The 144,179-nt window shown below is 46.9% G+C and overlaps 1 protein-coding gene and 1 non-coding gene across 3 annotated transcripts; one reads left to right on the top strand and one right to left on the bottom strand.

Moving 5' to 3' along the window:
* Positions 1 to 16,332: 16,332 nt before the first annotated feature.
* Positions 16,333 to 16,405, top strand: TRNAV-UAC (transfer RNA valine (anticodon UAC)). Its single transcript has one exon. It is a non-coding gene; the product is annotated as a tRNA-Val (tRNA).
* Positions 16,406 to 71,597: 55,192 nt separating this feature from the next.
* Positions 71,598 to 141,603, bottom strand: TSPAN6 (tetraspanin 6). Of its 2 annotated transcripts, none has more exons than XM_073589833.1 (8): positions 141,300 to 141,603; positions 79,635 to 79,823; positions 79,298 to 79,372; positions 77,257 to 77,355; positions 75,081 to 75,236; positions 74,369 to 74,452; positions 73,306 to 73,411; positions 71,598 to 73,168 (listed from the first exon to the last, which is right to left on the bottom strand). In XM_073589833.1, exons 1-7 carry the CDS (start codon positions 141,384 to 141,386, stop codon positions 73,343 to 73,345), a joined length of 759 nt encoding a protein of 252 aa, XP_073445934.1. In that variant the 5' UTR covers positions 141,387 to 141,603; the 3' UTR covers positions 71,598 to 73,168; positions 73,306 to 73,342. The 2 variants fall into 2 exon arrangements, with proteins under 2 accessions (XP_073445934.1, XP_073445935.1); XM_073589834.1 differs by having other exon boundaries at positions 73,318 to 73,411.
* Between the last annotated feature and the right edge of the window lie 2,576 nt (positions 141,604 to 144,179).

The raw sequence follows: 144,179 nt of genomic DNA, 5'->3' as shown, positions 1-144,179 counted from the left end.
TCTCAAAAGAAAGATAATTTTGTAAGAGAAAATATAATGCCCTGGTTGTCACTCTGTGAGCCCCTGAGCCATAGATATGGCAAGTAGAAGGTTTTAATAACTTTTCAAAAGGGGCGGACATCCCCTAACACAGCCCACCAATTAAGGTCAGCAAGGGAGGAGTCCCTAAGTTTATGCGCCAACTATAAAACAGAAACAGCCATTTTTTAGGGTGTTCAGACCTGGAGAAGACAGCTAACATCCATGCTGTGGACTGAATCTTTGTCTTTGGGAACTCCCCTCCCCTTTATCGACTTGGCATGCAAGTGAATGAGATGGAGTAAAGGTGCTGTCACACTTAGCGATGTACCAGCAATCCCGACCAGCGATATGACGCGGTCAGGATCGCTGGTACATCGCTAAGTGGTCGCTAGTGAGCTGCCTCACAGGTAGATCGCAGTAGCGACATCGCTGGGGAAGGGGGTCGCTACTTACCTGTCACAACAGGTGATCCTGCGTCCTCCCGCCAAGCTCCACGCGTCGCTCGTCGTCACAGCAGGAAGCGCCGCAGGAAGCTGATGATGAGAAACAGTCCTGGATGTTCTCACGCGATCAGCGATAAGCAGCGGGGGAGCGGGTTGTAGGTAAGTATCACACACAGCGATATCGCTAGCAATATCGCTATAACGTCACAAGTTATAGCGATATTGCTAGCAATATCGCTTAGTGTGACATTCCCTTAAGTTTCTTATTTTAATCTCTTTCATTTTATAACTGTCTGTACATACTGTATTTTGTCTGCTTCTGTAATATGTTTTGTAATTTTGCAAACACTGGCTAATTTTTTTTGAGTAAAGTTAAAAATTTGCTGGATTCTTTCTCCTTGCTCTATGACTGAACCGACACTTACTCCACGCCAAATTACGCTACCTGCGGGTTGGTTACTGACCTGATATAGTCTTTAGTATCAAACAAGGAACTGAGGGCAGCATAGCGTCCTGGTGGTATTGGGGACCCTTGCAGTGACGGATCAGAGGCTTACGTGTGTATTCCCTGCATGAGATGGGTGATATACATACTGCCCTCACTGCAAAGTGCCCGGTAGCCAGTATGTGACAAGGCAGCCTCTCAGGCGATTACTTATCCTAGGTGCAGTTCCCTGACTGACCAGAGGGTAAGGGGGCACCAGAGAGCTGCAAGTTCCTAACCGGAACTGAAAGTAGAAACAAAAGTCGTGTGGGTATATATCACACGACCACATATGATATAAAAATTTGTGACACTCTTTTAGTGGCCTGAACGCAGCGTACAACAGAAATGTTTATGTGTGATGGTGCAATATGTGGGCATTTGGGGACCCCACTTTAAACTTTTAGCCAAGTGCCCCACTTTGTCTAAAACCGTCCCTGCATATGGTATTGCATCTTCTTGGGTACATTTTGTTGCTACTGTATATAAGCCTCAAAAACTAGAAACTAGTTCAAAACTTTATTGGTATTATATTGGTTATCCATAGCATCAGGGGCAGACACTGACAGCTTAGGGCCCCTGTGCAAGAAATGTGTCTGGGCCCCCTTCCTTTTATGGCGACAAAGCTACATTATATATATATATATATATATATAAAAAAAGACACACACATACATGTATATATATTACATAGTCTCCTTTATTATGTATATTGCCGTCCCTTATTATACAGTGCCCTCTTTTGCTATGTACAGTACTGTCCCTTACATATTGGGTTATATAGAGCCCTGGATTTTTTTACATACCGTCCTGTCTTGTTAGCTGTATAATGCATTGATGGCTGATGGAGCATGGGAAAGCTTCTTTTCTAATGGAGGAGCTGATGGACTGGTCATCTGGTCACCGGCTCCTCCATCAGCAGTCATTTTATTTCTAAAAAGAGAGGGGACTATATAATAAAAGCGGGCACTGTGAATAACAAAATTAACAAGAATACACTATGTAAGACATAGCACTGTACATAACAGCAGAGGAAGCTATATAATAAGGGACGGCACCATATATGATTAGAGAGGATGGTACGTAATAAGGGATGGTGTTATACATAATAAAAGAGGAAATTCTGTAACTAAGTATGTTGTTATGCAGAATTAGTGAGTACTCTATATACTAAGGACTGTGTTATACATAATAAGTGAGTACACTATCTACTAAGGGACTGTGCTAGACATAATAAGTGATAATAATGTCTTCCTCCACCTCCCCCTGTTCCTAAGTCCATTATAAGTTCCCTTCCTCCCATCTCAATCCCCCACACCCCTCATTGTCCTCCACCCCCCGCATCCAATTATTGTCCTAGCCCCATCCCATCATTGCCCATTCACCACCTCCATGATTTCCTCCTCCCCCACCAACCCCATTATTGCCCTTTCCACCACCACCATCATTGCATTCTCCCCACCACCCCATCATTGTCCTTTCACCACCACCATCATTGCATTCTCCCCCACCACCCCATCATTATTCTTTCCTCCACCTCCATCATTGCTTTTTCCACCACCACCCCACCATTGCCCTTTCCACCACCTCCATCATTGCTTTCTCGCCTACCACCCCATCATTGCCCTCTCCATCACTCCCATCATTGCCCTTTCTACCACCTCCATCATTGCCTTCTCCTCCACCACCTCCATCTTTGCCTCCTTCCCCACCACTCCCATCATTGTCTTTACCACTACTACCATCATTGCCTTCTCCCCCACTCTCATCATTGCCCTTTCCACCACCTCCATCATTTCCTCCTCCCCCACCATCCCCATCGTTGTCCTTTCCACCACCACCATCCCTGCCCATTCCACCACCTCCATCATTTCCTCCCTCCTCCACCCCCATTATTGCCCTTTCCACCACCTCCATCATTGCCTTCTCCCCCACCATTCCCATCCTTATCCATTCCACCAAGTCCATCATTTCCTCCTCCCCCACAATCCCCATCCTTGCCCATTCCACCATTTCCATCATTTTCTCCTCCCCCACCATCCCCATCATTGCCCTCTCCATCACCCCATCATTGCCTTCTCCCCATTACCCCATCATTGCCTTCTCCTCCACACACAGACATACACAGCACCATTCACATCTCTGTACATTCCCCCACAGCACTACGCATGCATGCACACACAAACCACCTCTCATCTCTACACACACAACACACATACATACAGAAAACACGCACACATCACCTCTCCCCTTTCTGCACGTTCCCCCATGGCTGAAGCATCACCGTTGTAGGCAGCTTCTTCTCTCTGGCCCAGCCAGCCGCTGAATGATTACATCATCCAGCGGCGCTGCTCTCTGTGTGAGAGGAAGCGCGGGCAGGAAGCTGCCAACAGCTCCTCGTTTGACATTAAAAAAATAATATCGGGTCAGGAGCCCACCCACAAGATAGCGTACTTTAGCGTGGACGTGGTGGTTCATTCACAGAGCAAGGAAAACGAAATTAGTAAATTTTATAGATTTACTCCAGAAAATATAGGCGATGTTTACAAAATGACAAAAGATATTACAAAAGGAGACAGAATACAACATATACAAAAGTTCCAAACAAAAGAGGATTAAAATAAGAACTTACTACATCTCCATCACTGGTATGACGTGTTGATGAGGGGAGGAGAATCGTCCCAGAACAAAGGGTACATCTGCACAGCTCCATGTAGCTGATTCTCCAGGCATGTGACACCCCCGAGTCAGCATTTGAGCTTTATACCTGGCATGACATTGTTATGCCGCGCTCACCAGGAGGCGGGGCTTCGGTCCCGACGTCACTCCCTCCGGTACGGCGGTCCCTCAGGGGCTCCCGTCGGGCGCCCATGCGCAGCTCTCGTCCCCGGGGCTCCTCCTCCATGTCACGTTTGCGCTTGCGCGCTCCTGTCAGTGCTGCCCCCGGGTCGGTCTTCTCTATGGTAACGGAGGACCTGACCCGGAAGCTGTAGTGGTCATGTGCTTTCTGGTTAGGATCTGACCCGGAACCGGTCATGGTCATGTGCTATATCAGGCTACCTTCCCCTATGGGAGGTGCCTGATTATTGTTGTGCTTCCTGGCTGGGTCTGCTGTGTCCCTGCCTGGCTGTGCGCTGTTCTCAGGTCCTCTGCTCTGTCTTGTATTCTATTGTGCTCCTAGCACTCGCTCTGAACTTTCACGTTGCTTCATGCTCAGTCATGCCTCCTGGTACTCACTCTGTTCCTGTGCTCTGTAACACCCCCTGGCACGACTGCTGCTCCATTCAATACTCTGTCATGCTCCTGGCATGCGTCCTGATTTGTTTACCTCCGGACATATTACTCGCTATACACCATACGTGCTCACAGCTACCTGTCTCGCACTATCCTGTAGTTAGCGCACTTCCGTGTACACTCTTGGTGTTCCTGGTACCCAGTGCCTTTCTTCCGATATACTCACCCGTGTCTCCTGTGAGCCGCCCCTCTTGGTACCGGCTGTCGCGGTTCTGACCTCTGTGGTCCTGCCCCTAACGATCCCTGTATAGGGGACGGTCATCACCTGGAGCGCTCGGCCCAGGGGCTCCAGATCCGCGACCCAGAGGGTCCACTCTTGGACGTTGTCTGCTCCTGAACGTCACAGTATAATCAGACCATGGACCCCACCGGTACTGCGGCTTCCGTCCAAAAGGAGCTGGCGTTCCTCCGGGAAAACTAGACTAGAATTATGTTATTTCTCAAGTCCATGGAGTCCTGTTTATCTGCCTTACAGTCCTCTGAGCCTGGGAATGCTGCCCAGTTGGCCAGTCTCCAGCAGGAACTCGCGCAGCAACGCGACTCCCAGGTCCAGATTCTCAACTATATGTCGTTGGTAGAATCGGCTCCTGTCAATACAATCCGTTTCTGCCCAGGCCATGGTTCCTCTCTCGCTACCGCGCTTATGTAAGCCACCTCGGTATGGTGGTGACCCTGTGTTGTGTCGCAGGTTTTTGAATCAGTATCGTTTGCATTTTTAGTTTTTGCCGCAGCATTACCCCACCGATCATGCTAAAATAGCTGTTATAGTTTCTCACTTAGAGGGGAAGGCCCTTGCATGGGTTAATCCCCTTTGGGAGCGGGATGACCCACTCGTCTCTCAGCTTTCCATCTTTTTGGACACCTTCCGTAAGGTGTTCGGCGAGCCGGGTCACCTCGCTTCCACCACCGAGTCACTCTTTAATCTCCGTCAAGGTACTCTATCAGTTGGACAATACGCAATATGTTTTCGCACCTTGTCCTCCGAACTTGGTTGGAATAATGATGCCCTCGTAGGGGCCTTCTGGCATGGTCTGTCCGGCCGGATCAAAGACGAACTGGCCGAGACACTCCTACCATTTTAGAGGACCTCATCTCTCTTGCGACACGCATTGATTTGCGCTACCAGGAGCGCACCCGCGAGTCAGCCAGAGAGAGAGGGGCCTCCCGCCTCTTCTCTTCCATGCGCAGTTCTTCCCATCCGTTATCCGAGTTATCTGCAGTAGATCCTGTACCTGAGCCTATGCAGGTGGATCGTCTCCAGATAGCTCAACGACGTCATGTGAAGAGGCAGGCACAAGAGCTCTGTCTCTATTGTGGGGATGCCTCCCACTTTCTATGCTCGTGTCCCAAGAGGCCGGGGAAGTTTCAACGCCTGGGACTGGTAAGTGAGCTCTCCTCTGGTGTGTGTGATTCCTCTTTACCCCTGACCGTGCCTGTGTCCATGAATTTTGGTTCCGAGAGTTGCACTGTGAAGGCTATTGTGGACTCTGGTGCAGTGGGTAACTTTATTAGTCTTGAGGCAGTTAAGAAGTTTTGGATTCCTGTCAGATCCCTGGAGACTCCTTGGTCGGTAGTTCCGGTCGATGGTAAGCCCTTGCAGGACACCGTTAACCAGGTCACTGAAGAAGTAGAGTTGCAGATTGGCACATGTCATCGGGAGCGGATTTCCTTCCACGTATTGCCGACTTCGGCTCATACTCTTCTTCTTGGTCTTCCTTGGTTACAAACTCATGGGCCGACCCTGGAATGGCAATCCAGTGAAATACTCCATTGGGGACCGTCCTGTCAAAAAAGTTGCCTGCTGTCCGTTCATCCGAAAAACTCTGCTTGCTCGTCTTCGGCGGTTACAGGTCCGCTGTCCACTAACCAGTCTGTGACTTGTGACATTGTCGAGAAGGGGGCTGAGAGTTAGTCTCCACATCTGTCAAGCAACCGGTCTGTGACGTGGGACACTGTCGAGAAGGGGGCTCAGAGTCAGTCTCCACTTCCGTCAAGCAACCGGCCTGTGACTTGTGACATTGTCGAGAAGGGGGCTGAGAGTCAGTCTCCACATCTGTCAAGCAACCGGTCTGTGACGTGGGACATTGTCGAGAAGGAGGCTGAGAGTCAGTCTCCACTTCCGTCAAGCAACCGGCCTGTGACTTGTGACATTGTCGAGAAGGGGGCTGAGAGTCAGTCTCCACATCTGTCAAGCAACCGGTCTGTGACTTGCGACATTGTCGAGAAGCGGGCTAGGAGTCGGTCTCCATATCTGTCAAATAACTGGTCCAAGGTAATTTCCGTGGCTTCCGTCAAGTTGCCCGGGGGAGACCATTGTGACTAAAGGTAACCGTAAAGGTGTGTTATCCTGGGGACATTCTTCTCCGGTTAGCGGCTATGTTGATGTCAAGAGGACCCTCTCCCGTTTATCCCACTACTACTGGTGGCCGTCTATTGCTCAGGATGTCAAAGACTTTGTGGCTGCTTGTCCGTCCTGTGCCAAGAAGGAAGTTCCCAAGCGACCATCCTCCGACAGCTCGACTCTTAAGGCTGAATTGACTTTCAGTAATCGCACCACCGCTTCGGCCTCCAAGTATGTCAGTGTGCCTCTGCCGGTTCGTCCTGTCTTGGGTGGACTTGGCTCCGACTCTCTGTCCCTGGAGTTCTCCAGGGTATGGCAGGAGACCAAATTTTCTCGTATTGAGACTCTGGATCCGATTGGTCCTCATACAGTTAGGAAGTGTCTGGATCCTGCTCCTAGTGTCAAGGTGCTATATTCCAGTTCTAGAAAGAGGGGGCGTAAAGGAGGGGGTACTGTTATGCCGCGTTCACCAGGAGGCGGGGCTTCGGTCCCGACGTCACTCCCTCCGGTACGGCAGTCCCTCAGGGACTCCTGTCGGGTGCGCACTGGTTAGGATCTGACCCGGAACCGGTCATGGTCATGTGCTATATCAGGCTACCTTCCCCTATGGGAGGTGCCTGATTATCGTTGTGCTTCCTGGCTGGGTCTGCTGTGTCCCTGCCTGGCTGTGTGCTGTTCTCAGGTCCTCTGCTCTGTCTTGTATTCTATTGTGCTCCTAGCACTCGCTCTGAACTTTCACGTTGCTTCATGCTCAGTTGTGCCTCCTGGCACACTCTAGTATCCTGTCCTCTGTCCCTTGCTCAGTCGTGCCTCCTGGTACTCACTCTGTTCCTGTGCTCTGTAACACCCCCTGGCACGACTGCTGCTCCATTCAGTACTCTGTCATGCTCCTGGCACGTGTCCTGCTTTGTTTACCTCCGGGTGTATTACTCGCTACACGCCATACGTGCTCACGGCTACCTGTCTCGCACTATCCTGTAGTTAGCGCACTTCCGTGTACACTCTTGGTGTTCCTGGTACCCAGTACCGTTCTTCCGATATACTCACCCATGTCTCCTGTGAGCCGCCCCTCTTGGTACCTCTGCGGTCCTGCCCCTAACGATCCCTGTATAGGGGTCGGTCATCACCTGGCGCGCTCGGCCCAGGGGCTCCAGATCCGCGACACAGAGGGTCCACTCTTGGATGTTGTCTGCTCCTGAACGTCAGACATGTTGATGAGGGGAGGGGAGTTCCCAAGGGCAAAGATTCAGTTCATAGCATGGATGGTAGATAGCTGTCTTCCCCAGGTCTGAACACACTCCTGATTGAGCATCTGAGCTTTATACATTTGCCCATAACCAAGGGATTCCCCCTTTGCTGACCTCACTTGATGGGCTGGGTACGCGCCCTTTCAATAAGTTGTTAAAAACGTCTAGTCACCATATCTCCAGCTGGGGAGCTCACAGAGAGATGACAGGAGTATCATATGTTTGCTTACGAATTTCTCTTTCATTTAAGACTAAACTTGTGTCTATGTATGACTGGGAGGCTTATACACTTTTCTCGGTTTCTGGTGGACGCACAAGCTGGAAAACGCTTCTGCGTGTAGCTTTAATTATTCCAATTCCGAAAATATATGTTTCCTGTCTCAAGGAGTATCGAGGTTTATTAAATTCAAGTTTGAACAGACAAAGGAACTTTAAAATCCTTGGTGGGAAGAGCTAGATTTAACAAGTCATGAGTATTGGCTAGCTGATGTGAAGGAGGGAGGGAAGAGGATAGAATTACCCAGGCAAACTGAGGGGGCTGGCAGCTGGGAGGGGGATGTTTCTGAGCTGTGCCTGCACATGGGGCTTCGTGTTTACACTGCACAAACCTAATGGGGGTGGGGCTGCATGTCATTCACAAACCAAGGAGATGCAGCAGGCAGCCCTGGATGGATGCTTCTGTGATTTACGCCATAACTCATATTTTCCTGACAGTTGGTTTTAAAAAAACAAAACAAAAGCTGGTCTGGTAGAGGTGTAGAAATTTGGTTGTTCAAAAATTGACTATTGTCATCTAATCTGTAGAACTTGGTTTGTGTGAAATTTCAGCTCTTTCTAATACAGGAAATATGACATAATCCTTATTGTTCCACTTACACCTACAAAGCTTCAGCTGTAGCTCCTTGGTTTCTGATTGACATGCAGCCCCTTCCCCCATTGGTTTGTAAAGTACACTGAGCTCACCAATATCCCCCTTCACAGCTGCATGCCCCTTCAGTCTGCCTGTGTAATTCTATACCACTCTTTTCCCTCTCCCTCGGGAATGTGGTTCGGTATCAGCAAAACCAGCCTTTGTTTAAAAGCACATGGTTTTGAAGCTCCTTTGTTCCCTTAAACTTGAATATAATAATGCAGATTGGGCATAGATGTAGGAAACGTGTATATATATATGGAATCTGCATGATCAAAGCTATTCACCACAGCGTTTTGCGATCTCCTCACTCACCAGAAACTGAGAAGCGGGTATATACTTCACCATTATACCTAGAGATATGATGTTTAGATTCAAATGAAAGATGATTTTGTAAGCAGACATATAATACTTCCGTTGTCCCTCTACGAGCTTCCCCAAGAGTTATGGCCAATAGAAGATTTTTCATAACTTTCCAAAGGGGGCATATCCAGCCACCCAGTGAGGTCAGCAAGGGGGAAGTCTCTAAGTTTATGGGCCAACTATAAAACAGGAACAGCCATTTTGTAGGGTGTTCAGTACCTGGGGGAGGACAGCTATTTACCATCCTGTGGACTGAATCTTTGACTTTGGGAACCACTCCCCCTCCTCCACATGGCATGCAATTGACTGAGATATGTAAGTTTCTTGTTTAATCCATGCCATTTTGTAATTGCCTGTATATACTGTAACTTGTCTCGTTTGTAACATCTTTTATATTTTTGTAAACACTGCTTATAATTTCTGGAGTAAATTTATAAAATTCACCAGTTTCGTTTTCCTTGCTCTATAAACCTATTGCCATGCACTCCATGCTAAAACTACGCTGCCGTGTAAGTTGGCTCCTGACTAGATATTGATATTATCGTAGAACGAGGAGCTGGTGGCAGCAAAGTGTATTCTGGGGTATTTGGGAGATTCTGGCAGTGACAGAACAGAGGTTTTACATGTGTATTTCCTGACTGAGACTTGGTATATACATACTACCCTTACTGCAGAGTTCCCAATAGCCAGTACACAGCAAGGCAGCCTTTCTGGCGACTACTTGTCCTAGGTGTAGGTGTAGTTCCCTAGAAACACTACAGGAAAGAAAAGCGCCAATAGGGTCTTATCTGAGAATTATTCCAAATTTACAATCAGTTTGCACTCACCTGATCTTTCTTAATATAAAGGCACATAAACTCCTCAGAGTTTACAGCTGCTGCAGATCCACAGGTCAAGCCGATGACCAAATCATAGTTTTAGAAATGGAAAATTTGTGGATATCATCAATAGGACTTCTTCCTCAGAAGATGCCAACAATAGCATGTCCTGAGGAAGAAGTCCTAATGACTTCGAAACTCATTGAGAATGAAACACCATTTCTTATCTTCTACATGCCTGGACCGTTATTTATACAGCAGCGTGGATGTTATGCACAAATTTTCCATTTCTAAAACTAAGGTGTAGTTCCCTGACTGACCTGAGGGTAAGGGAGGTACCAGAGAGCTGCAAGTTCCAAACAGGAACTGTAAAGTGGGATATAATAAATCCCTGATGAACTGGGGGCAACTACTCAATCCCGGTTCATGACAACGTGTTAGCCAGTAGATAGAAAAATATTAAGATTTGAGGCTCCTACGTCTCTTCATCAGGAATTGAATAACATAAAATCTGAAGAAATCACATATTTATACACAACAGGGCACAGAAATAATGCAATAGATAAGACAAGTAACGTGAAACAGAACTATCATTACGGGAGAAGGATAAACAGTTGTGGCCATAAATAATGGAACAGTTCATAGAAAAGAAGCGTGAAAGTTTCATTGTTCTATGATTGAGGTCTGGTCCACGGTTGTGATGCTCCCACAAGGTCTGAGGAGCACATTCCTTAGTTGATGTAGAAAGACATATATCCATGCTAAACATTCATTCCTGCATTGAGTGTATCACCAGTCATCATAAGTTTATACTCCCAGACTCTTCTATATTTCTGAGACTCAAAGTTTCCTTTTAATACCAGTAATTTCATGTTAATGGTGCTGTGATCATTGATACAAAGGTGTTTGGCCACAGCAGGGATAACTATTCATTTTTCTTTTATTGTGTATATATTGTGTATAATTATCTAATATTATTTAGTTACATCTCTTTTCCCATCAGTCATTAGTATACGGTCTGTGCGTTCCATTTCCCATCAGTCGTTGGTGTATGGTCCGTGTGTCCTACCAGTCATCAGCGTATGGTCAGTGTGTCCCTTTTTCCAGCAGTCATCAGTGTACGGTCCATGTGTGCCTTTTCCCATCAGTCATCAGTGTACGTTCTGTGTGTCTGTTTTGCCATCAGTCATCAGTGTACGGTCCGTGTGTCCCTTTTCCCATCAGTCATCAGTGTAGGGTCCGTGCATCCCTTTTCCCATCAGTTGTGTACGGTCTGTGTGTCCCTTCTCCCATCAGTCAGTGTACAGTCTGTGTCCCATTTCCCATCAGTGTACGGTCTGTGTGTCCCTTTTCCCATCAGTCATCAGTGTACGGTTCATGTGTCCCTTTTCCTATCAGTCATTAGTGTAGGGTCCATGCGTCTCTTTTCCCATCAGTCATTCATGTACAGTCCGTGTGTCCCTTTTCCCATCAGACATCAGTGTATGGTCCGTGTGTCACTTTCCCCATCAGACAGCAGTCTACAGTCCATGTGTCCTATCAGTCATCAGTGTACGGTCCATGTGTAGGGAGGAGGACCCCCACAGAGTATCCGGGCCGGAACCAAGGGGACCGCCATCTGAGTTCCTAAGGAACAGTACCCGGGGAGCAGAGGAGGAGAGTGGACTGTTGAGAGTGACAGGACAGCAAGGGGAGGGGCGAGTATAAAAGGGGCAGGGAGCGCGCAGAGGAGTCAGTTGGTGATACGTCAGACACGGAGCAGGAAACGGAGGGGGCATGAGAGAGCGGGAAGGACACTGAGAGTTCAGAGAAGAGACCAGCAGCAGAGGGTAGATACGCAGTGGCCCTCAAGAAAGATGCGCTGAGCTTACCGACAGGGGACTGTCTCTTCACCCTAATCCCGGGTTACGATCTGCCCCCGGTCATCCTCGGCCGTTACCGCTGAGCTCGAGCCCTCTGCGGCCTGTACGCTGCTTCCATCCCCCTTCAGCCTGCGGTTGCGGCCTGCCCGCTGCCACCCGCGGACGCTGCCGGTTCACGTCAGCCCGTAGTTGCGGCCTGTCTATCACCGCTCACAGCCGCCTTCACCCCGCTGCAGTCGGCATTTGGGGCCTGTTCCTCGTCAAGAGAGACACTCTGCACACAGCCCCAGGCTGTGCGCGCGGCCAGTAAACCGCCACTCTTGAGCACTGCGACACAACCCTGCTTGGGGACAGGAGTCCCATTGAACTCGCTAACAAGCGCAACCCCGCTGTTACAACAGGGGGTTACTTCATCTCAGGACTCCATCAGGGCCTGTTGTGCCCCAACTCCTCCTGGGCGCTGGGGCGCCCGAAGACTACTCCAAATCTTCAGCAGCTGGGCCCAGCGGCTGCGACGCCACAGCAGCCTCATCAAAGACGCCACAGCAGCCTCATCAAAGACGCCAGAGCAGCCTCATTAAAGACGCCAAAACAGCCTTATCAAAGACGCCAAAGCAGCTTCATCAGCAACGCAGCTTCCACAGAGACGCCGAGGGACATCAGGATGGATAAGTGACATTATAGAGTATAAAGACCCGTAGACGGCCATACCGTGGCCCCATAATAACCGGCCTCGGCCGGGTTAGTCGTGTTCTTTCCAAATAGTGTTGCAAGGACAACTGTTGTTATCCCTTTTTAGTTGCTTAGTATAGCCCTAGCTGCTTTAAATTATAAAAAGTTTGCTTTTCAAAGTTCAACCAGTCTCGCGTCTCGTCACTGCATCCTGCGAACCTGCTGTTACCTACACATGTGTCCCTTTTTCCCATCAGACATCAGTGTACAGTCTGTGCATCCCTTTTTCCATCAGTCATCTGTGTACAGTTCCTTTTCCCACCAGTCATCAGTGTACGGTCCGCGTGTCCCTTCTTCCATCAGTCGTGTATGGTCTGCGTGTCCTTTTTCCCATCAGACTTCAATGTACGGTTCTTGCGTCCCTTTTCACATCAGTCATCAGTGTACGGTCCGTGCGTCACTTTTCCCATCAGTCTTCAGTGTACAGTCATTGTGTCCCTTCTATAATCAGTCATCAGTGTACGGTCCATGTGTCCCTTCCCCCATCAGTCATCAGTGCACGGTCCATGTGTCCCTTTTCCCATCAGTCATCAGTATACGGTCCTTGTGTCACTTTTCCCATCAGTCTTCAGTGTACAGTCAGTGTGTCCCTTCTTCAATCAGTCATCAGTGTACGGTCCATGTGTCCCTTTTCAAATCAGACATCAGTGTACAGTCCGTGTGTCCATTTTCCCATCAGTCATCAGTGTACAGTCAGTGTGTCCTAACATACATCAGTGTACGGTCCATGGTCCCTTCTCCCATTAGTCATGTACGGTTCGTTTGACCTTTCTCCCATCAGTCATCAGTGTACAGTTCATGTGTCCATTTTCCCATCAGTGCACGATCCGTGCATCCCTTCTCCCATCAGTCGTGTGTGGATCGTGTGTCCCTTCTTCCATCAGTTATCAGTGTACAGTCCGTGTGTCCATTTTCCCATCAGTCATCAGTGTACAGTCAGTGTGTCCTAACATACATCAGTGTACGGTCCATGGTCCCTTCTCCCATTAGTCATGTACGGTTCGTTTGACCTTTCTCCCATCAGTCATCAGTGTACAGTTCATGTGTCCATTTTCCCATCAGTGCACGATCCGTGCATCCCTTCTCCCATCAGTCGTGTGTGGATCGTGTGTCCCTTCTTCCATCAGTTATCAGTGTACAGTCCGTGTGTCCATTTTCCCATCAGACATCTGTGTACAGTCTGTGCGACCCTTCTCCCATTAGTCAGCAGCGTACGGTAAGTGTGTCCCTTTTCCCATCAGTCATCAGTGTATGGTCTGTGTTTCCGTTTTTCCATCAGTCATCAGTGTACAGTCTGTGTGTCCCATCAGACATCAGTGTTTGGTCCGTGTGTCCCTTTTCCCATCAGTCAGCAGTGTACGGTCCTTTTTTATTTTTATTAATTTATTATATATAGCACCATTGATTCCATGCGGTCCTTATGTCCCTTTTCCTATCAGTCATCAGTGTATGGAATACTCGGTACCGGGCCCGTTAACTTCAATGGGAAATGTCACCTTGGCAGTGACCCGGTCCGTAGCCCCTGGCAGCCATGCAAATTGGTGTGCAATTAAATGAGAATAAAGTTTATATGTGATTCGTGACGCCACCTGTGGTATTCTGGTCAGAGGCGACCAGCGCTGCAATGCCGTTCCCCTGGGACCGTTGGTATGACACAGCTGAGGTGAAAATCTCTCCACAGGTAGAGCCAGGCTCAGACTGGCCCATAGGGGAACAGGGGAATCCCCCGGTGGGCCCCTGTGCAGGCATGGGCCCCAACCCCACTGTCTGGGCAGTACTTGGCATAATTCACATGATTTATTCTGTACAGAATAAAGCAGCATCTCATCATTCAGTAACCAAACTACCCAGGTTATTATTATATAGAAATATAGGATGTAAATTTGTGAACCAGGGTCGTGTAACATTTGTATGCAGGTGAAAAATGGGCCCCCAAAGTCAATGTTACTGGTGGGCCATTGACACCCCAGTCCGACACTAGGTAGAGCAGTAGTCCCAGGGCCGTTGAGAGTAGTTTTAGAGGTTGTGATGTAATGTGAAGTGAAAATGGAAGCAGTGCCGGGTTGATGACGCAGGAAGGAAACAAATGACGCAGTTGAATGTACTTCCAAGACTTTACTCACAGTTCTGTTCTGCAGTACAGATGCCCTCCTCAGTGCTGTGTTCTTTAGGTGAGGGGTCCCATCAACTCCCAGGCAAATGAGTACACCCTTCCAACACTCCCTTTCAGTATGTACCTTCCCAGGCCATCTCCACAATGCTGCTTGCTACTTTCCTTCCTTTCAGCATCTCACAGTCAGTGTCCCAAGCCAGCTGCCACGGATCCTGTCAGATAACGTGACTCAGGCGTTTCTTTGATCCTATGTGGCTGCCTTTCTGGCGAAGATAACTGTGGTAATTCGCTGTTGCCCATAAAGTAGCCACAGCTGTCAGCTTGCCAGTTAAGTCACGATGTACACTCCACTAGGCTAGGGGCTGACACCCTTCTGCGACCTGGATTCTTCCCCACCTGACAACTGTCAGCGTAGGATGAGCCCCACAGGGAGCACTCTCCACCCGTGCCTCTAGAAGAACCACTTGTTCCTTCAGGTAGCTTTCCTTCAAAGCCAATCTGTCCAGCAACTCCTCATGACCGGAGCTGCTCCAAACAGGTCCTTTCACTTCCCCTCCTGCTGAGGGAACTCACCAACTGACTACAAATCTCCTGCTTTTTTCCTAAGCTCCGCCCACCTCCCAACACTCTTTATGAACCAAGCAGGGGCCATAGAGGGTGTTCTGCTGTTCAAAGTGTGTGTGGGATGCAGAGGTGGAGTGTGGTCAGGTGTCCCCATCTTACCTGGCCGTGAGATACCACACCTCTGGGTGAGGTGCAGTACCTCTGTGGCGACTGAACCCTCAGGGGCGCCACAGGTCCATTTGTCCCTTCTCCCATCAATCATCAGTGTCCGGTCCGTGTGTCCTATGAGTCATCATTGTATGATCCATGTGTCCCTTTTCCCATCAGTCATTAGTGAACGATCCATGTCTCCCTTTTCCCATCAGTCATCAGTGTATGGTCCGTGTGTCCCTTTTCCCACCAGTCGTCAGCGTACGGTCCGTGTGTCCCTTTTCCCATCAGTCATCAGCGTACAGTCCGTGTGTCCCTTTTCCCATCAGCAATCAGTGTACAGTCGGTGTGTCCCTTTTCCCATCAGCCATCAGTGTACGGTCCATGTGTCCCTTTCCCCATCAGTCATCAGTGTATGGTCCGTGTGTCCCTTTTCCCATCAGCCATCAGTGTACGGTCCGTGTGTCCCTTTTCCCATCAGTCGTCAGTGTACGGTCCGTGTGTCCCTTTTCCCATCAGTCATCAGTGTACGTTCCGTGTGTCCCTTTTCCCATCAGTCATCAGTGTATGGTCCGTGTGTCCCTTTTCCCATCAGCCATCAGTGTACGGTCCATGTGTCCCTTTTCCTATCAGCCGTCAGTGTACGGTCCGTGTGTCCCTTTTCCCATCAGTCATCAGTGAACAATCCAGGTCTCCCTTTTCCCATCAGTCATCAGTGAACGATCCATGTCTCCCTTTTCCCATCAGTCGTCAGTGTATGGTCCATGTGTCCCTTTTCCCATCAGTCGTCATCGTACGGTCTGTGTGTCCCTTTTCCCATCATTCGTCAGTGTACGGTCCGTGTGTCCCTTTTCCCATCAGTCGTCAGTGTACGGTCCCTGTGACCCTTTTCCCATCATTCATGAAACAGAGGACACGATGCCTCTTGTGGCTGTGATGATGGCCTCAGTGCAGTCACCATATAGAGCAAGCAGCAACACAGCACTGACAGGTTCCATAGTGTAGTGGTTATCACGTCTGCTTTACACGCAGAAGGTCCTGGGTTCGAGCCCCAGTGGAACCATTTTTATTTTTGTTTTTTTTACTTTTACAACTGTAGATATTAATCAACTTATTGACTATTTTTACTATTCCTTTGTGGTCATCGTCGTCTTATTTACACGCTTTCTATATATAATCTTATCGTTCGGTATATATGAGACTGCTGCTCCAGGAGGATGCTAGCTACAGACAGGCGGAGGCGACAGTGGGAAAAGGATGTGCGTGTTTGTGTGTGTGAGAGAGAGGAGGGAACATGTATGTGTGTGAGAGAGAGAGGAAGGAGCGTGTGTGTGTGAGAGGGAGGAGGGAGTGTGTGAGAGAGGAGAACAGAGCGTGTGAGAGAGAGAGGAGGGAGCATGCGTATGTGTATGAGAGACAGAGGGGAAGGAGCATGTGAGAGGGAAGGAGAGTGTGTGAGAGAGAGGAAGGAGCGTGTGTGGATGTGTGTGAGAGGGAGGAGGGAGCGTGCGTGTGAGAGGGGAGGGAGCATGTGTGAGAGAGAGGATGGAGCATGTGTGTGTAAGAGAGAGGACGGAGTGTGCATGTGAGAGAGAGGACGGTGCCTGTATGTGTGAGAAAGAGGACAGAGCGTGTGTGTGAGGGAGAGGAAAGAGCGTTTGTGTGTGAGAGAGGACAGAGCATGTGTGTGTGAGAGACAGAGGACGGAGCGTGTGTGAGAGAGAGGGAGAGGACAAAGCGTGTGTGTGTAAGGCTGCTTTTACACTTACCGTGTTTTTGCGGGCCAATTTTGCCCTGCTACCAAGTCCTATGCACCCCAATAACCCCAATCCCCCCTTGGAAGAAACATGTAGGAGGGCCTCTTAACAAAAAATGTCCCATTAAAAAGGAGCGTGTCTCCCAGACTTGTAATTCCCATACACTAAGTGTGTTGGCTGACAAACATGTTCCCCTGTGTGGTACAACTCAACCTTTTCCATAATAAGTATTTTACGCCCAGCAAAACCACCCACCCTTGTTCATGTGACAACTCCAGGAGTGGACCCTCTGGGCCATGATACCAACCCACCCCGGGCGAGCTGACCTAGTGAGGACCACCCCCTATACAGGGAGCGTCAGGGGCAGGCCAGGGGAATAAAGTACCACGACTGATGGAACCAGGTGGCTGGCTCAAAGGAGGCACGAAAGGCCGTGTTTAGCAGGGTGAAGACAGGGGCATGCAGGGTACAGGAATATGTAAAGCGTGTATTCGGTGCACGCTGGGTACAGAAGTGCGTATAGCGTGTACACGGAGGCACACAGGGTACAGAATGGTGCAGGACGTGTACTGGGAAGCAAGCCTGGGTACAAGAAAGAGCAGAGCGTGTATGGCTAAGTGTATGGGCTGGCAAACATTTCCCCCTGGGGGTACATATCAACATAGTGTGTAAAAAATTTTTTAGGGGCATCATAAACATCTTGCAAAACTGTAACGTGGTTTCCTACACAGTTGCTGCTGGGAAGGTGCAGGTTTTTATTAAAAATATGGCTGACGAATCATTGGATGAAGTGATCAGGAAAAGGGGCATGTTGATAACAGGAATGGGAACGTACATGATTAATTACAGCAGTGAATATGGAAGGTATGAGATCCAGGATACAGCCTACAATAATTCGTCGTTTTGCCACCATCAATTACCAGAATGGGTTTCATGCCCGTCAGAAGATCGGTGTAACAGATGCGCGTGTGAGACTCAGCCTAAGAAATGCCCGTCCAAAATATGTTGCCAAAGACGCATGTGTCTGTATAAAGGGCAAAGTGCAACATGTTTGTGAGATGCTGAATTAGAGAAAGCAGATCAGTGTTGGAGTAAAACCAAACAAACTGATGGATGCTGGTGAAAAACTAAGTTTAAAGAGGAGTGCACCGTCCGTAACTATAAACACACCCGTGGCACAAGCTTCTTCATCTTCACCCATACATATTATCAATAATATCCAAATGTCCCAGTCGAAAATTATTTGTCCTAGTGTAACGAACACTGTTAAATGAATGCCACTAACCACGACCCTGAAAACACCAGATTTCCTCTTTACAAGATATGGACGATGATGGTACTGATGCCGACTTTGAAATTTACCATATCCACACCAAGAAGTTGAAGATCACAGCTGCAAAAAATGTGCAAAAAAGGCCGTGAATTTCTGGAAAATCATTTATTCTCTTGGGCAAAGTTTTCCCCTTACTAAAGTGGTACCGAATGATGCATACACAGCTCCCATATCTACTCAGCGTGAGATAATTGAAAGATGATGTATTGTGATTTATCCATGTCCACTTTTTGAAAGCGAGCAGAAAAGAAGGATGATTATGCGGGAAGACGTGTGAATTTGGTCTGTAAGGAGGTGATGTCAGGTACGGATAGGTAGATCTGTGTGTCATAGGCGTAGTGATGATAATGCAAACCGTGCCATTACATCAGCTGTCACAGGCCGAAGGTGCAGATGGAGAAGAGTAGGGGTCCTAGAACTGAGCCTAGGGGAACACTGAAAGACAGGTGTCGAGGTGAGGAGGTGGTGTGGGAGAGGGAGACAATGAATGTCCCCCTACCAGTCTTGTTGTTTTTTAAAGACTCGGCCGATAACCCCAAAAAGGCCATTTGCACCACCGGTCATGCACGCATCAGCAGGGGTTGCAAAACTACCAGCCTTACCACCCCAGCATGATCAGGCACATGGCAGCAAAACATCAGACTTTGTTGGTGGAACACCAGGCTCCATGAACCGTGTCTGCGGGTGATACCACTGATTCTTCCGCTGTTGTGCGTGCAAGCCAATTCCCTGTCCATGATGCATGCAAAGATGCTTCCTGCCCTGCATCTGTAGTTGCACACAAACTCAACTAGCACTTTTAACAAACATGTCCGCGTCCTTGTCCCAACGCAGCATTCAGTTTTCCATACCAAGCGGAAATACACAGCCAACGCCACAGTGCTAAATTCACACCTTTCCCGTCTGCTTGCACGCAAAATGTTTCATTTTCGGCTCATGGTAGACGGAAGCTTTCTGCAACCTGATGGCGGTGTCCGCAAGGTACTCGGTCCCCACCCGCCACAGTTTCTCCATGTCTCCCATCACAACATTACACAAGCAAGCACTTGTCCCACATTACCCGGGCCCTCAACAATGCTGTTACAGGGAAAGTGCACCTAACCATGGACACGTGGACAAATCCTTTAGGGCAGGGACGATATATCTTGCTGACGGAACAGTGGGGTAGCGTAGAAGATGTCATGACCCAGTTGGACATTGGGAGACCATGTCACAGATGTATGGAGGTGACAGGTTGTGGAAGGCTTTGTATGTCATAGTTAGGGATTTGAACTGTAGCCTATGGGCAATAGGAAGGCAGTGAAGGGCCTGGCAGAGAGGAGAGGATGGGGAATAACGGAGGGACAGTTGGATTACTCTGGCAGCAGAGTTTAGGATAGATTTGAGTGGTGCAATAGTGCTAGAGGGAAGGCCAGGAATTAAAGGTTGCAATAGTCTAGGCGGGAGATGATGAGGGCATGCACAAACATTTTTGAGTTGTAGTGGGCAGGAGGAGACAAGGGCTTGGATATGTAGCTTGAAAGAGAGTGCAGAGTTAAGGATCACTCCGAGGCCACGAACATGCAGGACTATTTGTCCTGGTGTGCAGTACCGGCTTTACACAGGCACGTGTCCCACAACATTACCCATGCCCTAAGCAATGCTGTTACTTGTAAAGTCCACCTAACCACAAACACATGGACAAGTGCATGTGGTCTGCTAGGAAAAGTGCAACGCTCTGTGTACCCATTTTAGAAAGTTAGCTACAGCTTCATCCGCCCTTGCCGTGATTCAGTATCGCTTTCAGCTTCTGGCTCACTGACTGGTGTGTGATATCCCCAGGCATTGGAACTCTACACTGAAGATGTTGGAAAGGATTTCTGAGCAGAAGAGGACAGTTGGTGACTAATCTACCAGCATCAACAAGGTTGTCGGTATTCAGTTCTGTCTTCATACATAACATCTGATCCTCAAAAACTTTGAGGACTCCACCAAGAGGGTGAGCGTCAATGATATTATAATTAACGTCTCCATCCTGCTTATCTGTGTTCTAATTTGAATATTGAAAGTTATTATAGAGCGAAAACATATTTACAGTTTAAAAGTTTCAAACACAACAGTCCTAAATAACAACGATAACAATAATCCAATAATTAAATCCAAATAAAACTACTCTGCTCGAGACAGTTAACAATCTACAGTAAGTAGCAATGATAAAAATTTTTTAACCCAAACAAAACAACCCTGGTAGTGACAACTTACAATCTAAAATGAGGTGGGGGAGCTTAAAAATACAGGGGTGTATTTACAAGAAGTTTTTACAATGATGTTTGTACTATGATCTTACTGAGGTTCATTGTAAGTGTTGTAGGCCTGAGGACAAGGAGGAGGAGGACAGCATGGTGAGTCGTCGTTAGCAGTCTGGAACGCATTGGGATGACTCTGTGTTGCGCTGCGTTTCCCGTGACCCTCGCATTATCAAAATTTTCTGTGACACTCATCACTGGTTGGTGACACTTCTAGACCCACGCTACAAGGAGAACTTTCAATCTCTTCTTCCAGAGGTAGATAGGCGTACAAAAATGTTGCTGTACCAGAGGGTCCTTGTAGCGGAATTGCTGAAAAAATTCCCATGTGAGAATGTTGGCAGCAGACGTCAGAGGTTGTTGTTCAACCATGGAGTCCAAGCAAGAGAGACAGAAAGACAATCCAGCTCAGGCAGGGGAACAATGGCAAAGTTCTGGGACAGTTTTCTCAGACCCTCCTATCGTGTCGGCACAGAGGCAAGGGGTGCTGGCACAAGAAGTGCAATGTTTGTGAAGATGCGGAGGGAGTACCTTGCAGATCGTACAAACGTTCTCCAGGATTCCTCTGTGCCTTATAATTATTGGGTATCCAAGCTGGACACATGGCATGAACTGGCTCTTTATGCCTTGGGGGTCCTGGCCTGCCCTGCTGCTAGCGTTCTGTCAGAGAGGGTTTTTACTGCCGCTGGTGGAATTATAACAGATAAGCGCATCTGCCTGTCAGCTGACAATGCTGACAGGCTGACTCTTATAAAAATGAACAAAGGCTGGATTGGGCAAGACTTCTGTACACCACCAAATGAAAACAGCGAAACATAGCCTCAAATACATTGTCTTTTTTGTGGAGGAGTATTCTCATGCACCTCTTCACAACCACACATGGGTATCCACTTCCTGATTTGGTCTGTTTGGTGTTATCTTCCTCCTTATCCACATCATCCACAACCAGTAGAACACCAGGGTGAACGTATTCCGTGATGCAAAAGTCACTCAATTTTTGGCTAGCGTGTCTATGATGCCCATAGTATATTTTAAAAAAATGTACCCCCCATGGGGAAATGTTTGTCATTCTAGGTACTGCATGTATATAATGAGAGTGACAGACTGCCCAAAAAAGGTCATTTAGGCCTAAAATGCCTCAATTTTTGGCACATGGATGTATGAGGCGTGTCAAAAATAGACCCCACTGTAAAATGTAGCCTGTTTTTTTATAAAAATGCAACATAGTGCTGTATATAACTTGAGTACCAGACAGGCAAACAATGGAGTACCGGCCTAAAATCCACAAATTTTTATCACATGGACGTATGAGGCTTGTCACAGATATACCACACTGTAAAATATGGTGTTGTTTTTTTATGATGGATGCAAAAGATTGCTGAATATAACGAGAGTGACAGACTGCCCAAAAAAGGGAATTTTGGCCTAAATGCCTTCATTTTTGTGATATGGATGTATGAGGCGTGTCAGAGATAGATCCCACTGTAAAATGTGCCCTTTTTTTAATTTTTGGGCTAACTACTGCTGTATTTATTAACCAAAACTGACAGCCAGGCAAAAAAGAGAAAAAAAGCCATAAACTGGCCAAAATTTCAGCACGCACAGATATGAGCTGAAACTGAGAAACCACACCAAAAAATGTGTAGCCTGTATGTTTGTTTTTTTTTGCCTAAATACTGCTTTATTTAACCAAAACTGACAGCCCGGCAAAAACGAGAAAAAAAGCTGTAAACTGGCCAAAATTTCAGCACTTTCTGCCTAACACTGGAACCTATATACTTCGGAATTAGTCCTTAGAAAGACTGTTGGTTTAGCTGGATGTGAGTATTTAGTATGGTAGACCCCACACTAACTAAGAAATGCCAAATTCTGACCCTATCAAAGCAGCTGCTCTCCCTACACTCTCTCAATCCGGAGCTGAATGCACTGAGCAGGGCGACCCCTTATAATCCTGATGATGTTGTGCGGCCAGCCAATCACTGCATGACCACAACAAAGATGGCTGCAGTGTTTCATGGCCTGGTAGACAATCCCAGCACCGTGATTGGGTCTCTAAAGTCCACCAAAAATGCTGGGTGGAGAACCGAGTTCCCGCCGAGTAATCCCGTAAATACTCAAGCAGGGCCGGCTCCAGGTTTTTGAGGGCCCCGGGCGAAAGAGTCTCAGTGGGCCCCCCCTTTAACACATACCACGATTCATGCCGTGTGGCATCCATGGTGCTGGCCAAAAAACGGACTTGTCTCCGTGTGGATCACACGGACACGCATGTGATCCACACAGACACATGCTCTGTGGCAAAACACGTTCATGTGAAGGAGGCTATTGATTAGTAGTGTACGTATGAAGGAAAGATGAGAACGAAAGGAAGAACAGAGAGCGAGAAAGAAAGAACAGAGAGAAAGAAAGAACAGAGAGAAAGAAAGAGGGGAAAGAAAGAACAGAGAAAGAGAGTAAGACCACAGAGAAAGAAAGGAAGAACAGAGAGAGAGAGAGAAAAAAAGAACAGAGAGAGAAATAAAGAAAGATTAGAGAGAGAAAGAAAGAGTGGACAGAAAAAAGAGCAGAGAGAAAAAAGAAAGAGGGGAAAGAATAGAGAGGTAGAGAGAGAAAGAGAAAGAAAGAACAGGGAGAGAAAGAAAGAGAAATAAAGAAAGAGGGGAAAGAAAGAAAGAGAAAGAAAGAACAGAGAGAGAAAGAAAGAAAAAAGAGACAATGAGAGGAAAGAAAGAACAGAGAGAGAGAAAAAGAACAGAGAGAAAGAAAGAAAGAAAGAGGGGAAAGAAAGAGAAAGAAAAAAAGATCAGACGGAAAGAAAGAACAGAGAGAAAGAGAAAGAAAGGGGAAAGGAAGAAAGAACAGAGAGAGGAAGAAAGAGGGGAAAGAAAGACCAGAGAGAAAGAAAGAAAAAGAACAGAGAGAAAGAAAGCGTGGACAGAAAAAAAGAACAGAGAGAAAAAGAAAGAAAGAGGGAAAAAAGAACAGAGAGGGAGAGAGAAAGAAAGAGGGGAAAGAAAGATGGCAAAGAAAGAACAGAGAGAGAAAAAGAATGAACAGAGAGAGAGGAAAGAAAGAACGGAGAAAGAGAGAAAGAGAGAAAGAAAGACAGAAAGAGGGGAAGAAAGAGAACAGAGAGAGAAAGAAAGAACAGAGACAGAAAGAAAGAAAGAAAGAAAGAAAGAACAGAGAGAAATAAAGAGGGGAAAGAAAGAGAACAGAGAGAGAGAAAGAAAAAAAAGATTAGAGAGAAAGAACAGAGAGAGAAAGAAACAGAGAGAAAAAAGATTTTATAGAGATACCATAGCAGCCCGGCTCCCATTGTAGTGCCCACCTGAGCGTAACGATGCAGGACATATCATGATCCGCTCACATGGCCAACATCCCCGAGTCCAAGGCGATCCCGCTGTTCACGCTGTCGAAGGACACGATGATGGATCTGAAGCATTCCCTGAAGTGCCTCCATTGTTCCGTCACAATCTCCTCCCAAAATTACCTCATTTCCGGTCAGTTTCCAGCACGACACTTCCGGTAGAAAGTCACGTGCGAGTTTTAAAGTGCTCCTCGGGGCTCCGTCGTGTAGTCCTGTGTCCGTGGGAAAGTAAACTCCCGGCTGGGGCAGTCTCTCTCTCAAAATCGGGACTGTCCAGCTGGACCTGGGATAGTTGAGAGGTATGAATGCTCCCCACCATACACCTTGTATACGCACGGCTCCGCTCAACACACTTCTGGCTCTGCTCCCCACATCTTTTTCATACGCGTGTCCGATCCCCACACACACGGCTCCGGTCCGTACACCTCGTACACGCGCTGCTCCGCTCCCCACACCTCGTACACACGCGGCTCCACTCCATACACCTCATACACTCATGGCTTCGCTCCGTACACCTCGTACATACGCGGCTCCGCTCCGTACACACACGGCTTCGCTCCGTACACACGCTGCTCCACTCTCCACATCTCGTACACACGCAGCTCTGCTCCGTATACACGGCTCCACTCCATACACCTCGTACACACGCTGCTCCGCTCCCCACATCTCGTACACGCGCGGCTCCGCTCCGTATACACGGCTCCACTCCGTACACCTCGTACACACGCTGCTCCGCTCCCCACATCTCGTACACACGCGGCTCCGCTCCGTATACACGGCTCCACTCTGTACACCTCGTACACACGCTGCTCCGCTCCCCACATCTCGTACACATGCGGCTCCGCTCCCCACATCTCGTACACACGCGACTTCACTCTGTACACCTCGGACACACGCGGCTCCGCTCCGTACACATGCCGCTCTGCTCCCCACACCTCCGCTCCCCAGACCTCGTATACACACACAGCTCTGCTACATCCCCCTGTAAACCCCTCCTGACCCCACACATAATAAACTTCACCTCATCCAGCAGCATGACAACCAGCACAGCGAGTCCTGCATACACTCACTGAGGGCCCTGATCATGTGACCCAACTCCTCCCCTCCTGTGACCTCATCGCAGGTCCTGTGCGTGCAAAGAAGCCCAGCAAGAGCGTTGTCATTGCTGGGATTTATCAGGGCTGCAGTGGCGGGTGGGGTCTCTGGCAGGGTGAGGACGGGGTCGGTACATGGGGGGCGTGGCGGCGGCCGCGGGTATCGATTCCCAGACAGCGTGAGTGGGCCCCCTCGTCTCGCCAGGGCCCCGGCATTTGCCCAGGTATGCCGGGTGCTGACGCCGACCCTGTACTCGAGTACACTGAGCACAGTGATACTCAGGTGAGTACCGAGTAGTGGCGAGCACGTTCTCTCATCACTAATCCCCGGTCATAGCATGATGGACATTAAATTACTTGTATTAAAAGGTAACTTCAAGTCTCAGAGAGACAGGAGGATCTGGGAGTATAAATTTATGACAACCTTTGACACACAATGTGTCGCATGGATTTGTCTTTTTACATCAATTAAGGAATTTACTCTTCAGACCTTCTGGGGTCATCACACAACACAGAACCAGACCCCAATCAGAGGGCAATAAAACTTTCACACTCCTTATCTATGAACTGTTCCAATATTTATGTTTCTCCCTCTCCCATAATGACAAGTCTGCTTCACGTCATTTGTCTTATTTATTGTGTTATTTCTGTGCTGTCTTGTGCATAAATTTGTGATTCTTCAGATTTTGTATTAGTCTAGCCTGATGAAGAGACCTGAGCAGTCTCGAAAGCTTGCAATGTGTTACCATCTTTTCAGTTAGGCTGGAGTCACACAAAACCCTAAGGCTGTGTGCACACAATGCAGATTTGCAGCGGATCCGCAGCGGATTTTACCGCGCAGAAACGTTGCATATCTGCATTGTGATGTACAGTAGCCTTAAAATCAATGAAAAAAAAAACCGCTGTGCAGACGCTGCGGATTTTTCCGCGCGGTTTTCCTGCGGTACAAAATCCGCAGCATGTTACTTCTTTTGTGCGGTTTTCCATCTCCCCTGTCACCAAATCCACAGGGGGAAAACCGCAGTGGAAAACTGCATGAAAACCGCATGAAAAATGGAAGAAATCCGCAGGGCTAAAAAGTACGTCTGCACTCACCCTTAAAAAATTGATCCTATTTTTACGGTACGAAACCGCACAAAGATTTCTTGTCCAGGGATCCGTCTGTCATCCCATTTTCCGGCGATGAACCGATTTTATTCGCATCTAAGCATCAAATTACATCCAATGTCAATGCCTGATGCCCTTTCCTGTTGACCTGGAGAAGTCTTGCGATTTAATCGCAAGTCACACGTGTGGTGCGTTTTCAATGCGATTTTTAATCGCATCCATAGACTTGCATTGGCGAATCTGATCCGAAAATTGGTGACAATTGCAGCATGCTGCGATTGTCTCTGTCCGAGGATCGGATCCGATAAAAAAACACATGATGTCAGCTGCCCCATAGAATAACATTGGGACAAATGCAATGCGATTTTTTTATCGCATTGCATTCGTCCGATTTAATCGCTAGTGTGACTCCGGCCTTAGCCATTAAAAGGTATCAACCACTGAGGACTCTCAATTATAAATAATTTTCTATCTACTGGCTAACACAGTACAAAGATACATATCTTGGCGGTCCATAGTGAGTCAGAAAGGAACAATGGCAGTATCAAGCCGACCATGCGGCCTGACCATGCGTGCGTGAGGCTATGGCGTCTTCCGGGTGGCAACACATGCGATTGTCCATGATTTACATGGTGTTGCCATGGTACCCTGCTACGTTTACTCCTGTGACCAATTGGATTCCTCTATCACACCGGTAAATTATTCTCTGTAATTTAATCTTTGGCATATATGTGCTATGTTTTGGATCCAAGGGCACCACTCTCTTTATGCACTGCCCATCATGGCGGTCTTTTGGCGCCTTCCGTGTGTTTTCAGGTAGATATGCCTATGAATGTTTCCTTCCAGTTAACCGGCTCATTTCCATTGAGGTCTTTGGCCTTTTCTCTTATCAGTATTCAATAGATCTTTTGATGTATATTTTTTTTATTTTCTTATCACCTCCATACCATGCAATCTCAAACATAATCTACAGTTAGGTCCATATTTATTTGGACAGAGACAACATTTTTCTAATTTTGGTTCTAGATATTACCACAATGAATTTTAAACAAAACAATTCAGATGCAGGTGAAGTTCAGACTTTCATTTTTCATTTGAGGGTATCCACATTAAAATTGGATGAAGCGTTTAGGAGTTTCAGCTCCTTGACATGTGCCACCCTGTTTTTAAAGTAATTGGACGATTGACTCCAAGGCTATTTCATGGACAGGTGTGGGCAATCCCTTCGTTATGTCATTCTCAATTAAGCAGATAAAAGGCCTGGAGTTGATTTGAGGTGTGGTGCTTGCATTTGGAAGGTTTTGATGTGAAGGAAACATGCAGTCAAAGGAGCTCTCCATCCAGGTGAAACAAGCCATCCTTAAGCTGCAAAAACAGAAAAAACCCATCCGAGAAATTGCTACAACATTAGGAGTGGCAAAATCTACAGTTTGGTACATCCTGAGAAAGAAATAAAGCATTGGTGAACTCATCAATGCAAAAAGACCTGGGTGCCCACGGAAGACAACAGTGGTGGATGATCGCAGAATAATCTCTATGGTGAAGAGAAACCCCTCCACAACAGCCAACCAAGTGAACAACACTCTCCAGGAGGTAGGCGAATCGATATCCAAATCTAAGTTTTGGTGTTATCATTCATATTCTCTGAAAAAAGGCCAAAAAAGCAAAAATATGCTGGGGTATGCAAACTTTTGAGTACATTTGTACATCCACTGATAACCATATCACGTACACTTCAGTTTGCCGTGAGTGAGCGCGTTTGTTAGTGGGTGCGGCCCCTTTACTTGTTCGGCCTCCTACACATTGACCTGCTGGAACGCACAGCGGCTATTTCCCTTGCGAGCCAACCACTGGAGGTGGCGAGTTCCTTACCCGGGGCGGGCCAAGAGCAGAGGGTGCCACATCATGCTCCTGGCAATATTCTCCATCCACGTGACATCAGTTCCAATCCTTTCATTGGCACTTCACTTCTTTAAAAGGTCCAATGTCTATCCTCCCTGACATGTTCCCTGAGGAAGTGTTGATGAAACGCGCCTCGGGGCAGAGGGACATGGGACAGACCAGCTGTTACATCTATTCATGCAGTCATGACTGTTGGTTGACCCAGGACCAGGGGCCCCTTCCCTGTCCCTTATACTATGGGGTGCCCTAGCTTGCCCTATTCCCTAGGATAATTATGAAGGTGCCAGGTGTCATGAACTCATTTTCTGCTCCACCAGTTGAGAGTTCCCCTTCCGTTCTCCCTCTGGTGGTGACAGGAGGTAGTGCGGTTGGTTTAAGTGGTAGTGATCTGCCAACTGATGAGGAAGATAACGATTGGATCTCTGGAGTATCAGACTGGATATAGGACAGCCGACGCCCTATCCGGGTGCTGGTGATTCAGTCTGCTTCTGGTGCTGGTGATTCAGTCTGCTTCTCAGCTCCTGGACTTCAGCTCTCTTCCAGTCTTCTCAAGTTAAGTTTGTTTTTTGCTATTGTTCACACTTGCGCTTGTTGGTCAATTCAGTTTTTAGTGTAATCAGCGTGCCCCTGCTGGGGCTATGCTGAAATTCCACTCCTATTAATCAGTATTTGCCAATCTGCTTTTTGTCCCTTATTAGATTGGCCTCTTTTTTGCTCTGTCTCAGAATATTTCAGAGTGCTGATATAGGTTTAGAAGTCTAGTGACTTCAGGGTTAATTTTGCTATCAGAAGTGTTGGACAATATTTTTGTAGGTTTTTTTGGCAGATTGCAGACAGTGTCTTTCCTTTTCTGTCCTTTTTAGTTAGCCGGGCCCCATCTTTTGCTCAGCCTATTTTCCTGCCTTTGTTTGTATTTTCATCTTGTTTCACCGTCAGTACATGTGGGGGGCTGTCTTTCCTTTGGGGTCTGCTCTTGGGCAGTTAGTTTTCCTCTTTTCCTGCTTTAGGCTTATGTAGTTCTCTGGTTGTGACGAGGCGTCTAGGACCAACGTAGGAACGCTCCACGACTGCTGCTAGTTGTGCGGTTAAGATCAGGGATCTGCAATCTGCATAGTTACCAACTTCTCTGGTTTTCTGAGACTTAGCTTGTTGTCTTTTTTTCCTCCTCGGTTTCCCATTCATAACAGCCAGGGCCACCATCCTTGCCTTATCTCCTGAGTCAGCCCTCAGTCTGTTCTCTCTCCCTTCCACCCAGGAAAGAGGGGTGCTACTATGCAGCACAGTACCCCAACCCAACAAACAAGGCAACACAAACAAGGGTGAACAGAAAACTCCAGGCATTCAAAAAATTCACTCACATATAACAGAGGAATGCATGGGGGTGTGGAGGATGGGGAAAAACCAAAGCAAAGAAGGGAAGGGAATTATCACACTCTCAAACTCACGCGACAGTCACAGTCACTCTTCCAAACTCCTTATATGAACACATCTCCTCCTAAGCCATTCAGTATAAGCTAGCTCTGACAAGGCTTTGAATCAGGACACAGACTATATAGGGGATAGAAGTAGCTAACCGAGCTCAGCTGAGAACTCAGAGCTCCAAACATGACCGAATAACCCCTGTTCTGTCAAAAGAAATAAACACCATTTAAAAAGGAGATGTGCTTCTTCTCAGCGACGCTGTGGTCTTCTGAATCCTCTCTGTTTCAGTAACCCCGTGACACATGTAAGTCACATTTGCAATATTCCCATATGCTCACGTGCATTCAATGATCTGGACTATTTGGGTTAATGGCATCTTTTGTGCAATTAGCAACACGATGATGAGGTAGTATTAGAGCTACATGTTAGATCTCAGTTCAGGGGTCGTGCAGTAATAAGCTGCTGCTCATATATTAGTATACTAGCTGAAGAGCCCGGCATTGCCTGGGCATAGTAACCAATTGTGGATAGTTATAACAAATTATAATGATTATATTGCACATAAAAACATTTCACATCATATATTCAACACTACAGATTTGCAACACAAATTAACTAAACGATTATCCAAGTATCCTCTCCTGTGTGATACTTTCTGCTGAGCTGTGTATCTAATTGGGTCGCCCTCGCTTCACCCAGGGCCGCTGTCAAATGTTCCTAGACTTCCACTTGCACGGCAGACAGCTGTAGCCTCTCTCTCTGGGACTCCTCTCACTCTCTGAATCCCCGGCTCTCTATCCGTTTTGCTGTTGTGCCTCAAATCTTCGATGGGAGCAGGGCATCTACAGCCTCCTACTCCTCGGGTATCTGTGGCAGGGCCGTTAGTACCCGTACAACCGTGGAGACCAGGCTCCATTTCTGTGCGCTCTCAAGCTGAGGGAACTCGCCTGCTGCAGCTCAACCTCCAGCTTCGCATTCCCCGTCTGCATACTTCACCCTCCGCAGACTAACTGAACTCTTTTCCTCCTCGCCCTCAGGGATCACTCCTCCCCTCAATCCTGGGTAAGAGCTCCCCCTGCTGGTCAGGAGGGGAACTGTGTTGTATGCATGGATTGACTGTGAGAGAGTCCCATCATTGCCTCCAAGCCTGGCATTACCCTCCCCTGGAGGAAGGCAAAGCCAGTGGGGCGACTGTACTCCAGTGGGCGCCACATAATCCTATCATGTGTTACTGACGGCTGAGCCGTGTATCTAATCCTATCCTGTGTGATACTGACTGCTGAGCCTTGTATCTATTCCTATCCTGTGTGATACTGACTGCTGAGCTGTGTATCTAATCCTATCCTGTGTGATACTGACTGCTGAGCCGTGTATCTAATCCTATTCTGTGTGATACCTACTGCTGAGCCGTGTATCTAATCCTATCCTGTGTGATACCTACTGCTGAGCTGTGTATCTAATCCTATCCTGTGTGATACTGCCTGCTGAGCCGTGAATCTAATCCTATCCTGTGTGATACTGACTGCTGAGCGGTGTATCTATTCCTATCCTGTGTGTTACTGACTGCTGAGCTGTGTATCTAATCCTATCCTGTGTGACACCGACTGCTAACCTGTGTATCTTATCCTATCCTGTGTGATACTGACTGCTGAGCCGTGTATCTAATCCTATTCTGTGATACTGCCTGCTGAGCCGTGTATCTAATCCTATCCTGTGTGATACTGTCTGCTGAGCCGTGTATCTAATACTATTCTGTGATACTGTGTGCTGAGCTGTGTATCTAATCCTATCCTGTGTGATACTGACTGCTGAGCCGTGTATCTATTCCTATCCTGTGTGATACTGTCTGCTGAGCCGTGTATCTAATACTATTCTGTGATACTGTGTGCTGAGCAGTGTATCTAATCCTATCCTGTGTGATACTGACTGCTGAGCTGTGTATCTAATCCTATCCTGTGTGATACTGACTGCTGAGCCGTGTATCTAGTCCTATCCTGTGTGTTACTGACTGCTGAGCTGTGTATCTAATCCTATCCTGTGTGATACTGACTGCTGAGCTGTGTATCTAATCCTATCCTGTGTGATACTGACTGCTGAGCTGTGTATCTAATCCTATTCTGTGTGATACTGTCTGCCGAGCCGTGTATCTAATACTATTCTGTGATACTGTGTGCTGAGCTGTGTATCTATTCCTGTCCTGTGTGATACCTACTGCTGAGCTGTGTATCTAATCCTATCCTGTGTGACACTGCCTGCTGAGCCGTGTATCTAATCCTATTCTGTGATACTGCCTGCTGAGCCGTGTATCTATTCCTATCCTGTGTGATACTGTCTGCTGAGCCGTGTATCTAATCCTATTCTGTGATACTGCCTGCTGAGCCGTGTATCTATTCCTATCTTGTGTGATACTGTCTGCTGAGCCGTGTATCTAATACTATTCTGTGATACTGTGTGCTGAGCTGTGTATCTAATCCTATCCTGTGTGATACTGACTGCTGAGCCGTGTATCTATTCCTATCCTGTGTGTTACTGACTGCTGAGCTGTGTATCTAATCCTATCCTGTGTGATACTGACTGCTGAGCTGTGTATCTAATCCTATCCTGTGTGATACTGACTGCTGAGCTGTGTATCTAATCCTATTCTGTGTGATACTGTCTGCCGAGCCGTGTATCTAATACTATTCTGTGATACTGTGTGCTGAGCTGTGTATCTATTCCTGTCCTGTGTGATACCTACTGCTGAGCTGTGTATCTAATCCTATCCTGTGTGACACTGCCTGCTGAGCCATGTATCTAATCCTATCCTGTGTGATACTGACTGCTGAGCGGTGTATCTATTCCTATCCTGTGTGTTACTGACTGCTGAGCTGTGTATCTAATCCTATCCTGTGTGATACCGACTGCTAAGCTGTGTATCTTATCCTATCCTGTGTGATACTGACTGCTGAGCCGTGTATCTAATCCTATTCTGTGTGATACTGTCTGCCGAGCCGTGTATCTAATACTATTCTGTGATACTGTGTGCTGAGCTGTGTATCTAATCCTATCCTGTGTGATACTGACTGCTGAGCTGTGTATCTAATCCTATCCTGTGTGATACTGCCTGCTGACTCGTGTATCTAATCCTATCCTGTGGGATACTGTCTGCTGAGCCGTGTATCTATTCCTATCCTGTGTGATACTGACTGCTGAGCCGTGTATCTATTCCTATCCTGTGTGATACTGACTGCTGAGCTGTGTATCTAATCCTATCCTGTGTGATACTGCCTGCTGAGCCATGTATCTAATCCTATCCTGTGTGAAACTGACTGCTGAGCCGTGTATATATTCCTATCCTGCGTGATACTGACTGCTGAGCCATGTATCTAATCCTTTCCTGTGTGATACTGCCTGCTGAGCCGTGTATCTCATCCTATCCTGTGTGATACTGTCTGCTGAGCCGTGTATCTAATACTATTCTGTGATACTGTGTGCTGAGCTGTGTATCTAATCCTATCCTGTGTGATACTGACTGCTGAGCCGTGTATCTATTCCTATCCTGTGTGTTACTGACTGATGAGCTCTAATCCTATCCTGTGTGATACTGACTGCTGAGCCGTGTATCTAATCCTATTCTGTGTGATACTGTCTGCCGAGCCGTGTATCTAATACTATTCTGTGATACTGTGTGCTGAGCCGTGTACCTAATCCTATCCTGTGTGATACTGACTGCTGAGCCGTGTATCTATTCCTATCCTGTGTGATACTGTCTGCTGAGCCGTGTATCTAATCCTATCCTGTGTGATACTGACTGCTGAGCCGTGTATCTAATCCTATCCTGTGTGATACTGTCTGCTGAGCCGTGTATCTTATCCTATCCTGTGGGATACTGACTGCTGAGCCGTGTATCTATTCCTATCCTGTGTGATACTGTCTGCTGAGCCGTGTATCTAATACTATTCTGTGATACTGTGTGCTGAGCTGTGTATCTAATCCTATCCTGTGTGATACTGACTGCTGAGCTGTGTATCTAATCCTATCCTGTGTGATACTGACTGCTGAGCCGTGTATCTATTCCTATCCTGTGTGTTACTGACTGCTGAGCTGTGTATCTAATCCTATCCTGTGTGATACTGACTGCTGAGCTGTGTATCTAATCCTATCCTGTGTGATACTGACTGCTGATCTGTGTATCTAATCCTATTCTGTGTGATACTGTCTGCCGAGCCGTGTATCTAATACTATTCTGTGATACTGTGTGCTGAGCTGTGTATCTATTCCTGTCTTGTGTGATACCTACTGCTGAGCTGTGTATCTAATCCTATCCTGTGTGATACTGCCTGCTGAGCCGTGTATCTAATCCTATCCTGTGTGATACTGACTGCTGAGCGGTGTATCTATTCCTATCCTGTGTGTTACTGACTGCTGAGCTGTGTATCTAATCCTATCCTGTGTGATACTGCCTGCTGACTCGTGTATCTAATCCTATCCTGTGGGATACTGACTGCTAAGCCGTGTATCTATTCCTATCCTGTGTGATACTGACTGCTGAGCTGTGTATCTAATCCTATCCTGTGTGATACTGCCTGCTGAGCCATGTATCTAATCCTATCCTGTGTGATACTGACTGCTGAGTCGTGTATCTAATCCTATTCTGTGTGATACTGTCTGCCGAGCCGTGTATCTAATACTATTCTGTGATACTGTGTGCTGAGCTGTGTATCTAATCCTATCCTGTGTGATACTGACTGCTGAGCTGTGTATCTAATCCTATCCTGTGTGATACTGCCTGCTGAGCGGTGTATCTATTCCTATCCTGTGTGTTACTGACTGCTGAGCCGTGTATCTAATCCTATCCTGTGTGATACTGACTGCTGAGCTGTGTATCTAATCCTATTCTGTGTGATACTGTCTGCCGAGCCGTGTATCTAATACTATTCTGTGACACTGTGTGCTGAGCTGTGTATCTAATCCTATCCTGTGTGATACTGCCTGCTGACTCGTGTATCTAATCCTATCCTGTGGGATACTGACTGCTGAGCGGTGTATCTAATACTATTCTGTGTGATAATGACTGCTGAGCTGTGTATCTAATACTATTCTGTGTGATACTGACTGCTGAGCGGTGTATCTAACACTATTCTGTGTGATACTGTCTGCTGAGCCGTGTATCTAATCCTATCCTGTGTGATACTGACTGCTGAGCCGTGTATCTAATCCTATCCTGTGTGATACTGTCTGCTGAGCCGTGTATCTAATCCTATCCTGTGTGATACTGACTGCTGAGCCGTGTATCTAATCCTATTCTGTGTGATACTGTCTGCCGAGCCGTGTATCTAATACTATTCTGTGATACTGTGTGCTGAGCTGTGTATCTAATCCTATCCTGTGTGATACTGCCTGCTGACTCGTGTATCTAATCCTATCCTGTGGGATACTGACTGCTGAGCCGTGTATCTATTAATATCCTGTGTGATACTGACTGCTGAGCTGTGTATCTAATCCTATCCTGTGTGATACTGCCTGCTGAGCCATGTATCTAATCCTATCCTGTGTGATACTGACTGCTGAGCCGTGTATATATTCCTATCCTGTGTGATACTGACTGCTGAGCCATGTATCTAATCCTATCCTGTGTGATACTGCCTGCTGAGCCGTGTATCTAATACTATTCTGTGATACTGTGTGCTGAGCTGTGTATCTAATCCTATCCTGTGTGATACTGACTGCTGAGCCGTGTATCTATTCCTATCCTGTGTGTTACTGACTGCTGAGCTATGTATCTAATCCTATCCTGTGTGATACTGACTGCTGAGCTGTGTATCTAATCTTGTTCTGTGTGATACTGTCTGCCGAGCCGTGTATCTAATACTATTCTGTGACACTGTGTGCTGAGCTGTGTATCTAATCCTATCCTGTGATACTGCCTGCTGAGCTGTATATCTAATCCTATCCTGTGTGATACTGTCTGCTGAGCCGTGTATCTCATACTATTCTGTGATACTGTGTGCTGAGTTGTGTATCTAATCCTATCCTGTGTGATACTGACTGCTGAGCCGTGTATCTAATCCTATCCTGTGTGATACTGTCTGCTGAGCCGTGTATCTAATCCTATCCTGTGTGATACTGACTGCTGAGCCGTCTATCTAATCCTATCCTGTGTGATACTGACTGCTGAGCCGTGTATCTAATCCTATTCTGTGTGATACTGTCTGCTGAGCCGTGTATCTAATCCTATCCTGTGTGATACTGTCTGCTGAGCGGTGTATCTAATACTATTCTGTGTGATACTGACTGCTGAGCTGTGTATCTAATACTATTCTGTGTGATACTGACTGCTGAGCCGTGTATCTAATCCTATCCTGTGTGATACTGACTGCTGAGCTGTGTATCTAATCCTATCCTGGGTGATACTGTCTGCTGAGCCGTGTATCTAATCCTATCCTGTGTGATACTGACTGCTGAGCGGTGTATCTAATACTATTCTGTGTGATACTGACTGCTGAGCGGTGTATCTAATACTATTCTGTGTGATACTGACTGCTGAGCCGTGTATGTAATCCTATCCTGTGTGATACTGACTGCTGAGCCATGTATCTAATCCTATCCTGTGTGATACTGTCTGCTGAGCCGTGTATCTAATCCTATCCTGTGTGATACTGACTGCTGAGCAGTGTATCTAATCCTATTCTGTGTGATACTGTCTGCTGAGCCGTGAATCTAATCCTATCCTGTGTGATAATGACTGCTGAGCCGTGTATCTAATCCTATCCTGTGTGATACTGACTGCTGAGCTGTGTATCTAATCCTATTCTGTGTGATACTGTCTGCTGAGCAGTGTATCTAATACTATTCTGTGTGATACTGCCTGCTGAGCTGTGTATCTAATCCTATCCTGTGTGATACTGACTGCTGAGTGGTGTATCTAATCCTATCCTGTGTGATACTGACTGCTGAGCTGTGTATCTAATCCTATTCTGTGTGATACTGTCTGCTGAGTGGTGTATCTAATCCTATCCTGTGTGACAATGACTGCTGAGCCGTGTATATATTCCTATCCTGTGTGATACTGACTGCTGAGCCATGTATCTAATCCTATCCTGTGTGATACTGCCTGCTGAGCCGTGTATCTAATACTATTCTGTGATACTGTGTTCTGAGCTGTGTATCTAATCCTATCCTGTGTGATACTGACTGCTGAGCCGTGTATCTATTCCTATCCTGTGTGTTACTGACTGCTGAGCTGTGTATCTAATCCTATCCTGTGTGATACTGACTGCTGAGTCGTGTATCTAATCCTATCCTGTGTGATAATGACTGCTGAGCTGTGTATCTAATACTATTCTGTGTGATACTGACTGCTGAGCCGTGTATCTAATACTATTCTGTGTGATACTGACTGCTGAGCCGTGTATCTAATCCTATCCTGTGTGATACTGACTGCTGAGCTGTGTATCTAATCATATCCTGTGTAATACTGACTGCTGAGCCGTGTATCTAATCCTATCCTGTGTGATACTGACTGCTGAGCCGTGTATCTAATCCTATCCTGTGTGATACTGACTGCTGAGCCGTGTATCTAATCCTATCCTGTGTGATAATGACTGCTGAGCTGTGTATCTAATACTATCCTGTGTGATACTAACTGCTGAGCGGTGTATCTAATACTATTCTGTGTGATACTGTCTGCTGAGCTGTGTATCTAATCCTATTCTGTGTGATACTGTCTGCTGAGCCGTGTATCTAATCCTATCCTGTGTGATAATGACTGCTGAGCCGTGTATCTAATACTATTGTGTGATACTGACTGCTGAGCCGTGTATCTAATCCTATCCTGTGTGATACTGACTGCTGAGCTGTGTATCTAATCCTATTCTGTGTGATACTGTCTGCTGAGCCGTGTATCTAATCCTATCCTGTTTGATACTGTGGGCTAAGCCGTGTATCTAATCCTATCCTGTGTGATACTGACTCATGAGCCGTGTATCTAATACTATTCTGTGTGTACTGTCTGCTGAGCCGTGTATCTAATCCTATCCTGTGTGATAATAACTGCTGAGCCGTGTATCTAATCCTATCCTGTGTGATACTGTGTGCTGAGCTGTGTATCTAATCCTATCCTGTGTGATACTGACTGCTGAGCCGTGTATCTATTCCTATCCTGTGTGTTACTGACTGCTGAGCTGTGTATCTAATCCTATCCTGTGTGATACTGACTGCTGAGCCGTGTATCTATTCCTATCCTGTGTGTCAATGACTGCTGAGCTGTGTATCTAATCCTATCCTGTGTGATACTGACTGCTGAGCCGTGTATCTAATCCTATTCTGTGTGATACTGTCTGCCGAGCCGTGTATCTAATACTATTCTGTGATACTGTGTGCTGAGCTGTGTATCTATTCCTATCCTGTGTGTTACTGACTGCTGAGCCGTGTATCTAATCCTATCCTGTGTGATACTGACTGCTGAGCTGTGTATCTAATCCTATTCTGTGATACTGTCTGCCGAGCCGTGTATCTAATACTATTCTGTGACACTGTGTGCTGAGCTGTGTATCTAATCCTATTCTGTGTGATACTGTCTGCCGAGCTGTGTATCTAATCCTATCCTGTGTGATACTGACTGCTGAGCCGTGTATCTAATCCTATCCTGTGTGATACTGTCTGCTGAGCCGTGTATCTCATACTATTCTGTGATACTGTGTGCTGAGTTGTGTATCTAATCCTATCCTGTGTGATACTGACTGCTGAGCCGTGTATCTAATCCTATCCTGTGTGATACTGTCTGCTGAGCCGTGTATCTAATCCTATCCTGTGTGATACTGACTGCTGAGCCGTGTATCTAATCCTATCCTGTGTGATACTGACTGCTGAGCTGTGTATCTAATCCTATCCTGTGTGATACTGTCTGCTGAGCCGTGTATCTAATCCTATCCTGTGTGATAATGACTGCTGAGCCGTGTATCTAATCCCATCCTGTGTGATACTGACTGCTGAGCTGTGTATCTAATCCTATCCTGGGTGATATTGCCTGCTGAGCCGTGTATCTAATCCTATCCTGTGTGATAATGACTGCTGAGCCGTGTATCTAATACTATCCTGTGTGATACTGACTGCTGAGCGGTGTATCTAATCCTATCCTGTGTGATACTGACTGCTGAGCTGTGTATCTAATCCTATTCTGTGTGATACTGTCTGCTGAGCCATGTATCTAATCCTATCCTGTGTGATAATGACTGCTGAGCCGTGTATCTAATCCTATCCTGTGTGATACTGACTCCTGAGCCGTGTATCTAATACTATTCTGTGTGATACTGTCTGCTGAGCCGTGTATCTAATCCTATCCTGTGTGATAATGACTGCTGAGCCGTGTATCTAATCCTATCCTGTGTGATACTGACTGCTGAGCTGTGTATCTAATCCTATTCTGTGTGATACTGTCTGCTGAGCCGTGTATCTAATCCTATCCTGTGTGATAATGACTGCTGAGCAGTGTATCTAATACTATTCTGTGTGATACTGCCTGCTGAGCTGTGTATCTAATCCTATCCTGTGTGATACTGACTGCTGAGCGGTGTATCTAATCCTATCCTGTGTGATACTGACTGCTGAGCTGTGTATCTAATCCTATTCTGTGTGATACTGTCTGCTGAGCCGTGTATCTAATCCTATCCTGTGTGATAATGACTGCTGAGCCGTGTATCTAATCCTATCCTGTGTGATACTGACTGCTGAGCTGTGTATCTAATCCTATCCTGGGTGATACTGTCTGCTGAACCGTGTATCTAATCCTATCCTGTGTGATAATGACTGCTAGCTGTGTATCTAATACTATTCTGTGTGATACTGACTGCTGAGCCGTGTATCTAATCCTATCCTGTGTGATACTGACTGCTGCGCTGTGTCTATTACTATTCTGTGTGATACTGACTGCTGAGCTGTGTATCTAAGCCAAATTTTGTGGCTGTAGCTGCGACGGTGCAGGTGCCAATCCCGGACATACACACATACATACACACACATTGAGCTTTTTATATATAGTATATAGATTCTTTATGCACCAGCGCTGTAAAGATGCAGCAGAATACTTGTAGCGTCCTCCCTCTGCATACATCTGCACATATGTATTACTATGATGATTAGGGTGATTGGACTTGAGTTTTTGGTGCAACATCATTTACCAAGAAATCGGCAATTTTGCCCAGCATGTATTGCATGTATACAAGTGTGGTCCCAATCCCAGTGCGGCGCACACTGGGGGTTCTTGTGGTTTTATCTGTTATTTGTTATTATATTTAATAAAGGACCATTGTTTTACTTGTGATCATGTTCACTTCAGGCTCCTGGGCACATTGTATACAGTAGACCCCTTTACATTTTTCACTCTTTGTTTCATTGCAGCCATTTGGTAAATTCAAAAAAGTTCATTTTTTTTCTCATTAATGTACACTCTGCACCCCATCTTGACTGAAAAAAACCCAGAAATGTAGAAATTTGTGCAAATTTATTAAAAAGAAAAACTGAAATCTCACATGGTCATAAGTATTCAGACCCTTTGCTCAGTATTGAGTAGAAGCGCCCTTTTGAGCTAGTACAGCCATGAGTCTTCTTGGGAATTGTTAGGCGTCGGATTCCTGCAGAGACACAACAGGAATCCAGAGCCTCACATGCTGCTCTGCAGCAAGCCATTCCTGAGGCTAAGTTCCTCTGCCGCTCCACTGAGCATGCTCACGAGACGATCTCCCATTGGAGGTCGGAAGTCACGTGCTCAGGTCCTTCTCCAGATCTGATTGGTCCATCTCAGAGATCTGGAAGGTCCCAGCAGCGCACGGCTATAAAAGGCCCGCATGGCCGCTCGGCCATGCGCTAGTATAGACTCTACTTGCTAGATGTGTGAATGGTGATGGATGTATGACTCCGGTGACTGACTCATTAAGATTTCCCTCCCTCTGATATTACGCATGTGGATAGGGAACTACAGAAAGAGTCAGCGCCAGTCAGTGGTAAACCTTAGGCCACTGTGCACACCGCACCTCTACACTAGTGTCCGGTGTTGTCACGTCTCTCACGACACTATCGCATAGCGGCTGTGTCTGACGCCGCGCTGCATTCAGCAGCACTTACCGGCGTCCGCAGTAGCGACGCCGCATGCACGGTAGGTCTAGACAGACACCGTCCCCTGTCTTTGACCCTGTCCTGTGACCTGATACCGCGCGTGCAATTTCGCTGAGACCTGTGAGTCTAACAGGCTCGGTGTTTATGTTACAGCGCCTCTTTGAGATAACAGAGTCCGCTCTGCACACGACGGGTGACGTTGAACCTGTGCGCATTATACCGCCATATAGCGCGCCTGCCATTAATTAGCAGCGGTTTTAAAACCTACTGCACGGTGGACCCCGAGCGGCGAACGCACTTTATTATTTATTTATTTAGTGCGTTCCACCGTTCCCAACAGGACTGATGCCATAAGTTTTTCACACTTGGATGTGGGTGTCCTCTGCTATTCTTCCTTGCAGATCCTCTCCAGTTCCATCAGGTTGGATGGTGAACGTTGGTGGACAGCCATTTTCTGGTCTCTCCAGAGAAGCTTAATTGAGTTTAGGTCAGGGCTCTGGCTGGGCCAGTCAAGAATGGTCGCAGAGTTGTTCTGAAGCCACTCCTTTGTTATATTAGCTGTGTGCTTAGGGTCATTGTCTTGTTGGAAGGTGAACCTTCGGCCAAGTCTGAGGTCCAGAGCACTCTGGAAGAGGTTTTCTTCCAAAATATATATCTGTACTTGGCCGCATTCATTCCTCCTTCAATTGCAACCAGTCGTCCTGTCCCTGCAGCTGAAAAACACCCCCACATCATGATGCTGCCACCACCATGTTTCACTGTTGGGATTGTATTGGGCAGGTGATGAGCAGTGCCTGGTTTTCTCCACACATACCGCTTAGAATTATCACCAAAAAGTTCTATCTTCGTCTCATCAGACCAGAGAATCTTATTTCTCATAGTCTGGGAGTCCTTCATGTGTTTTTAGCAAACTCTATGCGGGCTTTCATATTTCTGGCACTAAGGAGAAGTTTCCGTCAGGCCACTCTGCCATAAAAGCCCGACTGGTGCAGGGATCCAGTGATAGTTGACTTTGTGGAACTTTCTCCCATCTCTCTAGTACATCTGTGGAGTTCAGCCACAGTGATCTTGGGGTTCTTCTTTACCTCTCTCACCAAGGCTCTTCTCCCGTGATTGCTCAGTTTGGCTGGACAGCCAGGTCTAGGAAGACTTCTGGTGGTCCCAAACTTCTTCCATTCCATTTAAGGACTATGGAGGCCACTGTGCTCTTAGGAACCTTGAGTACTGCATAAATTCTTTTGTAACTTGGCCAGATGTGTGCCTTGACACAATTCTATCTCTGAGCTCCTTGGCCAGTTCCTTTGACCTCATGATTCTCATTTGGTCTGACATGCACTGTGAGCTGTGAGGTCTTATATAGACAGGTGTGTGCCTTTACATATCAAGTCCTATCAATTTAATTAACACAGCTGGACTCCAATGAAGGAGTAGAACCATCTCAAGGAGGATCACAAGGAAATGGACAGCATGTGACTTAAAGATCAGTGTCTGAGCAAAGGGTCTGAATACTTATGACCATGTGATATTTCGGTTTTTCTTTTTTAATAAATTTGCAGAAATTTCCATATTTCTGTTTTTTTAAGTGAAAAATTTAAAGGGGTCTGAATACTTTCCGTACCCACTGTATATCCTAGAACTGTGCTTGCCTGTTTTGCTGCTGCATCACACTGTTGACTCATGTGCAGTCTGTGATCTATTGGTATACCCAAGTCTTTTCCACACGTGCTGTTGCTTAGTTCTATTCCTCCCATTCTGTAGATGTAATTTTCGTTTATCTTGCCCAGATGTAGAATCTTGCATTTCTCCCATTCTTAAATCCCATTCTAGAAATAGTTCCCTATTGTTCAAGCTTCTCTAGAATCCTACTGAATCCTTTCTCTGTCTTCTCTAGTGTTAGCTATCCCTCCTAGCTTCGCATCGTCTGCAAACTTGATTAGTTTACCTTCTGTTCCCTTATCCAGATCATTTATAAAAATGTTAAACAACAATGGAGCCAGGACAAAGCCTTGTGGTACCCCACTTGTAACACTGAGACCAGAACAGAGCCTTGTGGTCCCCATTTGTAACACTGAGACCAGGACAGAGCCTTGTGGTCCCCATTTGTAACACTGAGACCAGGACAGAGCCTTGTGGTCCCCATTTGTAACACTGAGACCAGGACAGAGCCTTGTGGAACCCCACTTGTAACACTGGGGCCAGGACAGAGCCATGTGGTACCCCACAAGAAACACTCTTCCAAATGGAACTATTTCATACCACTCTTTGAGTGCGATCACTGAGCTAGTTATGAATCCACCTAACCGTAGCCCTGTCAATCCCATACCTAGTCATTTTTTCAATAAGGATATTATGAGACATGTTATCAAATGCTTTACTGAAGTTGAGATATACTATATCTACAGCATCATGTAAGGGGAGTGTTCTCACTTGACATCCGTATGGCAATGGGTTTCTCTGCAGTTATTATCCTACAATCATGTACAGTGTTCTGTGCTGCAGAATGATAATGTACCTGTAATAATCGGAGCACGCGATCATGGTACAAGTGCCGTCCGTTTTGTTCTCGCCCACATACACTTGCATTGAAGAGTCTCATCTGTTACACGAGGCCACTCGCACTATGCTGATGATAGAGAACAAAACTGATCACCGGAGATAAGCGGCACCAGACGTGTGACTGTAATCTCCTATACAGAACACAGGTGATCACTGGAGATAAGCAGCACCAGACGAGTGACATTAATCTCCTATACAGGACACAGGTGAACATCGGAGATAAGCGGTACCAGACGTGTGACATTAATCTCCCATACAGAACACAGGTGATCACTGGAGATAAGCGGCACCAGACGAGTGACATTAATCTCCCATACAGAACACAGGTGATCATCGGAGATAAGCGGCACCAGACGTTTGACAGTAATCTATACAGGACACAGGTGAACACCGGAGATAAGCGGCGCCAGACGTGTGACATTAATCTCCCATACAGAACACAGGTGATCACCGGAGATAAACGGCACCAGACGCCTGACAGTAATCTCCTATACAGAACACAGGTGATCACCGGAGATGCGGCACCAGACGTGTGACTGTAATCTCCTATACAGAACACAGGTGCTCACCGGAGATAAGGGGCAACAGACGCCTGACTGTAATCTCCTATACAGAAAACAGGTGATCACCGGAGATCAGCGGCACCAGATGTCTGACAGTAATCTCCTATACAGAACACAGGTGCTCACCGGAGATAAGCGGCAACAGATGCCTGACAGTAATCTCCTATACAGAACACAGGTGATCACCGGAGATAAGCGGCACCAGACGTGTGACTGTAATCTCCTATACAGGACACAGGTGAACACCGGAGATAAGCGGTACCAGACGTGTGACAGTAATCTCCTATACAGAACACAGGTGATCACCGGAGATAAGCGGCACCAGACGTCTGACAGTAATCTCCCATAGAGAACACAAGTGATCACCGGAGATTAGCGGCAATAGACGTGTGACAGTAATCTCCTATACAGAACACAGGTGATCACCGGAGATAAGCGGCACCAGACGACTGACAGTAATCTTCTATACAGAAGATTACAGGGGAAGAGTCCTGAGGAGATCATTTGCATATTCCCAGTGCCTTCTGGGATAAGTGAAGAGTCTCCGCGAGCTCAACGATCACTGGGTTTTGGCTGTTGCAGCTGAAAAGAGGAAATCGGAATACTGAATTTTGGCTCATCTTTCATCGTTTTTAAGAAATCTCAAGATGGAAGAGGCCAGGAGCCATTTGGTGAGCTGCATTTCTTGCTACATGTTCACAGATTTACCAGTGGAAAAGCCAAACTTCACATGCCACAAATGCAAGCTTGTGTCCCTGTTGGAGGAAAAGTTGCAAAATCTCGAAGAGAGGTTAGCTACATTGAAGATCATTAAGGAAGGTGAAGAGTTCTTGGACAGAGCAGAATTATCTCTTCATGTTACAGAAAGAGAAGAAATTCGAAGTGCACCTGAAGAAACAGAGGAATGGAGACATGTGACCCAGAGAAGCAGGAGGATCAGGAGGCAGTCAGCACCCATACTGCTCAGAAACCAGTACCAGGCTCTCACGCAGGAAAACGATGAAGAAATACATCAGGATAAGACTTTGCCCACAAACAGCAACCTTGTACGCCTTCAGAGTCCTCCTGGATGGAGAAAGAAAAATGTTGTGAAGAAGAAACGGAGAGTGGTGGTCATGGGGGATTCCCTGTTGAGAGGAACAGAGGCCGCTATCTGCAGACCGGATATAACTTCAAGAGAATGTGCTGTCTTCCAGGTGCAAAAATTAAAGATGTGTCTGACAGGATATCAGGACTCTTCAGACCTACAGATGACTACCCATTCCTGCTACTACATGTGGGGACAAATGACACCGCAAGAAACGACCTGGAAACCATCTGCAGAGACTTTGAAGACTTAGGCAAGAAAGTGAAAGAACTGGGAGCGCAGGTGGTCTTCTCTTCCATCCTCCCAGTGGATGGCCATGGAACAAGGAGGTGGAATAAGATTCTGCAGGTGAACAACTGGCTACGTCGATGGTGCCGTCAGCAACGATTTGGATTTATGGATCATGGAGTGAACTACTTTTACGATGGACTACTTGCTAGAGATGGGGTGCAACTTACGAAGACTGGAAAACATGTATTTGGAAGTCGCCTTGCTACACTTGTAAGGAGAGCTTTAAACTAGAACAACATGGGAAGGGAAGCAAAAGACCAGAAAAAGCCATACACCTGACAAATGCTATTGAGAACTCTGCTATTAGAAGTGGAAAGGAGGAACAAAGACAAAAGAATCTAATTAATAAAAATATTGGAGAAAGAGAAACCAATCACAAACTAAAATGTTTCTATACTAATGCACAAAGCATGGGCAACAAACAAGGAGAATTGGAACTACTAACACAGGAAAAGAAATATGATGTCATTGGAATCACTGAAACTTGGTGGGACAATACACATGATTGGAATACAAGACTAGAAGGATACAACTTATTTGCAAGAAACAGACTTGATAAACGAGGAGGAGGTGTCGCATTGTATGTTAGAAACGCGTATATCTGCACAGAGATTGAAGCTTCAGAGACTGGGAGTTCTGTGGAAACTGTTTGGGTAAGAATACAAGGACAGAACAATGGAAAGGACACCATTGTAGGCATTTACTACAGGCCGCCTGTGCAAGCTGAAGATATGGATGAACTCTTTATGCATCAAATGGCCAAGTTCTCCAAAAAATATGACATAGTTGTCATGGGAGATTTCAACTATCCAGACATTTGTTGGGAATCTCTCTCAGGCAAAACTAACAGGTCAAGGAAATTCTTATCCTCTCTTGCTGACAACTTTATCTCCCAAAAGGTAGCGGAGAAAACAAGAGGAACTGCTACCTTGGATCTAATCTTATAAGCAGGGAGGAAATGGTTGAGGAGGTAAAAGTGGCTGGGACCCTAGGAGGTAGCGACCATGCTATTTTAGAATTTTGGATAACTAGAGGCGGAAGACCTGTGAAGACTCAGACGTCAAGGTTAGATTTCAGAAAGGCAGATTTTAAGGGATTCAGAAAGAGAATTGGAGGGATCCAATGGCTGGATATCCTTAAAGACAAAAATGTCCAGGAAGGATGGGAAATCTTGAAAAATGAAATTCTCAAAGCACAAATGTTAGCAATTCCGAAAAGAGGGAAGAATAGGAAGCATTTAAGGAAACCAGGATGGATGAACACAGAACTTAAGCACATGCTAAAAAGGAAGAAAGAAATTTTTATACAATGGAAAGAGGGAGGCATATCTAAAGAAGAATATAATGCTGTCTGCAGAACCTGCAGGGCACAAATCAGATTATCTAAAGCTGAAAATGAATTACGGCTTGCAAGATATGTCAAAAGCAATAATAAAGGATTTTGGGGATCTGTCAAAAGTAAAAGAAAAGTCAAAGATGCTATAGGATTTTTACAGGATGAAAATGATGAAATGGTAAGACAGGATGTTGAGAAGGCTGAACTTTTAAATTCCTATTTTGCATCTGTTTTCTCTCAGAAAGGAAATGTAACATCAACTGTTCTTCACTGTTCTATTAAAGGAATAGAAGAATCCAGGATATCTATAAACAGAAAGATAGTGAGGAAACACTTAGCTAACCTAAATGAATTCAAGTCTCCAGGTCCAGATGAATTACACCCCAGAGTACTGAAGGAGATAGCAGAATAAATTTTTGAACCCCTCTCCATAATCTTTGAAAATTCTTGGAGAACAGAAGTCCCACAAGACTGGAGAAGAGCAAATATTGTTCCTATCTTCAAAAAGGGGAAGAAGGTGGACCCAGGCAACTATAGACCAGTGAGTCTGACTTCTATACCAGGAAAGATCTTTGAACAAATTATTAAACAACATGTATGTAAGTTTCTGGATAAGAATGAAGTGATTAAACAGAGTCAGCATGGGTTTGTAACTAATAAGTCATGTCAGACTAACTTAATTTCCTTCTATGACGGAATCACTGATTGGGTGGATCAAGGAAATGCTGTAGATATAGTATATCTTGCCTTCAGCAAAGCATTTGACAAAGTGTCTCATACAATCCTTAAAAAATGACTAAGTATGGAATGGACAAGGCAACTGTTAGGTGGATTCATAACTGGCTTAGTGATCGGACCCAAAGAGTGGTCGTAAATGGCTGCACATCCAGTTGGAAGAATGTCTCAAGTGGGGTACCACAGGGCTCTGTCCTGGGCCCTGTATTGTTCAACATCTTTATCAACGATTTAGATGAAGGAATTGAGGGTAAACTATTAAATTTGCTGATGACACAAAGCTAGGAGGGATAGCTAATACTAGAGAAGAAAGAGAGGATTCAAAAAGATATAAATAAACTGGAGCAGTGGGCAACAACTAACAGAATGGTTTTTATCAGGGAAAAATGCAAAGTACTACATCTGGGCAATAAAAATGGAAAAAGCATATACAGAATGGGAGGAATAGGGCTAAGCAACAGCACATGTGAACTCATCTGCAATATTGTGCCCAGTTTTGGGCACCACATTTGAAAAAAGACATCAACAAACTGGAGCAAGTTCAGAAAAGAGCGACCAGAATGGTGACTGGTCTGCAAACCCTGTCTTATGAGGAAAGGTTGCAGGATTTGGGAATGTTTAGTTTGCAAAAGAGAAGACTGAGAGGAGACTTAATAGCTGTCTACAAATATCTAAAGGGCTGTCACATTGTAGAAGGATCAACTTTATTCTCATTTGCTCAAGGAAAGACTAGAAGCAATGGGATGAAACTGAATGGGAGGAGACACAGATTAGATATTAGAAAAAACTTTTTGACAGTTAGAGTGATCAATAAGTGGAACAGGCTGCCACGAGAAGTGGTGAGTTCTCCTCCAATGGAAGTCTTCAAACAGAGGCTGGACAGACATCTGACTGGGATGATTTAGCGAATCCTGCTTTGAGCAGGGGGTTGGACCTGATGGCCCAGGAGGTCCCTTCCAACTCTACCATTCTATGATTCTACGAATACAGGTGATCACCGGAGATACGCGGCACCAAACGTGTGACAGTGATCTCCCATACAGAACACAGGTGATCACCGGAGATAAGCGACACTAGATGTGTGACAATAATCTCCTATCTTCTATACAGAACACAGGTGATCAACGGAGATAAGCGGCACCAGACGTGTGACAGTAATCTCCTATAGAGAAAACAATTGATCACTGGAGATAAGCGGCACCAGACATCTGACAGTTATTAACTATACAGGACACAGGTGATCACCGGAGATAAGCGGCACCAGACGTGTGACAGTAATCACCTATACAGAACACAGGTGATCACTGGAGATAAGCGGCACCAGACATGTGACAGTAATCTCCTATAGAGAACACAGGTGATCACCGGAGATAAGCGGCACCAGACGTGTGACAGTGATCTCCCATACAGAATACAGGTGGTCACCGGAGACAAGCGGCACCAGAAGTCTGACATTAATTTCCTATACAGAACACAGGTGATCACTGGAGATAAGCGGCACCAGACGTTTGACAGTAATCAACTATACAGAACACAGGTGAATACCGGAGATAAGCGGCACCAGACGTGTGACAGTAATATCCCATACAGAACACAGGTGATCACCGGAGATAAGCGGCACCAGACGTGTGACAGTAATCTCCTATACAGAACATAGGTGATTACTGGAGATAAGCGGCACCAGACGTCTGACAGTAATCTCCTATACAGAACACAGGTGATCACCGGAGATGCGGCACCAGACGTCTGACAGTAATCTCCTATACAGAACACAGGTGATCACTGGAGATAAGCGGCACCAGACGTGTGACAGTAATCTATACAGAACACAAGTGATCACCGGAGATAAGCTGCACCAGACGTGTGACAGTGATCTCCCATACAGAACACAGGTGATCACCGGAGATAAGCGGCACCAGACGTCTGACAGTAATCTCCCATAGAGAACACAGGTGATCACCGGAGATAAGCGGCACCAGACGTGTGACAGTGATCTCCCATGCCGAACACAGGTGATCACCGGAGATAAGCGGCACCAGACGTGTGACAGTAATCTCCTATACACAACACAGGTGATCACCGGAGATAAGCGGCACCAGACGTGTGACAGTACTCACCTATGCAGAACACAGGTGACCACTGGAGATAAGCAGCACCAGACGTCTGACAGTAATCTCCTATACAAAACACAGGTGATCACTGGAGATAAGCGGCACCAGACGTGTGACAGTACTCACCTATACAGAACACAGGTGATCACTGGAGATAAGCGGCACCAGATGTCTGACAGTAATCAACTATACAGAACACAGGTGATCACAGGAGATAAGCGGCACCAGATGTCTGACAGTAATCAACTATACAGAACACAGGTGATCACAGGAGATAAGCGGCACCAGACGTCTGACAGTAATCTCCTATACAGAATACAGGTGATCACCGGAGATAAGCGGCACCAGACGTGTGACAGTGATCTCCCATACAGAATACAGGTGGTCACTGGAGATAAGCGGCACCAGGAGTCTGACAGTAATTTCCTATACAGAACACAGGTGATCACTGGAGATAAGCGGCACCAGACGTGTGACAGTAATCTCCTATACAGAACATAGGTGATCACTGGAGATAAGCGGCACCAGACGTCTGAAAGTAATCTATACAGAACACAAGTGATCACCAGAGATACGGCACCAGATGTCTGACAGTAATCTCCTATACACAACACAGGTGATCAACGGAGATAAGCGGCACCAGACGTGTGACAGTACTCACCTATGCAGAACACAGGTGACCACTGGAGATAAGCAGCACCAGACGTCTGACAGTAATCTCCTATACAAACACAGGTGATCACTGGAGATAAGCGGCACCAGACGTGTGACAGTACTCACCTATACAGAACACAGGTGATCGCTGAAGATAAGCGGCACCAGACGTCTGACAGTAATCTCCTATACAAAACACAGGTGATCACTGGAGATAAGCGGCACCAGACGTGTGACAGTACTCACCTATACAGAACACAGGTGATCACTGAAGATAAGCGGCACCAGACGTCTGACAGTAATCTCCTATACAAAACACAGGTGATCACTGGAGATAAGCGGCACCAGACGTGTGACAGTAGTCTCCTATACAGAACACAGGTGATCACCGGAGATAAGCGGCACCAGATGTCTGACAGTAATCTCCCATAGAGAACACAAGTGATCACCGGAGATAAGCGGCACCAGACGTGTGACAGTAATCTCCTATACAGAACACAGGTGATCACCGGAGATAAGCGGCACCAGACGTCTGACAGTAATCTCCCATAGAGAACACAAGTGATCACCGGAGATAAGCGGCACCAGACATGTGACAGTAATCTCCTATACAGAACACAGGTGATCAACGGAGATAAGCGGCACCAGACGTGTGACAGTAATCAACTATACAGAACACAGGTGATCACAGGAGATAAGCGGCACCAGATGTCTGACAGTAATCAACTATACAGAATACAGGTGATCACCGGAGATAAGCGGCACCAGACGTGTGACAGTGATCTCCCATACAGAATACAGGTGGTCACTGGAGATAAGCGGCACCAGGAGTCTGACAGTAATTTCCTATACAGAACACAGGTGATCACTGGAGATAAGCGGCACCAGACGTGTGACAGTAATCTCCTATACAGAACATAGGTGATCACTGGAGATAAGCGGCACCAGACGTCTGAAAGTAATCTATACAGAACACAAGTGATCACCAGAGATGCGGCACCAGATGTCTGACAGTAATCTCCTATACAGAACACAAGTGATCACCGGAGATAAGCGGCACCAGACGTCTGACAGTAATCTATACAGAACACAGGTGATCACCGGAGATAAGCAGCACCCTACGTCTGTCTGACAGTAATCTCCTATACAGAACACAGGTGATCACTGGAGAAAAGCGGCACCAGACGTCTGACAATTATCAACTATACAGAACACAGGTGATCACCGGAGATAAGCGGCACCCTACGTCTGACAGTAATCTCCTATACAGAACACAGGTGATCACTGGAGATAAGCGGCACCCTACGTCTGACAGTAATCTCCTATACAGAACACAGGTGATCACTGGAGATAAGCGGCACCAGCCGTCTGACAATTATCAACTATACAGAACACAGGTGATCAGCGGCACCAGATGTCTGACAGTAATCTCCTATACAGAACACAGGTGATCAGAGGAGATAAGCGGCACCAGACGTGTGACAGTAGTCTCCTATACAGAACACAGGTGATCACCGGAGATAAGTGGCACCAGACGTGTGACAGCAGTCTCCTATACAGAACACAGGTGATCACCGGAGATCAGCGGCACCAGATGTCTGACAGTAATCTCCTATACAGAACACAGGTGATCACAGGAGATAAGCGGCACCAGGTCTTTCCCTGGGAAGGAACAACCACGGGAAGGGCAGTCTCCAATGAAGGAAACCACCTCTGCCAAAACATAGTATCCATCCACAGACAGCTGTTTCGCGGTATTGCCTCATAGGGGCATAGGTGGTTTCCTTCAACCCCAAATTTTTAATTTTTATAAAGGGTAACAGGAGAAATTTGTTGTGCAATTTCTCTTGAGTTTGCCGATACCCCTTATATAGGGGAATGCTACTTTTGAGGCACACTGCAAAGCTCAGAAGGGAAGAGGCGAGTTCAGATTTTGCTGGAATGGTTTGAGGGTGCCATGTCACATTGGCAGAGCCCCTGAGGTGCCAGAACAGAAACCTCCTATATGTGAACTCATTCTACAAGCTACACTCCACAATGAATTCATCTAATGGGGCAGTGATCATATTAGCACCACATGTGCCTCACAGAATTTTATACCACTGAGCGGTGAAGAAAGAATAAATTACATTTTACCACTAAAATGTTGTTTTAGCCCCAAGTTTTTAATTTTTCTAAGGGTTAATAGGACTTTTTTTTTTACAACAAACTGAGGTGCATTTTTCCCTGAGTGTGCCAATACCCTACATGTAATCAGGAAACATTTTTCAGGCACAGTGCAAAGCTCAGAAGGCAAGGAGCGCCAGATTTTACTGTTATGGTTTGCCGGTGCCATGACCCACTGGGAGAGCCTATGAGGTGCCAGAGCAGCAGAACCCACCATGTGATCCAATTTTACAAACTACACCTCTCAACTAATTCATCTAGGGGATGTCATACCATTGGGCAGTGAAGACAAAATAACTAAATTTTTACCACCAAAATTTTGTTTTATCCCCAGATTTTACATTTTACACAAGTGGGTAAAAATGGCACCAAAATGTGTTCCATAATTGCTACTGAATGTGGCAATACCCATATGTGGCTGTACTGTGCTACTTAGCCATATGGAGAGACTCCAAAGGGGGAGGGGGAGCGCTATTTGCCTCCTGGAGCGCAGGTTTTCCTAGAGCAGTTTGTGGACTCCATACACAGGGCCCAAAAGTGCAAGAAAGCAGAATAGCCCCTCAAGTGACCACATTTGGGAAACTATACCCCTTGAGGGAATTTATCTACAGGTGTAGTGACAATTGTAATCAAACCTTCTATTTCATGGTCAGATTCTTCAGCAGGCCCGGGCAGAGGGGTATCACAACTATCTAATTATACACTGACTGATCTTTTGAAAGCCACTCTACGTGTAAACTCTTTATTGCCATATGACAGCTATTCAACTATGGCCCTCATGATTTTCCTTAGGGCTTCCATCTCCCCGGAGGTCAAATCTAGGATGTCCTTCTTGTCCCAAATGTTTGCACTCTCCAGCTGACATCTTTCATTGTCTCTGCGATTGTCAGAAGATACAGGAGGTTTGGGATGTGCTTCTTCGCCATCTCACTGACACCTTCAACATTCGCTTTACATTATCTCAGGAATGGGGGTTATTTAACCCCTTCACCCCCAAGGGTGGTTTGCACGTTCATGACCGGGCCAATTTTTACAATTCTGACCACTGTCCCTTTATGAGGTTATAACTCTGAAACGCTTCCATGTATCCCGGTGATTCTGAGACTGTTTTCTCATGACATATTGTACTTCATGTTAGTGGTAAAATTTCATTCATATAACTTGCGTTTACTTGTGAAAAAACAAAAATTTGGCAAAAATTTTGAAAATTTCGCAATTCTCCAACGTTCTTAAATCACAGAGATACGGCACACAAAAAACTTAGTAAGTAACATTTCCCACATGTTTACTTTACATCAGCACAATTTGGGAACCAAAATTTTTTTTTTGTTAGGAAGTTATAAGGGTTAAAAATTGACCAGCGATTTCTCATTTTTACAACACCATTTTATTTTTACGGACCACATCACATTTGAAGCCACTTTGCGGGGTCTATATGATAGAAAATACCCAAAAGTGACAATTCTAAAAACTGCACCCTCAAGCTGCTCAAAACCAGATTCAAGAAGTTTATTAACCCTTCAGGTGTTTCACAGGAATTTTTTGAATGTTTAAAAAAAATGAACATTTAACTTTTTTTCACACAAAAAATTACTTCATTACTTCAGGTTCAATTTTTTTTTATTTTACCAAGTGTAACAGGAGAAATTACACTGGAAAAGATATTGTGCAATTTGTCCTGAGTACGCTGATTCCTCATATGTAGGGGGGAACCACTGTTTGCGTGCATGGCAGAGCTCAGAAGGGAAGGAGCGCCGTTTGACTTTTTCACTGCAAAATTGGCTAGAATTCAGATCGGATGCCATGTCACGTTTGGAGAGCCCCTGATGTGCCTAAACAGTGGAAACCCCCCACAAGTGACCCCATTTTGGAAACTAGACCCCCCAAGAAACTTATCTAGATATGTGGTGAGCACTTTGAACCCCCAAGGGTTTCACAGAAGTTTATAACGTACAGCCGTACAATTAAAAAATTATATTTTTTCCACAAAAATGATCTTTTCACCCCCAATTTTTATTTTCCCAAGGGTAAAAGGACCCCAAAAGTTATTGTGCAATTTGTCCTGAGTACACTGATACCTGTTATGATGAGTCACCGAAGAAGGAAAAAACAAAATACCAGCTAAGTCCAGAAAAACCAGAGAGGTTGGCAGCTATCGGATTGCAGACCCCTGAACCTATCACAACAACTAGCAGTAGCCGTGGGGGGTTCCTACGGTGCCCTAGACCCCTCGATCACAGCCGGAGAACTATATAGCCTAAAGACAGAAAGGGGAAAAACTAAACTGCCCCAGAGCAGACCCCAAAGCAATAGGCAGCCCCCAACATATAATGACGGTGAAGTAAGATGAAAACACTAACACAGATAGAAAGATAGGTTGAGCAAATGATGGGGCCCAAGCTAACTACATAGGACAGGATAGGAAAGCTGCTGTCTGCCATCCGCAAAAACCCTATCAAAATGAGCCAACCGACTGATAAGAAAAACAGGCCCTGAAGTCGCTAGGCTTCAAAAGACTATATCAGCACTCAGGTATATTCTGAAGACAGAGCAAAATATCAACAGATCAGAGACAAAAATGGAGTTCAGCTCACCCCCTGCCGGGGATGGCAGAACTCCCAAAAAACAAGGCAAAACAAAAACAAAACTGAAGAGTACAAAGAAGAGCAGAAAAACTTAGCTTTGAGATGCAGGAATCAGACTGGTTTCCAAGAATCCAGCAGGAAAATCACCAGCCAGGAAGAAGGGCGTCGGCAGCCTTATATCCAGTCCTCAATTCCAGCCACCCAGTCATCATCTAGCTGCCCAGGTGTTTGGTAATCAGCCTCACTACCTTCCTTCACCAGAGGAGGGATTTCATCAGACCTCAATGGTGAAGGGAAAAATGAACTCACAACAGTACCTCCCCCTTGAGGGGTCACCGAACCCTCATCCATGCCACCAGGGCGATCCGGGTGAGCCCGATGAAAGGCACGCACCAATCTTTCGGCATGAATATCAGAGGCAGAGACCCAGGAATTATCCTCCTGACCATAACCCTTCCACTTAACCAAAGACTGGAGTCTCCGTCTAGCCAGACGGGAATCCAGTATCTTCTCTACCTCATATTCCATGTTACCTTCAACCAATATAGGGTCAGGAGGTGTCACCACAGGAACTACTGGTTCAACAAACCTCTTCAACAAGGACTTATGAAACACATTATGAATTTTAAATGTGACAGGAAGAGCCAACCGAAAAGAGACCGGATTAATAATCTCCAAAATCTTGTAAGGTCCAATAAATCTAGGCTTAAACTTGGGAGAAGCCACCTTCATAGCGATATTTTTTGATGACAACCAAACCATATCACCCACCTTAAACTGGGGACCAACGGTCCTACGCCGGTTGGAAAACCGCTGGGCCTTTTCCTGGGAGAAAGAGACAACTTATCCTCTACTTGGTCCCAGATCTGGTGCATTCTCTCCACCACAGTGTCAACACCTGGGCAGGCAGAAGGCTCCACCTGCCCTGAAGAAAATCGAGGGTGAAAACCAAAGTTACAAAAAAAAGGTGACATCAAAGTGGCAGAACTAGCTCTATTATTTAAAGCAAATTCGGCCAAGGGCAAAAATGAAACCCAATCATCCTGATCGGCAGAAATAAAACATCTCAAATACGACTCCAAAGTCTGGTTTGTTCTCTCCGTCTGCCCATTGGTCTGAGGGTGAAACGCAGTGGAGAAGGACAACTGAATTCCCAGCGCTTGGAACAGAAAGTCCTCCAAAATCTAGACACAAACTGAACTCCTCTGTCAGATACAATGTTCTCAGGAATCCCGTGCAAGCGAACCACCTGTTGCAAAAACAAGGGCACCAACTCAGAGGAAGATGGCAACTTAGGGAGTGGTACAAGATGGACAATCTTAGAGAATCTATCACAAATCACCCAAATAACAGTCATTCTCTGAGAGACAGGCATATCAGAGATAAAATCCATTGAAATATGGGTCCATGGCCTCCTGGGCACCGGCAAAGGCATCAACAAGCCACTAGAGCGAGAACAAGGTTTAGACCGGGAGCAAGTCCCACAGGACTGCACAAAATTCCTGACATCATGAGACAAGGCGGGCCACCAAAAAGACCGACTCACCAGATTTCTAGTACCAAAAATACCTGGATGACCAGCCAATGCAGAGCAATGAACTTCAGACATCACTCTCTTCCTCCACTGGTCAGGAACATACAACTTTCCACTGGGACAACGCTCAGGTTTGTCCTCCTGAAACTCTTCCAGAGCACGTCTCAAATCAGGCAAGATGGCAGAAAGAACTACCCCCTAGCCTAAGATGGTAGCAGGCTTAGTCACAACAGGAGAATCAGCAAGGAAAGTCCTAGAGAGGGTGTCTGCCTTGACATTCTTAGTGCCCGGAAGAAAAGAGACCACAAAATCAAAACGTGTGAAAAACAAGGCCCACCTAGCCTGTCTAGGATTCAAGCGCTTGGCCAACTCCAGGTAAATCAAATTCTTGTGGTCAGTAAGGACCACGACTTGGTGTTTGGCTCCATCCAACCAATGTCTCCACTCCTCAAATGCCCATTTCATGGCCAACAGTTCCCGATTCCCCACATCATAGTTACGTTCGGATGGGGAGAACTTTAGGGAAAAGAAAGCACAAGGATTCATTTTAGATGTCACAGGATCTTTTTGGGACAACACCGCTCCTGCACCAATCTCAGAAGCGTCCACCTCCACCTGAAACGGGAGTGAGACATCAGGTTGCCGCAAAACCGGAGCAGAAGTGAATCTTCGCTTCAGCTCCTGAAAGGAAGAAACAGCCTCCGGAGACCAATTCAGCACATCAGCACCCTTCCTAGTAAAATCCGTCAATGGCTTGGCAATACCAGAAAAATTAGCTATATATTTCCGATAAAAATTAGCAAAACCCAAAAACTTCTGGAGGGCCTTCAAAGAAGTGGGCTGAACCCAATCATAAATGGCCTGTACCTTGGCCGGGTCCATTTCAATAGTTGACGGAGACAAAATAAATCCCAAAAATGAAATCCTCTGTACTCCAAAAAGGCATTTCGATCCCTTGACATACAGGGAATTCTCCCTCAAAATCCGGAACACAGTCCGAACATGTTCCACATGAGAGTCCCAATTCTTGGAGAAGATCAAAATATCATCCAGATAGATAATCAAAAATGTATCCACAAAGTCTCGGAATATATCGTTCATGAAGCACTGGAAGACAGAAGGGGCATTAGTGAGCCCAAAAGGCATCACCAGGTACTCAAAATGTCCCTCCGGAGTATTAAACGCCGTCTTCCATTCATCCCCATGCTTAATGCGAATAAGATTATACGCCCCCCTGAGGTCAAGCTTGGTAAACCAGCAAGCACCTTTAACTCTGGAGAATAGATCAGAAATCAGGGGTAACGGATACTGATATTTAACAGTAATTTTGTTGAGGGCACGATAGTCAATACAAGGCCTTAATGAACCATCCTTTTTAGCCACGAAAAAAAAACCAGCACCTAAGGGTGAAGAGGATGGTCTAATATGACCCTTCTCCAATGCCTCCTTAATATAGGATCGCATAGCCTCGTGCTCGGGTACAGATAAATTGAAAAGCCGACCCTTGGGGAATTTACACCCCGGGTTCAGCTCAATTGCACAGTCATAACTCCTATGAGGAGGCAAAGATGCAGACTCATTCTCACTAAATGCATCATAAAAGTCAGCCAAATAGTCAGGAACATCATGCGACTGGGGAGAGGTGGAGAAAACCGGAGCCTCACTAAGGGCACACCGACAACCCCAACTCACCACAGACAAAGATTTCCAATCCAGAACTGGATTATGGATTTGCAACCAGGGAAACCCCTGAACAATGGTATCATGCAAATTATGCAACACCAAAAATCTGCAATTTTCTTGATGGTCTTGGGCGACCCGCATTACCACCTGGGTCCAAATCTGAGGTTTATTCTTCGCCAAAGGAGTAGCATCAATACCCCTCAAAGGGATAGGCGTCCGCAGAGGTGTCATAGGAAATCCACAACGTTTAGCAAAATCCAAGTCCATCAGGTTCAGAGCTGCTCCTGAATCCACAAAAGCCTTGGCGGAAAATGTGGACAGGGAGCAGATCAGAGTAATTGCCAGAAGAAACTTAGGTTGAACACCACCCACAGAAAACGTGTGTGCACAACGTTTCTCTCGTTTAGGGCAGACAGAAATAACATGCGAGGCATCTCCACAAAAAAAACGCAGCTTATTACGCCTTCTGAACTCCTGACGTTGCGCCCTAGACAAAACTCTATCACATTGCATAGATTCAGACATTTGTTCAACAGGTGGCAACATCTCTCGTGTAGTTTTGCGTTCACGTAAACGCCGATCCACCTGAATGGCTAATGACATAGAATCGTCAAGACCAGAGGGAACAGGAAATCCCACCATAGTATCTTTTACAGTTTCTGACAAACCCTTCTGAAAGAGGACTGCCAAGGCACCATCATTCCAGGTAGTAAGGACCGCCCACTTTCGGAATTTTTGACAGTACAACTCTGCCGAATCCCGACCCTGGCTTAATGCCAACAGGGCCTTTTCAGCCTGATCAATAGCATTAGGTTCATCATACAACAACCCCAAGGCTTGAAAAAATGCGTTCACATTATTCAGAATAGGATCATCAGGTTTCAAAGAAAACGCCCAATCCTGGGGATCGCCGCGCAGCAAAGATATGACAATTTTAACCTGCTGCGCGGAGTTCCCCGACGAGTTAGGCTTCAAGGCAAAAAATAATTTACAATTATTCTTGAAATTCAAGAATTTAGACCGATCCCCCAAAAATACATCAGGAGTAGGAATCTTTGGTTCAGCAGCATGTGAATGAGCAAGATAGGCGGAAATTCCCCGCACTTCAGCAGCGAGCTGCTCCACACGATCAGACAATTGCTTCATCTCCATTGAGAGAAAAATTCCCCCTACGGCCTCAGAGATATAGAGGACAAAATATGCACACAAAAAAAAAAAAATTCTGACACCTTTTTTTTTTTTACAATTCTCTCCTGCTATTGAGTACCCTAGGATCTGCGGTATGGCTGGTGATTCTGTTATGATGAGTCACCGAAGGAGGAAAAAGCAAAATACCAGCTAAGTCCAGAAAAACCAGAGAGGTTGGCAGCTATCGGATTGCAGACCCCTGAACCTATCACAACAACTAGCAGTAGCCGTGGGGGGTTCCTATGGTGCCCTAGACCCCTCGATCACAGCCGGAGAACTATATAGCCTAAAGACAGAAAGGGGAAAAACTAAACTGCCCCAGAGCAGACCCCAAAGCAATAGGCAGCCCCCAACATATAATGACGGTGAAGCAAGATGAAAACACTAACACAGATAGAAAGATAGGTTGAGCAAATAATGGGGCCCAAGCTAACTACATAGGACAGGATAGGAAAGCTGCTGTCTGCCATCCGCAAAAACCAAATCAAAATGAGCCAACCGACTGATAGGAAAAACAGGCCCTGAAGTCGCTAGGCTTCAAAAGACTATCAGCACTCAGGTATATTCTGAAGACAGAGCAAAATATCAACAGATCAGAAACAAAAATGGAGTTCAGCTCACCCCCGGCCGGGGATGGCAGAACTCCCAAAAAACAAGGCAAAACAAAAACAAAACTGAAGAGTACAAAGAAGAGCAGAAAAACTTAGCTTTGAGATGCAGGAATCAGACTGGTCTCCAAGAATCCAGCAGGAAAATCACCAGCCAGGAAGAAGGGCGTCGGCAGCCTTATATCCAGTCCTCAATTCCAGCCACCCAGTCATCATCTAGCTGCCCAGGTGTTTGGTAATCAGCCTCACTACCTTCCTTCACCAGAGGAGGGATTTCATCAGACCTCAATGGTGAAGGGAAAAATGAACTCACAACAGATACCCCTCATGTGGGGGTAAACCACTATTTGGGCGCATGGCAGAGCTTGGAAGGGAAGCAGCACCATTTGACTTTTTTGGCTGGAATTGAGATCTGATGCCATGTCGCGTTTGGAGAGCCCCTGATGTGCCAAAACAGTGGAAACCCCCCAATTCTAACTCCAACCCTATCCCCAACACACCCCTAACCTTAATCTCAGCCCTAACCCTAGCCCTAACGGGAAAATGGAAATAAATACATTTTTTTTAAATTTTATTATTTTTCCATAACTAAGGGGGTGATAGCGGGGGGGTTTGATTTACTATTTATGGCGGTTTTTATTTTTGGCAGCTGTCACATGCTAAAAGACGCTTTTTATTGTAAAAATACTTTTTGCATCACCACATTTTGAGAGCTATAATTTTTCCATATTTTGACCCACTGAGTCATGTGAGGTCTTATTTTTTGCGGGACACGTTGACATTTTATTGGTATCATTTTCGGGCACGTGACATTTTTTCATCGCTTTTTATTCCACTTTTTGGGACGCAGAATGAACAAAAACCAGCGTTTCATGAATTTCTTTAGGGGGGTGCGTTTACACCGTTCCGCGTGTGCTAAAATTGATAAGGCGGTTTTTTTTCTTCGGGTCAGAAAATACCTCATTTAGATCTTTTTTTTTGTTTTGGCGCTTTTATGCAATGAAAACAATTTTATATAAAAAATAATTATTTTTGCATCGCTTTATTCTGCGAGCTATATTTTTATTTTTTTGCTGATGATGCTGTGTGGCGGCTCGTTTTTGCGGGACAAGATGACATTTTCAGCGGTACCATGGTTATTTATATCCGTCTTTTTGATCGCGCGTTATTGCACTTTTTGTTCAGCGGTATGATGATAAAGCATTATTTTTTGCTTCGTTTTTTATTTTTTAAGGGGTTCAATAAAGGGGTTAACTAGTGGGACAGTTTTATAGAGCGGGTCGTTACGGACGCAGCGATGCTAAATATGTGTACTTTTATTGTTTTTTTATTTTCAAAAAATGAATTAGGGAATTTTTTTTAAAATTTATTTAGCGATTTTTTATAAATTTTTACTTTTTTTTTTTTAAACTTTATTACACTGTCCCAGGGGGGACATCACTGTCATGTGACAGATCACTGATCTGACACATCACAGATCGCTCTGACAGATCAGCGATCTGACACAGGCACTGCAGCAGGCTTTCTCATGCCTGCGCTCTGCAGGTAGTGAGGAAGCTGGCTCCCTGCAGGCCCCCCGAAGGTCCCCGCTGCCATATTGGATCCGGGAACCTGCAGGGAAGGAGGCCCCCAGAGCAGCGCAGCACATCGCGCTGCTCCGGGGGACTCAGGGAAGCACGGAGGGAGCCCCCTCCCTGCCGATGCTTCCCTAAACCGCCGATACACTGCGATCGTGTTTGATCGCAGTGTGCCGGGGATTAATGTGCCGGGGGCGGTCAGTGGCCACCCCTGACACATAGTGCCAGGTGTCAGCTGTGATAAGAAGCTGACACCCGGCCGCGATCAGCGGCGCTCCCCACGGGGGCGCCGCTGATCGCTATGACGTACTATTCCGTCCTTGGGACTTAGGTCCCAGGGACGGAATAGTACATCTAATGTAGGAAAGGGGTTAAAATTCTCCCACGGGATCAACTGCTCGGACTTTCTGCTCAGAAACGACGTGTTTTAACTATTTGGGCATCGGCTACCCGCAAGAGTATTCTGCATTTGTGGGCACATGATGCAACCCCTTCATTAAATCTAATTTCTTCGAAGGTAACATATTTGTTTAAAATGGATTGGATTGAGTCCATACGTCATAAAGAAAATCATACGGAACGTTTTTTCCTCACATGGTCCTCTCCTTTATTGATCTGCAGCAACTATCGGTGTTTTTTCCCCATGGTGGGACGATTAAAGGATTATCTTATCAAGCATTACATGGTTGCTTTTAATTCACAGATTGGTATATGAGCGAGCTTATGTCTGGTAACACACCTATTAGGCTTACATGATTAAACCTGCAGGGTTTCAGACGTGCCTGGGGGGGTGGGGGGAGTTGCGGTCGAGAGTGACTGTGAGGCCGGGGTCACACTAACCAACGCAAAATACGGTCAGTATTTTACAGGCGTAATACGGATGAATGACCCCTAAACAGTGCTCCGTATGTCATCCGTAATCAAGGTGTGGTCACGTATTTTGCACATGTCAGCATCCGTATGTAATCCGTATGGCATCCGTATGGTGAGATTTTCTCACAGGCTTGCAAAATGGACATATAATGGAGCCCTATGACAGGGTTTCTAACAGAAACCAAAGAATAGATATAGACACATAGAATGCATATATATATATATATATATATATATATTCTATGTGTCTATATCCTTTCGTTTCTTTATTAAACCTGTCAGTGTGAGTTTACTGTATAGCGCACTGAATTGCCGGCTTTGCTAAAAGACACCGGGTGCGTATTTCTCGCAAGTCACATGTGTGGTCCGTGTGTAATCCGTATTTTTTGCGCACCCATAGACTTGCATTGGCGTATTACGGGCGTAGTACGCTGACAATCGCAGCATGCTGCGATTGGCACGGACCGTAGAATACGGATGAGAAATATACGGCTGGTGCGAGGGACCCCATAGAGAATCATTGGTCCGTGTGTAATGCGTGCTTTTAGCGCCTCTCACTCGGCCGTATTCCTCGCCAGTGTGACCCCGGCCTTATACTGAATAACCCCGTCTTCCTTGCAGTCTTTCAAGCTGCACTTTCTGGATATTGTTATGTCCTTCTTTGTCTTTATATGCTATGTATGTTACTGATTCTTATCTTGTTTGCAGACGGTTATAAATAAATATTAAAAAAAAAAAAGTCAAACGATGCTCCCTTCCTGCGTCCAAACAGTGGCTTTCCCCCACATACGGGGTATTGGCATACTCAGGAGAAATTGCACAACAAATTTTGGGTCCATTTTCTCCTGATACCCTTGTGAAAATTAAAAAGTTTTGGTGTAAAGCAAACTTGTAGTAAAAAAAAAAAAAGTAAAATTGTCACAGTTCCACTCCTCAGGGTGTTTGGGATGCAGAGTCGCATGCATAGATTGTCATTTTGGGAGACGAGGTAGAGGTGTCTATCGACCAAATACGTAAGGCAACATGAAAAAATTTGGGGCCAAAACATTTTTGTGGGAGAAATATATATATGTCACAGGTTTACCAACAGAGTCGTGACATTAGCTCTTACCTAAACCCTTTTTTGATCCATTATGGATTCTATCACTGCTCGGACAGGGCAACTGCAGCAGGTCAGCCTGGAGGTGACAGATCTATGCACTGTCATTTTACATCACCCTAACTCACCAGGTTTGGGGATCGTGACTCCCAGGCAATCCTTAGTGGAGCCAAAGATTGCTTTGCCTAACAGGTTTTCTAGAAGGCGTGACAAGTTTGTTGTTTTCAGAGAGGCCTGTGAACTATACTTCGGGTTATGTCCTTATTCCTCAGGTTCAGAGGAGCAACGGGTGGGCATAATAATCTCGCTTCTTCAGGGGAACCCCCAAGCAGGGGCATTCTCTCTTCCGTCTGACTCACAGTTCCTCCAGACGGTGGAGGAATTTTTTCTGGCGTTGACCCCGACTGCGTCTCCCTGGCCGATTCCACACTACGTAAGCTTCAGCAGGGAGACCGGCCAATGGCGGAGTATTGCTCCAAGTCTAAGAGGTGATCCACAGGCACTGAGTGGAATAACCCCCGCACTCCGTAGCCAGTTCTGTGAAGGGCTATCAGTAAGGGTAAAGGATGCCTTAGCCCTGTATGAGACTCCAGTCTCCTTTAAGGTGGCCATGCCTCTCGCTATCCAGCGAGACATAAAGATACCCCAATTTGTGGGAGGTTCGGGGCCAAGGGAAACGTGGTGTGAGTCATCTGAGGAACTCATGCAGTTGGGTGGGGTAATTGGTTCTGGAAATTAGTCTGCTTGGTGTAAAGGGGAGTATGTTTTTAAGGTGGTAGAAAGGGCCATTTTGTGTCCTTCCCTATCTCACAGTAAACAGCTGCTGGAAAACTAAGGAGCCTGGGTTGCGAGAAGGTTAGCAATCTGAGTGTACATACAGTGCCTACAAGTAGTATTCAACCCCCTGCAGATTTAGCAGGTTTACACATTCGGAATTAACTTGGCATTGTGACATTTGGACTGTAGATCAGCCTGGAAGTGTGAAATGCACTGCATCAAAAAAGAATGTTATTTCTTTGTTTATTTTTTTTTTAAATTGTGAAAAGTTTATTCAGAGGGTCATTTATTATTCAACCCCTCAAACCACCAGAATTCTGTTTGGTTCCCCTAAAGTATTAAGAAGTATTTCAGGCACAAAGAACAATGAGCTTCACATGTTTGGATTAATTATCTCTTTTTCCAGCCTTTTCTGACTATTTAAGACCCTCCCCAAACTTGTGAACAGCACTCATACATGGTCAACATGGGAAAGACAAAGGATCATTCCAAGGCCATCAGAGACAAGATCGTGGAGGGTCACAAGGCTGGCAAGGGGTATAAAACCCTTTCCAAGGAGTTGGGCCTACCTGTCTCCACTGTTGGGAGCATCATCCGGAAGTGGAAGGCTTATGGAACTACTGTTAGCCTTCCACGGCCTGGACAGCCTTTGAAAGTTTCCTCCCGTGCCTAGGCCAGGCTTGTCCGAAGAGTCAAGGCTAACCCAAGGACAACAAGGAAGGAGCTCCGGGAAGATCTCATGGCAGTGGGGACATTGGTTTCAGTCAATACCATAAGTAACGTACTCCACCGCAATGGTCTCCGTTCCAGACGAGCCCGTAAGGTACCTTTACTTTCAAAGTGTCATGTCAAGGCTCGTCTACAGTTTGCTCATGATCACTTGGAGGACTCTGAGACAGACTGGTTCAAGGTTCTCTGGTCTGATGAGATCAAGATCGAGATCTTTGGTGCCAACCACACACGTGAAGTTTGGAGACTGGATGGCACTGCATACGACCCCCAAGAATACCATCCCTACAGTCAAGCATGGTGGTGGCAGCATCATGCTGTGGGGCTGTTTCTCAGCCAAGGGGCCTGGCCATCTGGTCCGCATCCATGGGAAGATGGATAGCACGGCCTACCTGGAGATTTTGGCCAAGAACCTCCGCTCCTCCATCAAGGATCTTAAGATGGGTCGTCATTTCATCTTCCAACAAGACAACGGCCCAAAGCACACAGCCAAGAAAACCAAGGCCTGGTTCAAGAGGCAAAAAATCAAGGTGTTGGAGTGGCCTAGTCAGTCTCCTGACCTTAACCCAATTGAAAACTTGTGGAAGGAGCTCAAGATTAAAGTCCACATGAGACACCCAAAGAACCTAGATAACTTGGAGAAGATCTGCATGGAGGAGTGGGCCAAGATAACTCCAGAGACCTGTGCCGGCCTGATCAGGTCTTATAAAAGACGATTATTAGCTGTAATTGCAAACAAGGGTTATTCCACAAAATATTAAACCTAGGGGTTGAATAATAATTGACCCACACTTGTATGTTTAAAATTTATTAAAATTTAACTGAGCAACATAACTTTTTGGTTTGTAAGATTTATGCATCTGTTAATAAATCCTGCTCTTGTGTGAAGTTTGAAGGCTCTAACTTATTTGCATCATATCAAACCTGCTAAATCTGCAGGGAGTTGAATACTACTTGTAGGCACTGTATCTCCTCCATTGGTAGGACACAATTTTTTCTGCCGACTGAAATCCATCTGGGCAAAATTAAGGTGATTCTTTCTACATTTCCGGACAATGGGGTTTAACTTGATCAACGCTAGGTTCATACTGGTCCAGGGACTCAAACCACATACACTGTCTACCTATACACATACTCGCCATCGACTCTGCACCCTTGAGACAGGGGTATTTTACTTAAGCCGTCCTAGGGTTACAGCTACATGTAGGGGACATACACTGAGAAGGTATTGACTTATGTGCTAGAGGGTCTGCCCTCTCCTGTGGTTCTTGGACTTCCTAGGCTCACTCTGCACAATCCTGTGGTAGATTGGCAGACTTGGGAGGTGGTAAAGTGGAGTAAGTATTGTCAAGGACACTGCTTGGGTACCTGGTTTGCAAAGATGGATACCCAGTCTATGCCTAAATACCTGTCTGACTTTGGGGATGTGTTTTCAGAGCAAGTGAACTTCCTCCCCTAGTCCTTATGACTGCGCGGTTAATCTTGTCCCTGGGGCCAAGCTGCCATAGAGCAAACTAATATCTCTGGTCCAGAGAGGCAGGCCATGAAGGACAATATTGCGGAGAGTTTGGCAAAGGATCATATCAGACCATCCTCATTCCCCACTGCGGTGAGGTTTTTCTTTGTAAAGAGGAAAGGGGGCGTACGCACTTGCCTGGATTTCCAAACTCAATCAGATCATGGTCCTGAATCCTTTTAATAATAATCTTTATTTTTTATATAGCGCTAACATATTCCACAGCACTTTACAATTTGCACACATTATCATCACTGTCCCCAATGGGGCTCACAATCTAAATTCCCTATCAGTAGGTCTTTGGAATGTGGGAGGAAACCGGAGTACCCAGAGGAAACCCACGCAAACACGGGGAGAACATACAAACTCCTTGCAGATGTTTTCCTTGGGGGGATTTTCCGCTCCTTCTCATCCCGTACTTTTTTAATCATATCATAGGAGCAAAATGGTTTTATAAACTGTGTCTCAGGGGGCATATTATCTCATTTATATTAAAGAGGGGGGTGAGTGGAAAATAGCTTTCAATACACCAGAGAACCTGGTGATGCCATTTGGATTGACTAATGCTCTTGCCATCTTTCAGGACTTTGTAAATTACATCTTCAGTCATCTAGTAGGTAGATTTGTTGTAATCTATCTTGATGACATATTAATTAATTCACCTGACCTTGAGTCACATAAGGTACATGTCAGGCAGGTCTTGCAGATACTCAAAGACAATAAATTATTTGTCAAATCAGAGAAATGTTCTTGGTTGAGATCCTTTTTCTAGGATATGTGCTAATATCCACCGGTTTTCGCATGGATCTGGCAGCAGTCCGGGAGCTACAGGATTGGGATCGTCCTGAGGATTTGAAGGTGCTACAAAGGTCTTTGGGTTTCAACAACTACTATTGTAAGTTCATCAAAAACTTTTCGGTAGTAGTCAAACCTGACATATATTACCATGAAAGGGACAGAGTCCAGTCCGGCCAGGGAGGCATTTGATATCTTGAAGAATTACTTTGCATCTGTGCCGATCCTTGACGCAACTGGTGGGGGCGGGGGCCTGTATTGTCGAAGGGTGCATCTTCTGGTAAATTGCATACCTGTACATACTTTTCTAAAAAACTCACCTGCGGAGAGAGATTATGACATTGGTAACAGGGAACTCTTGGCAATCAAGTGGCTTTAAAGAGTGGCATCATTTTTTGGAGTGGGAAATTCATCAGGCTACGGTAATCACAGATAATAAGAATCTGTTATATCTAGAGTCTGTGAAATGTCTAACACCTCGACAAGCAAAATGGGCATTGTTCTTCACCAGGTTTAACTTTTTTGTTTCATATAGACCAGAGAACAATAACATTAAGGCGGATGCCTTTTCTCATTTTTTCCTAGGGGTGGAGATAATTGTGAACCGATTCCTATACTACAAAAAAGGGTGGTTATTGCTTCTATATGCTCCGATCCTGAGAAAGAGGTTGTTGACGCTCAGGGGGATGCCCCTGCTGCCTGTCCGTTAGGTAAACTGTACCTGTAAATCTCCATCTGAGATTTCTTAGTGAACATTATGATTCGTTCTTGGCTGGACATCCTGGTAATAAAGCCACATCAGATCTTCTTACTCAACGTTTTTGGTTGTCAGGGAGTATATAGCCACCTGCAGTGTCTGTGTGCATTCTAGAACCTCTCATACATGTTCATTTGGGTCTCTTCAATAATTGGTTATTCTAAGTAGACCTTGGACTCATTTATCACTGATCTACCAGTGTCGGCAGGTAATTCTGTAGTTTTGGTGGTGGTGGACAGATTTAGTAAAATGTAACATCAAAACCTTGGAGTAAATTTTCATCAGAGATTGTAAAATGACATGGGATCCCTACCGATATGGTGTCTGACTGGGGGGTGGTTTATTTCCAAATTTTGGAGGGCGTTTTACACTCGTTTGGGGATCCATCTGTCATTTTCTTCAGCTTTTCACCCGCAGTCTAACGGGTAGACTGAAAGGGTAACTAGAATCTTGAGACTTATCTCAAGACTCTGTCGGGGAACAAGGCGAGCTAGGACGCTCCTAGCATTACTGACAGGGAAGGATCACCTGGTCCCGGGACACCTGACAGAGTTGTGACAATATTTTTGTCATTTTCACAGTTCAACATTGTAATACTCTAAAGATAAAAGAAACCACAAAAGCGCGCCCATAGGGCTTTACTAGATATAGTAAGTAAAATTCTGTGAAGCATCTGCGGGTTCAAGGTGCCCCAAGTCTAAATTCCTTGAGGTGTCTAATTTTCAAATAGTGGTCACTTGTGGGGGGTTTCCACTGTTTAAGCACATCAGGGGCTCTCCAAACGGGACATGGTGTCCACGCTCTATTCCAATCATTTGTGTGTTGAAAAAGTCAAACTGTGCTGTGCTCCTTCCGCACATCCAAACAGTAGTCTTCCCCCACAGTTGAGGCATCGTGTACTCAGTTGAAATTGCACACAAAAAAAATTGAGGTCCATTTTTTCCTGTTATCCTTGTGAAAATAAAATTTTTGTGAAAAAAAGTAAAAATGTTCATTTTTTTTTTCAATCTACATTGTTTTAATTCCTGTGAAGCACCTGAAGGGTTAACAAACTTCTTGAATGTGGCTTTGAAAACCTCGAGGGGTGCAGTTTTTAGAATGGTGTCACTTTTCAGGTATTTTCTATGACATAGGCCCCTCAGTCACTTCAAATGTGAGGTGGTCCTTAAAAAAAGTCTTGTAAATTTTATGGAAAAATGAAAAAGAAAAAAAAAAAAAAAAAAAAAAAAAAAAAAAAAAAAAAAAAAAAAAAAAATCGCTGGACAACTCTAAGGCTGGTTTCACATTAGCGCTTTTTAAGCGCACGCACGGCCGGGGGTAGCTCCGCCCCCGAGCCGGCTCTCTGCCTGGCGTGCCCGCCCCTTGCTTGTAGCGCCGCCTCCTAGCGCACAGCGGCGCCTGCGATCGGCGCACCCTATCTTTAGCATAGGGTGCGCAGATCGTGCGCAGGCCGTGCGCTAGTTGCGCTTTGACCTGCGCTGCGCACTTTTGACGGTGCGCCGTGCACGCCAAAATCCGAAAAGTTCGATTTTGGCGCGCACGGCGCACCGTCAAAAGTGCGCAGCGCAGGTCAAAGCGCAACTAGCGCACGGCCTGCGCACGATCTGCGCACCCTATGCTAAAGATAGGGTGCGCCGATCGCAGGCGCCGCTGTGCGCTAGGAGGCAGCGCTACAAGCAAGGGGCGGGCACGCCGGGCAGAGAGCCGGCTCGGGGGCGGAGCTACCCCCGGCCGTGCGCGCGCTGAAAAAGCGCTAATGTGAAACCAGCCTTAACCCTTATAACATCCTGACAAAAATTTTTTTCAAAAATTGTGCTGATGTAAAGTTGACATGTGGGAAACATTATTTATTATTATTCTATTATATATTATTCCAATAATTTCCCAAATAAACGCAAGTCATATTGAACAATTGTTACCACAATCATGAAGTTCAATGTGTCACCAGAAAACAGTCCCAGAATCACCGAGATCCGGTGAAGCTCCAGCGTTATTACTGCATAAAGTGACACCGGTCAGAATTGGAACATTTGATCTGGTCATGAAGGTGAAATCCAGCTCTGGGGTGAATATTGGTGTGGTGTATAATGGACGGCTATGTAGTAGTTGACACTAGAGATGAGAAAATGATCACCTAATCCGAATGTGCCATATTTGTACTGAATTTATGTGTGGTGATCGTTTCCGAACACACTTGCTCATATGACTCCAATGGCGTTTGGCAATTGCAATCCGAACACTGAAATATTTGCTCATCTCTAGTTGACACCCCGTCATTCACCTCCTACCTCCGACTATCAGAGAATGTCACGTATTGAGCAGAATTTACATGAGGATGGTTGAGAAGATGAAAGTTGGCCGCAGTTATCACCTTAGGACACAAATGTTCCCATGGATCCGGTCTCTGCGTCTTAATAATATCTCCACAGCTAATAAAAGGAAGGGAACATATTCATGGATGGTGACACGAACGCCTAGGGTTTAGCTTCCAAGTAGGAGACAACAATGGCTACAAAGTATTTACCTCAATCTTCTCGTGTATCGTGCACAATATCTTACAGCTTTTTTCTGGAGCATGCTGCATATACGGAGAGTGCCATATCAATGGAGCGTGCAATGTATACAGAGCGTGCAGTGTGTAAGGAGCAAGCTGCGTCCATGGAGCGTGCAGGATCCTTGGAGCGTTCAGTGTATACAGAGCAAGCTGCGTCCATGGAGTGTGCTGTGTACTCGGAGTGTGCCGCATCCTTGGAGCTTGCAGTGTATATGGCGCAAGCTGGGTCCATGGAGTGTGCCGCGTATTCGGAACATGCCACGTCCATGGAACGTGCTGCGTCCATGGAGTGTGCTGTGTATTTGGAGCGTGCCACATCCATGGAGAGTGCAGTGTATACGGACCGTGCCATGTTTATGGAGTGTGCCGCGTTCATGGAGCGTGCGCGTAAATGGAGTATGCTGCATCCATGGAGCATGCCACGTATATGGAGGGCATTGCGTAAATGGAGACTTCCATGTATACGGAACGTGCCGTGTATACAGAACATGTTGCGTCCATGGAGAGCATTGTGTAAATGGAGACCTCTACGCATACGGAGCATGCCGTATCCATGGAGCATGCTGCGTCCAAGAGGAATGCCACGTATATGGAGAGCATTGTGTAGACGAAGACCTATACGTCTACGTAGCATGCCAAGTATACGGTGTGTGCTGCATCCGTGGAGTGTGCCTGCAGCTCGGCCACATGGGATTAGGAGGTCCCAAGTTCTTATATACAGAGACCGGGATAGGGAGCAACTTCTGGTCTCACATAACAGAGGATGGCATCACCCATTCACCTCGACTGCCGGTCGGGGAACGTAGTATTTGAAATTAGTGGTGAGGTCGGGGCTCTGGAGCAGGAGGCCGGAGAAAGCCCCCCAGATCTGGAAAGGACACTTGTTCCTCAGATCTGGTCATTTCCGTGCCGCTGGGTCTCACATCTCGTTCTTCTCATTCAGACAAGAAATGAAGCAGAATGTCTCCGGCCGCCTGTCCTGCGCTGGACACGTATTATACACACAGCTCAGACTCGGAGATTTCCAGGGGAAATAAAACACTTCTAACTTAGAAGAAAGACAACTTTATGGATTCGAGGGTCTCCACCTACACTACATATCCCACCAGCAGATCTAGGCGACATCAGGGAAACACATTATATTCCCTTTATTTCAGGCAGACAAGATACATTAATTGCAGTAAGGAGGTAAACCTGAAGTGTCCAGGAATATTTTATAGGGGTGCGCGGGCTCATTGCAAACGTTACAACTACATATATTCCTTTTAATGAGAACTGACACAGAGCAATGAGGTGATGAAGAGGCGTCTCCGGGCGGTGACTGCACGGAAGAGGACGGTCACTAAGAAACCAGCAGGCGCCAGCGATTGAGTGTGATCCACGAGGACCCTCGGGCATCAGTCATTAGTGGGTGAACAACTCAATCCAGTCGGGACAATGGTCTCAGTAAAGGAGACGGACACTTGCTGGAAAAAGTCCAGAAAGGCAACACAGCCCTTTGCGGTGCAAACCTCAGGGAGTGACGTCCAGTGACTAACAGGGCAATGGTCCCCCCACTTCTGCAAAGAAAGATCGCAGAGATGAGTGAAGAGATTTGCAAGACCCCGGTGGCCATGTCTACTCTGTAACCTCTGAGCGGGAACACAACAACCTGACGTTTGCCCCAGCATCTCTATTGACTTGGCGGCCCGGTGTCAGGTCATTGTTTTAGCATGATGCAAGGTCAGGGGGCCATCTGGTCCACCCGTGTACTGTGATCAGAAGCGTGGTCTGTGTATAACGGACATGTGAACCCCACCTTAAGTTCACAAGGTCAGGTGGACCCGAAATGATTCCTGCCTTGCCAAATAAAGACAGATACTACTCACCGCACCCATCTCTGGGTTATGGCTACAGCAGTGACCAAGGTCATTGGCAGAGCTACTGAGCTGATTGATTGTCTGCCAGGAGTGAAGCGACCTTTAAAAGTGACGTCGGCTCTGGAGCGGGGACGCTCAATTCTTTGTCATTTTACAATGCAGGAATAGTTTGGGGTCCACTTTTTGAAAAGTGGAGAGACCATTAAAAGTGAATCTATTGGGCAGATGGACGCTTTTCCTTTTAAACAACTGAACAAATCCGGTGCAACTTTTAGCCCACATTTGACTTGTGAAGAAAAATATTGACCTTTGTACACCAAAAAAAAATTGAAAAAAATAGTTGTTTAAATTTCACTTTTGACGTTTTTTCTATCTGACGCCCCAACAAAAGCCGAAGAGTGGAGTCCCAGATGCACGGGCGTCATGGATATGCAGGTCTGACTCCGCAGCGTCGGCCACTCAAGTCCATGTGAGCAAATATAAACACAGACATCATTCAGAAGAGGCGAACGTGTGGCTCTGGTCAAATTTCCACAGGATCGTGATTTCCATAAGAAATAGAATGAATTTATTACTATTGCAAGTAATGGTCCAGAAAATGTTGTATCAGAAAATGGACCCCGTTCCTCAGACCTTCAATGGTTCAGGTTTCACCAAGTATAAAAACAAATAAGATATATAACAAGTCTCTAAGAACAAGGACGTTCCCCAGAGCTCCAGATCCCTGGAGGAAAATCCAATCACGGTTTCCATGTAAATTGGTTTAAGCCATCTTAAGATCTTGTGAGGACTGAAGATCGGACATCAGCAAAGCCAAATAAACGACAAATCACATCCTGAAATGAAGAAGAGAATCTGAAAATGAAATCATTAACATAGTCCTTCCAAAATAACATACAAAATCTTTCTTACTCTCCGTTCACACTGGCACCATGGATTTGACCCCCCTCGCCTATCGGCCCATCATACCTACCACACAAAGTACCTTTATAACGACGATCCAGTGCCGCTTATACCATCTCGTACTGGTTGTTAGTGATGTACCGGGACAGGCAGCAGGCCAGGAACATCCCCACAAGCTGCAGAACAAGAAGCCATCACCAGTTACTCCTACATCCCAGACCAAGAACACGCAGAGATCTAATACATCAGAGAAACCATCGCTCGTAGCGAGCGGCCGATAACTGCATTGTAATAGCGAAAGCAGTCAAGAAAGGTTCATATAAATGTACTTTAAAGCATCAAAAAACTGCAGAACACAAAGGGAAAAATAACAGCAGAGGAAATCAAAGACGGAGGATGGGAACAACATGGCCATGCTAAAAAATATTCAAAGTGTCATATTAAGCAAAGGCTCTGTAAGAGGTCCGCAAAAGAGTAGGAAAGAGAGGACCCATGTGTGAGTGAGGGGAAAGGAAGGCGAGGGCCCCTGTGTGTGTGTGTAAGGGGAAAAAAAAGGCAAGGACCCCTGTGTGTGAGTAATGGGAAAGGAAGGTGAGGGCCCCTGTGTGTGATTAAGGGTTCTGTGAATCCTCAGTCCATGTGATGTCATTGCTGTGCACTCACACTGTTCATAACCGCATTATTCAGATGTCAGTCGTTTGCGTGGCAGCTTGCTTACTGTACGTCACTCACGTGGCAGCTTGCTCACTGTAAGTCACACACGTGGCAGCTCACTCAATGGAGGAACCCACGTGGCAGCTCACTCACTGGACTTCACCCCACGTGGCAGCTCACTCACTGGACGTCACCCCACGTGGCAACGCACTCACTGGACGTCACCCCACGTGGCAACGCACTCACTGGACGTCACCCCACGTGGCAACGCACTCACTGGACGTCACTGACGTGGTAGCTCACTCAAAGGCAGCTCACTCACTGGACATCACTGACGTGGTAGCTCACTCACTGGATGTCACTCACGTGGCAGCTCACTCACTGGACGTCACCCACGTGGCAGCTCACTCACTGGACATCATTTACATGGCAGTCCTGACACATGGTCCTGGGAATGCTCGGTGCCTGTTCACACTCACCTGGAAACATGCGATTCCACATGAAATCCCGGCCACGATTCCCATCCGAGACTCCATCACTGAGGTCACCTTGGAGATGCAGCCCTGAGGGGAGAAGAGCATTGTAGAAAGGTGGGTTGAGAAGTGAGGGAGTCTCCCATGAACACATGGACGCTCTTCTAATAAAGCAGAGAAGAGTCCGACAACCCTGGATCCTACAGTCGACAACAGAAAGGTCACCGTCAAACAAGCCAGTGAGCGCTCATCACAGACTAGCCTTCACATTACTCCTGGTGGGAGGTTTGTGATTGATGGGGGCCCTATCCGTCAGGAGAACAGGGAATTTGATCCCCCTTTTTCCAAACTGCAGACCAGATCGGACACTGCTGATCACTGCTGCTTTACGGATGTGCAGACATGGCTCTCGTACTTGTTCTTCTCCATCAGTATCATAGGCACTAACTGTAGCCGCACCGGGGATGCCCTGACCCTGCACATGACTCCACCACACTGCAGACGACAGAAGGCAGCGCTGGGTGTAAGAGGCAGGGTGGTCACTCTCCACAGACACCCAGAAGAGGCAAGAACATCTCCACCCTACGATGTCGTTATCTTGGTGACTCTAGAGCTGCCGACAAGATCCCTGAACACAGAACCTTGGCTTTGTCGACTGACTGTCCCGAGACTTGACCTCAATCACACAGGCCACGTTATGCAGCCACGTATCACTTACATCTGTGAAGACGATATCCTTGGCCTTTACCATGTCCTTCAGGGCTTCCTGTGTACAGTTCTCTGGATTGGCACAGCAGCTCCGGGGGATCCCGCTGGTCTTGTAGTAGGGGCTCTGCCCCCAGTCCGTGTACGAGTTCACCCCACAGCAATGCAGCTGCACAACACAGAAATGGGGAGAAACTGATCATTCAGGCCTCTCTGGATCCCACGCCCGATTTATCTGGACATGCAATTACCCATAGACACCACCAGCCATAAAAATAAAACCAGCCGTCAGGGGCGCCATCGGCACCAAGTAAGGCCTCTTTCACACATCAGTGTTTTGGCGTCAGTCACAATATGTCGGCTCGACGGATCCATTGCAGATTGTGAAAAACGGACACGACGGATTTCGAAAAAACGAATCCATAGCATCCGTTTGACAGATCCGTTGAACCCGTTGAAAGAATAGACAGACAAAGAGTAGACAGAAAAAAATAGAAAGAAAAAATAGATAGAAAGAAAAAATAGAAAGAATAGATAGATGGAAAGAAAGAGTAGATAGATAGAAAGAAAGAATAGCTAGATAGAATAGATAGAAAGAATAGCTACATTACCTGCGGTAACCTCTTCCATTGGATTTTCCCACGCTTCATAGTTCACTCCAGGTCAGGCTGTGAGGGGGCGGAGCTTCAGTGACATCAGCGCTAGTCACTGAACCTCCGCTCCCAGCATCTCATTCCTCAGTGCTTTACAGCCGGGGTGGTCGCATTAGCACCGCTCCCGGTTGTAAAGTATTTACCCCCCAGATATGGATTACGCCGTGGGACTTGACTGTTCGCCGGACAGGTATGGGTATATTATTTATTTTTTTTTTTTTTTTAAATTTCTTTCAGGAGATCAAGGGCTTTGATTGGATAGGAGAACAATAAAGATGGAAAAACCGTGTGTTTATTTATTTCATTAAAAGACTTTATTCTTATTGCGTGTGTTTATTTAACCCTTGAATAACTCTAGGATTAGTAATGGATAGGTGTTACCTCTCGATTACTAACCCAGGCTTAATGTCACCTTACAATAGCAAGGTGACATTAACCCCTTATTACCCCACTTGCCACTGCTACAGGGCAAGTGGGAAGAGCCGGGCAAAGTGCCAGAATTGGCACATCTAATAGATGCGCCTTTTCTGGGCAGATCTGGGCTGCTATTTTTAGGCTGGGGGGCCCCAAGATCAATGGCCCCTTACCAGCCTGAGAATACCAGCCCCCAGCTGTGAGCTTTAATCAGGCTGGTTGTCAAAAATGGGGTTGACCCCACGCCTTTTTTTTAAATTATTTAAAAAAAAAAAAAAAAAAAGCGTGGGAACCCCTCTATTATTGATAACTAGCCTTGCTGAAGCTGACAGCTGATGGTTGCAGCCCCCAGCTGTGAGTTTTGTCTGGCTGATTATGAAAAATAGGGGGAGAGCCACGTCGGTTTTTTTATATTTATTATTTATATTCAGCGCAGGGGTGGCAGATGAATCATCCCATCCGGGGACGGATTCCGTCATTTGACGGACAACGATTGATCCGTTGCCCATATGCGTCCATTCCAGCAGATGACGGATGGCGACGGATCCGTCGCTGTCTGACTTTTCGACGGACACAAAAAATGTTGCTTTGTGCGTCATGTCCGGCTGACGGACAAAGAATTTCCGACGGATCCGTCGAACGACGGATGAAACCTGCGGCCATCCGTCGCGAATATAAGTCTATGAGAAAAAAAAGGATCCAGCGGCATCAGTCGCTGGACCAGTTTTTTTCAAAAAACGACGGATTGTGACTGATGGCAAAAAACTGATGTGTGAAAGAGGCCTAAGCAGGTCAGTCCTTGGATTGGAAGCAGGAAATATGGGAAAGTGGAAGTGACAATGCAAAAGTGGGCTCTCCAGATGACAAGTCATCGCCAAAACTGCAACTCTTGTCTAGTGTCTACCAAAAGGAATTATGACCTTCGAGCCAGCGACAGTGTCATGGACACCTAGAGCTCACTGACATGTATCTGGTTGTATCCTACAAATCAACAGCAAGTCTCCGAATTAGAGATAAATATTCTGCTGAATGGGATAGAGGTGTTATGTGCAGAGCACAGCAGACACACGGCAGCCAGGGTTCCTGTATATGGCATAGGAGAATTAGTGACTGTCCACTCACCGTCTTCTGGATGGTGTCCACCGCCTGGCTCCGGGGGTCTCCAGTAGTATTATATTGATTTAGGGCCTGCATGTATCCATGCTGGAAGCTGTCCTTAATCTGATAGGAGAAAGACAGACACTAATGTAAGGAGGCCACCACTGCGGACTGACGTCCCCTCTATCGCTGCTCCCGGCTGGGGTCACACTGGGGGGGGGGGGGGGACGGGACACACATGTGATCAATCAAGCAAGCAGTAATACTACCTCACAGCTTAGGTGCACCTTTCCCCTGAGGAAGCCACGCTCCCTAGTGGCGAAACGAATGGGGTTGTCCCCACATTATATCGACATGCTGGCTGCAGGTTTAACCCATTATGTGCCTAAGCTGTGAGGTAGTATTACTGCTTGCTTGATTGATCTAGCCGGTTTCTAATCTTTTTTCTGTGCCAATAAGGGGTTTCATTTTTTTTCTCTTCCCCCTTTTTTTTATTCAGGTCATTGTACAATTCTAATCATCATTTATCTGGCACAGAAATGCCACTACATAGGGTCATTTATTGCCACCATACACTTCCTAGATTCATCCACCAGCATATTTAGCACACTATTTCTTAGGTGCATGCATTTATCTTATCTGGGATGGTGTTTCAGGTGGCTATCCATAATGTTTCACATGAATTCTCAGGGCAACTTTGATTCCCGTCCATTTCAGGTCTCAGGTTGCTAATTGGGTCTGTTAATATACTTTTCATGTGCCCTCTATATATGCATTGTGACATTTCTTTGCTAATTGGGTTTTTGTTACCTGCATTTATTTATCTGTACAATGTTTGGGCTGTAATGATTGCCAGCTCGGTGTAAGTGTGTTCACAAGGGTCCTTATATGGACGCTCTGTGGTTTCACCTTGGCCTCTTTTAGGCTTTTTTAATTGTTTTTAATTACTGTCTGTTCAAATAAGTGTGTTTTTTGTAAAATAAAATTTGTATTTGGAATTTATTGCTTTGATCGTTTGTTACCGTGGGTGATCATGACTTCTATACACACTGCTTTTTCTTCTATTGGTACTTGTTCATACTGTGTGTTGTCATAGATCCCCTCATATATTCTGGAGTGCCCTCTTAGTCCTTTCTTCCCATAATTTGCTAGAACTGAAGTGCCCCTTTAATCAATCCTTGAAGCCGGTAAATCAGACTGCCCGAAAATTACTGACAGCGGGTGCGCTTCACCTTGGTGCAACTATGTGCAAGATATGACGAATGGTCCACGAAGCGCAGCACAGGGTGATTAATGGGGTGACCCAACTGGGACAATAGTGACAGTCACTGAGTAGACCACAGATTTCAGACATCTAGTATTTCAGCCGCCACATTTAGGCGAGAATCAGGGGAGGTGGTCACATCTATGGGAGTTATGGAGGCAGTCGGAGGACTCACATCCTTTACAGGACGCGGTGTCACATCTATGGGAGTTATGGAGGCAGTCGGGGTCCCGTCCTCTACAGGAGGCGGCGTCACATCTACGGGAATTATGGAGGTGATCGGGGACTCCAGTCCTCTATTGGAGGTGGTGTCACATCTATGGGAATTATGGAGGCTGTTGGAGGGACTCTCGTCCTCTATAGGAGGCGGCGTCGCATCTATATAGGAGTTGCGGAGGCAGTTGGGGGACTCTCGTCCTCTACAGGAGGCAGAGGAAAGTACTGCATCTATCAGACATACCACAAATGTCCGGTGAACGCCCCATAATTATGTCCAATAAAGGCAGAACAAGGAATCCACAATGTGATTAGTATTACTGCGCGGAGCCGCACTGGACCGGGAAATGGTGAAAATATGGTGAAAACACACCAAGACGGGATGTGACATTAGGAAGAATACGGTATCTACGAGGATCCCGGAGAAGATCCCTGCACTAAATGGAGCCAGAGATCAAGTGTCAGTACTGGAAAATCAGATTCTACACAGAATAGAACGGCCTTCCTGAGGGTCAGCTCTGAACCAGGACCACCTTCATTGTGCCAGGACAACCTTCATTGTGCCCACTCTGCGTGCAGTCTCACCTCATGTCTGAAGACCAGTCCCACAATGGCCGCCACCAATTCAATGAGGAAGATGAGAGACAGGAACATGGCGTACTGAAAACAAAGAGAACACCACCATCAGTGTGCATCTGCCGCTAATCAGTCATTGCGCCTCCATGTTCATTTCACATGATTGGCTCCAGTGCGCACGTTCTTACATCTATCAGCACTTCAATTCTAGCCTAACATCTGGATTTAGGTCCATGAGGAGCTTCCTGTGCCCATTGCTATCCGCCCCTCGCCCATTTCTATCCTCGCCCATTGCTATACGCCCTGCGCCCATTGCTATCCGCGTCACGCCCAGACATGTCCTTACCAGTTTCAGCATCCAGGTACTGGCACGGCAGGTGGCAAAGCAACCAAAGGTCCCCAGCAGGACAATCACGGCTCCGGTGCCAATCAGGACGTACGGCACATTGACGGCTTTTTCATTCAGCAGTGAGAAGTAGACATCCAAGCCAACTTTTCCCCAAACTCCCACAGTCAGTAGGATGACACCGGTAATCTGCAGATAAGAGACAGTCAGGATGACCACAACCAACAGAGATCTCATGCTTTCACCACTGACCACTTTCACACATGGAATAGAATTGATGGGCAACGACTTTCCCTTTCCCAAGTTCACCACCATTTTCCTTAAAGTCGGAGAGCTGGAAGTCATTCCTGGGAGTTACTGAACTGACTGCCTGCAGCAATGAATGGGAGACCAGGTCTCCAGTGGGGAAGGCTCCTCTGAGATCAGCGCTGGGTAATAGAGAACAGCGGACAATTTGCATGGATACCAATGGTAACTGAGTGCACCAGTCATAAAATACCCACTCTTGCACAGCAATAGGATCTCTCACCATCAACTTCAACAATAAGCCATAGATTCTCGATAAAAGATCAGCCAATGGCTTTTGAGCCAGTGGTCAGTCATGAATATTGGGGATTATATGGATTCCATCTTGATGGGATATACATTTTTGGCGTTGTAATGATTAGACAAACATAACACAATCACTCACACTACTGTAAGGCCATTTTAACCCCTCCAACTTAATAACACTCTGATGGATGATGCTATCCAGAATAGTCCTAGGCTGGAGGACCATGTCAGTGCCATCGTCAGAATGAGGGTCCCGCCTCGGAGAGCTGCAGCTTCTCATATTATGGCTGTGTCCAGAGCTACAGCCACACTGAGGGGTAAATCTCTGCCACTTGTTGGTGGTCTCAAGTCAGACATTTACCAATCCCTTCAATACCAGTTCCACACGTGCTGATTAGTGATGAGCGAGAATACTCTTTGCTAGGGTTTTCCCGATCACGCTCGGGTGTCCTCTGAGTATTTTAGCGTGGTCGGAGATTTAGCTTTTGCTGACTCAGCTGCATGATTTGAGGCTGCTAGACAGCCTGAATACATGTGGGGATTGCCTGTTTGTTAGGGAATCCCCACATTCAGGCTGTCTAGCAGCCGCAAATCACGCAGTGTCAACAAAAACTAAATCTCCGAGCACGCCAAAATACTCGTCGGACACCCGACCATGCTTGGGAAAACCCGTGCAACGAGTATATTCGCTTATCACTAGTTCTGATTAATAGGCGCTCACGTTCAACTCGACTTCTCACAACATGAATTGGGGCCAGTCTTGATTTTCTCATGATCTCAAGCAATAGACAAGCAGACACTGATGGTTGGAGTAAAAACGCTAAACAACGTAGAATTCCACATAAGATGAGATATCAGACATTGATAAAGCCATGATATCAGGAAAAGTCCAGAAAACAACTATTTAAAGACACAGTCAACTTGACCACTGGAATGGAGTTTAAGCTACTCTGAGAGCAGTATGATGTACGGAAGGAGACCCTGATTCCAGTGATGTGCAACTTTAATGGGTGCTTTTTTGGTACTGCACATCTAGAAGTACTCCAAATACTGAGCTCTATATAGCCCCCCACCCCACCGATCGGCAGCTCTCTGTATAACCCCGCCCACACCCCGACCGGCTGCATTCTCTTTATAACACCAACCACACACCCGAGTGACAGCTTTCTGTGTACACTGTACATAGGCAGAAAGTTGCAATCAGTGGAGCCGGTGGGATTGGATTACCTGGCAGCAGATTTTACCGAATAATAATCTGCTGATAAAACAGTGATTTTATAAAAACTACAACAAGCAGCCTAGTAAGTGACACATGGCTAGAATCAGGGTGTCTGCCTCTAAATTAGCTGGCTTTAAGATTAGGGGCCAAAAACCTGTTGACAGATTCCCTTTAATATTTCTTGGATCATTTACAAAGGAGATCTCTGAAGACATTTGCTAAAACCAGAGCTAGTTCAGATGGGACCTGCGGAGGCAGTAACGCGAGGCTTAGTGACCTCAACTGATAACAGGGTAAGAGATCCCAACAGGAATTAGGCTCCGATATGAAGGGGCGACTTCAGAGCTCCTACGAGGAATATCTTCTTCACACACAACTGACAAACAACTTGTAAAGACGAGAAGAAACTGAGAGAAACTTCCCAGGGAACTCACCCGACTGCTCCCATCCAATGAATGGTGAAGCACAAAAAAAAAAAAAAAAAGACGTAAACTGTTATTAAGAGATAAAATTGTATAAACAGACACAAATTATTATATCCTGCAGCGCTCATTGTGGAGTCGGGAATTCAGAGACGATATCACCAAAAGCACAATCAGATATCATCAGCCACCACCATCAACCCACCACGCCGCCATTATCATCAGCTAAATCATTATATCCTGCAACACTCATTGTGGACACAGGAATTAAGAGAAGATATCACCATTACACGATCAAAAGCCACCACCCCGCCATCAACAGCCACCACCACCATCAACAGCTAAATAATTGTGGAGACAGGAATTCAGAGAAGACGCCATCATGTATCATCATCAGCCATCACGCCGCCATCAGTCACCAGCCATCATCAATCACAATGCCGCCATCAACAGCCACCACCATCAGCCAAATCATTATATGCTGCAGCACTAATTGTGGAGATGCATATATATATATACAAACACACAAACACACACACAGTATAGATAGATATAATCATTATAATTTGTTATAACTAACCGTAGTTAGTTACGATGCCCGGGCAGCGCCGGGCTCTTCAGCTAGTAGAAAATAAAATAGAGAAAACAAGGGGAAGAGAACACCTCTAAAACAGGTGGAGAGACAAGGAGACAGTTCTATTCCAACTTATAAAGGTCATTAATACAAAATAGAAAATAAACAAAAAAGGTGCAACAAAAATAGAGCCGAAAAGCCCCAAACTCACCAGCCACGGAGCACTCCATGACCAAGAGACGTCAGAAATTCTATCCCTAATGAAATAAAGCCGGAAGACCCCTTCTGGAGGCGACCCCCACACCACACCCCCATTGGATTTCTCTGTGGGTCAGCAGCATTGGACGTGGCACTTGCTGCGATGAAAACAGGCATGCACTGATCAAGTAAGGTCAGATCATTTTCTTTTTTTTATATATTAAACAAAAAGGTGGTTCATATATAAAGTTTAATGTTTTTTTTAAACATTTTTGGCAGCATTTTATTTTTTGCATATCTCAATCTATAAAAAATAAATTTTGCATTTTACACATTGTCCACTGAAGATTTTTTTTACACTAACTTCGTGTTCTGTCAAAACAATCACCCGCACATCAGCAGCAATGAACAGACAGACCCCATAAAGCACATTATAGGTGCAGAATCATTCTTTACATGCCATCTAATCCAACAAACCAAAACAATTCAGTGAACATGTGCGTTCACTTGAATCAAGTAAGGACTCTCTGAATCATTGATCACTAGTGGCGGGTCCACTTTTACCTGTCTTACCGTCATTATCCACCTTTGTAACACGGGCCTTAGACAACGGCTGACTCTCACTGTACTGCGCGTCATATCTGCAGGTAACTCAGAAAATTGCCTTTTGTTTAAATCAGACATGCGACGGTCCTCCGTAAGGAAGAGGGGACTCAAACTGTCCCTGGAGTTGGGACCTTAATGATCCCTGTCCCGGTGGTACTCTTGAAGGTAGAGAGGCAAGGGTCTACAACCTAAAGCGGGTTTTACACTAAGCGATATCGCTAGCAAAATCGCTAAAACGTCACTGGTTTTGTGACGTTATAGCGATATTGCTAGCGATATCGCTATGTGTGATACTTACCAGCGACCGGCTCCCCCGCTGTCCATCGCTGATCGCGCGAGAATGTCCGGCTCCATTTCTCGTCGGGCGCTTCCTGCTGGGCTTCCTGCTGTGACGTCCAGCGACGCGTGGAGGCGGGCGGGAGGACGCAGGATCGCTGTGTGTGAATGGTAAGTATCGTGCGCTGTGTCGCTGCTGCATCGCTGTGAGATCTTTCTGTATGAAAGCTCACTAGCGATCATTTAGCGATGCACCAGCGATCCTGACCGGGTGGGATCGCTGGTTGGATCGCTGGTGCATCGCTAAATGTAAAAGGGCCTTTACTATGCTCCTGTAAATACCCTAATCCGTCCCCTCCCCTACCCCATGAGGCAAGGGACAGAAATGAAAGGTAAACTAGAACCAAAGACAAACAGAGATAACAGAAAACCTCTATCATACAAAAGCACTAACCAACAAGAGGGAGGAGGATAGGGACAGGGAGGAGGATAGGGACTGGGAGGAATAAACTAAATGGGAACAGGGGCCAGGAGATAAACACACATGTACTACAGCAAACTACAGAACACTATCATTCCAATAATTTAGCTTTAACACAGCACAGAAAATCTTTTACTGGCAGGGACTAAACGCCCAGAGCCTGTATATATACAGGGAGAAAAGGGCCACTGGACCGGGTTTATCCCGATGAGCTGCATGGAAGGACCAAGTTAGTTTACTGGCATTAAACTGATGCCGATACCCACATTCTATTCTCAGGACCAAGTATTGTAAAAAGCGGCAAGCCACACAAGAATCCACAATTCTTGCCACCTGAAACTCCAAATTACCATCAACAATAATCGGTGGTGGCGGCAAGGGTGACGGCTCCACAGGTGATACATAATTTTTGAGCAATGACCATTGGAAAATATTGTGGATTTTGAGAGTTAGGCTACAGCCACACTCTCAGTAATTAGTCAGTATTTCACATCAGTATTTTTTAGGCCAATAGCCGGAGTGGGACAAACATGAAGAATTTGTGCACGTGTTTCAATTATACCTTGTCCTTGGATTGTTCCTCACCTGGTTTTGGCTTACAAATGCGGAGAAAAAATACTGAACAAATACTGATAGTGTGGCCGTAGCCTTAGAGGAAGCTCAAGACGAAAGGCCACATGGTTGGTTACGGCAACCACCTTGTAAGGACCAATGAGCCAAGAACTTAATTTCCATGAAGGAATTTTCATCTTAATTTTTCTGGTAGACAGCCATACTAAATCATTCACACCCAGGTCCAGACCTGACAACTGTTCCTTATCAGCCTTGTGTTTGTATCCGTCCTCCATGATCTTTAACCCCTTAGTGACAGAGCCAATTTGGTACTTAATGACCAAGCCAATGTTTACAATTCTGATCACTGTCACTTTATGAGGTTATAGCTCTGGAATGCTTCAACGTATCCCACCGATTCTGAAACTGTTTTTTCGTGACATATTGAACTTCATGTGAGTGGTAAAATTTCTTCGCTATAACTTGCGTTTATTTATGAAAACGGAAATTTGGCAAAAATTATGAAAACTTTAAAATATTCAAAGTTTTAATTTTTGTATCCTTAAATCAGAGAGTGGTGTCACACAAAATAGTTAATAAGTAACATTTCTCACATGCCAAATTTACATCAGCACAATTTTGGAAACAACTTTTTTTTTGTTTTGTTTTTTTAGTTATAAGGGTTAAAAGTTGACCAGCGAGTTCTCATTTTTCCAACAAAATTTATAAAACCATTTTTTTAGGGACCACCTCACATTTGAAGTGACTTTGAGGGGTCTATATGATAAAAAAATACCCAAAAGTGATACCATTTTAAAAACTGCACCCCTCAAGGTGCTCAAAACTACATTCAAGAAGTTTATTAACCCTTCACGTGCTTCACGAGAACTAAAGCAATGTGGAAGGAAAAAATGAACATTTTATTTTTTTCACAAAAAAATTACTTTGGAACCATTTTTTTTTTTATTTTCACAAGGGTATCAGGAGAAAATGGACCAAAATTTGTTGTGCAATTTCTCCTTAATATGCCAATAATCTGTATGTGAGGGAAAGCCACTATTAGGGCGCATGGCAGGGCTCAGAAGGGAGGGATTAATTTGACTTTTTGAAAGCAAAATTGGCTGGAATCAATGGTGGCGCCATGTCATGTTTGGAGACCCCGATGTACCTAAACAGTGGAACCCCCGAATTCTAACTCCAACCCTATCCCAAACACACCCCTGACTACACCCCTAACCCAAACACATTCCTAACCACAACCCTAATCCCAACCATAACCACAACCCTAATCCCAACCCTAACTATAATCCCAATCCTAAACACAATCCTAGCCCAACCCTAACCGTAATCACAACCATAACAACAACCCTAGCCCTACCTTAACAGAAAAATGGAAATAAATACATTTTTTTTTTTTTATTTTTACCTAAGGGGTTGATAAAGGGGGTTTGATTTACTATTTTTTTATTTTGATCACTATGATAGACCCTATCACAGCGATCAAAATGAACCAATAGGAAAAATTTCCTGTTGTTACCGGCTGGCAGATCACGGCGGGCACACTACGCATACGCCCGCCATTTTCTTCCCGGAAGACAACGCCGCCGGCAGGGGGACTTCATGGGGGGATGTGGAGACACACCGGTGGGGGATCAGGAGACCCCATTTCTCTCTCCTCTGCTGTGCAATCCTATCACAGTAGAGAGAAATTAAATGGGAAATCTTACTTTTTTTTTGTGGTTGCCGTTATTCCATTAATAATGGCAACTGCAACACTGGGGTTGGTAAAAAACGACCCGAATCATTCTCTGGGGTCTCAGCTATCCCCGGTAGCTGAGACCCCAGAGAAATTCGGACGCTGGGGGGAGCTATACACTTATTTCTCAGCGTCATTAAAAAGCGGCGTTGAGGCATAAATACCCTTAACTGTCGCAATGAAAAGGCATATCGCCGGTCGTTAAAGGGCTATGTTGTTCTTAACCCCTTGCCATACAGATGAGAGTGATGAAGAGAATCGTTCCTCCCCAGTAACCACTGAAGACCCCTCCTTACTGAAGGTACAGAACCGATGATGGAAGCCATATGCACCAAAAAATGTCGACTTACCAGAGGACTCTGCGACGATTGTTTAATTTAAACTTTGTTAATGGTAGAAAAGATGACCAATCCCTCTGGTTATCTGACACTTAAGGTACATCTCTATGCTTTGGTTTAGACGTCCAGTCTGACCATTAATTTGAGGATGAAACGCCAAAGAAAAGGATAGATGCATCCCCAGGCGAGAACAAAAGGCCCTCCAGAATTTAGATACAAACCGAGTCCCTAACACCACATTGGAGGGAACCCCGTGATGCTTTATGATCACGGTGACAAATACATGAGCCAGTGTCTTGTCATTGGAGAGAGCAGGTAAAGCAATGAAGAGCGTGATTTTACTGAACCTATCCACCACAATGAAGATAACATGCTTAACAGAGGTGGAAGGAAGATCTGTAATAATATACATTGATGTGTGTCTATGGCCGGTTGGGTATGGTCAATGGTAGAAAAGCCCCATGTATGCGGGGACTTAGAAGGCGCACAGACATTACAGGAAGATACAGAGTTGACTACATCCCGATGGAACCTTGGCCACCAAGAACGACGATAAAAGAGGTCCAAGATTGCCTTACTGCTTGGATGACCAGTGAGAGCCGAGCTATGATGTGCCCCAAAAACTTTGAGATGCAATGCTACACATAAATTTCCTGAAGGACAAGGTGAGCGTCCCCCTGAGCATTCAATAACGCTCCCTCCAGCTCCGACCACACGGCAGAGATGACCACCCCTTCCTGTAAAATAGGGAAAGCATCATCCAAACAACCACCCCAGACCAACTCCGAGATAAAGCATCAGCTTTCACCTTCTTAATCCCAGGACGGTAATTGACAATAAAATTAAACCTGGCAAAAACAAAGACCATCTAGCTTGTCTAAGATGTTTAGCGGATTCGAGGTACAACAGATTTTTTTTGATCAGTAATGACAATGACAGGGTGTACTTCCCCCTCTAAAAAGTGACACCACTCCTCAAAAGCCAATTTAATGGTCAAAAGTCCTCTATTGCCTACATCATTCTTCCATTCGGCCGACGGTAATTTTTTTTAGAGAAGAAGGCACATGGATGCCACTTACCAGGGGATGACCCTTGAGACAACACATATACTGTATATTGTACCCATAAATATTTTTATGAAAAAAATATATAAACAATAAGGCTATGTGCTGAGAAAAACCGGACTCCTTCCCAGGAAATCCTCAATTTTTTTTTTGCAAATTTTTCACGTTTTTTCACGCGTTTGTTGGCGGATTTTTAGCGGCTTTTTTTCCCGGAGCATCCTAATACAATGAAATCCGCAGATTTTCTGCAAAATTAATGAACATGCCGCGTTTTTTTCCGCAATGCGCTTTTTTGCGGGGAAAAACGCATCATGGGCACAAAAATTGCGGATTTCATGCTAACAATAGGATGCTTAATGTATGCGTTTAAGCGTTTTTGCAGGGGAAAAACGCTAAAAATACGCGGAAAATCCTGAACGTGTGAACACAGCCTGAAAGTACACATTTGATATTGATGCGTTTGCAACGACTCAACCTATACCGTCCCACTAGTTAACCCCTTTAGTGAACACCATAAAAAATAAAAAACAAGGCAAAAAACAATGCTTTATCATCATACCACCAAATAAAAGGTGGAATAAAACGCGATCATAAAGACGGATATAAATCAACATGGTACCAATGAAAACGTCAACTTGTCCTGCAAAAAACAAGCTACATACCTACAACTCCATCAGCGGAAAAATGAAAAAAAAGTTATAGCTCTCAGAATAAAGGGATGCAAAAACAATTATTTTCCTCTATAGTTATTATTGTGTGAAGGCACCAAAACATTAAAAAAAAAAGAAATGTGGTATCGCTGTAATAGTACTGACCCGAAGAAGCTGCCTTACCAATTTTACGATATGTGGAAAGCGGTATAAACACCCCCACCCCAAAAAAATCCTGAATTGCTGGTTTTTGTTCATTCTGCCTCACAAAAATTGGAATAGAAAGCGATAAAAAATGTCATATGCCCGAAAATGGTACCAATAAAAATGCCAACTCGTCCCGCAAAAAAACAAGCCATCAAATGTCTATGTGGGCCAAAATATGGAGAAATTATAGCTCTCAAAACATGGGGATGCAAAAACTAGTTTTTGCAATTAAAAGCGTCTTAGTGTGTGACAGCTGCCAAACATAAACACCCGATATAAACAAACTCAATCCACAAAAAAATCAAGTCCCCACTCAGATCTGTCATCTGTTAACAAAATTATAGGGGGCTTCCAACGTTACTGATAGCACAAAGGCTCTGAAAAAGCAAAAGGGCTCCTCACACACCAAAAGAAATTCAGCAAATTCTGCGCTCCCAAATCCAAATGCCCCCCCCCTCCCTTCTGAGTCCCAGTGTGCCTAAACCACGTATAGAGTCCACGTTTGGCATTTCTGAAACGATGAGAGCCAGCCTAATTTACAGGTGCGTGTCTCCAGAAGCACGGGCTGGGCATAATGTACCGGTCACAATAACGTGCTGGTCAAAACAACATGCCGGTCAAAACAATGTACCGGTCAAAACAACGTACCGGTCACAACGGCAGTGTGTAATTTTGACTCCACAACATCCACTGCTACCTGTTTCTGTAAAACACCCATGGAGTAAAAATCGTCACTATACCTGTAGATAAATTCCCCCAAGGGGTATAGTTTCCCAAATGGGGGTGACTTGAAGGGGGATTCTGCTCTTCTAGCAATTAGGGGAACTGTATATGAAGTCCACAAACTGTTCTAGGAAAAGCTGCGCTCCAGGAAGCAAATGGCGCTCTGTCCCAACAGAGTCTCTCCGTATAGCTAAGTAGTACTGTACAGCCATATATGGGTATTGCCACATTCAGAAGAAATTGTGGGACAAATTTTGGTGCCATTTTTACCCACTTCTGGTATGAAAATGTAAAGTCTGGGGCTATAACAACATTTTGGGTGGTAAAAAAAAATGCAGTTTTTTTTTTCTTCAAAATCCAAAAGGTATAAAATTCTGTGACACAATCGTAGTGTCAATATAATCACTGTACCCCTAGATGAATTTGTTGAGAGGTGTATTTTGTAAAATAGGGTCACTTATGGGGGGGGGGGGGGGGGTTCTGCTGTTCTGGCAACTCAGGGGCCTTTAGAGTGGGTCATAGCATCCGCAAACCATTCAGTAAAATCTGAACTCCAATATTGCGCCTCTTCCCTTCTGAGCTTTGCACTGTGCCTCAAAAGTAGTTGTTGACCACATATGGGGTATCTGCGTACTCAGGAGAAATTGCACAACAAATTGTATGGAGCAATTTCTCCTCTTACCTTTATGAAAATGCAAAATTTGGGGGACAAAACATTTTTTATGGAGAAAAGGTAATTTTTATTTTCACAGCTCAATGTTATAAACTTCTGTGAAGCACCTGGGGGGTTAAAGGCACTCAATACACATCTAAATACAGTTGAAACCAGAAGTTTCCACCCACTATCTAAAAATACACATATGCATGTTTTTGTCAATATCTGACATGAAATCAGAATAAACCTTTCCCGTTTTAGGTCAATTAGGATTACCATAATTATAAATATTTGCCAAATGCCAGAATAACCAGATGGAGAGAGAGACTGTTTTAAGGCATTTTTATTTTATTAAATGCAAAGTCAGAAGTTTCCATCCTTTTCATTAGTATTTGGTGCCATTGCCCTTAAACCGAATGACTTGCGTCAGACGTTTGGGACCTCCTTCTACAAGATTCTCACAATAGTTGGTTGGAATTTGGGCCCATTCCTCCTGATAAAACTGGTGTAACTGATCCAGGTTTGTAGGTCGCCTTGCTCGCACCTGCCTTTTCAGCTTTGCCCATAAATTTTCAATAGGATTGAGATCAGGGCTTTGTCACGGCCGCTCCAAAACATTGACTGTTATCCTGAAGCCACTTTCTTACTATTTTGGTGGTAGGCTTTGGGTCATTATCCATTTGGACCCATTTCCACCCAAGCTTTAACTTCCTGGCTGATGCCTTGAGATGTTGCTTCAGTATTGCCACATAATGTTCTTTTCTCATGATGCCATCTAGTTTGTGAAGTGCTCCAGTCCCACAACATGATGGTGCCACCCCTGTGTTTCACAGTTGGGATGGTGTTCTTAGGTTTCCAAGCTTCTCCCTTTTTCCTACAAACGTAATGATGGTCATTATGCCCAAAACACGTATATTACTTACCGGTAATGTGTTTTTACAAAACCCATGAGAGCACCAATGAGAGAGGATCCACCTTTCAAGGACAGGGAATGTTTAAGATATAAAGGGTGGATCCTCTCTCGGCATGAGTGGATTACAGAACATGAGTGGACCTCCGAGTTAGTGTACACACATATACATACTTTTATACAACTTTACCGACTATATCAATTATCTTTAACCCCACTTTAAGAGGATAACTATATACAACGACCCACCAACAAAAAGGGTGAAGGCTTAGTAACGGGAGGGAATATACGGGTGCTGTAATGGGTTTTGTAAAAAACACATTACCGGTAAGTAGTATACATGTTTTCCTATACCCATGACAGCACCAACGAGAGAATTACAGAGAATTACTCTATCAGGGAGGGACAACAGCTTGTAGAACCCTTTTCCCAAACGTGAGATCAGAAGAGGCAGAAAGATCTAGTCTAGAGTGACTATAGAAGGTGACAACCACTTAGCCGCCTTACAGATTTGTTCAATGGATACATCTGCTCTTTCCGCCCATGATGTTGTCATCGCCCTTGCAGAGTGGGCCTCATATCATCCGGGATCAGTCTTCCCGCACCTACTGTACATAGGCCAACCTGATAGCTTCCCTTATCCACCTGGATAGGGTACCCTTCGAGGCTCCCGTCTTCTTCCTAGAACCCTGGAATGATAGAAAGAGCCCTATCCTTCCTCCAAGATTTTGTTGTCTGTGAATAGTGAAGGAGGCATCTCCTAACATCCAGGGTATGAAACTTGTTTTCCCTATCATTTTTTGGTCAGGACACAAGGAAGGTCTCTATCTCGTGATCTATGGAATCTAGACACTACCTTAGGCAGATAAGCAGGATGAGGTTTTAAAACTACCCTATCATCCATTACCACTTTGTAAAAAGAGGATCTGCTGAAAGGGCATGTATGTCACTGATTCTCCGTGCTGATGTAAGGGCTACTAGGAGTATGGTTTTTAATGTAACCAGTTTTATGGATCCTTCAGCTAAAGGCTCAAAAGGGGGGTTCGGGTAAAGCATTTAAGACCAAGTTCAATCCCATGGAGGGACCCTGGCCATCGGGGCTGGTCTGGATTTACCGCAAGCCTTAATGAATCTGATCACCCACCGATTACCCGCTAGTTTGTAATTATAAAGAGCCCCTAAAGCTGACACCTGAACTTTCAAGATACTCAGTGCCAAGCCATGTTCTTGCCCTTTCTGAAGGAACTCCAGGATCTCTTTCATGGGTACTTTTCCTTCTGGAGAACACCTTTGGACAATAAAAACTTTTTCCATGTCCTACCATACATTTTTGTAGTGACCGGCTTTCTACTAGGAAGTAAACTAGAAATCAGATTGGTAGAGAACCCCTTACCCTCTAGCACTGACCTCTCAAGTTCCAGGCTGTTAAGTGCAGCCCAGTCACCTGAGGATGAAACATCGGCCCTTGAGCCAGAAGGTCTGGGACCTCTGGAAGGACCCACAACTCCGTGACCGACATACTCCTCAGCCAAAAGAACCAGGGCCTCTTGGGCCACAAGGGGGCTACAAGTATTAATATCGCCCCGTCTTGCCTGATCTTCCTCAGGACTGCTGGTATCAGACAGTTTGTGTCATGATCCCAGTGCGGGTTGGACCTGCACGCTTGGGGTTAATGTCTGGAACCAGTGCTGGTGGACCTGCACTTCTGGGGTTAAATGTTATGATCTCAGTGCAGACTCTTACCTGCACACCTGGGGCTTATTATTGTGGCCTCTCCTTGGTTCTGGGAAGGCTTCTTATAGCCTCAGGAATCTCCAATCCCAGTCAGTTGTACTTTCGCCCTTGGCAGAGTGTGTTGACCCCTGAGTGTGTTTGTGCTGTGTTCTGGTTGCCTGATACTTTGGTTTTGACTTGGTCTGTTCTTTGGATATTGCTTTTTGGATTCTGCTTGGTACCTTCTATGTCTGTTTGGTTTTGACCTCTGCTTGGCCCTGACTATCCGTTCTGTCACATCCCTGGTACTTTACTGCTATCTCTGTGTATGACCCCCGTTTGCCTGACTTTGAGCATTCCTGTAGTTGTGTCCTGCCGATCTCTGGCAGCAGGATGCTAAGCCCCGCCCCTTGCAGTCACATGACCATAGGTCCTGCACTGCTTGCTAAACTTTAGCGTCCCCAGGTCCTGTTTGTGTGAGCTTCCCGGCCATACCTGACCCCAGGCCCCCCTACAGTGCGGGTGAGTCCCTGCTCAGTGGAAGCTGCACGCCGGCGCTGACAGGACCCTGACAGTTTGGGGGAAAGACGTATGCCAGGGAGAACCCCAATTTGATTCAGAAGGCGTCCACTGCTTTGGAATTTTCTGTCGGATTCAGGGAATAGAACTTTTTTCACTTTGGTGTTCGTTGAGTGGCAAAAAGGTCGATCTCCGGTTCCTCCCACAAGTCCACCAAACGTCTGAATACTGTCGTCTTGAGGGACCATTCGCCCTGCAAAAGTGGCCAGCGGCTCAAACAGTCTGCTGTAACATTGCCCTTTCCTTTGATGTGGAGAGTAGACAGTGACAAGATGTTCTTTTCTGCAAGGCTGAAAATTTACATTAGGATCTGGGACCGTATGCCCCCCCTGATGATTTAGATATGCCCCAGTGACCTAGTTGTCTGACAGTATCCTCACATGATGGCCTTGCAGGAACAGTAGAAGACTCTGCAATGTATTTTCCACCAAGCGAAGCTCCAACATATTTGAGGAAGCTTCCTTTTCTAGCGATGACCATGTCCCCTGAACCAGATGGCTGTCCAGATGTGCTCCCCAACCCCTGGGACTGGCGTCTGTGGTAACTACCCTGGTGATGTGAGGAAACCACGAGATCCCCTCCCAAAGGGATTTTATGTCCAACCACCAGCGGAGAGAATGTATAACCCCCCATGGTAGCGTCAGTGTACCTTCCAGATACCCCTGCAATGAACATTGGCTTTCTAGGACGAACCTCTGCAACTCTCTTGAGTGGATCTGGGCACACTTTACTACCGGGATACATGAGGTTAGGGCGCCCAGGAGGGACATAGCACTTTTGAAGGTTATCACTGGATTTTGAATTGACCTAGAGAGGAGACTGAACAGCTTTTCTTTCTTTTGCTCTGTCAGACAACATTCCTGCCGGCAAGACTTTAGCAAGAGTCCCAAAAAGATTTGCATCTTTGTGGCCGTAACCTTGACTTCTCCAGTTTCAAACACCACCTTAAGTTTTTTAATATGGTGGCTATATCCTCCACTTGATTGTGGCAAGGAGTGAAGGAATGGCCTACTATCAGGAAATCATCCAGATATGGGATGACTAGCCTGTTTCTTTCTCGGAGATGGGCCCTCACCTCAGCTACCAGCTATGTGAAAACCCGAGGGGCCACTGCCAGACTAAAGGGAAGTGCCGCCTTGTACTGGAGGCGTCTTACGGTGCCCCTCATTGGTACCGCCACCTGGAGATCTTTCCTAAATGCTGCGTGTATGGCACATGGTAATATGCGTCCTTCAGTTCCAGGACGGCCATAGAGCAATCTGGAAACTGAACTGCTGATTTTATGGATTCCATTTTGAACTATGGAATCTTCAAAAACATGTTCAGGCCTTTCAAACTGAAGATTATCCTGTATGAACCATCCGGCTTCTTTATACGAAACAGTGGAGAGAAGAACCCTTTCCCTTCTTCTCCCGCTAGTACATCCTGCAGAACGTTCTTCCTCAAGTGGCACAGAACCTCTGAGTCCAGTGCTATCTGCTCTGATGAATCTGTCTGGGGGATACTTCCCGAACTCCTGTCTCAACCCTGCACCCACCAGGTTGAGAATCTAAGGACATGATATTTTCTCCCAGGCTGAAAGGAAGAGGGAGAGCCTTCCTCCCACCTGGGAAAGAGTCATTTGGAGGATATGCACCCACTTCGGGAAGAGGTACTGAACAGGAATCCCTTGGACTTTTTCGGTCCGTCGCCCCATCTCCTCTGCTTCGTGGATGGTCTCCTTCAGTTGTATCTCTTCCCCCAAAAAGGACTGCCTGAAGGAAGAGAAGGTGGGCTTCGGGAACCTGTTTTTCTTATCGCCTGCTTTTTTCGGCAGACCTGATAAAATATTGACCCTCACAGGAGAGAGAACATGGTTTCCCTTTCGCCTGAACATCCCCGGGCAGTTTTTCAACCAGACAGCTCTCCGGCCCGTATTAGATAGTGCGGCTGACCTAGCGGCCAGTCTGGCTGAGTCGGCCGACGCATCTGCTGCATTCCTGATCATTGGAAGCGTGACTCGAATGGCCTCATTGGACGAACTATCGCTCAGCTGATCCTCCAACATGTTAAACCAGACCATGAGGGACTTCGCTGTGCAAGTCACCGCGATGGCTGGTCTCAATACCCCTGCAAATAACTCCTATGTTGCCTAAAGAAAGGTATCAACCTTCCTATCAAGAGGGTCCGGAGTCCTCAAAGGGGAGGGATAAGGTCTTTGAGGCCTTAGATATGGCAACGTGCAACTTGGGAGCGTTACTCCAGGATGAGGAGGCCTCCTCCTCGAAGGGGTACTTTCTTTTGAAGGAGGACGGTAGGGAGCCTTTCCTATCCGGTTTCTCCCATTCTCTACTTATGAGACTCTGAAATTTCTCGTTCATAGGAAACACTCTATGCTTTTTCTTATTCAAGGTGTCAAACATAACGTCTTGGATAGATCTCTTAGGCCTCTGGTCCACCAGACCCATTATGGACCTTACCGTCTTCACTAAATTGTCCATGAAGCAATAACCCGAGCCAGCCTCTGATGAAGAGGATTCTGAAGTATCCCGCAGAACTCCCTCCTCAGATGGAGATACTTTGGCCCTATCCCTTCTTGGTGTTTCCCCTGAAAGGAACCGGGAATTTAATGAATTCTCTACTTCGGCTCTGATGAGAGTTCTTACGGTGGAAGAAAAGTCAGGGGTCTCAATAGCCACTGTGTCATTGATACACGGCTGGCATAATTTTTGGGCCAGACCCTGACCGCATAGAGCACAAACTCTGTGCTCTGACTTCCCCGTACTCTTTCTAGGTGGCTCCTGCTAGGAGGTCAGATAGAGAAAGAGAGAGGGAGAGAAAGAGATTTGCATTATTAAAATGTCATTAAAGGGTACCAGAACAGGAAGCAGGATGTCATCTGAAAGGTCTCCCTTAGGGATCACAAAATCTTCCATCCTGGAATAGCTGCGCCAACTTGTCCTGGAATCCTTGGACCTGCCTACCCCACTGGATTGCCCGGAACTCTCAACCTGGTGAGGCTTGCGTCGGGGTCTCTGCAGCTGCTCTGACTCCCAATGCTGCAGCTGCAGGCTCTGCTGCTGTAGAGACGGCTGCTATGCCACCATCGTTGCACCGGTGCCCCAGCCTGGCCGGCTATCCACCTCTAAGAACTGTGCCCAGAGTGGATCTGCCGGGCGGCGTCTCCTGAAGCTTCCGGTACCGTCCCTTCAGGTGCAACGGTCCCGGCTGCATCATCAGAGCACAACTTCCTGTTACCAGCTGCGCTCTGACACCGCCACCGACCGGCCCAGGCCTGGGATCTTCTTTCTTCTTCTTGCGATGCTGCCATACAGGTAAAGGCTCCACCCGTCAAGGACAGGAAACCACTGATGTGGAGAGGAGCTGCCCTTTTTATCTTAAAGGTCCCCGTCCTTGAAGGGCGGATCCCCTCACTCATTGGTGAGGTTTCATCTCCAAAAATTAACGTCTTTGTTCCTGTGTGCATTTGCAAACATTAATCTGCCTAATAGGGGTTAATATTATATTTAAAAAAAAATAGCATCTCTATACACAGCTGAAAAAACAGGATCCACCAATCACAATAGGTGATATCACAGGTCACCTCCTCCTGTACAATGACTGATATCACCTCTATATGCAGTATATTACATAGTATCCAGCATTCAAGAGGTTGTCTACTACATTACAAAGCCGCCATCAATTTAAACCTTGTAAAGAAGTCTCTTGGTAAATACGTCGCAATCGCTGACCGCTCAGTCTGCATCACGTGACCGTCAGGTTACAGAATCCCTTAGGCATCCTCCCCACTGACTGGGCTGTGGGTGGAGTTTCACCGAACGTCACAGCCCAGTTTCCAGCGTGCGCTTGCGGGCAAAGAAAGCAGAGGACAGAATGAAAGCAGGTGTGAGGGTGGTCCTAGAAGTTGTGGGCGGTGCTGGTGTTACTCACTGCTTCCATCTCCGCCCCCTGATGATGCGGGTGTGAGGGTAGTGCTAGAAGCTGTGGGCAATGCTGGTGTCACTCACTGCTTCCATCTCCGCCCCCTGATGATGCGGGTGTGAGGGTAGTGCTAGAAGCTGTGGGCAATGCTGGTGTCACTCACTGCTCCCATCTCCACCCCCTGATGATGCAGGTGTGAGGGTAGTGCTAAGAAGCTGTGGGCGATGCTGGTGTCACTCACTGCTTCCATCTCCGCCCCTGATGATGCAGGTGTGAGTGTGGAGCTAGAAGCTGTGGGTGGTGCTGGTGTCACTCACTGCTTTTATCTCTGCCCACTGATGATGGAGTTGTGAGTGCGGTGCTAGACGCTGTGGGTAATGCTGGCGTCACTCACTGCTTCCATCTCTGCCCACTGATGATGCAGGTGTGAGTGTGGTGTTAGAAGCTGTGAGCAAAGCTTGTGTCACTCACTGCTTACATCTCTGCCCCCAGATGATGCGGGTGTGAGTGTGGAGCTAGAAGCTGTGGTGGTGCTGGTGTCACTCACTGCTTCCTTCTCTGCCCACTGATGATGGAGTTGTGAATGCGGTGCTAGACGCTGTGGGTAATGCTGGTGTCACTCACTGCTTCCATCTCTGCCTATGATGCGGGTGTGAGTGCAGTGCTAGACGCTGTGGGCAATGCTGGCATCACTCACTGCTTCCATCTCTGCCCACTGATGATGCGGGTGTGAGTGCGGTGCTAGACGCTGTGGGCAATGCTGGTGTCACTCACTGCTTCCATCTCCGCCCCCTAATGATGCAGGTGTGAGGGTAGTGCTAGAAGCTGTGGGCGATGCTGGCGTCACTCACTGCTCCCATCTCCGCCCCCTAATGATGCAGGTGTGAGGACAGTGCTAGAAGCTGTGGGCGATGCTGGTGTTACTCACTGCCACTGGCGTAACTACCGGGTAGCAGCCGAAGCGGTTGCTTTGGGGCCCGGCCCGTATAGGGGCCCGGGTCCCCGGCTCCGATCGGCGCTACCCGGTAGTGCAATTTAATTAAGTACATCAGGGGTCCCCAACCACCGGTCCGTGGCCCAGCACCGGGCCATTGCAGTGCTCTTGCCGGTCCGTGGACACAAGGGGAGCCGGCGGCTGTGTAGCAGCTGATACTCTGCATAGCGGTCCCTGTCGGCGCGGCGGCTTCATCCATCGCTGACCGGTCAAGTGTACCGCTCATTTAAGGACATGAATATGGACGCTACTCCTCTCCCATAGGCGTGGCGTCCATATTCATGGACCTTAATGAGTGGTAGCACGAAACCGCTCCGCACAGGAAGAAGCTGAAGCGCCGCGAGATGCAGGGAGGGAAGTTCAGCGAGGGTAAGTATGATGGGGGAGGATGGGGGAGCCGAGCGGAGCCATATATATACACACAAGGGAGGGAGAGTGGGAGCGGAGCCATATATACAAGGGAGGGAGAGAGAGCTGAGCCATATATACAAGGGAGGGAGGGTGGAAGCGGAGCCATATATACAAGGGAGGGAGAGTGGGAGCGGAGCCATATATACAAGGGAGGGAGAGTGGGAGCGGAGCCATATATACAAGGGAGGGAGAGTGGGAGCGGAGCCATATATACAAGGGAGGGAGAGTGGGAGCGGAGCCATATATACAAGGGAGGGAGAGTGGGAGAGGAGCCATATATACAAGGGAGGGAGGGAGGGAGTGGAGCCATGCATACAGGATGGGACAGGGGAGCCATGTATACAGGATGGGAGAGTGGGAAAAGAGCCATGTATACAGGATGGGAGAGTGGGAAAAGAGCCATGTATACAGGATGGGAGGGTGGGAGCGGAGCCATGTATACAAGGATGGGAGTATGTGAGAAGAACCATGTATACAGGATGGGAGGGTGGGAGCGGAGCCATGTATACAAGGATGGGAGCATGTGAGCAGAGCCATGTATACAAGGATGGGACAGGGGAGCCATGCATACAACAGGGGGAGCCAAACAGAGCTGGACAGGACGGGGGGAACCACACATACATTTTCTGATGATTAGAAAATAATGTATAGTACTCCAGTACAATTATTTCTAAGTGTTCAATGCTCCATTTCCTTGTAGGTTCCAATCATCATTAGCAGTGACGGTCATCAGTAGAAGTAGCCGGTGCTCCCACTGAAACAGAGAAACAAGCCAGGTGCTCCCACTCATTCAAAACCTATGGTGAGTTGAGTCACATTATAAATGTTATAATTAAATGATAAGTTTGCACTGCTAGGGGGTGCGTCTTGAAGGGGGTGTGTCTGAGGGGGCCCCGTTTAAAAGTTTGCTATGGGGCCTAATCAGTTCTAGTTACGGCCTTGCTCACTGCTTCCATCTCTGCCCCTTGATGATGCAGGTGTGAGGACAGTGCTAGACACTGTGGGCAATGCTGGTGTCACTCACTGCTTCCATCTCTGCCCCTTGATGATGCGGGTGTGAGTGCGGTGCTAGACGCTGTGGACAGTGCTGGTGTCACTCACTGCTTCCATCTCCGACCCCTGATGATACAGGTGTGAGTGCGGTGCTAGACGTTGTGGGCGGTGCTGGTGTCACTCACTGCTCCCATCTCCACCCCCTGATGATGCAGGTGTGAGGACAGTGCTAGAAGCTGTGGGCGATGCTGGCGTCACTCACTGCTCCCATCTCCACCCACTGATGATGCAGGTGTGAGGACAGTGCTAGAAGCTGTGGGCGATGCTGGCGTCACTCACTGCTCCCATCTCCACCCCCTGATGATGCAGGTGTGAGGACAGTGCTAGAAGCTGTGGGCGATGCTGGCGTCACTCACTGCTCCCATCTCCGCCCCCTGATGATGCAGGTTTGAGGTCATTGCTAGAAGCTGTGGGCGATGCTGGCGTCACTCACTGCTCCCATCTCCGCCCCCTGATGATGCAGGTGTGAGGACAGTACTAGAAGCTGTGGGCGATGCTGGCGTCACTCACTGCTCCCATCTCCGCCCCCTGATGATGCAGGTGTGAGGACAGTACTAGAAGCTGTGGGCGATGCTGGCGTCACTCACTGCTCCCATCTCCACCCCCTGATGATGCAGGTGTGAGGACAGTGCTAGAAGCTGTGGGCGATGCTGGCGTCACTCACTGCTCCCATCTCCACCCCCTGATGATGCAGGTGTGAGGACAGTGCTAGAAGCTGTGGGCGATGCTGGCGTCACTCACTGCTCCCATCTCCACCCCCTGATGATGCAGGTGTGAGGACAGTACTAGAAGCTGTGGGCGATGCTGGCGTCACTCACTGCTCCCATCTCCACCCCCTGATGATGCAGGTGTGAGGACAGTGCTAGAAGCTGTGGGCGATGCTGGCGTCACTCACTGCTCCCATCTCCGCCCCCTGATGATGCAGGTGTGAGGACAGTGCTAGAAGCTGTGGGCGATGCTGGCGTCACTCACTGCTCCCATCTCCACCCCCTGATGATGCAGGTGTGAGGGCGGTGCTAGAAGCTGTGGGCGATGCTGGCGTCACGCACTGCTCCCATCTCCACCCCCTGATGATGCAGGTGTGAGGACAGTGCTAGAAGTTGTGGGCGATGCTGGCGTCACTCACTGCTCCGATCTCCGCCCCCTGCTGATGCAGGTGTGAGGACAGTGCTAGAAGCTGTGGGCGATGCTGGCGTCACTCACTGCTCCCATCTCCGCCCCCTGATGATGCAGGTGTGAGTGCAGTGCTAGATGCTGTGGGCGATGCTGGCGTCACTCACTGCTTCCATTTCCACCCCTTGATGATGCAGGTGTGAGGACAGTGCTAGAAGCTGTGGGCGATGCTGGCGTCACTCACTGCTCCCATCTCCGCCCCCTGATGATGCAGGTGTGAGGACAGTGCTAGAAGCTGTGGGCGATGCTGGCGTCACTCACTGCTCCCATCTCCACCCCCTGATGATGCAGGTGTGAGGACAGTGCTAGAAGCTGTGGGCGATGCTGGCGTCACTCACTGCTCCCATCTCCACCCCCTGATGATGCAGGTGTGAGGACAGTGCTAGAAGCTGTGGGCGATGCTGGCGTCACTCACTGCTCCCATCTCCGCCCCCTGATGATGCAGGTGTGAGGACAGTGCTAGAAGCTGTGGGCGATGCTGGCGTCACTCACTGCTCCCATCTCCGCCCCCTGATGATGCAGGTGTGAGTGCAGTGCTAGACGCTGTGGGCGATGCTGGCGTCACTCACTGCTCCCATCTCCACCCCTTGATGATGCAGGTGTGAGGGCGGTGCTAGAAGCTGTGGGCGATGCTGGCGTCACTCACTGCTTCCATTTCCACCCCCTGATGATGCGGGTGTGAGGACAGTGCTAGAAGCTGTGGGCGATACTGGCGTCACTCACTGCTTCCATCTCCGCCCCCTGATGATGCAGGTGTGAGGACAGTGCTAGAAGCTGTGGGCGATGCTGGCGTCACTCACTCTGCTCCCATCTCCACCCCCTGATGATGCAGGTGTGAGGACAGTGCTAGACGCTGTGGGCGATGCTGGCGTCACTCACTGCTCCCATCTCCACCCCTTGATGATGCAGGTGTGAGGGCGGTGCTAGAAGCTGTGGGCGATGCTGGCGTCACTCACTGCTTCCATTTCCACCCCCTGATGATGCGGGTGTGAGGACAGTGCTAGAAGCTGTGGGCGATACTGGCGTCACTCACTGCTTCCATCTCCGCCCCCTGATGATGCAGGTGTGAGGACAGTGCTAGAAGCTGTGGGCGATGCTGGCGTCACTCACTGCTCCCATCTCCACCCACTGATGATGCAGGTGTGAGGACAGTGCTAGAAGCTGTGGGCGATGCTGGCGTCACTCACTGCTCCCATCTCCACCCCCTGATGATGCAGGTGTGAGGACAGTGCTAGAAGATGTGGGCGATGCTGGCGTCACTCACTGCTCCCATCTCCACCCCCTGATGATGCAGGTGTGAGGACAGTGCTAGAAGCTGTGGTTGATGCTGGCGTCACTCACTGCTCCCATCTCCACCCCCTGATGATGCAGGTGTGAGTGCAGTGCTAGACGCTGTGGGCGATGCTGGCGTCACTCACTGCTCCCATCTCCGCCCCCTGATGATGCAGGTGTGAGTGCAGTGCTAGACGCTGTGGGCGATGCTGGCGTCACTCACTGCTCCCATCTCCGCCCCCTGATGATGCCGGTGTGAGGGTAGTGCTAGAAGCTGTGGGCGATGCTGGCGTCACTCACTGCTCCCATCTCCACCCCTCATGATGCAGGTGTGAGGACAGTGCTAGAAGCTGTGGGCGATGCTGGCGTCACTCACTGCTCCCATCTCCACCCCCTGATGATGCAGGTGTGAGGACAGTGCTAGAAGCTGTGGTTGATGCTGGCGTCACTCACTGCTCCCATCTCCACCCCCTGATGATGCAGGTGTGAGGGCGGTGCTAGAAGCTGTGGGCGATGCTGGCATCACTCACTGCTTCCATCACCGTCTCCTGACAACGTCTTGTTGCAGAGTTAGAAGACAGGGGGGTGGAGACACAAGCAGAGTGCCGGCGCTGCACTCACCTCTCCCGCGTTCTGGATCCTGGGTGATGCATGCTGTTTTCAGAAGGCAACAATGCAAGAAACTGTAGCAAATAACTGTAGGGACTATGGGCACAATGGAAAGCGAGTGCAGCCCCAGCTTTCTCTGACAAACACAGAAAAAAAAAAAAAAAAAAAAAAAAAACACATTTAAGTATCACAGTATCTACATAGGAAGAAGTGTAGGCCGCTGTCTAATAAACAATCTGTATTCAATTTAAGCATAGCACAATGAATAACATTAAAAAGGTAAACTGCAGAGACTAAAGGCCCTTTTACATTTAGCGATGCACCAGCGATCCGACCAGCGATCCGACCCGGTCAGGATCGCTGGTGCATCACTAAATGATCGCTAGTGAGCTGTCACACAGGCAGATCTCACAGCGATGCAGCAGCGACGCAGCGGACGATACTTACCTTTCACACACAGCGATCCTGACGTCCTCCCGCCCGCGTCCAGCGTCGCTCGTCTCACACAGCAGGAAGCAGAAGACGAGAAATGGAGCCGCCCGATCTCATGCGATCAGCGATGGACAGCGGGGGAGCCGGTCGGAGGTAAGTATCACACATAGCGATATCGCTATAACATCACAAAATCAGTGACGTTTTAGCAATATTGCTAGCAATATCGCTATGTGTAAAACCCGCTTAATACTCTAAGGTCACATTCACACTTTCAGTATTTTACATCAGTATTTGTAAGCCAAAGTATAATAGAAAAATCACGGCACGACTTCTGCATTTATCACCCACTCCTGGTTTTGGCTTAGAAATACTGATGTAAAATACTGACCAAATATTGAACGTGGCCTAATGATAACTTTCACAAGCCATTGTGTGGAACACTAGTCAGGGGGTCTGTGGGTTACTATTATGTGCCTATCTTTCCCCTCATGTTATCTCCTGCATATGCTTACACTGCCCACTGGTTTTCAGTGTTTGCACGCCTCCTTGCATGCTTGATTTGTTTACTACCACTGAATAGCAATTTATTTATACAGCACTTCACTCACAGATCTATGCTATATATGCATTCATGAAGCAACTCATGCCCTATATCCACGGACTGGTTTTAGGTAAAACCTAAAACATTTTTGCAAAAGTGTTTGCACTTAATTTGCATATCTTTATTAATTTGTTGTTTGTCCCGAAGCTAGAAACATTTTTTATATAGATGCATCATAGCTATTTGGATATTACCCCACTAGAGGGCGACATTGCACCATGACAATATTTATTTGGTCAAACATTTTGTCATTTGTCGGTTCTACGGTAGTTTTCCTTCTTTACATTCTTTACAGACAGCGGATTTCTCCATGTGGCTATAATATTAACCGGTTCCCGAACTGTGACACAGCGTATGCGTCATGAAAGTCGTTTCCAATCCGACCTATGACGCATACCCCGTGTCATGAATTCAAAGCCCCCCTGCGGGTCGGTTGACCGGGGTCAATGAGAGGTCACCTGACCCGCAGATACAGGGGGCTTTGTAATTCACCACAGGGGGCGTGGCTTCGCCCCCACGTGGCTACGATCGCTCTGATTGGCTGTTTCACTTTTAACAGCCAATCAGAGCGATAGTAATATTTCATCAATGAAAAATGATGAAATACTACAATCCAGCCATGGCCGATGCTGCAGTAGCATCGGACATGGCTGGAGACACCGATTCGCCCCCCCCCCCCACCGGCGATGGCCCCCCCGCAACAGAATGACAGCGGCGATCTGCCGCCGCTGTCATGATCTGCCCCCCCTCCCATTCCCTCAGCTCCCCGCCAGCATCCGATAACCCCCTCACCCACTCTCATCGCCCCCGGCACCTTCTAAGTCCCCCCCGTCGCTCCCGGTGTCCGGCGGGTCCGGTTCATGGGCGCCGCCATCTTAGAAAATGGCGGGCGCATGCGCAGTGCGCCCTCCCGAATCTGCCGGCTGCAGATTCCATTATTTCATTTTGATCACTCTCACAGTGATCAAAATGAAATAAAAAGTAAATGAACCCCCCGATTATCACCCCCATAGGTAGGCATAACTAATAAAATGAAGAAAATATTTTTATTTTTTTTTTCCATTAGGGTTGGGGTTAGAGTTGGGGTTAGAGTTGGGGTTAGAGTTGGGGTTAGAGTTATGGATAGGGGTCTGTTCGGGTTAGGGTTGTGTTTGGTTAGGATTACGGATAGGGGTGTGTTGGGTTTAGGGTTGGGATTAGATTTGTGGGGTTTCCACTGTTTATGCACATCAGGGGGTCTCCAAACGCGATATGGTGCAACCATGGATTCCAGCCAATTTTGCGTTCAAAAAGTCAAACGGTGATCCCTCCCTTCCAAGCCCCGACGTGTGCCCAAACAGTGGTTTACCCCCACATATGGGGTATCAGCGTACTCAGGAAAAATTGCACAACAACTTTTGGGGACTAATTTCTCCTATTACCCTTGGGAAAATAAAAAAATTGGGGGCTAAAAAATTATTTTTGTGGAAAAAAAATGTTTTTTTCATGTCTCTGCATTATAAACTTCTGTGAAGCACTTGGGGGTTGAAAGTGCTCACCATACATCTACATAAGTTCCTTGGAAGGTCTAGTTTCCAAAATGGGGTCACTTGTGGGAGGTTTCCACTGTTTAGGCACATCAGGGGCTCTGCAAACGTAATGACGACCGCAGACTATTCCATCAAAGTCTGCATTTCAAAACGTCACTACTTCCATTCCGAGCCCTGACGTGTGCCCAAACAATGGTCCCTCCCCACATATGGGGTACCAGCGTACTCAGGACAAACTGGACAACAACTTTTGGGGTCCAATTTCTCCTATTACCATTGTGAAAATAAAAAATTGCGGGCTAAAAAAATCATTTTTTTTGAGGGAAAAAATGATTTTTTATTTTCATGGCTCTGCGTTACAATCTTCTGTGAAGCACTTCGGGGTTCAAGGTGCTCACCACACATCTAGGCAAGTTCCTTATGGGGTCTAGTTTCCAAAATGGGGTCACTTATGGGGGGTTTCCACAGTTTAGGTACATCAAGGGCTCTGCAAATGTAACATGATGCCCGCAGACCTTTCCATCAAAGTATGCATACCAAAACGTCACTACTTCCCTTCCGAGCCCTGACGTGTGCCCATACAGTGGTCATCCCCCACATATGGGGTACCAGCGTACTCAGGACAAACTGGACAACAACTTTTGGGGTCCAATTTATCCTAGTACCCTTGTGAAAATAAAAAATTGCCAACTAAAAAATTTTTTTTTAGGAAAAAAAAGTTTTTTTTTTTCACTGCTCTGCATTATAAACTTCTGTGAATCACCTGGGGGTTCAAAGTGCTCACTATGCATCTAGATAAGTTCCTTAGGGCAGGGGTCCCCGACCGCCGGTCCGCGGCCCAGCACCGGGCCGCTGCAGTGCCCTTGCCGGTCCGCGGACACAAGGGGAGCCAGGGGCGGTCAGTGGCATAGCGGGGGCTGGGGCGGCGCACAGCAGCTCTTAGCGGCGGGCAGGGAGCGATCAAGCAGCTCCGCTGCCTGCAAGAGGGAATAGCAGGAGCGGAGCTGCAAGGACCCGTCCAGCTTCCTGCCCGCCGCCCGCGCTTCCTGTCTCTGACTGACACAGAGAGGAGCGCGGCCGCTGCTGTGTCAGTGCGAGGAAGCGCGGGCGGCGGACAGGTGAGAGGAGAGAGGTGGTGTCTGTGTGTATATGTATGTCTGTCTGTGTGTGTGTGTATAATGTGTGTGTACATGTATGTGTGTGTGTGTTGGTCTGTGTTTGTGTAGCCTGGCCCTGGAGGAGATGGGGACATGAGGAGAAGGCCATGAGGGGAGTGATGGGGTGAAGGCAGTGATGGGGAGAAGGGAGTGATGGGGTGAAGGCAATGATGGGGAGACAGCAGTGATGGGGTGAAGGCAATGATGGGGAGACAGCAGTGATGGGGTGAAGGCAATGATGGGGAGACGGCAGTGATGGGGTGAAGGCAATGATGGAGAGATGGCAGTGATGGGGTGAAGGCAATGATGGGGAGAAGGGAGTGATGGGGTGAAGGCAATGATGGGGAGACAGCAGTGATGGGGTGAAGGCAATGATGGGGAGAAGGGAGTGATGGGGTGAAGGCAATGATGGGGAGAGGGGAGTGATGGGGTGAAGGCAATGATGGGGAGAAGGCAATGATGGGGAGACAGCAGTGATGGGGTGAAGGCAATGATGGGGAGACAGCAGTGATGGGGTGAAGGCAATGATGGGGAGATGGCAGTGATGGGGTGAAGGCAATGATGGAGAGACGGCAGTGATGGGGTGAAGGCAATGATGGAGAGACAGCAGTGATGGGGTGAAGGCAATGATGGGGAGACAGCAGTGATGGGGTGAAGGCAATGATGGGGAGACAGCAGTGATGGGGTGAAGGCAATGATGGAGAGACAGCAGTGATGGGGTGAAGGCAATGATGGGGAGACAGCAGTGATGGGGTGAAGGCAATGATGGGGAGACAGCAGTGATGGGGTGAAGGCAATGATGGAGAGATGGCAGTGATGGGGTGAAGGCAATGATGGGGAGACAGCAGTGATGGGGAGAAGGCAATGATGGGGAGAAGGGAGTGATGGGGTGAAGGCAATGATGGGGAGAAGGGGGTGATGGAGCACTTATTCAAAACCTATGGTGAGTTGAGTCACATTATAAATGTTATTTAATTATAAGTATGCACTGCTACACTACAACCGTGTCCATAGCCCCGCCCCCTTATGACCAAAGCCCGCCCCTGCCACACCTCCATCCCCACCCTGCCGGGCCATGGAAGAATGGTCTTGCTTGAAACCGGTCCCCGGTGCAAAAAAGGTTGGGGACCACTGCCTTAGGGGGTCTAGTTTCCAAAATGGGGTCATTTGTGGGGGAGCTCCAAAGTTTAGGCACACAGGGGCTCTCCAAACACGACATGGTGTCCGCTAACGATTGGAGCCAATTTTCATTTCAAAAAGTCGAATGGCGCTCATTCCCTTCTGCGCCCTGCCGTGCACCCAAACAGTGCCCCCCCCCCACATATGGGGTACCAGAGTACTTAGGACAATCTGGACAACAACTTTTGTGGTCCAATTTTTCCTGTTACCCTTGTGAAAATAAAGAAATAGCGTGCTAAAAAATCATTTTTGAGAAAAAAAAAAATTATTTTTTATTTTCACTGCTCTATGTTATAAACTTTTGTGAAGCACTTGGGGGTTCAAAGTGCTCACTACACATCTACATAAGTTCCTTAAGGGGTCTAGTTTCCAAAATGGTATCAATTGTGGGGGAGCTCCAATGTTTAGGCACACAGGGGCTCTCCAAACGCGACATGGTGTCCGATAACGATTGGAGCTAATTTTCCATTCAAAAAGTCAAATGGCGCTCCTTCCCTTCCGGGCCCTGCCATGCACCCAAACAGTGGTTTATGACCACATATGAGGTATCGGTGTACTCAGGAGAAATTGCCCAACAAATTTTAGGATCCATTTTATCCTGTTGTCCATGTGAAAATGAAAAAACTGAGGCTAAAAGATAATTTTTGTGAAAAAAAAGTACCTTTTTTTTTTTTAACGGATCAATTTGAGAAGCACCTGGGGGTTCAAAGTGATCACTATGCATCTAGATAAGTTCCTTGGGGGGTCTAGTTTCCAAAATGGGGTCACTTGTGGAGGAGCTCCAATGTTTATGCACACAGGGGCTCTCCAAACACGACATGGCAAGCGCTAAATATTCCAGCATATTTTCCATTCAAAAAGTCAAATGGCGCTCCTTCCCTTCTGAGCCCTGCCATGCGCCCAAACAGTGGTTTATGACCACATATGAGGTATCGGTGTACTCGGGGGAAATTGCCCAACAAATTTTAGGATCCATTTTATCCTGTTGCCCATGTGAAAATGAAAAAATTGATGCTGAAAGAAAATTTGTGTTGGAAAATTTAAAATGTACATTTTTTCCTTCCACATTGCTTTAGCTGCTGTGAAACACCTGAAGGGTTAATAATCTTCTTGAATGTGGTTTTGAGTAGCTTGAGGGGTTCAGTTTTTAGAATGGTGTCACTTTTGGGTATTTTCTGCCATATAGACCCCTCAAAATGACTTCAAATGTGAGGTGGTCCCTAAAAAAAATGGTTTTGTAAATTTTGTTGTAAAAATGAGAAATCACTGGTCAACTTTTAACCCTTATAACTTCCTAACAAAAAAATATTTTGCTTCCAAAATTGTGCTGATGTAAAGTAGACATGTGGGAAATGTTATTTAGTAACTATTTTGTGTCACATAACTCTCTAGTTTAACAGAATAAAAATTAAAAATTTGAAAATTGCGAAATTTTTAAAATTTTCACCAAATTTCTGATTTTTTCACAAATAAACGCAAAAATTATTGACCTAAATTTACCACTAACATGAAGCCCAATATGTCACGAAAAAACAATCTCAGAATCGCTAGGATGCGTTGAAGAGTTCCAGAGTTATTACCTCATAAAGGGACACTGGTCAGAATTGCAAAAAATGGCCAGGTCATTAAGGTCAAAATAGGCTGGGTCATGAAGGGGTTAATGTCTCCATATAGAGTAGCCATTTTAACACATATTGTACAGGACACAATGACAAGTCAGATAGATACCACTAGAGCATCAGTCTCTTTATTCAGTGTTGTATATTTAGCTTGAATAAAGATTGATTATTATGGAACTTTTGAAGGGAGTCTTATTGGCCAGTGTAGTATTTTCTTTAAACTCCGTCACTTACGGGACTATTTAGGAAACATTGTCTAATAAAGCAAATTACAAAAGTGGTTGAGGTGCAAAAATATTCAGGAAGGATATTCTGTGCAGGGCCACCATCTAACAAGCATTTCTTCTGTCCGTATGGTTCTGCACTCCAGATCTAGAAGGTGTTAGACTTCTTGGAATAACATCCGTAGTTTGGGGAGTGTCTCAGAAGAATGAGGAGTCCTGGGGGTGATGGTCCGAACTCGCAGCCCTTATCTCACATCATCCCGTCTGCCTGGGATCACACGAAGACACAAGTATCTGCACAAGCCTCATACACAGGAGATCTAGGGGAAGTTCCCCAAGAAGTTGGCACAACCTCCTCCCGAGATCCTCCATGACTGGTGGATGGTCTTAAGGGGGCTTTACACATAGCGATATCGCTAGCAATATCGCTAAAGCGTCACCGATTTTGTGACGCAGCAGTGATATCGCTACATGTGATACTTACCTCCGACCGGCTCCCCGCTGGCTATCGCTGATCGTGCGAGAACGTCCTGGGCCGTTTTTCGTCGGCGGCTTTCTGCTGGCGCCGACGAGCGACGCGTGAACGCAGGCGGAAGACGTCATCATCGCCGCGTCTGACAGGTAACGACCACTGCTGCGTCGCTGCTGAGATCTGCCTGTTTGGCAGCTCACTAGCGACCATTTAGTGATGCACCAGCGACCCTGACCGCGTCATATCGTTGTCGTGATCGCTGGTGCATTGCTAAATGTAACGGGGCCCTTACTCGTCGTTATTGACCCCCACATACAGTCCTGCTCATCATTATTGGCCCCCACAAACAGTCCTGCTCATCGTTATTGGCCCCCCACATACAGTCCTGCTCATCGTTATTGGCCCCCACATAGACTGGTGGAGGGCTGCAGTGATAGTTGACTCTGTGGAACTTTCTCTCATCTCCCTACTGCATCTGTGGAGCTCAGCCACAGTGATCTTGGGGTTCTTCTTTACCTCTCTCACTAGGGCTTTTCTCCCACAATTGCTCAGTTTGGCTGGACGGTCAGGTCTAGGAAGACTTCTGGTGGTCCCAAACTTCTTCCATTTAAGGATTATGGAGGCCACTGTGCTCTTAGGAACCTTGAGTACTGCAGAAATTATTTTGTAACCTTGGCCAGATCTGTGCCTTTCAACAATTCTGTCTCTGAGCTCCTTGGCCAGTTCCTTTGACTTCATGATTCTCATTAGGTCTGTCATGCACTGTGAGCTGTTCTATATATACAAGTGTGTGCCTTTACAATCAAGTCCTATCAGTTTAATTAAACACAGCTGGACTCCACTGAAGGAGTAGAACCATCTCAAGGAGGATCACAAGGAAACGGACAGCGTGTGACTTAGGCTGGTTTCAAATTAGCGTTTTTTGCGCAGTGTATCGTGCACGTCCATGCGCATGCACGCGTTCGTATGCGTTTTCGTGCGCATGTGTTTTTCAAGGAGTGCGCCTAGGCGCGCCAGACGCAACCCGTTGCATTTTTGGGTCCGTCGAAAGGCGTATAAAAAAACGCATGCGCACGCTTGCAAACGGAATGCGACAAATAAACGCTTTACAGTCTATGGGAACGCAGGCGTGCGCATGGACCTGCGTGCATTTTCGTGCGCATGCGTTTTTGGCGTAAAAATGTGTAGACACTGGTTTTAACCCCTAGAGAACGAATGCTCATAAAAAAACGCAAACGCATGCAAAAACGCATTATGCGTTTTTTGCATGCATTTCTATTGCGCATGATGTGCTGCCCAGAAAAAGCGCTAATGTGAAATTAGCCTTAAATAGGAGTTTCTGAGCAAAGGGTCTGAATACTTTTGACCATGTGATATTTCAGTTTTTCTTTTTTTAATAAATTTGCAAAAATTTCTACGTTTGTTTTTTATCAGTCAAGATGGGGTGCAGAGTGTACATTAATGAGAAAGAAAAGGAACTTTTTTGAATTTACCAAATGGCTGCAATGAAACAAAGAGTGAAAAAACGTAAAGGGGTCTGAATACTTTCCGTACCCACTGTACAGTTCTGCTCGTCGTTATTGGCCCCCACACACAGTACTGGTCATCGATATTGGCCCCTACATACAGTCCTGTTCATTGTTATTGGCCCCCATGAAGTGTAAGTACATCATGTGGAATATCTCCTGCATAGAACACATGCTGACCCCCTTGTGTCCACAGGTCACTAAATATACGGCACTGGTCAGGGCGCCGAGGGTGGGTCGCTGTATAAATGTCAGGTCGCTGTGGTCAGAGCGCTGTACATAGGGCGCTGTATATACGTCGCTGTGGTCATACACTGTATGCAGTCCTGCTCATAGTTATTGGGTCCCACGAAGCGTCAGTACATAATATGGATTATCTCTTGTATCAAGCTCTCGTGTTAAATACAGAATAGTAAATTATAAATACCGTAAGAATTTAAAACAGAAAACAATGGGAGGGAAAGATCGCAAACCCTAAATCTGCGGTGACTGTGGTATTGGACCCTTTACATCACATTAGTATGGAAACTCATTGTGACTCGCCTGTGGTAAATCACAAGTGAGAATCACCTGATGGTCAGCGCTGATGTGACATGAATTAGTCAATGAATGATGACTTCAGTGTTTTATAAAGCCAAACGGTCGGCCCTGTTCCTTTGTCACAATGGTGTAGACAGAAGAGCTGTCTGATGATATCAGAACTGGTAGTATTAGCAAACGCAAAACTTCCAAAGGGTGCAGGCCATCTCCAAAGACCTTGGCATCCCGGTTTCAACAGAGCGCAATGTTATTAAGAAGTCTTCCAAGCATGGAACCATCAAAAATCTCCCTGGACGTGGGGGAAAAAGGAAATTTGACAAGTTGTTTCTTCGAAAGTTGGTGCAAATGGTGAAAAGAACACCACGTGAAACATCCAAAGACCTGAAGGCCATCCTGGAACAGTCTGGGATCAGGGTTTCCACAAGTGCCATGCGTCACACACTAAACCAAGCAGAGCTTTATAGGTGAAGGTCAAGGAAGAAACCATTGCTGAAGGAAGACATAAAAAGAAACGACTGATCTTTGCCAAAGAGTACCTTGACAAACCAAAATCCTTCTGGGAAAATGTTCTGTGGAGAGATTAAATAAAAAAAGAGCTTTTTAGCAATGTAAAGCAACAGTTTCTTTACAGACGGCACGGCGCGGCGCAATGAAGCTTATAAGGAAAAGGACACCCTACCAACAGTTAAGCATAGTAGAGGATCCATAATGCTGGGGGGTGACTTTGCTGTTGGTACTGGTATCGAAGGCCTTGACCAAATCACCGGAATCATGAAATCAGAGAATTATCAAGAGATTTTAGAGTGAAATGACCTACCCAGTGTAAAGGTCCCGTTACATGTAGCGATGCACCAGCGATCCCGACAACGATATGACCCGGTCAGGATCGCTGGTGCATCGCTAAATTGTCGCTAGCGATGCATCGGCGGTCGTTACTTACCTGTCACACGCAGCTATGATGAAGTCTTCCGCCCGAGTCCATGCGTCGCTCGTCGGCGCCAGCAGGAAGCCGGCGATGAGAAAATGGACCATCCCATTCTCGCTCGATTAACGATATTCAGCGGGGGGGGGCCGGTCGGAGGTAAGTGTCACATGTAGCGATATCGCTGTTGCGTCACAAAATATCTCGCCATGTGTGAAGGGGGCTTTAGCAACCTTGGTTTGAGTCGAAGATCATGGATCCTCCAGACAATGACCCAAAGCACACATCCAAAAGTACACAAAAATGGTTGGAAAAAAAATGACCTGTTTTAAAAAGGCTAGCAGTGAGTCATGACCTCAATCCCATTGAAAATCTTTGGGTGGAGCTGTAATCTGCATTGAGAAAAAGAACCCTGCAAACATTCAAGAGCTCAAGCAAACTGCAAAGGAAGAGTCAAGAAGGAGAAGGAAAGTGTACCTTGTGTGGATCAACAAGGTAGGAGAGCTGAAAAAGATTAAAATACTGCTCACAGATGGAAGATGTGCAGCTGAGGAACATCACCGGTTAAAGTGGATGAGAGCTCTGTTAGCTGCAGGTGCAAGATCCCATCGGGGTCCAGATCCCCATAGCAGAAGAAATTGGGTTTTCAGGTGGTGCATCTAGTGCAGCCTAGAGTCATCTGTGTCCAGTCAGGAGGCAAAAATTAAAAAAAATATATTAAAAATGTATTGTTGCACGTTATGGAGCAGGAACTGCTCCTTCATCAGGCAAAATACAAATAATACTACTTTTATTTCAATAGCGTCAACATATTCCGCTGAACTGTACATTAGAGGGGACTTGTACAGACAATAAAAGACATTACAGAATAACAATAATCACAAGATACAGGAGGAGGAGTGAGGGTCCCGATCACTCGATACAGGAGGAGTGAGGGCTCTGATCACCAGATACAGGAGCAGTGAGGGCCCTGATCACCAGATACAGGAGGAGCGAGGGCCCTGATCACCAGATACAGGAGGAGTGAGGGACCAGATCACTCGATACAGGAGGAGTGAGGGCCCTGATCACTAGATACAGGAGGAGTGAGGGACCTGATCACTAGATACAGGAGGAGTGAGGGTCATGATCACTTGCGTTTACAATCAATCTATGAGGAAATAGGGGAGACACGAAGGCTGGATGGTAACAATTTCTTCTATTGTACGGTCCGGCCATCAATATAATAAATAGGGTGTTCGTGTAATGCTGCATGAACAGGTCACCAACCACGAGTGACCGTACATACACGAGTATATACGGTAGATAAATATGTTGAGGCGGTAGGCCAGTCAAAAGAAATCAGTTTTTAGGGCACACCTAAAACTGTGGGTATTGGGGAGTAATCGAATTGTCCTGGGTAGTGCATTCCAAAGAATTGTCGCAACACGTGAGAAGTCTTGGAGACAAGAGTGGGAGGATTGATTGAGGATATTAACTTTAGGTCATTAGCAGAACGGAGGGCACGAGAAGGCTGGTAGACAGACCATGTAGGCAGGCAGTGTAATTTCTAGCTCCCTTAAGGGGTCCTGCATTGTAGGGTCCCATTCTTCATTATGAGGCCTGATACTGCAGATGTTTCCTGATGTCCTTCAGGTAAAGGAAAGAGGGAACAAAGAGATAGAGCAAGGAATTGCACCCCCTGATAAACTCACCTCCTCCAAAAATGCAGCAAGCACACATCTTGTGCTCCACCTACAATGCAGGACCCCTTAGTTAAATACTACACAGCTATGAAACAGAAAATGTCAACCGTATGTTATGGTCTGTCCCTCTCCCAGCGCTGATGGGTTTTGGGGAAGTCATGACTGATGGATTTGGGACGGGATGGACCCTCATTCCTCCATAAAACAAATTGTAACTCTGGTAAACCTAAACCCTAATAAAGTACAAAACAAACAAGGTTTGGATGCCAATATTGTTGTTTCCATTGCTCTGCCCGCCCTCAGTAATGGCCGACATGGTTGTGTTCATGGCTCTGCCTACCTTCAATAATGGCCGACACTCTTTTTTCTATGGCTCTGTCCTCCCTCAGTAATGGTAGGCACAGTGCTAAATAAGGAACATGCCTCTGACTGTGGAGCCCATATGGCTAAAGTGAGAGTAAAATGCTGTTCAGTGCCCAATTACCCCCTTCCACCACTCCCCTGGTGATGCACTAATTAGGATTCCCAACTGACCAATGGGATCAAAGGGGAAGGGGCGTCCAGCCACACCTACGGGAGTTAAATTCAGGTGCCCGGGGTCAGTGTCTTCCTCTTTCCTCCGGCTGACTCCTGGAAGCTTTTCCTGTCCCCTCCAAACCGCTTAGGCCTGTTTCACACTTCAGTTTTTTGACGTCAGTCAAAATCCGCCGTTTTTATAGAAAAAACGGATCTGCCATTTTTTTGGCGGATCCATTTCCCCCCCCCCCCTAGACTTGCATTAGAAGTGGATTTTGACTGATGGTTGTCCGTCGCATCCATTTTTTGATGGATCCGTTTGAATTTTAGTGTCCGCCGGCTGGAGTAGACGGACAATGTATCGTTTTTTTCCCAGCGGCGGACCGCTATTTTAAACTGCGCATGGCCGGAAGATTTTCCCTTTCATGCAGATAAACCCTAAATGGCGTTCTGGAAGCGGCAAAAAAAAACAAATCTCTCTCTCTCCTTTTCCAGAGATCGGTTCCTTTAAATTTCAAGTACTTAGCAACTGCAGCGGATCCATCCAAGAAACGGATCCGGTGGCATCAATTTCTTGCAAAACGGAAACGGATCAGTTTTTTTTACACTTTGGCGGTTTGCAACTGACGTCAAACAACTGAAATGTGAAACAGGCCTTACGAGTCAGCTCATGCCCGTCCATCGTTCCTCCTGCAGGTGGAGCCGCACTGCCTGCACAGGGGGACAGGGAGACTGGGCAGAGATCCCTCAACGCGGCTGCAGAGCGCGCTGATATGTCCAACCCGAATGATGATCGTGCCCTCCAGCTACAGCAGGCCTGCAGTAGCAATCAAAATGTAATTACACCAACCACTATCGAGGCGCCCACAACACCCCCCATAACGGCAGATAATAAAGGATGTACTCTACCACCCGTCCTCCCATACACGACCCATTATATTGAGTATGGTAATTTAATACCACCTCCCATGTTAAACAGCACAGTGTTACCACCAGTTATGTCCCCTAATCCACTCAATGAACCCTTTATTGCAGATATTAATGCCCCCAACACACCCCCATAGCCGCAGCAGACCCAGGCATAGATGCCACAGTTGCTTTCCAGCCTCCTTTGACGATTCCCGCCATCATTCCCGCTGTACCTCTAAAAGACATTCCTCCCATTACCAACGCACCCACAGCTCACATAGGAGCCGCAACAGATCTCGGTCCTCTAGATGGCGTTCCCCGTCTACATCAGAATGGTCCAACGCATCTCAGAGTCACGATAGGCAGGCTCAAGCACACGACAGACGCCAGCAGTCATGTGCTCCATCACGGGCTGCCAGTCGGGGACATCCACCCCCCATCTCCTAGGGCCTCCAGCCAATCCAACCACCAGACCATCGCTCAAGGGGGAGCCGGAGTTCCTCCATCACCTGGAGTCATTCAGGCACATGACATATGCCAGCAGTGACATGCTTCATCATTGGCTGCCAGCCAGGGAGACCCATCCACATCTCCCAGGGCCTCCAGCCAATTCCAGTGCCAGACCAGCGCCAAAGCTGGAGCCGGAGTTCCTCCATCACCCGAAGTCAGTCCTGCTGCGTCACATAGCAGTGACTGTTTTGCAGCCAATGAAAACCACGCAGTACAGAAGGTTGTGCATAACACAGGGGAGAAGGAGCTAGACTCAGCTATTAAGGTGCTGGTTCAACATTTGACGCGCCCATGCGGTTCAACTGACAAGACGACACCTCAGTCAGCGAACGTGCACAAAGATGCATTTTTCTGTGGAATTAGCCCGCTAGGCGGACACATAGATCAAGAGATTTGGCATAAAATACGGAACAACGATTATGTGGACATATGGTCCTTATTATCAGCCGACCAACAGACAGTATATAAAGAAAGGAGGACAAGCGAACGGTTATAGAAATAGACCAATAGCTGCAGGTCAACACTCAGTGGTCGTACGAAAACTCTGGGCCTGCTGGCTATTTAACGAAGGAAACTGCCGTTTCCACGCGTCATGCAGATATAGGCACGACTGCTCAGCTTGCGGGGGGGGGGGGGGGGGGAGGCACTCAGCAGCAAGGTGTACTCGTCTGGCAAATAAAGCGCCTGCAAGGCATAACCACAGTGAGCGTAACCGCGATGAGCACCTGGCTAAACCTTTACCCCAATTTTTTTTATCCCTTTCCAATTTAATAGAATAACAACCCTGGCTGATAACCTAAAATCCACTCGTGAATTTCCAGAAATCTTGCACCAAAAAAAAAAAAAAAAAAATCAAAAAGGAGGTTGAACTATGTAGAATGGTGGGCCCCTTTCAAAAAAAAAAAAAAAAAAAAAAAAAAAATCAGAATATCGCCGTTAGGCATTATTCCCAAAAAGGAACCAGGAAAATATTGTCTGATTCATCATCTGTCACATCCAAAAGGCGAATCGGTTAACGACGCTATTCCCCCAGTGGAAACTTCTGTGACATATGTGTCTTTTGACAAAGTGGTAGAATTAGTCTGCGCAGCTGGGCCCGGCGCTCTGCTAGCAAAATCAAACACAGTATGCCTTCCGCCTTTTACCCGTGCAACCAGAAAGCTTTCACCTATTAGGTTGCAAGGTGGACCAGCACTATTATTTTGATACGTGCTTGCTAACGGGATGATCCATTTCGCCTCACTATTTGAGCTATTCAGTACTTTCCTCGACTGGGTAGTCCATTATGAAACAGGCAGCAATTCTCCTATTGACTACCTCGACGATTTTTCGTTCGTGGGCCCCAAAAATTCTAAATTTGCTCCTTCCTTCTTGAAAAATTTTATTTTATATCACGGCATTGCGGCGTACTGCTATCACCCGATAAAACAGTCGGACCACGTAATGTATTGCCTTTCCCTGGAATCGAAATAGACACCAATTCAATTGTTTTTCGCTTACCAGCAGAAAAAAAAAGATACACAATACACTGCATATGTTGGAAGGTCTCTGTGAAGTTAAAAAAAAGGTCATCCTCCAACAGATGCAGTCCTTGCTGGGTCTGCTGACATTTGCCAGCCATGTAATGCCAGTCGTCAGAGCCTTCTCTTGCCAATTATCATTGGCAGCAAAGGGCATTTCCCAGACTGGCCACAAAATTAGGCTTACTTGCGCGCTGAATGAAGACTTACCAGTCTGGAAGACATTCCTACAATGGCTATACCTGCATCATGGCAAAAGAGAAATCAAGCAAGGACCTTGGGCTCACGGCAGGAGGGCGTAACAAAGAGGGTTTTGCAGCAATCTACAAAAAACAATGGTGCAAAGGCAGGTGGCCAGAGCTATGGACCACATCAAGCTGGGGGTACGATCCAGCCCTATTAGAAATTTTCGCAATAGCATCATCAGTGGTGGGTTGGGGTACTCAGCTGAGAAACGTGAACATTCGATTTCAAACAAAAAAGCCAAGAATCGCAAGGAGCTTAAACCATATGTCTTCTGCATCCCTGCCCTTGCTCGCTCTCTTACGCCGGCTAGGACTACAATTCTTAAAAACATTTGGTGCTGAGCCACATTAGTAGCAGATGTAGACGATAATCTCGTTAACTCACTCTTATCTTCCGATTGAAGGTCTGCCAAAGTCCTTCTCCCCAATGCGCAACCATCCAGTGTCCTCCATCCCTATGGGACACAGTGGCCAATCACTGATGCCCTTAATCCGCACCTCTGTTAAGGCCCCTTTACATTTAGCGATGCACCAGGGATCCCGACAACGATATGACCCGGTCAGGATACCTGGTGCATCGCTAAATGGTCGCTAGCGAGCTGCCACACAGGCAGATCTCACAGCGATGCAGCAGCGATACAGCGGTCGTTACTTACCTTTCAGACGCAGCGATCCTGACGTCCTCATGTCGGCGCCAGCAGGAAGCGCCCGACGAGAAATGGAGCTGCGCGATCAACGACAGACAGCGGGGGAGCCGGTCGGAGGCAAGTATCACACATAGGGATATCGCTAGCGATATCGCTGCTGCGTCTCCAAATCGGTGATGCTTTAGCGATAATGCTAGCGATATCACTATGTGTAAAACCCCCTTTACTCTGGCTACCTTGCAGGTCTACGGTAAGGCTTGGGAGTACTGTTGCTCTCTAATTCATGGTAGGCCCTTCGATAAGTACGACCGAGCGAGATGCGAAGTGTCAACAGAATTTTTGATTCGGCTCAAAGAAAGAGGGGCGTCAGGTACATTGGAACAACGACAATTATCGGGAATAGCCTTTTTCTTTCAACTAATGAGGTGGGTGGATGCAACAAAGTTCTTTCATCAAAGAAGCCATTAAAGGCTGGAAAAGGCTTCAGCCGAGTCAGGAATGTCATCGCCCCATTTCATTGAGATTATTTCAATATCCCAATCGGTATGCAAGTCGCAATACGAGCCAATCATCATATCAGCAGCTTTCGCTATTGCTTTTTTCGACACGCTGCGCATTAGCGAATTATTGCCGCGGTCAAAAATAGCGACCGAACGCGGTCTAATCAACGAGGACTTAGTCATAGGCAGCGCTCTGCGCATTCGCGTGCAAAATTCCAAGTGCGATCTCAGCGGTAGGGGCACGTGGGTCCTGGTTAACTCATCAGGTGGCCCAGTATGCCCACTAAAAATAGTCAAACGCTACGAGGTAATAAGACACACAAGCAGATTTTTTATCTCATACAGACGAGTCCCCTCTTACCAAGTATAAATTTCAGGCAATTTGCAATCAGTGCTTAGAAAAAAACGGCGCTAATCCGAAGGAATACGGGACGCATTCTTTCCGAATCGGGGCAGCCACCGAAGCAGCTAGGGCAGGAGTATCAGAGGCATGCATCAGCAGATATACAAGACCTGATTTGCTGAAGTAACACATTTTATCTCTTACAGGTGACACTAAGCCCACAGTTTGGCTATTACGACATTCATATGTCTACTGGGCGGCAAAAAGGGCCGAGCATTGGCCTGGAGGAAAAAAGACCTAGGCTTCCCAAGACTAGTGGTCAACTGGAGAGGTATCAGAAGGCTCCAATGGCAACAGGTGTTCCCGGAGATAGTCAACGTCTCCACGAGGACTAAAGGGCCTGTAATATTAGTATTACACGCCGGTGGCAATGATATGGGCAAACTCAAAATCGCCGAACTCTACACAGTGAGGACATTGAACGTTCTACCTGTTTCTTCCTGGAGATGATATGCTTAGGTCAGAGATAGTACCACAAGCAGTCTGGCGCAGCGCAAGGGATGCAAAAGCTATAGAGTGTTCAAGGAGAAAGATCAATGTGCAGTTGGCGAAATTCGAGAGGGATAGATGTGGTATTATGGTTCTTCACCACCAGCTGGAAGGAGATAACTAGACACTATTAAGACTGGATGGAGTTCACCTTACGGACATTGGTTTGACATTTTTGTCAGGCTTGCAGGACGGAGTCGAACAGGCCCTAATGTTGATGGGTGGGGGTCAGAGTCCTGTGTAGGTCATACACATGACCCTCAGTGGCAGAAGATGTGGAGCAGGGCAAAGGTTCGTAACCGCTCATTGGACTGCTCGCCTGTCTGTCGCAGACAGGGCCTTCGGCGATGAGCCAGTTATGAAATGTATGCATCTTTCTCTGCTTATGTAATTAATAAATTGTGACAGATCTATTTTATCCTATCTTGGCCTGTCTGTTTTCATTACGAGACTGGTCGGAGGGGGGAAGGCACTGTGAAACACGCGGGTCTCCATAGTCCGGCCGACACGGTTGTGTCCATGGCTCTGCCCGCCCTCAGTAACGGCCGACACTGTTGTGCCATGGCTCTGCTCACCCTCAGTAATGGCCGATATGGTTGTGTCCATGGCTCCCTCGATTATATCACCTTTAATGGTGATATTTCTTTACCCAGACACAAAATATTTCACATTGTGTGGATTTAATATTAATAAAATGTACCACTGTCATATGTTAAAGTTTGGGCATCCCTATTAATGTTAACCTTTTTTCTTTATAACAATTTTGGTTTTTTTCAACAGCTATTTCAGTTTCATATATCTAATAACTGATGGACTCCGTTATATTTCTGGATTCAAATGAGGTTTATTGTACTAACAGAAAATGTGCAATCTGCATTTAAGCAAAATTTGACCAGTGCAAAATTATGGGCACCTCAACATAAAAGTTATGTTCCTGCAGCGACAGGAACCCAACGCCTAACATTACCCCCCTCCTAGGGCCCCCTCCTCTCTGTGCCTCGCTACGCTCAAATGCCGCAATGAGAAGTGGAGCGGGATGTTCTCCACTGGACCAAACAAATAAAACATTTTACCACGCACCACCCTGCATCCCACGATGGCATTAACCTCAAACTCGACCGAGGACAGGTCTGATGTCCTGGCAGATGACTCGGAGAACCGGGACATGAGGACAGGTTTAAAGGAGGGACACGTGGAAGGTGTCAGAGATAGCCAAATGTGGTGGAAGGGCCAGACTGTAGACCACAGGGTTGATCTGCTCAAGGACCTTGAAGGGGCCAATGTAGCGAGGTGCGAATTTTGTGGACTCGACCCGCAGTCGGATGTTACGGGCTGAGAGCCACACCAAGTCGCCAGGAGCAAAGGTCAGAGCAGGGTGCCGATGCGTGTCGGCAGATGCCCTCATTCTCTCCTTGGAGGCACGGATAGCATCCTGAGTGCGATCCCAAACGTCACGTGCCTCCACCGCCCAGTCTGCCACCCTGGAATCGGTGGACGACGCGGGCATGGGCACAGGGACGCGCGGATGCTGGCCGTAATTTAGGAGGAATGGGGTCTGGCCGGTGGAGTCTGCCACAGCGTTGTTCAAAGCGAACTCCGCCCACGGCAGCAAGGATGCCCAGTCGTCCTGCCTGGCCGAGACAAAATGTTGTAGATATGTGACCAGGGTCTGGTTGGCTCTCTCTACCAACCCCTGCGTCTCGGGATGATAGGCTGAGGACAGATTTAGCTCAATGCTGAGCAGGCTACAGAGCTCTCTCCAGAACCGAGACGCAAACTGGGGACCCCGGTCGCTGACAGTCTTGTCCAGCATGCCGTGCAGGGGGAAAACATGCTTAATAAACAACACTGCCAGGCCCCGTGCAGAAGGTAACCGGGAGAGAGGTACCAGGTGCACCATCTTGGAGAAATGGTCGATGACAACCCAAATGACCGTGCTACCACTGGACTTCGGCAACCCCACCACAAAGTCCATACCGACCATCTCAAAGGGCCTGTCCACTACCGGCAGGGTGTAAAGTAGCCCAGCGGGCCGCTGCCGAGAGGACCTATTCTGGGCGCAAGAGACGCACGCCTGAATATAGTCCCTGACGTCACGGGCCATATGCGGCCACCAGTACATCTTCGCCAGAAGCTCAGAGGTCAGTTTTGTCCCGAAATGTCCACCCACCCCGGACGAATGAGCCCAAGAGAGGACCTCCGGTCGCAGACGGTCAGGGACAAATGTCTTGCCCGGAGGTACTGACTCAAGGGCGACCGGAGCCACAGTCCTCAGGCTCTCGGATGGGACGATCAGCCGAGGCTCCTCCTCCTTCGATGACACCACGGAGCGGGAGAGAGCATCGGCCCAGACGTTCTTCTCCCCAGAGAGAAAATGGAGGATGACGTGTAATCGGGAGAAGAACAAGGACCATCTCGCCTGGCGAGAATTTAGCCGCTGGGCTGTTTGCAAATACACCAAGTTCTTGTGGTAGGTGAACACCTGGAAAGGGCGGTGAGCCCCCTCCAGGGAGGTGTCTACATTCCGAGAAGGCCAACTTCATCGCTACCAACTCCCTGTCCCTGATGGAATAATTCCTCTCCGCAGGTGTGAAGGTCTTGGAGAAAAATCAGCATGGGTGCTTCCGACCTTGGGTGTCCTTCTGAAACAGGACCGCTCCGGCACCGACGGAAGAGGCATCCACTTCCAGAATGAAGGGCTTATCTACATCGGGGCGATGTAGAATGGGAGCACTAGCGAAATGGGACTTAATAAAGGAGTTGCGCTACAGTGTGCTTCCTTTTTTGCTTGAATGTATACGAGTTGGTGACTCTAGGTTAAGCACCTGTTCACACTATGCTTATGCTTGGATGCGACGGTCAGTTTTTGAAATTTGTATTCATTTACCTTCTGACTGAGCACTCCACCTGTTAGCTGCAGGCGTTTTTAATCAAACCAGGGCTATTTCCCCTCCACAGAGATATACACTTCAGTCCTAACAGAGGATTTTTCATAGGCTCCCATTCAGATGGAGACTACAATCTTAGTGAGGATTGGCATAGAATAGGGACCTGGAAAACGAGAAATGCCTTAACGTGGCTTTCAGGTACACATAACTTGGCCATTTTATGCGCTAAACTTTCGCAATTTTTCATACTTCTAATGCAGTAATGCAATTCATTATTCATTTTTCATGTTTGCATGGTTTGGCGCTACAGTGTGTTTCCTTTTTTGTATGACTGTATATCAGTTGGTGACTCTAGGTTAAGCACCTGTTCACACTATGCTTATACTTGGATGTGACGGTCAGTTTTTGAAATTTTTAATGAAGGAGAAGGCCTTGGAGACAGGTTCCGACCACAACTTGGGATTTGCACCCTTCTTGGTGAGGGCCACCAAGGGGGCTACCAACGTCGAGAAGTGGGGGATGAATTGGCGGTAATAATTTATGAACCCCATAAAGAGCTGCACCGCTTTGAGAGAATAGGGCTCCTGCCAATCCATCACCGCCAGTAGCATGGCATGATCCATTGCGAATCCCTGGGCGGAGAGGATATAGCCCAGGAAAGGCAAGGACTTCTGCTCAAACGCTTCTTCAACTTGGCGTAGAGGGAGTTTGCCCGTAGGAGGTCGAAAACTTAGCAAACATCTCTCCGGTGGGAGTCAATATCTGGAGAGTAGATGAGGATATCATCCAGATAGACTACAACTGAGGTGGTGAGCATACCCTGGAAGATGTCGTTTACAAAGTCTTGGAAGACAGCTGGAGCATTACAGAGCCCGAAGGGCATCACCAGGTATTCATAGTGCCCATCCCTGGTGTTAAAAGCTGTCTTCCATTCGTCCCCCTCATGGATGCAAATCAGGTTTTAACCCCCCCCCGCAGATCAAGCTTAGTAAACACTCTCACTCCCCGTAGCCTATCGAACAGTTCCAATATCAGGGGCAGAGGATACTTATTCTTAACGGTGATGGCATTTAGACCCCTGTGATCGATGCAGGGACGCAATTCTCCATTCTTCTTCTGGACGAAGAAAAATCCTGCCCCCGCTGGTGACACCGACTTCCTAATGAATCCTCTTTGCCAGATTCTCCCTGATATACTGAGACATGGCCTCTGTCTCCGGGAGAGATAGGGGATAGACTCGACCCCAGGGAGATTGAGCACCAGGCAAGAGGTCAATAGGACAGTCGTAGGGGCGGTGAGGCGGATGAGTCTCCGCTGCCTTCTTGGAGAATACATCTGCATACTGTCGATAGCATTTGGGGAGAGAGGAAAGATCTGCGGGGACTTCAGAGGAGGCAACCTGAACGCACTCCCTCTGACATCTACCCTCACAGGATTTACTCCACCCTAGAATTCTCCCTGAGGACCACTCTATATGGGGAGAGTGATGACGCAACCAGGGGACCCCTAAGAGGACCTGGTCGATACCCTTGGGCATGACAAGGAGAGATAGCATCTCCTGATGGGAAGGAGACAGCGAGAGTATCAGCGGGGTGGTCTGGTGGGTTATCTGAGAGGGTAGTGTTGCTCCATTCACCACTCTGATGGTGATTGGCTGAGGCAGTAAAACCAGAGGAATTGCGCGCCGTTGGGCGAAGTCAGACGACATGAAATTGCCCTCCGCCTCGGAATCCACGCAAAACTCCACCGTCCGAGTGGAAGAGCCAAACTCAAGCGTCCCCTCATAGGACAGCTTGGAGCAAATCGTTGCAGTATCTAGTAGGCCTCCTCCAACAGCCATTAGACGCGAGCGTTTTCCTGGCCGCTGTGGGCACTTGTTGGCAGGGTGACCAGACTGACGGCAAATGTGACAGAACACTGGTGCTCCCGCGGACCAGGACCTGGGTCCCACGCAAGAATTCCCCATGGGCTTTTGGTGCTCGGACGCCTGATCGGGAGGTTTTGGAGGTTTAGTAAAACTATGTGCCAACCTAAACCTCTCCCCACACTGGGACGGCTCCAACCTTCGCTCCAAAAAACGAAGGTCTATGTGGGTGGAGATGGTGAGGAGCTCCTCCAGTGTGGCGGAATCCTTTACATGACCAGCCAGACCTCTCCAGAACACCGGAATGAGGGTCTTATCTCACCACTCCAATTCTGAAGCCAGCGTCCGGAACTGGATAGCATAATGCCTGACCCGAGACGAGCCCTGCGATAACGCCAGCAGCTGGAGCGCGGTATCATGGGTGACTCGCGGTCCCAAAAAGACCTGCTTCAGAATGCCCAAGAACTGCGAGGCAATCTGCACCACATGATCACCACGCTCCCACAGCGGTGTGGCCCACTCCAGAGCCCTGACCGACAAGAGGGAAATAACAAATCCCATTTTAGCCCGCTCGGAGGGGAATCGTGCAGCCAGCAGCTCCAGCTGTATGGTACACTGGCTCACGAAACCCCTACAAGAAGCACTATCACCCGAGAACTTCGGGTAATGGGATACAGGACAAAGTTGGGGCAGGGGACAAACGGGAGACAGCCTCTGTGGCTGCCTGAACAGCGACTGCGGTAACATCCACAGCTGAGGCTGAGCGCTCAAGAGCCGCCAGCCTGCCCTCCAGCTGCTGGATGTACCGCTGCAGTCGCTGTTCGTCCACCATTACTAGCCAGACCCTGGCGCTAGTATAATGTTAGGGTTGCGGATCGCACCAAATATAAAATATGATAAAGTGCGATCGCAACCCGGGGTCCACCGTGGAGAGGTGGTATGCTGCTGCTAGGTAATGGCGGACGCTACATGGCGGTATAAAGGAAGAACACACGCGGGTTAACGTCACCCGGTGTGTACAGGGCAAACTCTTACCTCACAGAGCCACACTACCTCAGAACATACAGTGCCTACAAGTAGTATTCAACCCCCTGCAGATTTAGCAGGTTTGATAAGATGCAAATAAGTTAGAGCCTTCAAACTTCACACAAGAGCAGGATTTATTAACAGATGCATAAATCTTACAAACCAAAAAGTTATGCTGCTCAGTTAAATTTTAAACATACAAGTGTGGGTCAATTATTATTCAACCCCTAGGTTTAATATTTTGTGGAATAACCCTTGTTTGCAATTACAGCTAATAATCGTCTTTTATAAGACCTGATCAGGCCGGCACAGGTCTCTGGAGTTATCTTGGCCCACTCCTCCATGCAGATCTTTTCCAAGTTATCTAGGTTCTTTGGGTGTCTCATGTAGACTTTAATCTTGAGCTCCTTCCACAAGTTTTCAATTGGGTTAAGGTCAGGAGACTGACTAGGCCACTCCAACACCTTGATTTTTTGCCTCTTGAACCAGGCCTTGGTTTTCTTGGCTGTGTGCTTTGGGTCGTTGTCTTGTTGGAAGATGAAATGACGACCCATCTTAAGATCCTTGATGGAGGAGCGGAGGTTCTTGGCCAAAATCTCCAGGTAGGCCGTGCTATCCATCTTCCCATGGATGCGGACCAGATGGCCAGGCCCCTTGGCTGAGAAAAAGCCCCACAGCATGATGCTGCCACCACCATGCTTGACTGTAGGGATGGTATTCTTGGGGTCGTATGCAGTGCCATCCAGTCTCCAAACGTCACGTGTGTGGTTGGCACCAAAGATCTCGATCTTGGTCTCATCAGACCAGAGAACCTTGAACCAGTCTGTCTCAGAGTCCTCCAAGTGATCATGAGCAAACTGTAGACGAGCCTTGACATGACGCTTTGAAAGTAAAGGTACCTTACGGGCTCGTCTGGAGACCATTGCGGTGGAGTACGTTACTTATGGTATTGACTGAAACCAATGTCCCCACTGCCATGAGATCTTCCCGGAGCTCTTTCCTTGTTGTCCTTGGGTTAGCTTTGACTCTTCGGACAAGCCTGGCCTCGGCACGGGAGGAAACTTTCAAAGGCTGTCCAGGCCGTGGAAGGCTAACAGTAGTTCCATAAGCCTTCCACTTCCGGATGATGCTCCCAACAGTGGAGACAGGTAGGCCCAACTCCTTGGAAAGGGTTTTGTACCCCTTGCCAGCCTTGTGACCCTCCACGATCTTGTCTCTGATGGCCTTGGAATGCTCCTTTGTCTTTCCCATGTTGACCATGTATGAGTGCTGTTCACAAGTTTGGGGAGGGTCTTAAATAGTCAGAAAAGGCTGGAAAAAGAGATAATTAATCCAAACATGTGAAGCTCATTGTTCTTTGTGCCTGAAATACTTCTTAATACTTTAGGGGAACCAAACAGAATTCTGGTGGTTTGAGGGGTTGAATAATAAATGACCCTCTGAATAAACTTTTCACAATTTAAAAAAAAAATAAACAAAGAAATAACATTCTTTTTTGCTGCAGTGCATTTCACATTTCCAGGCTGATCTACAGTCCAAATGTCACAATGCCAAGTTAATTCCGAATGTGTAAACCTGCTAAATCTGCAGGGGGTTGAATACTACTTGTAGGCACTGTAAATGCCGGAGCCTGTTTAGCTCAAAGAGCTCGGCAACGGAGCGCACAGAATGCGGTCACAGAACTCTGCCCCAAGCACACGGGGTCAGAGTCCCTCTATATCTTTTGAGAGTGTGGCGTTGCACCTGCGGACGCCACTATAGACGCTGACTATGGTGGAGTGTCGAGCACATGCACCGTGGTGTGTGGAGCCTCCGGTGGACACTGATGCCAGTCTCAGACTGCCTCTACCTACACTTAAGCCTGGGCACTTAACAGGCTAGGCTGCACAACACATGTATACCAAGGGTAGGGGTTTCTTAATAAGTCATTCACCAGAGACATTCATACATGAATACAACACTCACTTCTCAGTCTGGTAATGCAGTCTTAACTAGCGCATAGCCAAGCGGCCATGTGACCCTTTTATAGCAGCGTCCTTCCGGGAACTTCCTGATGGTCCAATCCAAGCTGGAGAAGGACCTGAGCACGTGACCTCCGATCTCCAATGGGAGATCATCCCACGGGCATGCTCAGTGGACCGAATGGAGGACTTAGTCCCTGGAATAGCTCGCTGCTGACCAGCATGCGTTGCTATAGCTGGACCAGATGTGGCAGCAGCAACCAAACCCACAGAGCTAGACTGGGCAGAGCACCGGGACCGACGAGTCTGCTGAGCAGCCTCCTCTGTGACTGAAGAGGAAAGGGAGACTGCCGGAAGCAAGGCTCGGGATTCCTGCTCTGCAGCGACAGGAACCCGACGCCTAACAAGACCATTATATGCACCCTTGGGTGACAGCTAACCAAACAGACGTTAGGATAGGAGTGGGGGAACCTCCGGCCCAAGGGCCGCATATAGCCTGCCGTGACTTTTCATGCGGCCCGAAGGCAGGTCCCCGGAATCTGCAATGCTCGGGCAGCAGCCATATCCTGCCAGCTCTTTAACCTCCAAGTGCATAGTATGCAGCATTCATTACAGAACGCGGCCTGCACATGAATGATGATCATAGTGGTGGGCGGGGTTAGCCCCAATGCGCTCCGGTCCTCCTTTCCCAGAAGAGGAGCTGCTGCCTGAGGGTCCAGCGCAATCTCTGTGCTGACAGCTCTGTGCCTGTCTGCTGGTGATCTGTGCCCCTCAGCTATGTGCCCCCCTGTGATCTGTGCCCCATAGCTATATATCCCCCTGTGATCGCTGTGCCCCCTGTGATTTCCTTGCCCCCCCCGCTATGTGCCCTCTTGATTTGTGCCCCCCCGTTATCTTCATGCCACTCCCCCTGGTGATCTGTGCCCCCCCAGGTGATCTATGAGTCCCACTGGGTGATCAATGTGCCTCCCTGGCAATGCCTGTCCCCCCCAGTGCTGTGTATCCCCATTCCCCAGTGCTGTATTTGTCCCCAAGCGATATGTATATTCCCCAGTGCTGTATTTCCCCCCCACCTGTGATGTATATAGCCCCAGTGATGTACATTTCCAAAGGGACATATATACCCCCAGTGTTGTCTGTGCTAGTGATGTATAAAGCCCCTCAGTGTTGTCTATTCCCCCAGCCTCACGGGTGATGAATATGTTCCAGCATCTCCTGCGAGGTCTATGCCCTCCAACCCCTCCTGTAATTTATATGACCCAAGAGTCTCCTGTGATGAATATACAGCAGTCTCAATGTTTCCTATGTTATGTATGTAAAACAATCCCAGCTTCTCCTATGTGATGTACGTACAGTAGTGCCAGCGTCTCCTATGAGATGTATATGATTTACAAAACTTATGACAAAAAGTTGACTGCTCTCCTGGCCGACACAAACCTGGAAAAGCAGCTGTAAGAAGCAACATGATCAGCATCACATCTGCACCAAAGAGAAGCAGCTCCATTCGTCACATTAAAGTTACCGTAAATTAATTGTTTGACTAAATATACCAGGGTAATTTTCAAAGTGATCATTTCTGTGTGGCTCCCGAATGATGGTAGAAGTTTTCACATGGCCCCCGACTGGAAAAAGGATCCCCACCGGAACCAGATTCGGTTCTGATGGTGGCAGTTTTTGGTAACCCCTCATTCTGGTCCAGCAGCGCAGTACGTCTGATGACATCATTAATTTCCTAGGATAATGTTTCTCTAAAAGTCTCTTTTCTAGAATACAAGCTTCTGTCAGATAATCCGCAGTCAGTACAACGGTTTTGTATTCTACTGTATTGTCTGTATGGGATATTTGGAAAACATTTAGGATAATGACTACTCTCGAATTCTAGGTAGCTGTTCACATCAACACTTAAAAAAAAAAAAAGATAGTCAAAAAAAGCATTATTTACTCTTAAGATTTTAAGATCAAGAAATTCGATAGCTGAAGTGGAGACATTTGGGATAATTGAGTGACTTAAAGGACTCTGCCAATTTTTTCTGCAAAGGAAGAATGGGAGAAAATAACAGTGGGGAAGTACAAGTAGTGTCTAAAGACCATCATCAATGCCAAAGGGTGTGCAGCCAAGTATTAATTTGGGGACTTTATTGATGCCATTAAAGCTTATTCTGTATCTTCTTGCAACAAGTAAGATGAAATACCGTACAATGTTTTATTATTGTATTACTCTGGACCAGTAATAACAAAATTCTGAGGATATAACTGTGGTGCATCTCTAATTATTTCTGAAGATATTGTACAGTCTATGAAAAAAAAAAAAGGAGTGTCAGTAACTGAGAGTAGCACCGTACAAATGAGGAGAATAAGGGAGCGAGGCGGTCACCAGATACTGACGATGGATGACAAGGGCGGTCACCAGATAATTTGAATTTGAAGATATTAACACTTCTATTTTTGAAGGCATTCTTAATTTTTTTCCACAACTGCCTAAACCCTTTGCACAAGGCCATTTTCTGATGACTGCTTCTCTTACATGAATGCCTGCACTGAAACTCTGCAGTGTTTCATAGTAAAACAGATAAAATGATGGAGCCCGATTACGCTCTCCTAGAAGACGCCCAGTCAGCACCAAACAGCCAATAACAAAAAAGGTCCAGAAAGAAGATAGCCAACGAGATGGACGACAATGATCACTAATAAAAAGAGAGACAAAACATTAAAGAAGCCTCCCGTCAACGCTTTCCCCTGAACCCAAGAACATTGGTGCAGTGTCCGTGTGGTCATTTATGCTTTTTCCAGGCTCCAGCGATGTGACCTAAAAGGGGCTCTTACAATTCAGGCCTACAGAGGGGTCAGAATGTGGCTCCTAAGCGTCACACTGTAAAAGCCATTTCTGATTCACAGGGGAAAATGTAATCCGGCAAATTGGGAGAATAGTCACGTGACTGAGAAAAGAAGCAGAGGACACAGGAAACCGGGGAAGACGGCCATCAGAGAATATATTAACACACTGACAGGTTTAAAAGGGAAGTAGAGTGTCTAACGGTAAGAAATATCTGGAATGGAGGACAAAAAGAAACCATCGAGCTATCCAATATGGTTACTGTGGCTCCTGTAAGCCTGTCCTAAATTCTACCAGGTGAGACCTCTGTGTCAGAATCAGACAAAAAAAACGAGTTCTGCAGTGGAGGCATTCATTCAAGGTGTCTGATCATACCGAGTAGAAAAAGACTACTCCCATTGCTCCCTATGCCCTCGGTGTCTTGGCTACATAATAATGCTATGGAGTTTATTACAGATCTTCCAGTGTCCTCAAGCTGTTCCATAATCTCGGTAGTGGTGGATTGCTTCTCAAAGAGAGCAAACTTCCTCCCACTACCAGACCTTACATCTGCTCCAGAATTTGCAGAGAAATTCGTCCAGCACGTCTTCACCGATTCCCTCGCCACATAGTGTCCGACCAATGAGTCCAGTCCACATTCAGATTCTGGGGAGCATTGCATAAGCTTCTTAACGTTGTCCTGGATTTCTCGTCTGCATACCACCCTCAATTCAATGGATAGGTAGAGAGAATCAACCAGATTCTGGCCAACTTTCTGCGGCACTTCACAAACGCACATCATGACAATAGGGTCAAGCCTTTACCATGGGCGGAGTTCTCCTATACACCCACGTGAGTCTTATGGAAGTTGGCCATTCTTTATCGTTTTTGGCAACAGCTGGAAATTCCCCTGTGTCGGACGCTTCTGGAGTACCAACAGCCAATGATCTTACAAAGGATTTCTCAAAGATATGGGAGGACAATAAAGCCACTCTAGAGAGATCGTCTGAGTATACGAAGAGGTATGTGGACAAGAGACACTTGGATTCACCTTACTATGGTCAAGGAGATAAGGTTTGGTTATCTTCTAAGTACATCTGTCTTGAGATCCCATCCTATAAGTCAGAACCTTGCTTCATTGGTCCCCTTGAAGTCATCAACCAAATTAATGCTGTATCCTATAAAGTTGAAGTTGCCAGCCTCCTTAAGGATACCCAATTAATTCCATGTGTCCCTCCTGAAACCAGTCATCTTCAGTCCCTTTTCAAGGATCCTGGTGTCATGACTGCTCCCATTAGCTTTGGGAATTTCTATGAAGTTAAGAATATTCAATCCTTGAAGGTGAGAAGAAACATTTTTCTTAGTCCATTGGAAGGAATTTGGATCTGAAGAAAGGTCGATGGAGCACAAAGAAAATGTTCATGCTCCACCACTTCTACATAAATTCTCTGCAGGCTTAAAGGAGAAGGGACTTAAAAAAGGGGGTTACTGTTACAAGAGAACTGGAGCCCCAGAAAAATCACATTGTGTGATTTTTACATAATTAGCATTTTATTGCACAAAATAAGTATTTGATCACTGACCATCCAGCAAGAATTCTGGCTATCACAGACATATTAGTTTTTCTTTAAGAAGCCTGCTACTCTAAAGATAAAGATTATTATTATTATTATTATTACTCTGCACCAATTGTACCTGTTTTAACTAGTTACCTGTATAAAAAGACACCTGTCCACACATTCAATCACATTTCAACCTCTCTACTATGGCTAAGGCCAAAGAGCTGTCTACGGACAAATTGTAGACCTGCACAAGGCTGGGAAGGGCTATCTGACAATAGGCAAGCAACTTGGTGAGAAGGCAGCAACTGTTGGCACAAGAAAACGGAAGAAACACAAGATGACTGTCAATCTTCCCATCTGTGGCTCCATAGAAGATCTCAACTCGTGGGGTAAGGATGATTCTGAGAAAGGTTAGGAATCGTCCCAGAACTACACGGGAGGACCTGGTTAATCACCTCAAGCGAGCTGGGATCACAGTCTCAAACATTACCGTAAGAAACACATTACCCAATCAAGGATTAGAATCCTGGAGGGCATGCAAGGTCCCCTGCTCACACCAGAATATGTCCAAGATCGTTTAAAGTTCGCCAATGACCACCTGGATGTTCCGGATGAGGTATGGGAGAAGTTCATGTGGTCAGATGAGACCAAAATAAAAAACTTTTGGTAGCAACTCCACTCACCGTGTTTGAAGGATGAGTACAACCCCAAAAAGACCATCCCTATTCGTGAAGCATGGTGGGGAAATGAAGCATGGTGGGGAAACATACTCTGGAGTGGCTTTTTTGCAACGGGGCAGGACGACTGCACCGTATTGAAAGGAGAATGGATGGGGTCATGTATCTCGAGGTTTTGGCCAACAACCTCTTTCCCGCTGTAAGAGCGTTGAAGATGGGTCCTGGCTGGATCTTCCAACATGACAACGATTCAAAACACACAGCCAGTACGACTAAGGAGTGGCTCCGTAAGCAGCATTTCCAGGTCCTTGAGTGGCCTAGCCAGTCTCCAGACCTGAACCCAATAGAAAATCTTTGGAGGGAGCTGAAATTCAGTGTTGCCCAGTGACAGCCCCAAAACCTGAAAGATCTGGATTAGATCTGTATGGAGGAGTGAGCCAAACTTCCTGCTGTAGTGTGTGCAAACCTGGTGAAGAACTACAGGAAACTTCTGACATCTGTAATGACAAAAGGTTTCTGCACCAAATAAAAAGTTCTGTTTTTCTATTGTATCAAATACTTATTTTATGCAATAAAATGCAAATTAATTAGATCAAAATCATACAATGTGATTTTCTTGATTTATTTTCAGATTCTGTCTCTCACATGTGAAGTGTACCTACGATAAAAATTACAGACCGCTCCATTCTTTGTAGGTGGGAAAACTTGCAAAATTGGCAATGGATCAAATACTTATTTTCCACACTAACTACTATAACAGATGTCCACCATATGACTTCAATCTCCCAAGGACCAAGAGTCTATCTGGTTGGGACATGCATAGTAAATCTCATAAAGAACCACTACACAATCATGAAAGCCATGATATACTGCTGCGTCTGGGAAGACATTCTAGCAAAGGATTTAGAAGAGGACCAGAGGGAAACTTTTTTTTTCCCCATCTCTGCTCTTTATTGCAGAGATATTTGCTTGTAAAGTTTGGGGCTAAAATATGTTAAGCCAGGGAGGTGCTTTACCACAGATTTTTCTTATCGATGGCCAATCATAAGCAGTCAGAAGAAATATATAGGGGAATAAAGTACATGCCCCCAGAATAAGTTAGAGCAGGTTTCTTGGTTTGAGACAAGTAATGACTGACAGTTTGCTCTCCTCAATGGTCTCATTGCAGATCTGTGTGTGTTTATAATGTGTTAGGAGCAGAGATTACAAACACTCTAACTTTTCATCTCCAGGCAGTTAATGTGGGGGGAGAGGGTACAGCAGAGCTGACAGTATTGAGAGAGGAGAGCTGCAGACGTGTTCATGAGACAAAGCTTAGCTCTGCTGTACTCCCCGAGATAACGCGGACAGGTGTCTAATCACACACAGCTCTGCAGTGAGACATGTGTCGAGAGCAGACTGTCAGTCATTACATGTCTCACACAGGGGAGTCTGCTCTCCTCACGTGGACCTCCCATAATTTATAACCTAAACTTTACAAGTGAATATCTCTTCAAGAAAGATGAGAATTTAGAAACTAAAAACTGCTTTTTACTCAGCACAGCTGCAGCTTTTCCAGGATGTTAATGCGCTCATCTGCTGGAGGATCATCATTAAAAAGAACACTAACCAGAAAAGACCCATAGATGAGAATATCCCAGCACGCTCTTGTAGCTCTTATTTTGTGTCATTTTACGAAGAAATAGATAAAACAAAAATCTCAGACATGGCTCGGGGAAGTTGCACCGATTGTACGGCTACCATCAGCTAAGCCATAATACAGTGAACCGATTGTGGGTCTCCGAAAGTCTTGTAGATATCACGAATCACGAGATCGGCTGCTCATGGGAACCTTCCCCAAGGAGAAGGACAAAGCTTCAATCGAACATTACAGGAGGCCTCGATTTAGCTTTCTACCTTCTTATAAGAGTAAAAAGGTTTTAATACTTAGGTCCTAGCGCCTTATTATTTATCCACTTTCTAACTTGACTTGGTTTTGAATTTTTGAAATGTAGCAAGACATTTGTACAACCTGGAAACTACTGGAATACAAAATCTAGTTTTAATTTTCATGAAGTTTTAGACTAAGGTGCAAAATATTTAAGGATCATGTGACTTAACTCCAAAAGAGTAAGGAGTAAGGGTACCGTTACACTTAGCGATGCACCAGCGATCCTGACAACGATATGGATCGCTGGTGCATCGCTAAGTGGTCACTAGTGAGCTGCCAAACAGGCAGATCTCACCAGCGACATAGCAGCGGTCGGGGGTCGCTACTTACCTGTCAGATGTGGCGATCCCGACGTCCTCCCGCCCATGTCCACGCGTCGCTCGTCGGCGCCACAGGAAGCCCCCGACGAGAAATGGTCCAGGACGTTCTCGCGTGATCAGCGATAACTAGCGGGGGAGCCGGTCGGAGGTAAGTATCACATGTAGAGATATCGCTAGCAATATCGCTGCTACGTCACAAAACCAGTGACGTTACAGCGATATTGCTTGCGATATCGCTATGTGTGACAGGCCCTTAAATGAAGACTGAGCCCAAGTGTGTCAAGAGAAAGCTATAAGACTGCTGGTGACTAATGTCAGTGATTCTAGGTTCATTATTGCTGTAACTCTCAACAGAATAAAGGCTGACGCACTGAGGGTCTAAGAACGTGTAACATCCTAATAGTTTCCAGGGTTCATAAGAAATCATCATATGCAAATGGGAGAAATAATGTTATTTTGCCCATCTTGCATGTAAAACCTAGGAGAGGTAGCTATGCTACAAGTCCATGAACATTACCAGGGATACAGGACAAGCCAGAAACTCATCTGCAGAGGTAATCTGGGGAAGATCCCTGATGGATGAGGGCAACACCCATGAAGCCACTTGGAGGAAGACCTGAAAGTATGGCGTCCACATGGCTCAAACATGTCATGGATTTTCCGAGATTCCACAGCAGTTACATTACTAGCAGAATCCTAAATCTCGTCCACATGCTGGTAAGAAAATCTGCAGCTTGAGGAATGTCAGCAGTGCCCAGTGGGAACACTCTCCAAACCTGACCACTATATTCCACAGTCTGCAGGCGATACCTGGCCCACCTGTATAGATTCCCTTCCTCCAAGACGGGCGCGAGGATTAGCGCAGCCTCAAGGAATATTTGGACCAGACACAAGTTGTCCAAAAATGGACACACGACAAATTACTTTCACACTGAATTCTGTTTAAAAAGTCTCCTAAAGGTCCAAGATTTCTTAAGACATAATTCATAAGAAGAATCTTGCAATCATTGAGCAGCTTTTTGAGAATGTAGATTTATAGGATGGAGGAGTAAGTGGAATATCTGCTAATACAGCGGATCACAGGAATTTTCCATGTCTTTTCAGCTGGAGATGACACACGGTGGTGGGACAGTTGTGAGCAGATGTGAGATCGCTCTGGCATCTCACACTTTGTTGTTTCTTCTAACACTCACCTCATTATTAAAGTTCCGTCTTCACCTTCCTTACAAAGTTTAGAAACAGGTTCTCTAGAAATATTAAGATCCAAAACAATCAGTGTGGATGGGCTGGAGAATCCAGACATCACGTCACTAGTGATGGCCCAGAAATGCAGTATAACGGCTGATATATGGGCGATCAGCTCCTGAGTAATACACGGTTCTGTTCGGCCGACTACACATGCGATAGAAGTTGGTAGTGTCTGACGCTTTGTAGTGACCATGACAGGAGGACAGTTTGAGGGTTCGGATACGGACCCTGGTGGACCCACTTTAGTGACTGCTGAACAAGCCTAGAGGTCCATTGAGCCTGCGCCCTTGTTAGTTTTTGGATCTTCACAATTGTGAATTAACCTCATTTCTGCTGGAAAGGAACATGTCACCAATGTTATTTATTTTTTGGCTAACTGGTTTTCTATTGTCCAATTGTCATAATCTGTGACATCAGCTATAGACTATTATGGTAGAGTGTTGCAAGTGTTACACCGTCCTGAATATCCCGAGCTCTGCTTTCTTCACCTCGGTCTACTGCCCCATGTGCTCCACGTCCAGTCTTTGGCGTGGCTCAGTGATGTCACCTCCCTAACCCTATATAAGGCTCATGAGGACACATACAGTCATATGTTAAAGTTTGGGCACCCCTATTAATGTTAACCTTTTTTCTTTATAACAATTTTGGTTTTGGCAACAGCTATTTCAGTTTCATATATCTAATAACTGATGGACTCAGTTATATTTCTGGATTCAAATGAGGTTTATTGTACTAACAGAAAATGTGCAATCTGCATTTAAACAAAATTTGACCGGTGCAAAAGTATGGGCACCTCAACATAAAAGTGACATTAATATTTCGTAGATCCTCCCTTTGCAAAAATAACAGCCTCTAGTCGCTTCCTGTAGCTATTAATGAGTTCCTGGAACCTGGATGAAGGTATTTGTGACCATTCCTGTTTACAAAACAATTCCAGTTCAGTTAAGTTTGATGGTCGCCGAGCATGGACAGCCCGCTTCAAATCACCCCACAGATGTTCAATGATATTCAGGTCTGGGGACTGGGATGGCCATCCAGAACATTGTAATTGTTCCTCTGCATGAATGCCTGAGTAGATTTGGAGCGGTGTTTTGGATCATTGTCTTGCTGAAATATCCATACCCTGCGTAACTTCAACTTTGTCACTGATTCTTGCACATTATTGTCAAGAATCTGCTGATACTGAGTTGAATCCATGCGACCCTCAACCTTAACAAGATTCCCGGTGCCGGCATTGGCCACACAGCCCCAAAGCATGATGGAACCTCCACCAAATTTTACTGTGGGTAGCAAGTGTTTTTCTTGGAATGCTGTGTTTTTTAGCCTCCATGCATAACGCCTTTTTGTATGACCAAACAACTCAATCTTTGTTTCATCAGTCCACAGGACCTTCTTCCAAAATGTAACTGGCTTGTCCAAATGTTCTTTTGCATACCTCAGGCGACTCTGTTTGTGGCGTGCTTGCAGAAACGGCTTCTTTCGCATCACTCTCCCATACAGCTTCTCCTTGTGCAAAGTGCGCTGTATTGTTGACCGATGCACAGTGACACCATCTGCAGCAAGATGATGCTGCAGGTCTTTGGAGGTGGTCTGTGGATTGTCCTTGACTGTTCTCACCATTCTTCTTCTCTGCCTTTCTGATATTTTTCTTGGCCTGCCACTTCTGGGCTTAACAAGAACTGTACCTGTGTTCTTCCATTTCCTTACTATGTTCCTCACAGTGGAAACTGACAGGTTAAATCTCTGAGACAACTTTTTGTATCCTTCCCCTGAAAAGCTATGTTGAATAATCTTTGTTTTCAGATCATTTGAAAGTTGTTTTGAGGAGCCCATGATGCCACTCTTCATAGGAGAATCAAATAGGAGAACTACTTGCAAGTGGCCACCTTAAATACCTTTTCTCATGATTTGATACACCTGGCTATGAAGTTCAAAGCTCAATGAGGTTACAAAACCAATTTAGTGCTTCAGGAAGTCAGTAAAAAGTAGTTAAGAGTGTTCAAATCAAGAAAATGATAAGGGTGCCCATACTTTTGCACCGGTCAAATTTTGTTTAAATGCAGATTGCACATTTTCTGTTAGTACAATAAACCTCATTTGAATCCAGAAATAGAACTCAGTCCATCAGTTATTAGATATATGAAACTGAAATAGCTGTTGCAAAAACCAAAATTGTTATAAAGAAAAAAGGTTAACATTAATAGGGGTGCCCAAACTTTAACATATGACTGTATGTGCCTTAAGATTCAGACTTCACTGTTCTATGTTTGCTTGGCTCCATTGCCTGAACTTATTCAATCTGTCCCACTGGTCAGGAGCATGCTTTGTGGCCTGTACAGTGGTCATTATACAAGAGGGCAAGAGCAGTCACTCCATAAAGAGATCATCACCCTCTGCATGTTATGGACATGTCCTGTGCAGTATTTGCTATACAGGAGGAGAGGGCTTCATTAGGACAGTGTGGTGAGCAGATCTGTGCAGCAGTACAGGAGGAGAGGACTTCAGTGTGGTGAGCATGATCTGTGCATGGTCACAGTGGTCATTATGCTGGACAGCATGTGACATCACCTACTGACTTCATTAGAACACTTGTGGTGTGTTCAGTGATCTGTACACTGGTCATGCTCGCTGGGACCCTTGCTAGTCTCTGTATCCAGCTCCCCACCGATCTGTAGATACTAGATCACTGACGTATTGCTGGAGCAGTCCGATTGGCTGTACAGGTGACGTTCTAAGATCATTACTGGGACCAGAACCTCCGAACTGGAGAACCCCAGGGATTGTTACCGTAGAGCGCCAGCAAACTGGTAAAGGGAGGAGATTTTCATTTCACACATTAAACCCAACATCTGCAACACAACTCAGATTGCGGACTAAGCAATGAAGTCTGCAAAAAGCAGTGCTCAATCCACAACAGAAAGGCTCAAATGTCCACGTGCTGGCTCAATTCTGTGCGGAAAGTGACGCCAGTGAGCGGCGATTAAGCAAAGTCCAGTATCTGCAATAGCGAGTGTCCTGTGTGCAAAATGGCAGGCAACGTCTGCAACCGCATCCTGTGTGACCTTAGTATTAGGGTACGTGTCCAAGATCAGTAATTGCTGCGGATTTGACATTGTGTTAATGCCACGTCAAACCCGAAGCAAGCTGTTACAGCATAATGGATGGTATTTCTAGAAATGCAGTGTCCAAGATACGCCTGGATCATCCGCAAACACAGACATGCGGTGAATCTTTCCAGACCGCAGTAGGGCAATTTCTCTTGTCGAGTTGCGAGTCTCCAACAGAAATGTCAACCATAGAATGTATTGGACGTGGTGAATCCGCACAGCTCTGTGATCACGGAGGATATGCTGCGCACAAAGCGCTGCCACTTCCAGATCTGCACCCGGCCTTAAAAATGTGTGTCCTGCATGCAGTAAGAGGTGTGGTCCTATCCACACAAGTCTTGGCAGCCATACCACAGCAGTCAACACCCACTGCAGATACCCACACGTAGGAGGACAGGACTGATAAATACACCTTAACGGAGGCTTCCGCTGACCTATGACATCTGGGTACCGGGCGTCATTTAGTAGCCACCCCGTCACCTTCACCAGAAATAAATGCAGCCAAAGCCTCAAATGGGTCATACACTGGCTAATGAGACACAGGGCAAGATGATAATGCTGGCCTAGACCGGCGTTACGGAAGAGACTTCACTAGTAGATGAAGTGGCAAACAATGGCAGCCACACTTACTAAGCGCAGTATCAATGGCTCACAGCAAAGGTTACACCAACCAAGCTCTGGCGACACGCGCAGATGACACCACTACATCCAGCTGGATGCTCCATGACGTTCTCCCACCAAGATGTGCCACATGAGGCTGCTGCTGCAGCCAACACCCCAGGAGTGAAGGACACGTGCTGACATTTAGGAAAAAGTGTTAAAATAGAGAAAGAGCTCGAAGAGCAGAGAGTGACGGGTAAGGGGGGCTCACTTGAGGAGCAGAGAGCAGTTGCCGGCAGTGCTCCCTTCTTTCCCCTCCATACACTGATGCCGGCAGCGCTCCCTTATTCCCCACCGTACACAGTCGAGGGCAGCGCCCCCTCTTCCCCTCTCCATACACTGTTGAGGGCAGCGCTCCCCTGTGTATGTAGGGGAAAGAGGGGGGCGCTGCCCTCAACTGAATATGGAGGGGAAAAAGGGGGGCACTGCCCTCAACTGAGAAAGGAGGGGGAAAGAGAGAGCACTGCCCTCAATTCTTTCCCCTCCATACACCGACGCCGGCAGCGCCCCCTCTTTCCCCTCCATACACCGACGCCGGCAGCGCCCCCTCTTTCCCCTCCATACACCGACGCCGGCAGCGCCCCCTCTTTCCCCTCCATACACCGACGCCGGCAGCGCCCCCTCTTTCCCCTCCATACACCGACGCCGGCAGCGCCCCCTCTTTCCCCTCCATACACCGACGCCGGCAGCGCCCCCTCTTTCCCCTCCATACACCGACGCCGGCAGCGCCCCCTCTTTCCCCTCCATACACCGACGCCGGCAGCGCCCCCTCTTTCCCCTCCATACACCGACGCCGGCAGCGCCCCCTCTTTCCCCTCCATACACCGACGCCGGCAGCGCCCCCTCTTTCCCCTCCATACACCGACGCCGGCAGCGCCCCCTCTTTCCCCTCCATACACCGACGCCGGCAGCGCCCCCTCTTTCCCCTCCATACACCGACGCCGGCAGCGCCCCCTCTTTCCCCTCCATACACCGACGCCGGCAGCGCCCCCTCTTTCCCCTCCATACACCGACGCCGGCAGCGCTCCCCTCTTTCCCCTCCATACAGTATCACCGTTCCCGCCGTCTCCTTACCCAGAAGATGAAGGAGTAGATGAGCAGGACGCTCTTCAGACAGGTGATAACGGGCTTTGTCTGGAGCCTGCGGGACGGGGACGCCATGACTTCTCCCAACTTTTGCCAACTACAACCTGGACGCCGGAAACAGCCGAGCTACTAACGCCGGAATTTCCCGAAGGCACTCGGCCACTCGGTTCCCAACAAAGAGCCAGAGCCAAGAAGATCCTACTGCTCTGCGCAAGCGCAGAGAGACCGTGTGAAGAGTCCAAGAGTCTCAGGAAGCTGCTGGTGTCCAGTGGGGGGGTACCTTGGGGCCATGGGCTAATTATCATGGGGAAGGGGAGGGCAGGGCTAATTACACATGGGGGAGGGCAGGGCTGTGCACACGGTGGTCCTAGGGATTCCGGCAACAGATGTGTGATCTCTATGGAGTGTGAGATAAGCAGCTGCCAGACGTGTGTGACATCGGGATCTCTAGAGGGCGCAACATTGTGCTGATCCCTGCGAAGAAACCAACTCCCCAACCCCCCTCTGGACTCACCAACCCCCCCCTCTGATCTCCCCAACCCCTCCCTCTTCCGGGCTCCACCAACCCCGCCGGACTCCCCAACCCCCTTCCGGAGTTACCAACTCCCCCCTCTACTCTGGACTCCCCAACCCCCCCCCCTCAGACTCACCCTCCCCTCCCCAGGACTCCCCTACCTCCCCCCCCCCTCCTTCAGGCCAGAGAAACCAACCCCCCTCCAGACTTCCCAATACCGGCTACCCCGTCCAGACGACCGGACTCCCCAACACCTCCTGACTGCCCCCTCCTGACTCTCCAACACCCCCCTCCTGACTCTTCAACCCCCCCTCCGGTCTCCCCTACCTTTCCCCCCCTACTCCAGGCAAGAGGGGGCACAACAATGTGCTGATCGCTGCAGAGAAACCATCACCCCCCGGACTCCCCAACCTGACCTCTAGACTCCCCAAACCCCCCGGACTCCCAGACCTCTTCCCCATTCTTGACTCCCCAACCCCCTCCAGACTCCCTGACCTCCTCCCCTCCGAACTACCCTGCCTACTCCCCCCTCCGGACTCCACAACCTACCCCTCACCCTTCCTCCCCGACGTCTTCCACCGGACTCGCCGACTTACTCCCTCCCTTCTGACTTCCCGACGCCATGCCAAACTCCCTGACCTCCAGACACCACCAACCATCCCCTTCTGGACTCCCTGACCTCCTACCCCTTCTTGACTTCTCGACCTCCTTATCCAATCCCCCATCCTGACTCCCCAATGCCGCTCCCTACAGACTCCCCAACCCCCTCTCCGGATTCTCTGACTTCCCTCACAGACTCTCCTCCCGATTCTCCTACCTCCTCTCTCCTGGACTCTCCAACCTCTTCCCTCCCAGACTCCCTCCCTCCACTCCCATGGACTTATATTTGTGTTATCACTAAAGTATTTTGAGCACTTTTGCAATGATAATGGTGGTGTATCATGAGCGTTTGGCACGTGTTTGCAGAGCTCAGAGGCGAGGCGATCTTGTAAGCATTTTTTTTCTCCTAACTTTATGTGTGCACATTGCGGCTAGCCAATCAGGGCTCAGAAAACACCCACAATGTCCTGACACAACGGCTTGTGTTATTGGCTGCTGAAATCACATGTGTTTCTCCATATAAATAGCAGACATGTTGTTTGAGCACCATTTTCACACTAAGGGTGTGTGCAGACGCTGCGGAATCAGCTGTGGATTAATCCGCACGGATTTTGCAAAAACCGCAGATAAACCGCAGGTCAAAAGACCTGCGGATTATCTGCGGTTTGGTCCTGCGGATTCACCATCTCCACAATGGTGGAGATAGGAACCCGCAGCGGATTCCGCAGAAAGAACTGACATGCAATTCTTTCTGCGGTTTCAAAACCGCAGCAAATCCGCGCGGATTTTTCCGCAACGTCTACACAGCGGTTTTTGTTTACCATTCATTTGAATGGTACTGTACACCGCAGCTAAAGCTGCTGCGGGTCCACAGCGGCCAAAACCGCAGCGTGTGCACACAGCCTAACAGTGCAGAGAGGCTGCTCCTGACGCTGCCACTGTTAACAGCAAGAATTTAGCTAGCTAGTTAGGTGGTTGTATGTCAGTCAGATAGTGTAGCTAGATAGTGTCCAGTGTGGCTGTAACATTTACCTTCCAGCACTTTTTTTTTGGCCATTACTGAGGTCCACAGGGAAAGCCAGCAGGGCACATGTCCTACAAGTGTGTTGTGCACGGCGTCTATAGTGCTCCATGCACGAGTATAGCATTCTGCATAATATTTTTTCACTAGCTAAATGTAAAACAGCCTGCTGTATCCCACCATGTCATTTAGCGGCGTTTAAATTGTTCTGTGTGCAGAGCTGTTGCACATTAAAATGAATTTATTTTATTTTTTTAAAAACGTGACACAGCAGCCGAGATCTGTGTTTAAAATAGTTTTGAGCCTGTCTTCTAGATTATGCGCATCTTTGGCATCCAATTTCTCACGGGCATCTTTTATACCTAGCTTGAGACGCGCATCTGTTACTCCAATCTTCTGACGAACATCAAACGCTCTCTGGTAATTGGTGTTGGGTAAACGAGTAGGCTGGATCTCGTACTTCCCATAGCCGCCCTGTTATTGTTTCTGTTGTCTGATCCCATTCCCACCATCGTCATGGCTCTTTTCCTGATCAGTTCAGGTAAAGACACATCCGACATATTTCTGCAGCAAACCTGCACCTTACCAGCAGCAAATGTAGGAAAGTGGGTGTTTCAATGCCACGGACAATCTTCTAGATTATACAGGCCTCAGCCACACTAAAAATATTTTTTTCTTTTACGTTCCTAACGTGATTCAGAAGGGGAGATCTCAGTTTAAAATTGTTTTAAGC

This window comes from Dendrobates tinctorius, unplaced genomic scaffold (assembly GCF_039654945.1).
Source record: "Dendrobates tinctorius isolate UK_male_01 unplaced genomic scaffold, ASM3965494v1 ptg000114l, whole genome shotgun sequence".
Lineage (NCBI taxonomy): Eukaryota > Metazoa > Chordata > Amphibia > Anura > Dendrobatidae > Dendrobates > Dendrobates tinctorius.
This window is presented reverse-complemented; position numbering and strand designations above follow the sequence as displayed.

Bases quoted from the DNA above. Each gene is read 5' to 3' on its own strand.
- TSPAN6 (XM_073589833.1), bottom strand. From the start codon at position 141,386: ATGGCGTCCCCGTCCCGCAGGCTCCAGACAAAGCCCGTTATCACCTGT. The intron at 75,237-77,256 runs GTGAGTGGACAG...TGTGTTGTGCAG, and splicing joins TGGACACCATCCAGAAGACG to CTGCATTGCTGTGGGGTGAA. The intron at 74,453-75,080 runs GTAAGTGATACG...TTCTCCCCTCAG, and splicing joins AGGATATCGTCTTCACAGAT to GGCTGCATCTCCAAGGTGAC.